Source organism: Drosophila bipectinata, chromosome 2L (assembly GCF_030179905.1).
Source record: "Drosophila bipectinata strain 14024-0381.07 chromosome 2L, DbipHiC1v2, whole genome shotgun sequence".
NCBI classification, from domain to species: domain Eukaryota; kingdom Metazoa; phylum Arthropoda; class Insecta; order Diptera; family Drosophilidae; genus Drosophila; species Drosophila bipectinata.
In genome coordinates this window covers 20,919,987-21,044,635 of record NC_091736.1, presented here as the reverse complement: position 1 = coordinate 21,044,635, position 124,649 = coordinate 20,919,987, and the positions used below count along the sequence as shown (strand labels likewise).

Genomic DNA, 124,649 nt, shown 5'->3' with positions numbered 1-124,649 from the left:
CTGCCTGATGAAACCGGGAGGGTCTTACTGATAACTTCCCTTTCATTTCGGGGCTTGTTTTTCTGGCCTGCCTTTATTTTAGGGGGAAATGCTGCACTGCCTCTGCAAGATCTTAATTTCGATATTGATGTCAAATTGTCGCTTGGTTTAATTAAAAAACTCCACAGAGTGCAGGAAAAGGGAAACACGGAAAGAGGAACAATGCAGCAGTATTGGGCCCGTTGCTGGCCATGTGGTTGTGGGCTCTCGCATCCATTTTATTTATTTTTTCCACTTCCGCACGCATGGTGCATTTTTTGCAATCTGTTCCTTTTTCGTTTATCCCGAGTAGCTCGATTTGAGGACACACACGTTGGGTGGTGGGAAGTCCCAGCGGTCTTTGGCTCCATTGTGGCCTTCGGGGCTTCCGAAAGTTGGCACTTGTGCGTCACTTTGAAATTTACTTTCAACTTTAATTTGGCAAACTGGCTGTGCAACTGCAGGAAAAAGGAAAATCCTAAATTGTAGTTATACTCTAGTTTAGGTTTAAGCAAAAGATATTTTATTTTAGACATAATTTGTAAAGCTATAATACGTATATTAGAACTAACTGAATAAAACTGTCCTTAATTAGCATTCCAGACAATGATTTATCAGCCTCCGCACCAGGTCACCGCAAATACAAAATGTATCCGCCCCTTTGAAAATTAATTATACATACACGGCAAATGGCTCGATTCAACGAATCCATTGGAGTCCATTCCCATCAATGCAGGACTCAATGCAGAGGAAATTTTTTCAATTCTGATTCCTGCTACCAATGGCCAGTATACATTATTGATTTCAATTTAAAATTTATTTTGCTTGCCTGCTCTGACGATGCCGATGGTCATCATCATCAGAGTTTCTCCCCACAGCCTAGTCTATTTTTGTTTTTGTCCCTGCCTACTGATGTCCTTTTGGTTCGTCCTGACGTTTTCATCGCTTTGATGGGTAATGAAAGATGCAGGAGATCAATTGTCGATTTTATCAAATATTTATGAATTAAATGGAAAATCATCGGGCAGATAAGCCCAACAATGAGGCGAAGTGCTGTAATGGAGCATTCTTTGATTGCCGGGGAAACCAGAGTAAACAATTTTAATTGGAATGTGCAATGTTGTCAGAAATGTGAATGGTGCAGGGATTGAGTTATTGGGCATTATGGAATAAATTATGTGGGCCCGCACTACATACTCGTATTTAAGTGTCATAGGCTTGAACGAAGGACATTAAAGGCAATGCAATTTGGGGCGAAATTAAATGGGTTTTTACTGGATCTGTTCTCGGCAAAGAGAATTAGCTGGCTGGCTAACTTAAATAAGCAACATGAAGTCCGCCAAACTGCAACAATAATCTCGTAAATTAAAGAAACAAACTTGGTGCCAACTTTGTACTGCATTCCACGGGGCTAAGGACCCGGGGTATCCTTACAGGCGGCACCAGCACGACGTGGCAATAATTTCTTCTTCGTTCTGTCGGCATGCCTGTACTCGGTTTAACTGGTAATTGCAATTTCGAGGGGGTGCTGCAGTGGAAATTGCCTTAAAATTGAAAAGGGAAGTAGCCTGGGGGTGAAGTAGTGGCGGGATTATATCCACTGACCTCGGCAACACAACTCAATTAAGTTTCGGGAGCTCCTCTTGCAAATGAAAGTGCTAAGGTTAAGTGCAGAAGTCTGCGAGGAGGCTACCCAATAAATGTTTTGCCATCAAATTAACAAGCCTGCATAAATAATGATTGTGCTTCAAGATTAATGGGGTCTTGGCAAATTATATCTTATTGCTTTGAGAATCTGTTTATTAGCCAACTTGATTGCTTAATATATTTATTTTGGGCTTGACATAGTATCTTTATCCAACCCGGCTTCATAATTATTTCTACTAAAGGGATCGGAAGATCGATTTCAAGTCTCCAACATTGGAGACAGGATGCTGTTAATGAGTTTAAATTCTTACGATATATGCATGTGCCATAACGAATTCATCTATGTCATACCTGCAGTGGTCTACCTACATATGTAAAAAATAACCAAAATATGGTAAAAACACAAAATATAAATTTTTATAAATGACGTTCTTTTTTTTTGGTATTTGGACATCATTTAGTATGTTTTTGTGGTGTGTAAATAAAACATCAATGTATTTGTCCGTCGGTATTTAAATTCTGTCGATTATATATTTAACATGCATTTGAGAGAGTGCGGTATACATTAGATTCTAAAGGATAGGGAGATATAAATAATCGATTCTGAATAAGATTTAAGTTTCATAAATTAGGTAATGTTTTGTTTTCTAAAATTACAAAATTGTTTGACAAAATATTTAACGTATTCCAAAGATTGGACATCCGTATTAAAAAGCCAATACACTGTAGCGTAAGAAGCTGCGTGTGACTTTATGGTATGAGCTTTAAGAAATCCTGAATATAAGGATATTCCTGTTTTGTTATTATTTACGACAAAACTTTCATATCGCACATTAGCAGTCGTTTCCAAACAATTGATTCAATTCCGTATTCCTGGCTCGTAAAACGTTTTGCCAAAACAACGCAAAGCTGTTGGAATTCTCGGACTGTCTCTCAAAAAGTTTCGGGCTGTAAATAAAAAGCATAACTATTTGGCACACTAACGGTCCAAGGAATGGAAATCGTGCCAACTCGGGTCAGCTGCAGGCACTAGCACATGGCACAGGCAGTGGTGCTTTTGTTACCCCAATTTTTAGTCCCTTTATCTCAGAGCCGAAGGCGGAAGCAGAAGGCGGAAAACCCTATTTCCTTTAGAACTAACATTGCTTTGATTGCGACCCAATATTGGCAAAACAATGTGGAATCCCTTTAACAATTTGTGATTCAAAAGTTTTCCGCTCTTTACTTTGTTTCTTTCGGGCTCTTTAACCTTTGAGAATGCTTCGGTTATCGACTTCAGAGTTGGCCGAGGGGAGTTCATGTGCCAGATGTCATTAAAAACACATGCTTCGCTGGACAGAACTGGCTGATTGTAAAAAAAATATATGGCTGATTTCAAAATGGTGATGTTTTATTGTTGTATTTTACTACAGATATGTACATGTACAAACAAAATGGTAACATTTATTTTAACATTTTACTTATGTATGATCAAATTTGAAGTAGCGTTTTTTAATACATTGCGATAAAGAGGCTGCACAAATGTTCCATTCTGGCCATTATTAGGGCCAACTTCTGGGTCACATTTTGTGGCCAGACCGGGTTCGACTCCCTACCCTACTTCTTTTATTTTATTCTTTCTTGTTCCACTTGCCCCGAGGTGTGCATTGAGCTCCATGACGTCGTTAGCGCTAATGGCTGTCCATGTGCATTACTAAACACGAGTTTAAATATTCCTTCTGAATCCATTTTTCGTTTAATGAAAAGTTACACGAGCTGCAAATGAGCAAAGGAGCTACAGTGAACCGAACCGAACTGGACCGGCTTGCATTGAAAATAATGAGCCATAAAGTTCGCGCTATTAAAGTGCGGGCCATGCTAATGGGGTGTGCGGGTGTGAGCGGTTGTGTGTGGTGCCAGTGGTGTGGTTTTCCTTTTCGGCTTTCATCGAGTAGTTGAAAGGCTTTGGCCTGTTGTCATGGTGGCTTCTGATTCCACTTTGCTAGCCACGACGGATAGAATATTCCCCGTGGCTTGTGAAAGTCTCAAAGCATTCCATGTTCGATCTTATCAGCATTTGGGATTTCGGTTTACCCCTACAGGTGTTGCCACAAAGAGCGTCTGTTTATTGAAGAGTCGGAGGCCAAAGGTTGTCCTGCGAGTATCCGATGTCATACTGAATTTTAAATAAGAGAGTATCATCCGTTACGGTGACACATTTCCTTTAAAATTTATTACAATCATTGATTTTACTGATAATATGATACTTGTATTGAGGGTATTGGAAAATTTAGTCAAAAATGTGAATGACAGTGAAATGTAAATATCCGAACCTAAAAAAGTAATAACCTGAATAGTTTAACAATCCAAATTTCCTGGGAATTCAATTAAGCTTCACACCTTTTGTTTTCGGCAAAATATTTCCCAGTAGAGTCAACACACTCGTACCGCTCACATCAGTTCCATGTTCCCAGGTGGGACCTTACTTACATCTCATACACAGCTTCTTAATAAAATTAATATAACGGCTTTAAACCATCAATCAGTTGGATCTATGGGAAAAACTATAAAATTAAGTCGCTCAAAGTAACCCATAAATCTGTAAATCCCGATACACAAACTCAAAAACGGAAAGAAAATTGCAAGGCTACTGTAAAAGATTCAAAATTTAGGTGTGTTCAGAAAAAATTGTTTTTTAAATATCCAACAACTAGACACTCATAGTATGAATTTCATACACATTTGTTTTTAACCATCATGCCTGTTTAAATATAATTATGTTTATCACGTTTTCACGCCTTTTTTTGCTGCTTAAAAGTGGTTGCAAAGTAGACCCGTTCTGACCATATTCTCACCAGCTTAAATCTACCACGAAAATCCAACTTGCACTAGTTGGCTTAGTCAGCGCTTACACGCAAAACTTGCACACATCAGGCAGTCGCAGAATAGCATGGCGGATGTAAAAATATATGTATATACATATATTTTATGTGCTGTCCTGGCCTGCTTCCAACGAGGCATGCAAAATTTCACAGAAATAAAATGCACACACAACACGGGACAACAGGAGCAGGATTCAGCAGAAACCACTGGCTCGGTCCAACTATGGCATTACTTTTAAATTATTCTGCGCAATTTTATTTCGGGCTGACCGTACCATCCAAAGGTGTTAATCAAATGGCCGGCATGTCCTCATAACAAATGTCCAGGGCGGAAGTAGGGGCTTCCTCCCCTTTTGGGCTATTTTGATACTCGAAATTGTGTTTCGTTTGCCATAAATTACGAAATTGCAATATAATCTGCCAATTTGTTTCCAGCAGAATTATTAAAGGTATTACATTTCGGTTAGGTACGATATAATATGCTTTTTAAAAAGCTCATTATGTTCCATTGTTTTTAAAACCAAGATTCCAAATTTTAAAGTTTTGAAAAGTAGTCTTTTTGTGCTTTTTGTATGTTATTATTAATTGAGAGGCTGTTATTTTTGAAGCATTTGGAGAGCATTTTATTGCCAAAACTTCACACACGTTGGTTCATTTGGCCGTTTTTCCTGCACTTCAGTTTCCAGAGGTAATTTTGACGTTACGCCAGTTTCCCCAATCGCACTCAAACGCTTCGGGTTTCAAGTTCCAGCTTGGCCTTGTTTTGCGGTTAAGTCTCCTGCCACATGCCCCGAAAAGTATGCCACGCCGGCGTTGTTGTTGCGAATAGCAAATGTTACTTTTTGTAGGGTTTTTTGTGCTGCCTGCATTTTATGACTTTGCTGCAGTGGGAAGCCTAGAGCCGGGGGTAGGGCAGGGGAGCCTGCGAGAATAATTGCTACATGCATTCGAGTTGACTTGGTGCGGTTTATCTGCAGGTCCCCCGGGTGGCGGGCCCTCCCTGTCTACATATTGGCAATTTAATGCCACGACAATGCCATATTATTAGTTATCCCTGCCACCTACCGCCCAAACCGCCCGGACCACCACGCCCCCTGCGAAACCCAGCTCTGCATAATAAATTAACCGCATGGCCGGCTCGAGTCCTGCTCATTAAAGCGCATTTGTATTTAGTTGTGCATAAAACATTAAGCGAAAATGAGCCAACGTGACCAGGACCCGGCTCATGTCCTTCCGCAAATGTGTGTGGGGCCGTTGGTGTAACTGGTGCGTTTGTGCGTGAGTTTGCGCAATAACATATGTAGCCCCCGCCCACTGGCAGCGAATTCATTTCAATTCATATTTAAACGGCAATGTGAGACGATCGCCGTGGTGCCAAGACCCCTCATTTACATATCCAGTCTCCTGGGCTTTCGCCAGCAATTGTGTAATCAAAGGCAACAACTCATAGTTACAACTCATAGTTCACGTAAGGATTTTATATTGAATCCACTTATAATTAAGTAAGTGGCCTTTTTCGATTAATATGAAGGTGGATATTGGGTTTCTGTTCAGAACTGTAAAGGGAAATTATCCTGAAAAAACTCGAGATTAAACAGATTCACAGGACTTTATCTTTAAACATAATTTAATTTAAATTAATCAGGGGTAATCAGAAATTTTGCTTGAAAATTTTAGCGATAACACTGGATATGACATTTTTTAAGGTTTTCAGCCATGTCATTAGCCATTTTCAAACATCTCTTCTCAGGGCTGACACCTTAAAAGATTTAATTTATCAAAGGATTGATAACCAACTTTTCCAATTGTTTTGTTGCAGAATTATAGGCTTAATTGTTTTTATACCCTTGCAGAGGGTATTATAATTTTGGTCAAAAGTGTGCAACGCAGTGAAGGAGACATAAAGTATATATATTCTTGATCAGGATCACCTCCTGAGTTGATATGAGCATGTCCGTCTGTCCGTTTCTACGCGAACTAGTCTCTCAGTTTTAAAGCTATCGTCTTGAAACTTTGCACACACCCTTCTTTCCTTTGCACGCAGTATATAAGTCGGAACGACCGGGATCGGCCGACTATATCCTATAGCTGCCATATAACTGATTGATCGGAAATGGTATAACTTCGGTATTTTTAGAGTTCGAGAATTTTACATGAGAGCTATTTTTGCCAAAACATTACGACATGCCAAATTTCATAAGGATCGGCCGACTATATCCTATAGCTGCCATATAACTGAAAGATCGGAATTGACCCAACTTTTGTGTTTTTGAAGATAGAAAGCTGGAACTTGGTACAGATTCTATTTTTGGTCAGTTCATCCAACCTACCAAATTTCATAAGGATCGGCCAACTAAATCCGATGGTTGCGATATATATCCGGTTTTAACTGCAAGGGTATATCAACTTCGGCTCCGCCCGAAGTTAGCTTTCCTTTCTTGTTTTTTAATAATTTTAAAAGTTATCTTATTTTATGTTTACTTCTTTTAAGTAATTAAACTTTCAAAGTTCCTGAAAACTACAAAACAATACTATAGTTACAAAACTAAAGCCATACTAAACAAGTCCACAAATGACTTCAGAAATTGCACAAGTGAAGAATTTTTGGAGTTACAATTTCTTTATCTCCACATAAATTGTTATTTTTTTTAATAAAATAGAAATAAATATGCTCCTATGCATATTTTATTGAATTCACTTCGAGTTCTCACTAAAAAATGTGTCAACTCTCCCCGAATTCGCAAATTTGAATGGAATAGGCAGCACTTTCTCCAGCATAATCACTGATCTGATTCGCTGCGGAATCATTTGGCTGAAATTTTGTAAGCTTTGCATGAAATTTATTACTCTTTGAGCATCCCTGTTAAATTTAATAAATAAATAACAATTTTTAACATGGCCATTGCATGCCATTTAAGCATCATTCCATAATAAATATAATCCCCACAAGTTCAGTTTTGTATTCCGCACGCAGTCGTAAACATATCCTTGTATAGAAAAGGAAACCCCAAAATATAAAGATAAACTTTATTGTGCAATACCGTAGCTTTGAATGTCAAAATGTAAAATATATTTGTTACATATCAGAGGACCGGCTCACGACCCCATTTCCCCAGTCACATTTTGGTTGTGTACCCTGTGGAAAAACAATTTAAACTTTCATTACCGTCAACACATCTCGTCCTTTGGCCTTTGCCCAAAAATTGCCCACTTGTGCGACACTCACTCATAAATGTGAGTGCGTCCATGTGCGCGGGAGTGGAGTAATTTTCCAGCTGGTTCACCTCCCTCAAGTCCGCCACTTTCTTGTGTTGTGCCCTCTTTTTTCATTCTTTCAGGGCATTAGGGCTTGGGGTACACATCTTTTGTGATAGCTTTTGTAGTATTATTTATTAAAAGAGAAATGAGAAATGAGCGATTCATGTAGTACTAAAAATGCACTTTAATGTTAAAGCCAATGAGTTAAAACTAAAGAGTATAATTTTGTTTGTTTTGGGAATTCCTAACAAAATTCCTGCGGCGTCTTTATAGTTGAAGTGGTGGCTGAGTAGTTCCCGCAACAGCTGTGAGTCTTTCCGTTTCCGCCTCCACTTCCGGCAGTGCTTATTCCCGGTTCCTCGCCGCGTATTATCATTATTGCTCATCAAGCGTTTCTAATGAAGTCGTAAAAATTGGAAACTTTCAAGGCATGTGAGCTTTTTTTATCCGAACCCTCTTTTTGCCAGCTATCCTCTTGGCTCTGTCTTTGCGGCTTATGTGTTTTGCTTTATTTCCTTGGCGTTATTTTTTGTTAACATTTTTTTCCCGCCCATCATTTCAGGCCTGTTTTCCTTTTTATGACTGTCTCGCCATTAAATGTTTATTTTCCTGCGGTCTTCCTTCGCCGCTTTTTCTTTTTGTACCGAGTAGTCCTCGGTAAAAAGGGTATATTGTATTCGTGAGAAAGAAATACTGTAATATTGTATATATTGTACTGTTCCCTGTACTGCAAAGCAGCTAAAAGTACGCCGCAAAATTAAAATTAAAAATAATTTAAGGGTGCAAGAGAAGTTTACCGGGTATCATATAGTCAAGACTTTCTAAAAAGTCGTCCATCCTGGTTTGGTCCTGTGTTTGGTGTATGTTCTCCGCATTTGCTGTGAAAACTCGTATAATCTGCTTTAAGCTCTCCAGACCCGCAGCTTTATGAAGCCTGCTCACGCCGGCAAATATTTGGCAACAAACGCAGTTTGTTTGTTTGGTCTCGGCCCTCCTTGTTTTGATGCTAATTTGGCGTTTCAGTTTCGTAAATAATTGCCATGGCCTTAAGATAAACCTTGGGCCGGGAATTGTTAAATTAGGGCCAGTGACACTTGGAATAAATTTCTTAATTAAATCTATTTGACTTTGAATTTCTTTTCCAAAGAAATTTAAAAGAATAAATAGAATCAAAATAGATAGCTATGGAAAACATGCCGTAGAATTTCCCATTTTGTATTGAAACTTTTCCTAATCAGAACCAAAACTTCTATCAAAATTTTAAGTTTCTGACTCTGCGCATTTCTATTAAAAATCCCTAAGTATGGTTTGCCGGTTTAATCCTTTTTATGTAGGACCCGAGCCACCCAGCTGCACCACGGATGCCAATTCCAAGTGCGACTGCCCGCCCTGCTCCCCGGACACTGGGTACCAGGAGCCGCGCCCCGTCTACGACGACTGCGTGAAGGACGTGTCTAAGAAGGAGACCAAGGAAAAGAAGTGCAATCCCCCATGCAAGGAGGCTCCAAAAGCCGCGGATAATTCGAAGAAAGGTTCTTTGAAGGAAAAGGATAAAAAAGCAAAGTGAAGTTCATGGATTTGTGCAGAGTTTTTAATAAATGTTTGGCATAAAACTTCAAACAAGTTTAACTTCAATCTTTACGTTTCCAATAGACTGGTTTTCGAGATCAATTATATTCCGTTCATACACAACCATAAATCCGTCTATATACACTTTATTAAATCAAAGTCAGCCACCACAAATATTTCCTAAATTGAATTCGCCCATAGAAAATAAAAAAAAATAAAGCCAGGGCAATAAAAACTCAATAAATGGCAATAAAATCAAAACCCCCATACACACGGAGGAGAATATGGCAGAACAGACTACAAACAATTTGTTCAAGCTAACGGTTTCTTTTTCCAACACAATTTTCCTTTTTCATCTTGATGTTCTTGGCCCATAGGCCTTCCTCGTCCCTTTGCTCCTTGAAGCGCGCTAATTTCATTTGTCCCTCAGTCTTCAGAGGGCTGGAAGGATGGAGGCTGGTAATTGATTTCATTAAATCATTTTCTAGCGAAGGAGAACGCAAATTGTGAGATAATAGGAGAGCGCTGAACTAGGACCCACCAGCCCCTCTTGAACGACTGCAGGCATGAAAATAACAGTCATGACATCTTGTCTGACAAGTTATGGCTTATGTTTCTGACTTTTCCGCTTCCCGCATTAGATATTCGTGAAACAATACCTATGAAAGTTTCCAATATGCTTCCCAATTCTGAAAAACAAACAATTTTTTCCTAATTGTGTCCTTAGCGAATGACTTTAACTTTAAAGCCCAGAAGTTCCCTCTCTAAGCTGGAGGAAATTTTCCCTTTGAAATGTCTGCATTTTTGCAATTTTCAGCTCGTGCCTTCTCAGTTTTGCAGCTCATGTGTCACTGACATTGTTATCCTTTCGTTCGGTGGCTTTCCCTGTCGCTTTGCAAATGGAATCCGTATTCTTTCTTTCCGCGTCTTTTGCGAAAGCTTGACCGAAAAAGGACAGGAGAGGAGCGCGCTCTGTTCCATCTCCTTGAATCCGAAGTAGTCACTTATCCCTCTGCTTCTTCGGCTCCTGGCTGGCCATTATGTATGCATCGGTATGCAAATCCTGGCTGGCGGAGCTTCATTTATCATCGACAGTGACTTTTATGCAACCCATAACTTTCGGATGCGCCTGGGCCGGACATTGATTTGACTGCCGAGTCCTTGGGGGCAGGGTAGGGTTCTCGGACTCATATTTTGATTGCCCGGATTGATGATGTCTGTCCTCCAGTCTGTCGATCTTCTCTTTGCGGTTTCAATTAATTAGTGTCCTAATTGGCCCCAGGTGTGGTTTTTGTTGATTTTGTTAACGCTTTTTCATTGTTGATCCCTGAACTCTGGTCTCCGGTTCGTATTGGCTGGCTAACGATTTATTTACGTACAATCAGGCAACTCGGAACGGTTACTGATTATGTTGCTGGTGTTTAATTGAAAGGGATTTCCTCAAGTGTTTGCTCTCAAGCAGCTAATTAGCTCGGCAAGTTTTCAATCGCCCGATTGGGCAAACAAGGACACAGACCGACTCAGTGGTCTGTGCAAAATGGTTCTTAAGGTTATTAAGGGATTGAAAAGGCGACCTATATGCAAGTGCATAGCAGATGTTCTTTCAAATAGTGCATAGTGAAATATTAAAATACATAACTAAAGTAAAGCTATTGATAGGAGATTTTGTAAATGGAATTATTTGTGCTGGAAGCACAAAAGACAATACCCGGACAAATAGAACAAATTATTAAACGGATCCATGTATTTGCTGCCATCAAGCATAAATAGCTGGACAGCCACTTGGAGCCGCACTCGCAAATTACGTATACGCACTGGAGGCCCTCGAGTGGCATTTAGTGGGACGTGTGAAGGGCCACCGCCAGCAGCTGTGGTTCGGACCAAGGACAAGCACTGTGGCATCATTTCCCGGGTTGCGTTGTTATTCCTGCTCGTGCGTGTGTTAATGCCAACACGTTTCGCAGGGCTTGTGTCTTCATGCTTTCCAATTAAGTCCCGGAGATAAAACAAAAGCTGGAACAAAGGTGGAAAGCCAAGCGAAACTTTCCCTCGACTTGGCTTTGTTTTGTGCTCTGTGTCCCTGTCTGGTTTTGTTTGTAGTTCCTTAGCTATTTGTTGCCTGTCAAAACAGCTTTGGTGGAGGCGGGTTTGTGCGAGAGTGTGGCTACAAAGCGAAAGCATTGCCGGCTTTCGGGCGCATTCCGGGCAGTTAGCTCTGCGAGACTCTGAATAGGATCTCGCAAATGGAAATCGATTGAATAAGAACAACATTGGTGGTGGCCTGTTCAGTCTGCGCCCACACATCAATACAATTAAGCAGCTTATGTAAGAGATAGCCAGTCACGGCTAAGAATGATTGAAAGGCACCCAAGAATGTGGCATCGTGTGTCTCTGAGATTAGGACAAAATAAATAAATTAGCAAAGTTCATAGGCCAAAAATACGCATATCAGGATACGTCGACCAGTACCCCTCCCAGCCACCCACTCAGCTTAATTATGTGAAAACGAATACACTTTCCGCATCCCACGCTCGCATTTAACACCCATTAAATATTAATAAGTTGGTGATTGGGCGAACATTGTTTTATTGAGATCTGGTCCATTAATGAGACACTCCATGGCAACCTGAAATTGTCCTAAAAAATTAGGAAATTAAAAAAAAACGTGGCATCGTATTCACGTCACTCAATCAAGCGTAGAAAGCAAAGTTGGGTATTCCCGATGTAAAGTGACTCTAGAGGGGCAAAACGCAATAAACAAATGAATGAAAATTGGGCTAAGACGATTGGGATATTGCTTTCACCCACGCACCAAAATTAAGAAGAGAGAAATGAGAACCATAGAGGTGGTTCCTGTGAATTTGTGTTACAAACATGGGGTGGTCTTTTAAAGCATTGTCAGAGGATTTGAGGAGATTTTCAGGTTGTCTATTGTAAGTTTTATAAAAAAAATTAACGATTTCTGAGTTTTCTTGGGACATGACTTTTTGATGAACATTAATTTCCGAGCTCTGCACCTTGCTTTGGACCCAACATTCAGGAAAGCCCAACAATGCCGCGCTGCCAAGAAGGCTGAGTAAGTAATCCGCTTATGTGTGCAAATTCGGCGGGAACATTGAATAATCATTCATGCCGACAACGAGCAATAACAATAAACAAGTCATTTGCATTTTTCGAATCCAGACAGAGATAGATAGAGTGGGGGCAACACTGTGCACAGGCCTTAAAAGCCATTCATCTTTAAGATTCAAAAATATTTTCAGAATTTGGACTGACTTACTTTCAGTAATTTTCCGCCTATCGTCATTACCCAGTTGCCTCTCTAACGTGTTGTTAATTATGTTTACGGCAACAGTCTGGCCACGACAGGCTGATTACTTAGGCAGGACTATGCGTACGTGGTCAGCGGCGAAGGACCAACGGATGAATAATGCACGAGCTCCCGAGCAGAAAAAAGAAAATAAAAGTCAAGCTTAAGCAACAAAAATAATGTAAACTACAAGATGTGCGAATTGAAACCTGGAGTACCCTTTGAAAAGTTCAGTTCAATAATAACTTTTTATAAAAGATTGTTTGAACAAGGGACTTTGTTATAATGGAGCTCTAGATTTTTTTATCCACAAAAGCAATAATAAAAGGATAAGAAAAGCATGAAAAGTCCTTGCGCTCCGCACCTCCCCGTTTGTGTTAACCTGTAAACCTGTGTTGCAAAATGTCGGTTGATTATCCACGAGAATGGCGGAAGGGAAGCCAGATAGGGAGGTGTGTGTGCGCCTGGGTTATTAACACGCCACGTAAACCGACAATGACGTAAGAGTGACTACGTAACGAAGCAAACTCAAATACCCCGGGAACATCAGGCCGACATGTGTGCGAGTGGAAGTGGCAGATCCTGCCGAGGGGACTCGAAACTGAGAGAACACTCGACACCCAGCAGGTGGCGGCGGAAAGGCGGTGGAACTTTCCTCGGAAAAGCGCCGGTAATTAAACCAGTTAGGCAACTAATAGAAGGGACAGTGGGAAAGCGCGTTTGTTTCGCGCATAGTTAGATAACTACTCGAATCTAATTGAAAAAATAATTGCACTTCTAAAAGAAGTCATTAGCTGACAAACTAAGAGATGTTAATTGGAATTAGGTAACTGTGTATCTAACTAGGCACTATCTACATTTTAAATACTAGGTGTTTAAATAATAAAGATTTTATTTTAAAGGATAAAGGCGAGATAAATTTTAAGATGAAAATTTGAAGATTAAATGTGAAGTTTTAGTTTTAAGTTTTAGTAAAGTTTTTTTTTTTCAAAATATTTTAAAACTCAAAGAGTACTTCCAACTAAGCATAGAGCTCTAGAATATAAAAGGTAACTAGGTAACTAGGCTCTACGTAACTAAAATATTTTGTAATTCATATAGCAACAACTTCTGATGGAATACTCCTTGCTGTACCCTGTAGTTCTTAAGGGGAATAGGATGCCCCGGCAGAAGCTGATGCCCCGTGATAAAACTGCGGAAGCGGAAAAAATACCGATAGCATCTGGCCCGGGGGTGGGCAGAAGGAAAACGGAGAGAAGAAAGTTCTGGGGAGAAGGCACCGATGCTGAAAAGGAAGCTGCAAAATGCTCGCCAGACCAGGTCAGGGCAGATTTCGTCCTGCTTCCTGCCTCCTTTGTGCCTCTTTCTCCGTTGGCTTTTTGCGTATGCCTGACACACGCTGTCTTAAATAAGAAGGCAAACAGTGGCCGGGGAAAAACTGTTATTCACCTGTCTACCCTCCCACGCACACACACATATTCAGACAGGACCCGCCTCAACAATTTTCCGGCATATGTGAGGGGGCGGAGTGGGGTGGCATTGTGGAACGGTGGCATAAACGATTTCCATGAGTCGGGGTTAACCTTGTCGCCTGCACTGCTTGGCACCGTTTTACGGCAGCCTCCACGGCAGTCCTCCTGAGTCGAGTTGAGCTTCCGTTCTGAGGCTTCTCGCCAGGAAATCGGTTTGCCTTCCGGCTGGGACGTCGCTATGCTCCTGTTTCCTTCTTGCACACTGCATTTCCCAGATTTCCTCAAAGCAGAACCGGAGCCGAGCGGTTGCAAGCGCTGTTCTGGTTAACGAGCTGATTGAAGGGAATATGCCGTGAAATGTGAAGCCAAAAATTACTTGAAAGCAGCGACAAGCCCTTAAGAAAGAAATTGTTCGTTAAAAAATAAATTTTGTAGTTTTTTTTAAATGAAACAAAATGGGAAACAATATTTGAAAAGCTATTCCCAAGACGTAGCTATCAAAATATTTCTTTTACAGAATCTCCAAGCGAAACGAATCCATTAGCAGTTTCAAAAAGCTTACACCTCAAATGCTTCTGCAAGGGTGTTTGCCCAAACGAGTCCAAACAACCCGGCTTATCTCCTCGGGAATCGCTGGAGGAGATGACACTTCACTTTATATTATTCTTTATGCAGGGCATGTTTGCCTCATCTGGGCCCTCTTCCATTTGCTCCGCCTCCTGCAGCAAACAAGCCCGAATAGAAGAAACACGTTTTATGACAAGTAAGCCTTGTCCTGGTTCGAAAACCCAACCTTCCCCAGCATTGCTGTGTCATTTTTTAAGCACCGCGCAAATTAGCGCCACCAAGACGCCTGAAAGTATGCATGGCCACATTCTTCGTGCTGACGTGTCGTATACGCAACGCGCCATGTTTTCGTCTCCTTCGCCCCTTTTTTGTTGGAATGCCCTGGCAGGCCTTTTGGCATTCTGGAGTTGAAAGTTAAGTCGTTTAACCTACATGTGGGCCAAAAGTACTTAACCAGATTTGATGGCAGCTGCCACTCTCATCCCACAGCCTCCCCCTCCCTTCCGCAGAGCAATCACATTAGCGTGGGCCCAAGTTCAGTCGGTCAAAAGCAAACTCGCTCCACTTGTTTTAATGTTTTAATTTATTGTTTCAATTTTTTCTTGCATTTCCAGATGTTTTAAATTAAAAACTCATTTAATTCGTTCTCTGAATAGATGCACTGTACATACAAACAAATATACAATATTTGGATTCAATAATTTGTAATTTTTTAGGCTTTTTGAAATCGTTTTTGCTGAATCTGCCACGTCGTAAATGGTTCAATGTCTGTGATAAAAAGCATGTCTATTTCCCTATGAAAACTGTGAAATGATTTATGCATTCAACAATAACCAATCGACAGTAAAACGCCAGAGACTATCCACTTTTCCGATTTTTAAATATCATAAAAAATACTCATAAATTGTAAGCGAGATATCTCGTTTGTTTTCGTTTGCGGCGTTCAACGAGCTCTAAAATAATATTTCCTTCTCTTTATATACACATACATATTTCATACAGGTTTCAAATGATTTCACTTAGGTGTATAATTAAAACTAATGATAACATTTCATGTTTTGTTAAGTACAAAGTTGAGAAGACTCTGAGCTGGGCGGGGCATTCGAAATGGACTCAACGTGGGTACTAATCTGGAATTTTCGTATAGACCTTAATTGACTTGATGAGATGCGTCGGCTATGGGAATGCAAATTAGCTCAGTTTTCAGCTGCCAAAGTTTATAATTTCACTTTCTGTCATTTCGCGTTCATATATTTTATACATATACAAAAAATTAATCAGTCTAAGTACATTTTTTGTATGCTTTCATGCTGGATTTTAGGTAGCGTTTAAAATTAACTCCCTCGCGAGAAGTTGATTTGAAGTGACAAAGTTCGTGACCCTTTTCAACTTAATAACAATATAATGTCATAGTACTATAATCATGAGTGAGTGTTTGAGTTCAGCAAAAAATCAACTTGGTAAACCATGACAATCATACACATACATTTCGCACGCCTCCTCGTATATATCACTCGATCCTTTAAGTCTAGCGGTTTCCCTCTCACGCAAACTTGCCGAAGGACCAGCGCTGCGAGGACAGCGCCGAGTTGCAGTGCTGGGCACTCACTCCCTGCTGGCTGTGGTCCCGGGAGTCCAGGCACACGTTGATCTTGTGGTGCCGCACCAGGCCGCCCTCCCGCATGATCCACCGTTGGTTCTCCGACTCGTCGCAAGACTTTAGCACCACCTGCGACCCCCGGGCGAACTGCACCAAGGTCAGGCAGAGGTCGTCGTGCTTGATCTCGCCCCGCTTCGAGAACGCCCATTCCTGGTTGCCGCCCGTGTTGTGGCAAGGGAAAATGCCTATTCGATGTGGAGGAGAAATTATAAAACTAGGTTAAAGTATCATATTGATAAAAATAATTGGTTTGAAAAATGGAATTAGATATTTAGGGTTTTTATATTAGATATAAAAAACAATTCAATAAATGTTGCATTTTCCAAAAATTTGTTTCTTCAATTTTAACATTTGATGATTTTAAGAAAAATTTGGCCAAAAAAAAAATATTTTGGCTTGGCTTGAAGAATAAAATGTTTTTTTTTTGTTTTGAAAGAAAATAAATTTTTCAATTACCATATAATAAGTTAAGAAATAGCTTTAAATGGAGTGTATTAAAATGTATTGTATGAGGCTACTAATTAACGACTTTTGATATATACAATTCGATCTATTTGAAAAAGCACATTTAATTGTTTGAAATAGTCCGTACCGTTTAAAATCATTAATAATGTAATTTTAGTAACGATAAAATCATCATAATGTAAATTTATATCATTTTGAGAATACTATATCCTGTCAAACTATGATGTTTTTAGCTTTTAAATCATGTAAAAAGTTTGCAGAATAAATTATGAGGTACTTTACTTACCCACAGTGCCGTCGATTAAGTGGCCCATTGTGTCTAAGCACTCGGTGCCATCCTGTCTGAATTGGCCAATCTCCTGCGGGTCGGGGGCCTGCAAGTCGGGATAGACATTCTCCAGATACCACTTGAAGGGCTTGCAATGCAATTTTTCCTTCAATGCCAGACGGTCATCAATGCTGAGTTGGGGAAAAGCGAGAGGGGGAAGATTCGAATAAATAACTTGAATGGAGTGTTCAAAGCACTCGAATAAAACATAGAAGAGCTCTGAGACTAGAGACAGAGCTATACATTTTATGAACTGTTTTACTTTTGATGCGATTGATTTTTCTCAGTGTACTTACTTTCCGAACGGAATGTTTTTGGCGAGAGGAACGGCATTGTAGTAATGCTGCTTGTAGTCATCCATCCATACCTCTGCGGCACGTCGCGTGTTCCGGGCGAAGACGTTGCCACTACCGCCGGGAAAGGTGTACGGATGTCGTTTGCGGAAGACGTGACCCACGCGGCTGCAGGGAATGATTTCCAGACTTCCGCCGCACTGCCACACCCGGAAGGATATCTCCAGGTTCTCGCCGCCCCAAACATCCATCTTCATGTCGTACTTGCCCAGCTTGTTGAAGTAGGCCTTGTCGATGACGAACAGTCCGCCGGCAATCATGGGCGTCCTGATGGCAGTCGTGGGGTCGTTGTGGCGCATCGCCCGCTCCGAGGTACTCAGGTACTCCCACTTGAAGATCAGATTCCAGTCGAAGCCGCCTCGTAGGTCGGCCGAGGCCCCGATGTACTGGAAGTTGTCCATGCTGATCACATCGATGACGGGGCAGACCACGCGGGTGGGATCCTCGCGCACTCTCTCCAAGAGGGGTTCCAGCCACCGCTCGTTGCATTCCACGTGGCTGTCCAGGAAAGTCAGCACACCGCTGACCGCGGCATCTGCACCCCGGACCCTGGACCGAACTAGACCCTCGCGCTTGTCGTTCCGGATGACACGAACCTTGTCGATCTTGGCCAGCTCCAAGCCATCCTCGGCTGAAAGGAGGTTTTTATGAATTTCTTCCCCGTACTCGTTCCTAGAATAACTTGGGTTACTTACGATGGTCACTGTAGTCATCCACCAGAACTATTTCACGGATCAAGTGCTCGGGACTCCGATTGAGGACACTGACAATCGTTCGCAGCAACGTCGACCTTGCCTCATTGTGGAAAGTAATGATTACACTCGTCTCGGGGAGGTCCTCGCGGTATTTCTTGTTACGACACCTTGATTATCAAAAACACATCTTGAATAACACAAACTTAGGATGCAGCTTCTGTTCACTTACATTGGATTCCTTGTGTCGGGTATTTCACGATTACTGGGCAGGGAGTCGCTGGCCTCCTGGTTGAAGCGGTTTCTGATGTAGGGGTCCTCCCCGTTTCGCAGGGCACCTGCTCGTATGTAGCCGGCTTCATCGAAATATTCGATTTCAGTGCCTCGACCACTGGGGGCAACAGGCAGTCGTCCTCCAGGTCCACCAGTACCCCCACTAATACCCTTTAGAGTAAATTTTGGGAAGATAAGGTTATGAGGATTAAATACTCATCAAATAAAAGTATTTCTTTATTGGTATTTCTACCTGAGACGTCTCTTCGAGGGCCACAATGCCATTCAACTTGAGCCCGTGGACGGCATTGCGCTCAAAGTCCTTAACCGACCCGATTAGAATGACATTGCCGCCGGGATCGTCGGCTCCGCTGCCAGCCGATGCCCCTCCAGGCCCCGCTCCGCCGACTGGCGCCCATTGGCGGGCGGTGGAGGCGGCGCCCGCGGAGGAGGAGTCCTCCTGGAGCTGCTGCATGGCGGTGGCCACCTCGCGTAGCCGCAGAGCTCGATTTTCCACCTAAAAGGACACAGAAGCCCGCGAGGGCAGACAAGTGTTTTAATTTATTTCTTTAATCTGCGCCGCACTGGCGACGTTGACGCTCGTCCGGGCCAATAACTCAATCCAACTGGGAGCAATAGGGCTGCACTTGAAGAACCACTAACAAGTTTATACCAGAAATAATATAAAGACATAAGCTGATAACTTTAAAGCCCTTCATAGGCATTCTTTAGGAAATCTTACAATATGCAGTTCATCGAGTCGAAACTTTAAATAAGATGTATTGTTTTCAGTGTGTAGTTGAAAATATTTAATGCATGGCAGAGTTTGGTCAAAAGTTTCCTGCTCGCGTAATAAAATACATCGGAACATGACCAAAGGGAAGCCACTCCGTGCAGTTTCCGAGCTTGTTTCGAGATTAATAATCTATAAATTGCAAATGTTGCCAGGAAAAACCCCCAACCGCCTACATTGTCCTGTCCAGGACTCCTTGGCGACTGCCAGGACTCCTTGGGGACTTGAGTGCGAAACTTGGAAGGCAATTATAACTCTAAATAAATGTTTAACTTTTAAAGCAACTTAAAGAAGGACTTGTCTTGAACTTAAAGCTAATTTCAAGAAAATCAGAGGAGCCTTGACCGATTGATTTTCGGCAACCGCACCAAAGGGACAATGTTTCTGGGCTTTTCAATTGAACAGACACTACAGGGTGCTTCAGCAGACATCGAAGAAACCACAGCAATCCAGGGAGCTGGAAGCTTCTACTTTTAAGTGAATTATTTATAAGCAGCACGAATGGCTCATTGGAAAGCGCTGCTGAGCCACATCTTGCACACGAACTTGGCCAGAAGTGCAAATGGAACGAGGTAGAAATAGCAACACGGAGCTAAAAATGTGTTTCAAATTGCTGCTAAAAGGCAACACGTTTTCTACAAAAACGCAAATCAAACGAAACGAAATGGGAAAGTGCCACCGAGGGAGTCGAAATAAAGCGAAAAAGCGCTCTACTTGAAATTAAAATCACGCATACGCAGCGTATAACAAAAGTGCTAAAGTCAGCCAGAAAATGTTGAAAAGAAATCGCTTTCAATACGCTCGACACACATAAATCAGAGTTAGAAGAGCCCCGATAAAGGGCTTCTGACAAAACTCTTGACAAATAGATTCAACGCAAAAGGGCAATTAATAATCGCCTCAGACCTCCTATTCTGGGCCCGGAATCGGGTCAGTGTTTAGCAGAGTGAAATGATTCATTTGTCAATTTAGTTGGGTCGAATGGTCATCCAGTAAGGTCCTTTTTCTGTTCGAGAGGTAACAGATGTCTTATACCTCTGCCTCCAACTTTGTCGCTAAAAGCCTTTCTGGAAGTTTAAATAAAAATAAATGGATTATGTGGGAAAATAGGATTTAAATTAAATTGGTCCTTTTTCTCGGCCATTTACTATTTGTATTTTAGTTTTTTTTTCTTCTAAAGGTTCTATTAAACTGAGCCAAAATTGTATTCAGTGTGAGGCTTATGCATTGGGAATTGATTTTCCAAGAACCCCCCCAAATTTCAAACTCAGACCAAACCACATAGGATCAATTTCGAGTGGGCTTCATGTCAAACGCTTCAAGATTGCTCTTTTGGAATATGCCAATTTCAGTTGGAAAACAAACACCTCAGGGCTTCTCGAAAACAGCCAAACAGCCCTACAATTCCACCCACAAATCCGGTTGAATTACAATAGAGCACAGGCCGCGAATAGGGCCAGGAGCTCGGAGCCCGGAGTAGCTCCAGGACACTGTGTCCAGATTAATTAGTTTTCGTTGTTTGAAGGGGAGCCGAGCCCGGTGTTTGGCTGTCAATAATGGAATGTCGCTCCCAATTAGGCACAAATCAGCATCAGATTCGGGCCATGAGTGGGACTTGTTTGTGCCACTAGAGGAATGAAAATCACGTATAAACTTTGCTCTCCACTTGCAAATTTATTTGACTTCTGAGACTGCAACTCCCATTGCAAAGCCCGGCTATTTTTAGAAATTCTCCAAGGAGTGATGACTGAAAAATTATGGGACTGACGTCAAGGGATATTCGAAACTTTTTGCCCCTCATGAGGTCAAAGTCAAGTCACTCAAATGAACTGCTGTGAGCTCATCAAATTCTTGTTTTTTGAATCTGCCATTTGCTCGGCCAAGTCGACTAAAACTATCCTCGAAACGGCTTGTGGCGACAGCTCCGTCAAGTCGAATCGGAGCAACAAGTTGCCTTAAATGCGAGTTTTGTAAGCGAGTTTGTTTTTGTCTCTTGGTTTCGGTCTTTTTTGGGTTTATTGCTCGAGTTCAATGTTGCCAACCAAATAAAAATAGACGAGTGTATGGAGAAGCAGAGACCCATGAATTGTTTCGAATTGAGTTCAGCGCCATTTTGTGACATTGATTATTTTTAGGGTCACTGGCAAAATATGGAGATTCTGATAAGATTTATTGCAAAAAAAGATATATTTGGTTGTGAATTATGAGCTTGGCAATTTCGTTTTTTGTAGCTTGTTGCGGAGGAGAAGTATTTATTTATGTAAACTTTTTCCCTGATCCAAGTAGGCTCTGAGCCTATCACCTCCAACCCCTACAATCCAAAATTCTCACAAAATATCCACCCGTAGCCTGCGTAATACAAAATACTTCCAAAATACTTCCAAAATTGAATAGCCTTTATGTGGCACTTGACAATGGCCAACTATTTGAACACCAAGCAACTTGAGGATCTGCAGCAGGAGTTGATGCAGAAGCCGGTCGAGGAATCAACCTCCGACTCGGAACTGAAGTCGGAGTACTCCACTGACTCGGTCATTAACGAGATCATCGCCAAGTCCCTGACAGCCGAGCCATTGCCTCAGTCGTCGACGGATGCCCTGCCGGAGCCGGGACCAGGAAAGCGGCACTTGTCCTTTCGAGCTCTGGCCCGCCTTGCGATGGTGTTGAACGAGTTCAAGCGACAGCATCGCACCAAACGGGAGGAGGACGCTGGCTACTGGCGGCAAGTGGCCGAGGGATACTGCCAGGAGAACGAGAGGTACCAGAGGGTGGTCGAGATCCAGCGCCAGAGGATCGACATCCTGGAGAGGGATCTGCGCACGCTGGTGGGCCTGGCCCGGGAGACTCAGCAAATGCTGGCCCTGATCAGTGCCGAGAAGCGTTGCTGCCAGGAGCGCGGCCATGGCGAGCACGCCGATTAGAATTTGGTTAGTTTGTGTATCGAATTTCAGTTATCTCTAAATGAGAAAAAATCGTCTTATTTGGTGGCTCACAACTAATTTTACAAATTTTTTTGACTAAAAACATGTCCCAAGTGGGTCGTCCTGGGACTTCCCAGGAAAGCTTTTCATTAAATGTTTCTTCTGCGAACGATTTCCCTTTTCTAATTAGTGACATTTTTTTCCCTCCAGCTCTTGCCACAAGTTGAATTTGCTTTTGGATACCGACTGTTTTTGCGAGTAGCCCCCTAATTTACTCAGCCTTAACCATTATTTGGTTTTGTTTCTGTTGTCTGTTTGTTTGTCGGAGTGGGGCAAAGATTTCTTTAATCTCGAGTGCTTGGTGCTTCGTGTTTCCATTTATTTTTCCTTTTTTCAGAGTCTGAGAGTGTGTGCACTCTTCCAGTTGAATGATTTTCACATCGAAAGAGCCGGGCTGGGGAAGAGCTACTAACTGCATAATTTAGTAATTGGAACGTATCAAATTTGGTTTTCACCCATATTTTACTTCTTCCTATCATTTATTGCAATCTGTGTTTCTCTGATTATTTTTATGCATTACAAATTAGAGGTTGAGGATGCCGCACCCAAAAAGGGACACCAACCAACCAAACCCCCCACAAGAACACCAGAATTCAATTAAAAGTCTATGCACGCCATCGAAAAGCCGAAAATATTGACAACCCGCCTCTTGTCTGCACATCCAACTCAAAAGTGTTCGCGTCGACCGTTGAACCCGAACCTTGATAAAAATTGTTTCTGCCACATGACGTGGACCCAGAAATCTTGTTATTAAGTTTTCAGCCAGACGGGCGGGGCAAACAGAATTTTGAAAAGTTTGCCAACCAAAAAGGGTATCGCATTTCGTCAGAATAATCAAAACAATACTTGAACTCTTGTATCGGGAAAGTAAGAGGCGCATGTGGCTGAGAATATTAATGCCGCTTGGGATTTCTCTGGAAAGGTAAAAGTTCGCCTAGAGACTCTTTTCACTTTCAAACAGCTGCCCAGTTTTTTATTTTAAAAGGTAAAATGCAATGACTGCTCGCGTCTTTATAATGGATTATAAAATCCAAGGCTAACTTCCGAAAGCAACGACCAGAGAAATGGATCTTATCTTGCTTATGTCTAAAGGCTTTCTTTAAGGCATTTGTAAACTTGCGGCCTCACATTAAACCACATTTTAATGTCAACGGTTTGCCGACCAAACAGAAATCCGACAGATTTTTTGGGAAGAGTTAGCGACGAGCTGGAAAATCGAGAAAAGTGTCCAACGACCCATGAAAGCGGCTTGGGGCTTCAAAGCAAACAGAAATAATAATTATCTGGTGTGTTTGGCCAACACCAGCGATGGATTGATCCCAACAAGTTAATGGGAAAACTCACATGTGATGTGAGTCCTCTCCACACCCCCGAGTGACCCCGAGCCGGCCCCGATGGATGACTGTGTGGCGGCAACTGCAGCGCGTTATGCAACTACTTGTAGCACGGTGGCATGGAAATTGTGTGCGATGCCAACCAAATTGCGGCCGCATCAGCACCGCCACCAACAATTGCAAATTGTTTGGTAGCAAAATTTGTGTGGCATCTTCGTTGTCTTCTCTTTTTTATTGTGTGTGTTTTTTTTTGTTTATGGGTAACCAAGCGGGGCACAGTGGCAGCCGAATGACAGCAGCGGTGGCAGCCCCAAACGAGTTTCTTTTTGTCTTGCGAAACTCAATTAAATATATAAAATGTTATTGGTTTTTGTCCGGGCTTGATCTTCCTTTCTATTTCCGCTAAGGTCACAATATAAATCTGTCATTAAAAGCTTATAACGTTTTTCCGTAGTTTCTTTACATGGGTTTTAATTGAAATTGAAGATATGCAGTTAGAGAGACTTCAATACCACTCAATACTTACATTGGTCCCAGGATTTATACCCGGTATTCAAGGTATTTGTGGGAATGTATCTTACTGGGAGGAATGCAGCCAACTCGGGAAAATTTTAGAGGAGTCATTGGCTTATTAATCTGATTCCGATATTGGCTTCTTTCAAAGCACTCAAAAGTGCATAAAAAATGTAGAATGTTATAAGGATATTTTTAATAAGAAACGGATTTAAACAGCAATATATTAACCAAAATGGAAATAAGGTATCGAAGATTCTGGAGTTGCGGCTAAGACTCACCTAAATTAGATAAAAAATGTACAAAACCGAGTTTAAAAGAAAATTGGGAGGATAGGAGTGGTACATCCGAAACACGGATATACACATCCAGCTTGGCTCGCCCCTGGTAGAGGATACTTTGAATAAAAAAGCGGTTAAATAAATCTCCAGATAAATTAGACTCCCCAAAGACCGTGCTAGAAGAATTTGGAATCGTGGTCTTCAGCCCGTTTTATTACTTAGGTTTTTTTAGATCTTTTTTTGTTTGTTTTTTAATGGGACTTTTTTTAAGTATCGGGTATCATATCGTCGCATTTCCGTAAAGGTATCGTTTGTCGCTCTTTATCGAAATTGGGATTTTAATGCTTAGTTTTTTTTTTTTAATATGTGTGGCGTAAATCAAACAAATAATTTATGTTTTTTATATGTTTTACCTTATTATAGTTTCGGTAGAGTTAATGATTCAATTATATTTCCAACCTTTCCAACAAACTTTTGTCAAGATAAGCTGTTACAGTAACGTTCTACTTTTTGATAAACGATAGTTCAACGATCCCTAGCTTCTATCATATGGCTGCCCTTTTCAGCTAGAAAGTTTCTCCAAATGTGTTATATTTTTGGAAATTAAGTGAAAAGCCATGCATGTGGGGGTAATCCATATCCATCCTTGTTAGGACTTTATTTTAAAGGATACTCTCGCAATTATCTGGGAAAATTATTGTTGGTTTTATAGCCTCTTTCAGGGCTAACCAGGCGTTCTAGGCACTTAATATTGGGGGCCACAAGCATTTGTGCAGCCACTCGTGGCCAAACCCCCTCTGGCATCGCCAGCAGTTAGTGCCACAGTAGATGAAGCTGCAATAAATTGCAAGTTGCAGCCGTGTGGCAGCAGCTGTTGCATGTTTGAGGTTTCGGGCTGTGTGTGTGTCTCGCTGTTTTGTGTCCAAATTGCCGCAGTGAGTGACTTTGCCTAAGTGCCGACGACTTGTTCAGCCACGCCCCTTGGCCTGCCGCCCCTGCCAGACAGCCCAAAACACCAAAAGCCGAGAAGACAAGAGCTCTGTTCCTTGGAAGCGACAAGAGATCTCTTCATAAAATATATGAAAATGTTCTGCATAAATTGTAGAGGACTTTGTGTGAAGTCTGGTTCCCTGAATTGGGATTTCGAACACCCCGGACATAGACCATTGCGGTGGGCCACGCCCAACTATGATGTTTCGTAAAAGAAGAAAATCAATTAAGGCCGAGCTGGAAATTAGCTCGAAATATTCACGCCTCGACCCCCATTAGTGCACTTTGTAATCAACTGGTGGCCGCCAATGTGGGTCATCCATTAAAGCGGACTTGAGCCGAAGTCATATAGACAACCATAACAAATTGTGGACTCTGTTATTGGTATCTCTGGCTTTTGTTTTCCCCGGCATCCCAGTCTTCTATCCGACCCAGCTTGATTGCCTTTCTGGGCTTTTCATTTCGTCTGGCACTGGATATGTGACTCATGGTCGGGCTGAATTTTCAATGATTAAGCACAAATGGGAGTCCGGCAGCTGGTGACGCCCTCTAAGAAGGAAAATGAAAAATAGGCAGCCACAGTGTCTTGAAATGATTGGAATGGGAGGTCTAACAATGAATAAAGTACTTGGCCTCTTTTTGTGCAAAATAGGAGCTCTTTCTTGGCTCTACTTGTTATCATATTTGTATTATTTCTACACCCTATAGCTTGAATATATTTGGGAACACTGTTCGTCATGTGAGAGCCAGCACATGTCATCAGTCAGGCTAGAGTGAGCTCGTTCATGGACCGTTGTTAGAAATACAGCAGAATCGCATGCAAAGAGATACAATTCCAGACAGTTCAACAATCAGTTGATAGATGCACTGTTTGCAGAGCCGGAGGGGGCACACTGTCATAGGCAGTCGGAACACAATAATACAAAACGAGGAGAATTAAAACAAAACTAATGGGTAGAACACCATCTTGCTGCTTGGATTGTCACTGCCATTAGGAAACAAAAATAATTGACCCCGAAAGCGCTCTATCCGACCTTCTCATTATTATCCACTGCGGTTTGGCAGTCTAGAGTTCATCCAATCGAGTGGGCAAAGTTTTAATTAGTTTATTGGCAAGTGCATGCGGTTAGTTCCCGACCACATTTCAATAAATAGCTAATCAATGCGTCCAATAGGATTACAATTTATAGGTCGGCGCAGTGCAGTGTGGCCGAAAGAGAATTATTTGCGGAACAAATTAGAGCGTTTGTTTAGGAATAGTTTGAGCCGTTTGTGGTTTTTTGGCATATGACGTGACGTCCCAGAAGCAATCATGGCCCAATGGCTGACCTTTTCGCCACACAAGCCGCAAACAATGGAATATCAACTACTGCCGTTGGCCAAAAAGGGAGACAAAGCGGAGGTGAATGCCACTGGCCGCCAAGTCGGCTGCAAATGCCCGAAAATCGAAAAACACAACGAATTAAGACGGGAATGGAGCAGAGCCCCACAAGGCGGTTGGTATTCAGTCGGCTGCGAGGAGATAAAAAATAAAAGCGAGCGGAATACAACCGACAATTGGCGACAGTATTTCATGCATTTGAATTGTTTCCCCGTTGGACTTTCTCGAATTGTTCAATTTTCTGCTGCTCGGCTGGCATTATTGCATTTGTGGTCGAGACCGTACTTTCACTTGCCCGGGCTTCAAATTCGTATTTAAATGATCATCTTTAAATTGACATTTAAATGTGAGCTGGTCATGAGTCACGAGCGGGGTCTTTGGGGGCTTGAGAGCTCAACCGGGTTTTCGGATTGGTTTTAAGTGATCGAGTTGGAAGGTAAATTCTATAAATAGCAGAAAAGTGTAATCGCCCTGCAATAAACCCCTTTGAAGGTCACTCAGAAACTGTAACAATTAAATGGGTCAGCCAGCGTCCAGTTCCCCTTTTCTCACGCCGCTTCGGCGGTTGTTGCCCAACTCCGGCGGCTGCCCATCATTAAACAATAATTATTTAATGCCTTAAATAAGGCATGCATTAAAAAAGAAGCCGAGCCGTCTCCGGGGCTCCACTTTTGTTTTTGTTTGGCAGTGTTTGTTTGTTTGTTTGAGCAACCGCCTCGGTGGCGAGTAGCACTTGGCCGAAGTGTTGTTGTTTTCCTTTTCCTGGACTGGTGCCTAGTGGGCGCCAGCGGCCGCCCTCATCATGTGAGTTGTTAACTGGTTGTTATATTGTTATGTGTTTTTTGTACTCGCTGGTCTTCTCTCCTTTCGTTGGCATAATGAACTTGAACTTTATGACGCAAAACACGTTAAGCTGACGAGAGTTGGGCAAACAAAGTGCCCGCCAGGGCCTCAGGTCCCCCTGCCAGTCTCTTGCAGACTTTTATGTTTATTTCTGTGGCATTATTTTCGAGATGAGCCTGGTTAAGTGGTTAAAGGTTACGGGCTACTCGATTTCTTCGAATGTGATTAATGTGCGATCAGCTTTTATAAACAATTTGAGGTTTTCAAGAACATGCTAATCCCTATACTGTCTTACTACTTGGCCTAGTTCGATTGATAGTTTAGAGTTGGTCAGTCACTTCTTGTTTGTCTAGATGGGACAATAAAGTCTCTTCCCAGCCGCATTTATCTTTGTTATGCCATTTGAGGCTTCTGCCACTGGCTGTAGTAGGAAGCAGTCCAAACCAGTTGTAAATAACAACAAAAAAATCAGCAAACAAAATCGAAAGTGGCCCAAAGGTGGTAGCGTGACCGGTTTTTACACAAAAAAAAAAAAGTAATATTTTCACGAAAGTTACTCTACCTTCTACTTAAAAATAAAAAATCATAGAAGCATGGAATGTGACACTTCTAGACACTTCACTTCTCCTAATATCTTTTCGATCCAGCATCAAAAATTGTTCGCCGTGTATTCACGCACAGGCGAGTCCGCAAAAGAGTTGGCCAAGTCCGAAGGGGGCAAGCTATTGAGGTGAGCCAGACGACCTTGCCCGGATGCGTTGGGTTACGGCTGCGTTAAGTAATGGCAGATAACCAGAAAAAAGCGGATGACGCTCCCGCAGCCGCGTCGGCCAGGCAGCTGGCGGCCAATGCGGCTGCTGCGGTTTCCTCTACAGCGTCTGCGGCAAAGGATACAGCGGCTACCGCCGCCACGACGGCCAAGGACAAGACCGCAGCAGCCGCCAGTGCTGCCAAAGACAAGGCGGCAGCGGCGGCAAGCTCCGCCAAAGAGAAGGGCCAGGCAGCGGCCGTTGCTGCTAAGGACTCCACCGTGGCAGCAGCCAGCGCTGCCAAGGAGAAGGCATCCGCTGCTGCCTCGGCGGCCAAGGACAAGGCAACGGCATCGGCATCGGCGATCGCTCTGCGGGACAAGGCCTCGGCGACTGCCATTGCCGCCAAGGAGAAGCTCGTGGGGGCAGCAGCGGCCGTCAAGGAGCGGGTCTCGGCGGCGGCAGTTGCCACTTCACAGGCTGCCACCTCGGCGGCAGGAGCCACGAAGGAGAAGGCGTCGGCGGCAGCGTCGGTGTTGAAGGAAAGAGCCTCGACGACGGCCTTACAAGCCCAGCAAAAAGTGTCGGCCGCAGCAGTGGCCGCCAAGGAAAAGGCAACAGCGGCTGCAGTAGCCGTGAAGGAGAAGGCATCTCGAAGGCAGGAAGAACAATAGTCTCGGCTCATCTCTAGGACTAAATGGTACTTTATCGACAAGTACTAACAAATTTCATTTATATAGTATTATTTTACTCCAGTCTAATACTGTATTTTTCAATATATTTTCATTCCTAAAATATATTTTTTTTTGTGGAATATATTTGACATAAAACAATCTAAAAAATAATCATTCCATCTGCACTATCTTTGGTAACGAAGCGCCAAAATTTAGCCGAAAGGGCACATCAGCAATTTCGTTTGAAAACAGTGCGTCCCCCGCAGCAACTCAGAAAAAGCAAACGCCAACAAAAGGCTGAAACAGATGGTCATTTCAGAAAAACATGGCAAGTGGGGGAGAGCAGCAGATAACCGGTTGGGCCCATTCAAAAATTGATGTCCCAGCCGGTTGGACGAGAAGTTTGTCGTTTAAGCCGACTGTGACCTCTAGGCCCAGTCCCCCCGGCCCCGGACGCGAATTAGTTGAACAAAATCAAAAGCCAAGCCTGTCTGCAGATAAGAATTAATTATTCATAGTAAATCAAAGCGCTCATCAAATGCCAAAGAATCAACCAAAAGTTTGTAAGCCGGGCCAGTTGTCATTGGCAGCCGGCTCTCGAAAGGCCAACCTTTCTGATAAAATGCTAATTTTGTGCTTGTGGTTGGAGAACGTAACACTCGGACGGGGTGCTAGTTTAATAATATTTTGTGTTTCAAAGCCACACCGGACTAGCCCTGTTTTTAAGTGGAGTGCAATTAAAACCATCAAATTCAAGTTTCGTGGATAGAAGTTCCCGGAATATCCCCATTAAACTTCCCTAACGAAGGGTGTACTCGGGTCGCCCGCTTTCGTCATCAGCGTTTTCTATAGAAACCAGTTCGATCATCGCCGTCTATTGAACTTAATTAAAATTAATTTCCATCGAGCGACGATAATTTGAAGCGTTTTCAAGAGCAAATTAACTTTTTGCTGTATCTTTGGCATTCTTTTCAAGTGAGTGCTGTTTTTGTTGGGAGGCTCGGAGCGATTGGATTTGGATTGTCAACCAGAGCGTAACTTGCTGTCACGCAAATGTCATGTTTGCTTTTTTTTCTGGTCATGCAGATTTGTTTTTTGTGAGTAAATAATCGGGTGTTTTTATATGGGATATGCAGATCCACGAGCTACACAGAGCTATAAATCGAATTCATGAGGCGTTAAGGTCTTGGAAAGTGTTTTAGTTTGAACTTGAAATATTTATAGCACATTCGGAGCCATTATGTTCATATTTGGGCAGAGCCGTAAAAGTTAAGTGGAACTCGTTATAATAGCTCGTAATCGAAGAGCAACTTCTGGGTAAAGTTTCTGTCTGAATTTGCATTGCTGATGGACTCATTTGCATTTGCGATGCAGAAACATCTTTGAGCTCCAAGCAGGGGGAAGTCTGCAATGCAAATTCTTTTCGAACCAAATTCATGATTCATATGGAGAATGAAAGCCACTTTTTAAGCCTTTCAGCCAGGCTCCTGCATTATGGCTTATTAATTGCTTATTAAACTCTTTATTTAATTTATTTAAAGTTCTCAGCCCGAGCTCTGCAGGTCGGGATCTAATCCATTAGGTGCGAGTGGAAAGTTTTGACGGGAAAGGAGAAAGTTGATTTTAGACTCTGTATTAGGAAGCAGCGGGACACAGAGTGGTTGGCCAAAGTAATTAACGCACAAAGCAGCCAAGACCAACAAAGAGGCGAAAACTAATCAATTTGTTATGTAACCAGCCCCTGCTGCTAACAATTAAACTAAATTAAATGTGTGATTGACTTGCGTGCGAGTTTTGTGATTTATTTTCCTTTCGAAACTGACGCTCTCGATTCGAATCGGTTCGATCGTGAGATGGCAGAAAAACTCGGATATGCTCGGATATTATGAATGAACTGTCATTGCGATGAAGAAAGATGTTAGCCATCGAACGGGTGGGCCTTCGAGTGCTGCAATCCAAAAATAAACTGGGAATCGGTTGGCGAGCTGAGCTATGCGATTGCTGGCAAACAACATGTTACTTCGCATGATTATCAGAGGCGCGTTAAACCCCCAAGTGATTGCTGATAGCTCTGAAAATTCCCAATAGCCAAACAAAGGTAATCTATTTAATTACTGTAGTCTGTTCCAACTTAAGGCTTAATCTCTTCGCTATCGCAACCTCTTCAAAACGTCAAACCTTGCGGATCTATAAGTAAACCCAAGTTATCTTGTCTGCAAAATCTTTGGTATAATTATAACTCTTCCAGAAATAAATAAATAGTGAAACAGCGTCCAGTGCTTCATAAAAAGCGAAAAAATTACAAAAACCAAAAGTGCAGTGAGTGGCTGTAGTGGCTTTATTTCCGGAATGGCATTCGCCGGGGAAGCAAAAAAACGAAATAAATCAAGTTTACATGAAAAATTATTTTGGAGATGACTGTGGTGAGGGGATTAAAAGTGACCAGTGGCGGCGATGATGATGCAGCCCGAGCCTTAAAATTTGTGCACACACTTTCAATTATGCACACTCGTAATCGGCTTCATTTGTGCTGATTTACGCTCGATTTTAAACACTGCTGTGGTGCTGCCGTTTTCATAATTACTATTTTCCTCAATTTAAAATTCATTGCAAGGATCAAAAGTATAATTAAGAGAGCATTATAGGAGGGTGTTTTCACACTTATTTTGTGTTCGTTGGCACTGCCACACAGTAATGAATATGCTTTTCATTTGTCTGGTCTCTGCTATTTTATAAAAAGCGTTACTCTTTTAGTTTACATCATTCAAAAGGACGTACATGGTCTGTAAAAACTTGTAATAATTGCTGGAATTTTTATATAGTTCCAATTGTTTATGTTTCCCCTTTTTATTTTAAACTGAAGTTTTTGTAAAAAGCTGAGGCTCGCTCTGAAAGTTCCATGAATATAAAGAATTTTTTGTGCAACTACCCCATGTTTTTATAAAATCTTTACCCTATTCCCCATTTTTTATTCTTTTTTTTATTGAAAGCCACTTCCAACACGCCAGCAAAATAAAAATAATAAATTTCTGATATTTGCTGAAATATATTGACATTGTGCTGGACGGGGCGGGTGCCTTGTAAAGTATACATGTTCGCTCCTACAGAGAGCACAAACGAATTTCATGTTGTTCTTATTGGATGGATAAATACGTAAACACAAGAAAGCAAATTCAATTTAGGGCCACGTGTATCGGAGGAGACAAATACAATTTAGAACCACATAACGTTCAAGTACGTACATAATTCTAGGAACTAAAGGGAGTAAATTGAAATCGAAAATTTGATGGAAAGTTAAATTACATTTCAGCAGAAAATACTCTTATCTCCAGAGGTTACCACGGCTTAGACCTCCCGTTTCCGGAATCCAACAAATAAATATTCCAACTATATGAATGGCAGCTGACAAGCCCAAAAAACTTAATTAAAACTTGTAAAATAAGCAACAAAAATACGGTTCCCGGTAGTAGATGAGTAGATGATGCCACCTGGCCGTACGTGAGGCTAATTATGTGCAAAGTGAAAGGAGAGGGTATGGGAAAGGGGAAAAGAGAAAACAATGGCATATCAGTGGAATATTCGGTGGCGGGCCAAGTACCTATATATTCGGTGGCAATCAAATAATTGCTATGCAGGGCGGTGTACGCAACGGTTCTCTTCGGAGTATTCGTCGAAAAAATTATGATGATTCAAGCGGAAGAGGAAGGGTGGATCGAAATGATTCGATCGGGTTTTACAAGAAAGAAAGAGCTCCTGGCCAAAAGTATCTCAGAAGTAAATCGAAAGTGATGCAAATTAACGAGACACTTGTAAGCCCTTTTGCTGCGCCAAATGGCATTGAGTTATTGGCTTTAAATATTTAGAATGAACTTCCCACTTACCTTCTCCGTGCTGGACTGGAAGTAGTAGACCATTACGAACATCCAGATGATGCTCACGAAGACGATCAGCTTGATATTTCGACGCATTGTGGACAGCTTCTAGTTGTGTGTTTATCTTCTATGTGGGTTGAGGACGTATCACGTTCACTTCGGCTTTATTTATTTACTTTTTGGTGTGGTTGTTTGGCAAATGAGTTATGCGAATTGCACTTTTTAGCTATTCCCAGTGAAAATATAAGAAACAGAGAGAAACATTGAGATTTGTACACTGTTTAAACCGACACTTTATTAAATATATTGGCTAAACAATCCTCCGCCAAGAGCGAAAATTATAAGCTTGTAATGCTGATCCTTCCTTTTCAATGTCTTTTTTATTTAAGGCTATGGAAAGTATTTATTTAAGCCTGATTAAATTAATCAAGTTTGAAAATATCAATCAGTATTATTCCACATAACAGCGTTCTTTGAGAAGTGAAACTGAAAATGCCACTGAAAATTTATCTAATCCAAGAGACTTATCAAACGGAGGGCAAAACCCGCAGAAACTGATAAGAATTTTGAACCGTAAACAGCCTTCGAGCCAAGTATATCTATTTTCGATTTCCAGAAGTTACATCACTCGCATCAAATGGATGCTAATTAAGCGCCAAACCATCCGCATTGGTAACTTTTAATTTCGGTTTATTTTGGGGCAGACGGTGGGAAAAGCGAAAGTAACCGCAGCTGGCTAACCGAATTTAATAACACTCCGGTCGAAGCTGGCTCAGACCCCCGCGAACATTACGCATACGCACCGAAGACCCTGCTCGCGATAAGATAGCGACTTGGCGGGGATGGGTCTGTTCGCTGCTGTTTGTCGTGTTTTGGTGTGTAAATCACAGTAGTAAGCCGCAGTCACCACAATTGGCCGGCAATAATCGCGATGTCTTCTGCACCGTTTACTTGGCCATGCTATTATCTGAATTGTTTCATCGCTGCGCCGTTCGCCATTCACTTGTGCTCATTATTGCATTTACCGTTTTGTCGATTATAGCGACTGTTGCTAACGTGCTAGCACGAATTTGGATTTTGAATTCAGACGCCGCCCGTGGCAGCCGCGCTTGCCACCAAAAATCGGTTGCCACTTCTTTGGGCCACCGAGGAGCGAGAACCGAGACGACGCAGACGGCGTTACAGAGACAAATGGCCCAAAAGAGCAGCAGTCGGTTATATTTTGTGCTTCCAGCAGTGATGGCACTTTGGCTTTTCCTACTCGGTGTGGGTGATACTTATAGTTAGGTTTGGGAGGAAGGATTTGGTGGCAATGGGTCGACTATTTTTAAAATGAACAATAAAATAATACTGTCAGAAACAAAGTTAAAAATTGAATATGGTAGTACGGGTCGGCCTAAACCGTTCCTAAATGTACTTGTTTTATAGAAATAAAATTCCATTGCAGAAATTTTCCCTAAAAAAAGGGATACAAATTAAATTTTTTTTAATTAATGTAAATCATTTTATATCCTTTTTTTAACGAAAATAATTTAAACACTTTTTCAGCTCGTAAAAACTTGGCATTACTGTCGCCAGTTCGGTCTCAAGAGCGTATAAGAGTTGCGTTCGATGCGGCCAGCTCCCAACATGCTCGATGCCGAACGCAGCTTTGATTAAATTACGAGATTTGTTTGGCTTAAAAGCCGAGTTGTTGTTCTTTTCATAGTTGGCCAACTAAAGTTTGCCAAGATGTTTTAGTTTTTTTTTTTAATGGTAGAGATGCTGCTGCAGGTGGAAAACCGTTAATGAGTATGCAAAAGGCCAATTGTTTTAATTTTGAAACTTTAAAACGAGATACTTTTTTTCACTACAGCTGAGTTGGTTTTTATTTGAATTGAGTTTGCATTTGAGTTTTGTTTAATTTGAATTTATTCTGCAGAAATATATCATGCTGCTGATGTGTGGCCGTGGGCTTAGTTGTTTCGTGATTTATTTAAATTTTGCGAAAATTAATTATCGCAGCCACGCCATTACATAAACAACTTTTTTGGAAAACTGCTCTGCACTTTTAATTCAGTTCCGCTGCTTTGGTTTCTAATAGCGTCTAATAAAATATTTATTCCAGTTGTTAGAACAAAATTCAATTATGCAGATATGCAACAAGGAAAAAAAGAAAAAAAATATTAAACTTTTTGGTGGTAAGAATGGTCAGCTGTCGGGGATTCTCCACTTCCACATCCATATTTAACTTTGTTCTTTTTCTGTTTTCTGACCAGCTGCAGTTGGTGTAAAAAAATAAACGACTTATTTATAAATAGCGTATGTGGGGCAATCCTAAAAAGGATAAAGGATGAACAAGTGGGTTGCCCAGCAGCCTCCTGCCCCGGTCCAGTTACGGCCACTTGCCCCCCATTTAAATTGGCTAAAAACTCTGGGACAGGCAACAAAGTCATGAATATTCACATGAGCAGTGGAAGTGGAAGGAAGCGAGACAGCCATCTGAAGAATTCTCGAATAATTACACAGATACAAATACAAAGGAAGTGCAACTCCCACACAAGCTTGGGCATGTGTGTGTGTCAGTCTGGGTATTCCATTAGGCGTAATTAGAGCATTTAGCAGCGGGGAAAAAGTTAAGAAAAGCCAAGAGCACAAACTGACAGATTCAGTCGGAATAAATTGTCGAAATATATATACATATCTGTAGCGTGGCGTGTTCGAATACGGTTAGGTGCATTCCGTACTCACATTCGTACCATTCTATGTTAGTTGTGTTTGCAGACATGCATGATTGCCGTTCTACCACTCAGAAAATTAAGTTAAAAGTTGGGAAGCTGCAGACGGCAGCTTTGTTGGGCGGTTGCTTTGAAAACTGGTTCTCTAGGTTGTTTCATCTTCCATTTCCAAAATTTGTTTAAGTTTTTCGAAAGCAGAGATGGTCCTTAATGTCTAAACAATGTCGCTAGTATTTTTTGCAAGTAAGGGCCTAAAGCTAATCCCTCTGTTATGTTTAATCACATAATTTATTTTTAAGCCTGACTGAGAACTAGTTCCGATGTTGGCAGCCATGCTCTGCCCATAGTCTTGTCCTAAAACGACCCATGGCTGAAGTACGATAATTAAAAGTTGGCCAAATGTTGCATGAGTTGCAGCTTTCTTGAGATGACTCAGTCTCTTGCCTCTTCGAAGAAGCTGCAGCTTCTGCCCCTTTAACTTGAGATTCCCCATTTCGAGGATGGCCGCATTCGTTTGATTGCGCACCATTTGCCACACAACTCCTCATGCGAGTGTGTACTTGAAAGCTCATCTCTGCGCCGAATGCTGCAGGAGCTCCCTTGCATTGCAAATTGAACTGCCACCTCCTTTCCTTACTTAATATTTTTGAATATGTATAAACTATACACTTGAAGGAAATTTGGTAGAAACCTGCTTTTAAGAAATTATATTATATCTTTAATGCTTTAATTATAACTTAAAGACATTAGTTTCAAGTCATTAATATAATGTGAAAACCAATCTTAGAACCCATTTATGTTTTTCTCGTGCACTACTTTCTTGATGCTTGCAACTGCCAATGGTGTGGCAAAAATCACAGTGTGAGTGTATTTTGTCAAATGGTGGCGCAAAAGTTTCCTGTTCCTGTTGGCAAGACGCCCTCACCTGCCCTCCAGGCCGCAGCCACTATCCTGCGGAAATGTCGAAACGACTGTAAGGAGGAGCTGCCACAAATTAGTGCATAATTTCATTAGTCACTTCGTTTATCGTAAGGGCGCCAGGAAGTCTTTGCTGAAATCGTCTAAATTTCTTGCAATTTATGGAGCGTGTTTGCCTCAAAACAGGTGGTGTTCTTGCCAGTGTGCACATGACGGTGTCCTGATGACAGACGTTATGAAAGGAGCTGATAACTGGCTTCAAGCAGTACTACAGGTACCAATGCTTGTGAGAAGGAAATTTATTGCATTTTGAGGAAGACTCAGTAGGGATATGGTGGCCAGGACAAAAAGGTTTCCTTGGTACGGGGCTTGGTAATGCAAGCCTTCTCTAAGTTTTACGGGATTAGTGTAAGCGGCTTGTGTAGCATTGTGAGCAACGAGGGAGATTTTCCATAAATGGTTTTCAATGACAATAATGTTGTCATTACGAAGGTGGCAGTATAGTTGCATTGATAGAATAATTACAGTAAATTAACAATTTATGAAAATTTTACAGTTTGCTTTAAGCTTTGAGTAGAATTTTGAATCTTTTAATCACTTTTGTATCTCGTACGGAATGAAATTTGAAGTAGGGTCCATACAATTGTATTTTTATTTTTTAATACGTTTACTATTGATTTCTTTAAAAAATATTTTGATGGGTCTGAATATATTGCACATGGTGTTGATGTAGATTCTACAATGCAGAAAAATATTATTCCAATATTTTCTTTTGGGGGTGCAGTTAAAGTTCCCGCACATTCTTCTTCCATGTTGTGCTACGGAAGCCGGCCTTGGTGGGCTCTCGCGCTCTCTCAGAACACGGCTAGCACCCCACACACTCGCCCAGAGTTCGGCTCTCTTCCGCACCCACTTTCGTTCCCGCTCTTCGTCCGACTCCTTTTCTTCTAAGGATTCACAACAACAGCCCCATCAGCTGCTTCGGCTGCATTATTAAGGACCCTTGCTTTTTTCTGTTTTCCTTGCTGTTGACTCTTTCGTTTGCGTTTGGCACGCGCTCCTCTCGAATTGTTTGGCCGCCTTCGATTTTTAGCCAACAAGCTGCACAATTGCGAACGCAAACCACAACAAATGCAAATGCCTTAACATTGATTTTTTCTTGGCTTACTTTTTTATTTCGCGGGTGAACACTTGTTTTTGCTCTATAAATTATTAAACTATGCTTAGTTTCGGGTTATTGCTTTTCTTTCCGCGTGGCCACTATTCACACAATTGGGATTTTGTTTAAATGCACTTTGGTGTTTTGGGTGTTTGCTAAGTGTTTGTGTACAAAAATATACGTTCGACTATATTTAGTTGGTTAACATCGATTTAATGCAATAATTTATACATATTATTTATAACATTTCGTCGACTTTTGTTCCCCGCCGTTATGTTCGACAGACTGAACTTTTTCATTTCTTACGCCCTGAGAGCAATACAAAGTAACGTCTTTCTTCTTCTTTTTGACGCGCATTTCCGTATTTTGTACCCTTTAGCTTCCTAGTTCCTCTCTTCTAGTCTCTCAGTTGCCGTTTTGGGGTGCTTTCTGCCGGACACTCTTCTCAGCGAGAGACAACCCCTTGCGCATGTCCTGACTTTGTTTTGGTATTTTTGAAAAACAAATACCGTTATATACCGTTATCTGCTTTGGAAAGGCCAAACACTTAATTTTAAAAGGTATTACAAATATTATTTTAAACATTTAATAAAATGACCTATAATTTTTAGGTTTTTTAAATACAAATAATGTCAATGGTTACAAAAATATAAAGAATAAATCAAAAAAACCTAACAGTACTTTTTAAATTTTTTAAGAAATATGTAAATATAAATCAGCCAAAATTGTCCCCAATTTTTCAACACACACAGAAAACCTGAAGGACTTATCCATTTGAAGCCATAGGATGACTGCCAGTAAGACTCGAAGCATAAATTCTTATTAGCGTTCGCTTATTTGCATAAAAACACAAACAGCCGAATAGAGCTCCCAGAAATAACCACACAAATATCCTCGCATCCCAAACATGTCCATATTGCGAATTGAAATTAATCGCTTAACCCTTTTGCATATGTCACGTTCCATTGTCTTCCTAAAAATTCGAAAGGACAAGTCTGTGTACGGCGATAGAGCCGAACCGAACTGAACTGACATTAAGCTCAAGGACGACGTTTCCGCCGCCCACCTAACGACACCCACCGCTGTTTCATTTGTATGGATTATACATGACTAAATCATTAATATTTTGTTTTTCTTAGCGTTTTGACTTTTTGATGCTGGGGCGCTACACGAATTTGCATAAAATGGGGTTTTTGTCGCCTCTGCTGGGGGGAGTGTGTGCCATGAAAATTAATAAGGAGGGTGCCCGTTCCTGCGAGTCCTTTTTGTTTATTCCGACTAAGCGTGTCTCGTCTGGGAACATTTGATAAGATTTCGACTCCTCCCTTTATCCTGGAAGGCCCTTACAGATTATGACGGATGCTGATTAAGAGTTTTTGTTTGTTTTGAGATCGAAAGGCTTGAGTACGGTTGTTTGCCAAATTTTTGTGAATTCTGGGAGGTTTTTGTTTTTTAATATCCTTTTCGGTGAATGCTCGATTGTTATTTAAGAGAGATGTAATAATATTAAACAAAACTAAGTAAGCAAGTAAGTACTTTAAGCGGAACGAATTTCGACACTTGAGAAAAGTATTTTGTTCCCAACGACTTTTACTTTTACTCGCCACATTTCAAGTATCCCCATTTGAAGCCCCTACCCCGCGAGCTAACTAGCATGGCGGAATGCATCTTCCCAGCCGGGTGCTTCCTCCTCGACCAGGTAAATTGCAATATTATGCTAGACTGCGAGCAGCGACGTAATCGCCCTGAGAAACTAGGAAAACGGGTTAATAATGCCATAAACAAAAAACGCAAAAAAACGAGCAACAGTAAAGACGACACTTTCGTGACTGGCCAGCCAGGCGGCGATGTTTGTTTGTTTGACGGTTGGTGTGTTTGCCAAGCACCGAGCGGAAAGTGAAAGGCACTGCCAGGCGAGCCGGCCAAGTCAAATGGCTCGAGCCACCTAAAAAAAATCTAGCCACGCAGCTGGCTCAGCCGAGTGGCAAACACACAATGCCCCTCCTCGTTTGACTTTGTTGCTGTCGTTTTATTGTCACGAGCCGAGCGGGGACTTAGTGTCTGCCTTATCACGAGTTGGCAACAACGGCTGCCAGAGGCGGGTTCATCGACCTCGCAACATCATCATTATCATCTCGACCGGCGGAATGCGCTCGGAAAAACATATGCTAATAAATTTCTCATAAAGAGCTCCAAACAATGCAGAGCATCCCCCTCGACAAGAGGAAATAAGTCTGGGATAGTAGAGTCTTACGACTAAGTGACTACGTTATTTGAATTATTATACCCGGTACTTGTTGCACTACTAAAGATTAATGTAAAATAAACAACTACTTAATTGATAATATTTTAATCATGGCAATAGGATGTAAAAATTAATATCGCTCGGGGTCTGAATTATTTGTAAAACAACATAAAGATTAATTTTTAATATATTCAACTGAAACCGAATACAACGCCCATTCTTTCCCCATTATAAGTGGATAAGCCATGGCTCATCTTCACAGCTACTCCATCATATCAGTCCCCCGCGTGCAACATTCCGCATTGAGTTATATTTCATGCCACAATCGGATTCCAAGTTATCCATCAAGCTCACCTTTAAGCACATTCCTGCTCCTTCCACACATGTATTTTTGCGGCGAGTTTTCCGACCTGCCAGGAGGAGAGAAAAATAATAAAAAGAAATATTTTTCATCTGATTTTCCATCGTTCGGTGCGTCTGTTGACACAATGTAGCGCCGGAAATAATTGCACTGTAATGGCTTAATTGGTATTTATGATTGCAGTCCCGTATACGTGCTACATTGAGATAATTGTGATTTCATTTATTGTCCATGTGTCTCACATGGTCAAGGAGATTCCGTTTAAAATGGATTCTGCGGCTACGTGGTAAGGACTTTTCTTTGTCTTTGAGGGGAATTCAATGGATATTCAATGTAGGGTTTTAAATGCCGATACTTTATTTTGAAATTTTAATTACTCTTAACTTTATTTGTTAAAGTACCTACAGTAAATAGTGTCATTTTTAAGGCTTCTGGCGATAACATTGACTCAAACTTATTTAGAATTTTGGCCATTGCTATAAATTTTACAAGAAATCCCTGGTCCCTGGTGGCATTTGCAACTGCAATTTGTCGTCATTACCGCCGCGCAGCTTCCAGTTTAGAGCTTTGGAGAGGTTATTGGCAACAAATGAGCGCACCGCCTCTCGTTAGTTGGGCTCGTTAAGGTGTATTTCATAAATATAAGTGCACGTCCTTGCAGCGGCTATATAAACGAACACAATATTGCATTCCGTAACGATCGAAAGGTGGCAGAACTAAATGATTTATGCCATGTCACGTAGTGACCCCCAGGGCATGGTTCCCAGAGGAGTGGACTTCGCGTTGGCGGCTTGAGAGTCCACGGCGTATACTTAATATCTCGCTCTACCCTGTGCTTTCCTTTCGGAAATCGCGACTTAAGAACAGCCTTTAAAGACGCTTTACCCTTCGGCCATTAGCATAATCGATGCCACATTGTTTTCACAGCGTCTGTTGTTGTTTCGGGAGTGCCTCCATTATTCGCGGGGGCCATATGCCTGAAAGTAAACGAATTAATTAACCATGTCACGGGCCCAAGATTTCAACAAAAGGCAGCAGCCAAAGTTGGAACAATTGCAATGTGAAAATTTAATTAAGTTGCAGCCATCAGCGAGGGAACTTTGTTGCCCGAGGACTACCAGGAGGACCTGATAGTCCTGCGTATCGTACATATAGATAGAGTTAATATTGCAATTAAGTTTTTCGCTTGCAAAGTTTCGCAACTTGATTGTAAAACAGTTGCTAATTAGATTTATGTGGGTTGTCTGGCCTGTATTGTAGTTACATTGCTTGTAAAGAGCTATATCGAATATATCTGGAAGATACATACATATGTACTATAGTATCTAGTAGTGAAACTTCAACGCAGCAAAATTTGGTCATCGTCCTGTGGTAGGAAAATGTCCATTTCAGTCTCGTGTCCGGTATGCCACACCCACATCTACCACCCGTACCCATCCACCCGCCTGTCATATCGCGCTTGACATGACATCCTTCTCACAAAATAAGTTGAACATAATTCAACGAGCAGGAAATTTAATTGCTCGCGCGATTTAATCATCTTCTGGCTTGGCTTTAATTTATCGTCAAAACTGAAAGATTGGAATTTGCATTCCATTTGGCCTCGGAAAAGCATGTTCTTCTGAGCGTTCTTTTGGAAAATTTTATGCAAATTTATCAATTTGGAAATGCAAATAAAATTATTGAAATTAATTTTGATTCAAGCAGAAATCAGTAGTTTTGTTTAGTTTTCTATACTCGACGGGCATAAGGGACAGTATCACACAAAAAATGGAAAACCACCACACTATAAAAAAGAAAAGTTTTCTTAAATTTTAGTTTTAACTTGTCTTTTATGTTTCCTACTGTTAAAGACGTCTTTTTTTTATATGGAAATTATGTAGAATAAAATATTAAAGTTTAAATGTGCTAATTGGTTATGACGTTTTAGTTAATTAGGTCATGCAGGTATTATCTCTTCTACTAACCCTTATTTGCTACATTATTAAAAAGCACAACCACTTGGTTTAAATTTCCGTTGATGGACACTTGAAAGCCAGCCATTCAAGACACCTCGTAGCAGACGGTAGGTGCTGGGCCATTCTATACTAAATTCTTCTAAGGGCATCCATTTCTTCAGAGTGTTGGCGTGTGCGTACAAACACAAACAAATAAAATGTCAAGGACATCTGTGCAATTGTTTGGTCCGCCCTGGGCTTCCCACGTGCATAATTTGCGGCCAAACAGAAGAGGAGAGTAAACGCTGACCCAGAATGTGAGAAGGACGTCTTGAATAAAAAACGCTGCAAGTGAAGTGAGCCTGAGGCGGAGAGGTGGACCGCAGACCAAACAGACAGGGTCGGTGTCTACGACCTGACCCAAGTCTAATCAAAGCAGAGATGGAGGAAGGGCATCCACAATGTCCGAATCACGTAGAGAGTGAAAAATCGTGTAGGGTGCAGGGGCACCTTGGGGGGGAAAGCTAAAACCCAGAACCATCGATTTTCTTGCATTTCCATAAATATTTTGTGAGGGATGAGCTTCTCTATCGGGTTTGTTTTGAGTATGTAATATTTTGAAGCCTCTTAGCCAAGTACGCACTAAAAACTTACTACTCAAGTACTCCTGTTTCTCCATCACCCCCATGAAAGAGCTGTTCTGAAACCCATTTGAAGGTTTCTTCTGTCTGATATTTAATCAAATGCTCAAGCATTTTATTATTATTGTTTATTCTTATTGCTTTCGGCTATTTCGCGTCGGTCTATGACATAAATCGCCCTCTGTCTGGGCATAAATAAGGCAATAAATCAGAGAAATACAATACATCACCTGGGACCCGGGCCTTCTCCTATTCCAAGTCGCACTGCCCTCGTACATTCCTAAGAGCCTTTCGGAAAAAGAACAAAAATTTTCCCATAAATTATGCAAGATTTTGTCCGTTGCCGGAATATGACATATTTTCGACTTCAACTTTGACACTGACCCGGGGTTTTATTTCTCCCTGCCTAGTAACAGGCTCCACATTCTTCCCTTGGCAATATTAAATAAATTAATTAAGGTCCAATTTAACTTGTCGGAAAAGCTGATTAAATATGATGCCCTGTGCCTTCATGTCAACGGGCCTTTGTGGCTCAATTTTTTAGTTGATAGGGGCTAAAAAGGAATTCAATAAAGTGAAAAATGAGCCATTTGGTAGGACCAGGAAGTACATGTACTTAGTTTTAGTTTTTTGTTGGTAAACTTTATGGGTTTTTCTTAAATTTAATGAAAATGTTAGTTTTTTATAGTGTTACACTTTTTTTTACTGACTTGACATTTTATAAATAGACCTTGATTAGACCTCTTGTGTTGCATTTCAACAAAGCTTTCAACTACTCAAGGTAAGGACGATTTTTAACATATTTTTAGTCTGATTTCCAGCGAAATAAGGATAAATAGCCACTTCAAGCGAATACCCAGACTTTTTTGTCACGAGCATCCTTTGTCCTTTTTAGAATAAATGAACAGTTTACATGCTCAATGCACAATTTCTGCTTAAAAAATAAAATAAAAAGTGGAAACATCTCTAAAGATTGTTCTAAATAATATAAAGTTTTAAAAATATATTAAATGGTCTTCAAATAAATATTTTGAAATTTATTCAAACTCTATCGCTTTCTCAAAAGTAAACAAAACTTGGCCCCACAAACCACAAATATTTACCTAAAAATTCCATTTTCCTGTGGCTCTGGTTTCTCCATTTACCGTTCGCGTGCCTTCGCGTTTTATTTATTTTCTACGGTTGTAGTGTTTTATTCAAATGAGTTGCATTTTTATTCTGAAAAATAATTGAAGCGGAAAGAAATAGCTTTCAAGCAAAATAGCACAACTGATAAGAAAGTGTTGCATTAATTACGGCCATAAATATTCATTGTGACAAACTATTTTTGACACTTTAAAAATTTAAAAGGTTTTTATTATTTAAACTTTTTAAGCTTAAAAGATTTTTTTAACAAAGTTTTATAATAGTTTATTTGCTCTTTTACATTCTTTGAGATGAGATTGGAAATAAAGACCTTTTATACAAGAATCAAGTTATATTGTTCTTATTTTGTTTATTTTAAAATATTCCTTTTACATTCCTTTTATTTAAAATATTCATCGTGCCACTTCTAATTCTGCTTCCCATGACAAGGGAAATTGCAACAGAAATTTAAATTTAGGATGTACGATTAATGTATTCAAAAGACTGGGATTTCCTAGGTTTTCATGTGACAACCCATTAACCAAATGGTGTTTTTGATTGTAGACTACCGGTAAGAATATATAAAATTTAATTAAGGAAGGGAAATGAATTGATAAAAGAGTTCACTTGTACTCGATCCAAATGCAATTCGGAATCGTCTCACCTGGAAATTAAATTTGAATTCTGAAACTTCATTCAGTTGACCCAAAACAAAGCCAAACGTAAATTTACTTATCACACTTAAAACGCATGGCCTGACGGAGGGGCGGAAGGGGGCTTCTTGCAATTCACTTATCCAAACGCCACGCGTTGCATTTACCCCGCACCCAGTACCCCACCCCATGCTCACAACACCCAGAATACATTTGGCCATCCTGCAGTATCCAATTGCGAGCTATTTCTATTGCCATTCCCCCATGCCGCCCTGCTCGGGATCCCTTCTCCGTTTTTGCAAACCTTCTCCAGTGACCCAATTTCTCACGTTTGGCTTTCATGTTTCTGCGCTCGCCCTTCCCCAGCCACAGAATAGGATGTGGGCCTACACTGAAAAAATCACTTGCAATTAGAAGGGAAAACTAAAATAAACAGCAATAAAATACATCTTGCTATCTTGTCAAGATTAATACTGGGCTTTTTTGAAATTTGGTTCAGTGTATTACCAAAAACCAGCTGCCTGTCTTCCCCCCGGCCGGCCAACTACCAACTTCCATAGCATGGCTGCGGCCTGTGTTACATTTAACGACTTTCGAGTTCAAATTGTACAAAATTTACGATGCCCCAGCTATCTTCACACTCACTTCCAAAAAATTGCTTTTCTCTGGTCGGGCCTGGTGTGGCTGCGATGCAGTTGTTGCTCCTCCTCTGGTTTCCGTTGGTGTGGCCTTTCGTATTGTTGCTTTTGTTGGCGTTAATTGAGGCGCAAACTGAGCGCTAAGAGGTGCTGGGTAGATGGCGGAGGGGCAATAGTCATGAGCAATCATTGCCGGACAGGCATTTAATTCAATTGGCAAGAGCCGCCGCCCCGCAACGGCATAATTAATTTCGGCTTTCGGATAAATCGTATCAGATGCCGTAATTAAAAGCATTATTAAAATAATAACAATGTTAATGGCAGCACTAATTATTTAAAATGCATTGATCTCTCTCTCGGAGTCTCATGTTGGCCTGGCCTTAACCCTAGGATGGTAGCTATAATGAAAATCTATAAATATCTACATACCTTTAAGTAGCTATAAAGGTATGTAACAGTTTCCGGGGATAAAAATCCTAGGGCTAACCCATTTGGCTCTAATTTCAATGCATCACCATTGTTTTGGCACTGAAATGATTCGTGATTTGGGAGATAAGAGAAATTTTGGAATAATTAATTCTCGAATTCGATTGGAATATGCACAGATAAATTAATAGCCCAACAGAATAGCCATACAACAGACAACAGAATTTCTCTAATGGAATATTTAATTTTAAATTAATTAAGCCTTACTTCTTTTGGTTGTTAGGATATACAAATGGACATTCAAAAAACAAAAAAGGAAATCTAGCTCAAGGTGAAACCAAAGCACCTGAAGTACTGTCTGAGGTAAATGTAAATTTTGTAGTTTATGTGTACTTCAAATATCGGATACAATTTATTAGAATTATTATATTCCTTATTGGAATTTTTTCATTCGACAAAATTTGTATGATATGAAAGTGGGAAGCTTTGACACATACAGCATTATGTGTACGCATTTTGCTTCCCTGAACACTTATTAACAAAGCTAAGTATGTCATCTTCTGAAATTTTGTGAAAACAGTCCTAAGATGAAACTATTGCCTAAGGAATTAATCAATGAAAAAATGTATTTGCCTCATAATTCGTTAGCAATCACAACAATGTCAATCACAACAATCCCATTGGCCTCAAAAACTTTCAATGTCATCAGACTGAGTGCCCCAATGCAGTTGGTTGCCAGATAATCATTTTCGACGGTTACTTTTCTTTATTTGTGTTTGCAGTTGTTATTGCCGCACCTAGCTGCAACCGATTTGCCGGACAAAGGCTTATGAAAAGCCCGAGCCAACGCTTCGTCTTTAACTTTAACTTGAGGGCCCACAAAAGAGTTTCAAAAAAGTTGCCGGCTTCATTCACTTGGCGACCTCAGCGCTCAAGTTCATTGTGGCCATCTAGCTGTCCGTTTAAGGCACTCTGAGCACTGGGAGTTAAGTTTGAAGAAAATGCACACAACTTAAAATTTGAAAAAAAAACTTAAGTCTTAACAATAAAGAAACAAAAATCTCAATGTGCAAATAGAAATAAGACTAAAAATTACTTAAGCTAATAAATATTTTTATCTTTGATATTGAAAAATGGCAGTCACACTTCCAGTATGCAGTGCCAAGTCCCAGACGATTTTCCTTTTTTTTTTTTTATCCGTTTTTTTGAAACTTCATCTCTTGCCCTCTTGGATTTTATGTTGATGGCTGACATAGTTAGAAGGCGTTTCTCGTTTGGCTCGTTTGCACAATCTAGTGTGGTCGTCAAGGTCGTCAAAAATGCAGCAGCCGAAATGGCAAAAGCAAAAACCGCATCTTTTTACGTAAATCAAACGCGTCACCAGCACCAACTGAGTTGGCCAAGACTGGCTTGAAACGAATACAACCACCAACCAGGCCAATTGCATAAGGCGCGCGTGCAAACACGATTTTGGGTTAGAGCCACCTTTGTCTTCTCTTGCCAACAAACATCATCTTCATCTGCTTCTTATAAGCCACTCACAAGTACATCCAGTTTATGCGCTCGGAAAGTAATTGGCCAAAAGTTTCCAATTACAGACTTACAAATCATCTTATAAATGATTTGTTGGCCTTATTGAAAAATTCTTAAATCTTGTAAATTATGTTTAAAAATACCTTAGTTTTCTTAAAAAAAATATTTTCAATATACTGTTAAAAAAGATGCATATATTTCGGAGAAACTCGAAATTAAATGTAACATCTTTAACACAATGTGCATAAATAAGTACTTACGAGTAAACTTAATTTTAATATTCATGCCGTAGTCCCAAAAAATTCGTGGAAACATAAATCATAAACGACTATCTCCGTGCACACAAAGGGCACCCATATACATATTTCCCTTTTTTGGGTCTAGCAGATTTCATGCAGAAGCTTAAACAAAAGGTGTATAAGGCCAAGCATAATGTAAAAAATAAAAACATGATTTAGCAACTGCTGTTGGAGATAGAAGGACGCTGCAAAAACTGGATAGTGCTTTTGGCACTCTAGATGGGTCTAAGCAATTAATTTGACCACAGCTTAGATAGGAACGAACATCTGTTATTTATCTTTCTGTCTTTATTATAGATGCATTTATTTTGAAAATGAATACAATTGATTAAAAAATATTATTTCAATTCCATTCTTTTGAGTTTTTATTTGGTTTGGATTTCGTCCCCAGTTTCTATTCAAAGGCAAACAAGCAAAACTCAAATTTTTTTTTCTCGTGCACCTTTTTTTTAGAAAATCCAATAAGCACTTTAATCAAAGTCAGAAAAAAGTCTCCTGGCTTTATTTCACCTTTTTCAGCAAAACAAAAAAAGCTTCACAGGGCTCGGCCGAAAACAGTAGCACAGAAATACGGGAAAATAGTTGTGGAAAAATGTCCGGTTTTCCAGCTGCGACTCGGTCTATTCCCCAAAGGGCTTACTGCTCCGCGAAATTTAATTTGAGTGCATTTGGTATATCCTTTTATATTTTTGTTCACGAGTCCTGCGGATACGCGCATAGACGAATAAATACAAATGGATTATGACAAGGAATTGCGCCAAAGGCGTTGAACTCGGCACCAAACTGGTTTCTGTGGGGACTGATACCCGAGCTAAACAAGGTATAGTATATCGGTTCAAAAAGATGTAATCAATTAACTAAGCCATTGAACGTTTTAAAAATTAAAATGCCATTGTTAACGACGTCCGCGGAGTAATTAAATTGCAGTTTGCACAATCGGCGATGAACAATTAAAATTCACTCGCAATCGGCCGTCGGAGTGGGGTGCTGTCTTTGAGGCTCGAAAGCAAGAAATGGCATGATTTATGGCCTTTGTGAGTCTGGCCCAGACTCTGGCCATAATGCCGTCATTATGATTTTAATGAGCTACAAATGAAAGTGTTTCGTTAGAGCCCCCTCCCGGGCACCGCAATAGCCGCCTTTTAAAATGGTTTCACTCGCGATCTTACTTCTTCTCTGTTACTTTTGCATTTTATCTGCTGACATCGCCGTTTGCAGTTTCCTGAATTATTGTCTCATGCCCAATTTATAATGCCAGAGTTCGAGTGGCTTTGTTTCGTTTTGGCCAGCCGAAAGGGGCCAAAACAAATAAATTATAAATAATAATGGAGGGTGAGGGAGACCGTTAACCGTGTTAGCCCTGTAACGAAAGACACTTATTTGAATGCGGGAGTTGCATAATTTACATATCTAATTGAATATTTAAGCATTTCGCTTGCTAAATTTGGAAACAAATTATTTATTTTCGCAAGCTCATTAATATATGTGTTTTAAAAATGACCGCTGGCCCATTTGGTTTGCGGCCAGAAGCCAATGAATTGTTAAATATTAAAATTGGCCAAAACAGTTTGCGTTTGAATATTGAATGTTTTATTTAATAGGAAAATTGTTTTACTATGATTACCTGGTTTAAATTTAAATAAATTTATTCTGGGGTCTAGACCAAAAGTTCATTTAACTTTAGCCCGCATTACCAAAGACCCTGAACCATTTCCATATCACAGACAAAACCCGCTTCAATTATAGATTGAGCTATCTTGGTTATTATCAAGTTTACTTTTTGGAGCTTTCTTTAAATTTTCTCGGCTTTTCTACCTGTTTTTTACTATCCTCTCTCATTCTATATGCTTCGCTAATTTCATATTAAAATCAATAAACTCTGGTAAGAAATGCTACACCCAACACGAAAAACACCAAAAGTGATTTCATCGTCATCTCAAATGCAACAAACTGGTTGGCGGGTCCCAGGTTCCCTCTTTGTCTCAACTTGGCCCAAATTCAACCTGTAGTGAGCCATTTTAATATTCGACTCTTCTCCAAATTCTCCTTCAGTGTGCACTCTCGTTCTCATTCAGTATTCATTAAATATTTCCATGGAATGAATAGAACATTAAATATACTCTTTCTAAAGATATTTTGGCTTTAAAATTTCAAGTTTAAATGGCTACAGTATTTGTTTAAAAATTGTTCTTATTTTCGGATGTTGTGGTCAGTTATATCTAAAACCTTAAGTTGATATGTCTTTTATGCATAAACTATTATAAAATATCTTTCATTTGAAAGTGTATTTATCCATTCGAACTCTAACATCTCCTATCATGTGATTTTATATTCATTCTTTGTTTTTGGTGTGAGTGCGTCGACTCATTTAGTTTGCTTAGTTTACTGTCTTGTCCATAGGTCGGTACCATCTAGTTTTCGAGTCTCGGTTGGTCCCCCAGCCATCGCCCCTTTTCACCACACCCCCTGGAGAGCCGAAACAAAATGCATATTGAATTCGAATTTGATTAGAAACGTCGGTTGACACACATTCTGGCATTGTTAACAGCCACAAGTACAGTATGCACATGCTGGGCAGCAGTCAGCGATTGATTGGCCGGCAGGTGGGTGGCTGGTGGCTAGGAGAGGGCCGCTTTAAATGGAGTAATTACCGCCGCTTTGAAAGGTAGCTTAGGGACCACCTCCCCTTGCGTCTGGTCTGACCAAGAAATAGGTGAATGGCTCAAAGTGGGCAGAGGCCAACAGAAGTGAGTAGCGTTCGAAATGCGGGTGTCGGTTTTGGCTGTTTGTACTCACTGAAGAAAATTGTATTTAACTAAATGTTTTAAAAAGATTTTACAAATCTTTACGAATTAGTAAGCTCCATATACGAATTAGTAGCTCCATAACTTAGAAGGTAAATGTGTAATTAATGAGATAAATAAGCCTTTCAATTAGCATTTTCTCCAGTGTAACACTCGTCGAACGTGCTTGGCATGAGCCAAAACCGCCAATTCGAAGCATCTCAAGTGCCTCAGTAAGTACTGCCCAGCTAGGCCCCATTTCGCCGCCCCACCCGCGGCGGGTTTCCACACCTCCCCTCGTAACGCTCGAGTTAAGCCGGTCGGTAAATTATAATGCGAAACTCTTTTGCCCAGCCGGGCATATCAACAGTTGGCTCCCCCGGATCGGACGCATCTAACCGAACCGAGGCGGGCCGAGACTTCTGGCGTTTGGTAACACCCTCCCGGTCTGGCTTTCTCGTCGGGATCGGGGTTCCCATTGTCGGCCAGCTCCGCGTATAACTAGCCTATTGCATTACCATTGACAACTCTATCCTGCCGCTAATCACTCCATTGTTCAATTGCTTTCGCTGGCATTAAATTACTTAATTTAAATTAATTTCACCTGCGAGCTGCGAGCCAGTGACCAACTATTTTTAGACTATTTGCGAGTTGATGGATTTTAATATGGCATAATTGAATATCACTGGGTATTATTTCTGGCATTCATTTGCGCCCCAAATCTGCGTAATCATTAAAATTACCTTTTTATATTTCTGGTTTAGATTTTCTATTATCGAACTGTTTATTTTGCTGCCACTCTTGATTATTTCGGCCAGAAGCAACAGCTGGTAACTAACAGTGAGCCATTTAACTGCGATAGCCTTGTCACTCTTCGGCGATTATCCTTTCAAGGCTATAATTCTCGCTTTTATCCTTAATGGATTGTGCATGTCTTAGCGGCACTGGCATGTCTCGGCGCTCTTATACTCGCTGGTGCATGACCGTTACGCCCGTATAAGAGTTTGTTGAGCTTGGCTCGGACTATTTTGTTTGAAGTTGAGCTTGCAGCAGGTTTGATTGAACACAGCTAGAAATTAGACAGCTTTTTAAATATATTAAAAAATATTATACCGTATTTAAATGTAAGGTATGTATACTTAATACAGTATACATATAAAGGTTTAAAAATATTTCCAATATTCGTGGAACTTGTAAAGTTTTCTATCATGAATGTTAACCTAATTGGATTGCATATTATTTTTCTAAAAAGTATAACACAGGACAGGGTTTAAGTTTAAACCCTAACTGAAACCCACTTTTTATCCACAATAATGGCACTTATTGCGCCGAACGCTTCCGCTATTGAATTGCTGCCACAAACACCCATGCGCTGGCAAGCACTTGGCTCACCAAACAATTAGTGTGTGTTTGCAAATTGCTCAACACTGGCTCAGCCTCCGAGGTGCCAAGAAGTTTGAAGTTTTGCAAAAGTCAGTCGAGCTGAAGCAACCTGCAACTAACCGAAAGCCCTCGAATTGCAATGCATGAGCTGCTCTTCCCGTTAATGAGCAGACGAGATGAGAAGAGGTTGCTGATTTCAGATTAAGACAACAAAACATTTAAAAACCTAACAAAATAAACAGAAGGGGTTTATTTAAGTTTTCCGACTTTAATGCACCCGGTTCTTCACCTTTCAACAAATAAAGTCTTTTAAAAAAATTCTTTTTCATGCTTTAATGTACTCTTGTTTGGCATAATAGAGAAGCGTACTAAATATAATAAAATTTTATAAAAATTGCCTATTTTGACTAAAATTTGTGTTTAAGATTTAAATATACTTAATGGGATTAGACATGGTCCCTTTTCCCTTTTACACCCATTTTCACGAATACAATATACCCCTAGCACCAGCTACAATAAGAAGATGGCGCAGAAAACAATTGAATTGCAGCTGAATATGATATGGTTTGGCTCAATTCATATATAGACCACTGCCAACACACGCACCTGAAAAAAACCAACACTCGCCGAGTGCAATAATTAAAGCTTGGCAAAAACGATAGAGGAAAAAAGGCGGGCATGGGGGCGGTACAATGCATCATAGTGTTGAAGTCGCGATGCGAAACGACCGCACCTAATTGGTTTTGCATGAGTTAGTTGCTGCTGTTTATGTTAGAGTGCTGGGCTGGGGCAGGGGTCGAGAGTTTCCAGCACATTTGTGGCCTAAGTGGCAAAGCCAAAACCAAAAAAGCGAGTCCAAACAAATGAAGAATATTTCAAATTTAGCAGGTGTAAGTTCGAAACTTCAATTAAAACTATAAAAAAACAATAGACCAGTAGACCAATAGGTCCATGGAAAACACAAAATTTCAAATTTTCTATAAATGTAGAAAATGTGCTAAAATCAGTACAAATGTTAAGAAATTAAGAGACATGATATGTTATATTTTATTTTTAAAATGTAAATTGGGGCCACTAGTACATCCGCCACCCAACCAAACTTAATAAAACATAGAATCCATTTTTGAAATGGATTGTCGGACCCATTCCAGCCACTTCAATCAAAGAACTGGATGGATACAGACACAAAAGCAAACACAGAATTGAATAGCACATTCCGATTGTTGAACAAATGCAAATTGAGCATTTTCGCTTGTTTTTCAAACAAACATGCCACATCGTGTTCCACCCCACCTGCTCCCCCAGCAGAGTGCTAATGTTATGACATAATTAAAGTCCGACATATGTTTGGCTTGCTCTCTGCCGCGCAGTGGTCATCATACCTGCCCACCTGTCCGCCCATTGGCGACATGTCACGACACCTGGGGCGCTTCATAATCTTCGGAAAAGGCAAAGCTGGCATGGCGGTGCTCATGTTAAATGCAATTTAATTTATGCCACAGCTACCCAGGGGAAAGTGTGGCCGGGAAATCACTCACCGAGGTGGAGGAGAGGCCGGAACAAATGAAACGATTTTCAGTTGCAATTTATCTTTCAAATGGGTGCCAAAGTGCTAGAAGTTTCCTTCCTGCCCCCTCCTGGGCTAGTTTTTTAAATTTATGTTTTCGCATTGAGATACCCTAACCCTATCATAACAATATGTAAAAGGATAAAAACCATGTTTTTATAACAAATTGTCAAAACTATATCTTTTGTTGAGATGTAGCAAATTTAGAGTATGAAAGGTTATTGATTAAAAAAAAATGTAGTACTTTTTGAACTTGTATTTTGAATAGAATAGAGTATTAGAAGAAACGTAGTTAGAAATATCCTTTTCTCTTTTATTGCACATATTTATTTTTCATTCGCACTCTCGCTCGAATATCCTGGCCGTCCTTTGGACTCACACATGGCCATATTTTAATATTTTTCATAGGCGAGGGCCACGATGAAGATGTGCAGGAGTTGGCAAGGCAACTTGTCAATTGCAAGTAGGCAAAAAATGGTTACCATGCCATATGCACACTCGCACCCGCCCGCTTTCAATGTTGCGAGTTTATAGGGAAATGCGCAAATTTATTCTAGTGGAAATATTGCATTTTGATATCTCTTCCACGGCTTGATGTCAGCAATTCATTTTGGCTAGTCTGCTTTCGGCTTTGGCACTAAGGTTTTTTTTTCAAAAATTGCCAAGTTCATAAAGAGATTTACAAATATTTGTAATATTTGATTCGGATTGGGTTTGATAACATTGTATTATTTATTAAACATAAAAATAAATAAATATTAAACGTTTAATGCCCAGAGTGTGCCCAAGGTCGTACTTCAACCCATTTTCATAAAATTTTTCTACAACAAAGCCTTCAGCAAGACACTTTTCTGTAATTGAAAACGGATACATATGCAAGTGTAAGTCAACACCAAAGAGTTTTCACGTTTGACCTCAACCTGCTCCGACCTCAGACAATACGAAGATATTAAACCCAAATGACAAAAAATGTAGGGGCACGTGGGTTGGTGTCATGCCATCCAAGTGCCCTTTTGACTTGGCCATTAACGTAAACTTGACACATTGATGTCGATGTTGTTATTGGTGCTATTGCTTTTGCTATTTTTCCTTTGCACTCGCGGGGGTCTGTCATCCACCACTTGGCTATATCTACGCGCAGATACCTCACGAAACGTAACTTTAGATTTATGATAAGTCACGATTCCAGCTGGCTGGTGGAAAATTGTCTGAAGTCGAAGACACAGAAAACAAGGCGGGAAAAGAAAACAATTTTATGCAATCGCAGTGCATTTTGGCAAACAGTTGGCGCTCATCAGGCAGCCAATTATGTTGTTTAATTGGGTTTCGAGTGGAAAGTGCCAAGCAAGCTGAACGAGATGAAGAAGACGCCGCGAAGCAATTTGGCCAACAGGCAAAAAAGCCAATGGGAGAAGCAATAGAGGATTCCCAGATTTTTTTTCATTTCAACACACTTTTTTCACAATAAGTGGTTTCTTTTTATTATATTTTATTTTTTTATTTAAACGAAAGAAATATTTAATTTAAACTTGTTGAAGCATTATGTAACTACATTGTAGTTTATTCCAAAAATTCTCCATTCATGTCTTTGCTGTTCTCCCTATAGACCATGCCTCGCCACTTCACGTAATTTCAATGAACCGCATTTACGTTCGGCTTCGTCCCTTTTCGTGGTACATCCTCCAGCATCGACATTGCCATGACAATGTCATACCCTCATACACACACACCCACAACTCACTCGAAGGACATACACTGCAAAACTTTAAAATAAGATCCAACTGCTATAAGACTAAAAACAAAAATCAAACATATTATAGTTTATTTGGTTGAAAATTTCTTTTATTTGTGACTAAAATAGGGTTCTTTTGCAGAAATAATAAATAAAAATTCTATTACAAAACCTTATTTAGGCCTTTAAAAATAATTTCATTTGCAGTTTCAAAAGAAATGTGTTTTCATTTTAAAACTGAAAAAAACGCATAACTCCTGCTCTGGGATAGTCATCAAGGTTCGGAATTTGTGGTTTAAGCCGTGCTTAATGCCAATCTCAGTGAGGCGCCGCTACTAGCAATCACCACCTTGCCTCCCAGCCCTCCCCTGTCCCACACAGCCGCTATCGTGCCGCATTACAATTCACTGGCATAATGCAAAAATCGCAGCAAGTCAGGCGCAACTCGTTGATACGCGTGTTCTGCAGTTTCCACAGCCGCCCATTGGGACCAGTCTGATTGAAAAGGGAATGGATGCTTTAAGGGGAGACCACGTATTGTTGCTGGGAAATCGAAGATATTTCATGAACGAAGTTAAGCTCTTAATGTAGCAAAATAGCAAGATTGTTAGAGGTTACATCTCACTTTACAAGGACCTTGAAAAATATATCGATTTACATGTTTTTTTTTTACTAAAAATAACAAGTTTAATGCGATGAGAAAAAAAATATTTTGTAAAAAATTAAACACTACATTATTAATTTGACTTATGTAGAGTATAAACAAATCAGCATTTGATTCCAATTAAGCGGTATTTATAGGTTCAAAAAATATTATAAAACAATTACCTTTATCATTTCATGCCAGGGGGTTAAAGTTAAAAGCGATAATCGTCCCCAAATAATCTAAATGAACAGCTAATGGTGGTAAATCTTGGATTTGCGCGGTATTGCCACTAATAAATAATCCGAACAATCAATAGATTAGATGAAGCTAAAAATGATTAGAAATATTTCCTGAAAAAACGTCAGTCAACAGGCTGATCTTCTAGGAAAAGGTTGAACCAAAAATGCTTCGTTCTGCCCTGTGTTTTTTGGCAGTTGTTGCAGCAGCTGGAGCTGTGGTGGACTCCGATCCTTTTATAGATATTCCCTTTAAACGTATCAAGACTTCGGTGGGTACAAAATTGTGTTTATTTCATTAGACTATTATTGCTTACAACAATGACAGTTGATTTTAGCAAGTTAAAATAACAAAGCTAATTTAAAAATTAAAACCAAAATTCTAAAACTTTTGGTTCTCTTTCGATTTAAATTTTGATACAAATTATTAGTACATAGTTTATTGCTCATATTTTTATAAAAAATATTTGAAAATAATGATTCATACTAGGTAAATTAGACTTATTTTTATCGTAAGTCCCTATTAAGAAAATGTTTAAGCTTTAAAACCTAATATTGAATATTGAATATTTTGAATAAACACAACATAACTGTTTTCTTTAAAATACTAAAAATATTTTGCTGTTTATTTCAAATGATTTCTATTTCCATATTTAATAAAACCTTTGTATCAAACTCTTTGTTGAACCAAAAGCTCTGCTATTTTGAAATCCTTTAACGTCAGACTCCCATTGCAGGCGGAGCGCATTCAAGAGCATGGCTACCCTGCGGAATCTCATTTTGTGGAGACCCCTGATGGCTACGTACTGAACCTGTTCCGCATCCCGCACTCCCCCAAGCTAAACAATGGCGACCAGCAGCGTCCTGCGGTGCTCATCATGCACGGACTGTTCAGCTGCTCGGATTGCTTCCTGCTCAATGGGCCGGAGGACGCCCTGGCGTACAACTACGCGGATGCCGGGTACGACGTCTGGCTGGGCAATGCCCGCGGCAACATCTACTCGAGGAACAACACCCGACTGGCCGTGAAGAATCCCTACTTCTGGAAATTCAGCTGGCACGAGATTGGAGCCATCGACCTGCCGGCCATGATAGACTATATTTTGGAGCTCACGGGCGAGTCGGCCGTGCACTATGCCGGCCACTCCCAAGGCTGCACCTCCTTCTTCGTGATGGGAGCCTTCAAGCCGGAGTACAATGCCAAGATCAAGACGGCCCACATGCTGGCTCCACCTGTTTTTATGGGCAACACCACGGAAGGCCTGATAGTGTCCACGGCTCCCTACTTTGGTACTCCCGGACTCGCAAGCATTCTCCTGGAAAACCAGGTCCTGCTGCCCCAGAACCAATTCATTCAGAGGATCTTGGACACCACTTGCAGCAATTCGCCGCTTTTGCTGAGTTATTGCAAGACCTTGGCCATCCTCTGGAATGGACCAGGAATAGGAAACCTGAATCAGGTGAGCATGTCAGATTTAAGGGTCAAGCAAAAGACTAAACGATTCTCCATTTTCCAGACTCTCCTCCCACAAATTGCTGAGACACATCCGGCTGGCGTTTCCTCCAACCAGGGCATACACTACATCCAGTCACACGTCTCCAACGACTTCCGGCAATACGACTGGGGAACTCGAAAGAACTTGGAGTACTACGGAGTGCCAGAGCCTCCGGCCTACGACCTGACTCAGATCACTTCCGAACTCTATCTGTACTATGGATTGGTGGATGGTTCTGCCAACAAGGACGATATTTCCAGGCTACCTGATCTGTTGCCCAACCTGGCCTTGTTATACGAAGTTCCCGACCCAACCTGGGGACACTTGGACTTTATTTTTGCGACTGAAGTAAAAGCGGTTATTAATGATTTGGTGATTGGAAACAGTCAGGCATTTGAGGATAAAAAAAATGGAAAATAAAACACTAAAGTATATATCGCAGGAAAAATTGTTATAGAGTTTCTATATCTAGCCTCTTCTTTAAAAACTGCAGGAGTCTGTTTAATTTACGAGGCTAATTACCAGTTAACAAGTGTATGGTGGTCGGTTATCTCATCCTCCGTTTCTTAACTTGGTCTGGTCACGCCTCTGCCATGTAAAAAGTTTTCCGTTTTTTTCTCCGTTTGTTGACAAACATTATCGCTGGCTGGATAACGTGGTTAGCTGGTTTCTCCGCCCGCCAACCCTTCTGGCCAAATTACAGTAATTAGCACTGCTCGGCGGTCTCCCTCTTCCCGAAATGGTTTGTTTGGCGGTTTTGGTCCGGGCATTTGCAAATATGCTTATAATGATGATTTATGTGGCTGCGAGGCATGGCCAAGATGGAGGCGTTTTATATTCCAGAATAGGATGCGATAAGCGAATGGAAAAATGCATGGTAAGGGGAATTTTCTACGGCTTTTGTGATAAGAATTAGTGATAAAGGAAAGTGATATGGTTTAACCGGCAGCGACAGCTACTTCCACAATAACGATGCAGATACAGATTCGGGTGATCAGCTACTGTATAGACCGAATATTGCACCAAAACACACTGGAAGAACGGTGTTATCCTGTGGATACGACGGCAGAGCGCAGGATTGGGGATAAGTGAGGATAATCCAATATGAATATGATTGTTATAAAGGTTATATAATATGCCATCTATAGAAACCAGGAAAGCTTCGTCAGCTGTAAAGAGCTCAAAAAGGTACAAGCGTTCCTTATGTTTCCGATATGCCATATTTTCATTCCCAATATGGCCTACTTGACGTATCACGGATACTTCTCACCAATTGTCGGATGAATCTTGGAGCTCTGAAAACAGCTGATGATATTGTAGGGTATCATAAAACTTCGTGAACAGAAATAGATTTCCATATTTTTATATGTTGATATGTAAAGTAAAAATATTTTTCGCTGATTTTGAATATTTCTCCTACAATTGCGCGGAGACAAGGCCATGGAAATTTTGTCATTTTCGAGAGCCCTGGTATAAGGATCTTCACGAAGATATGCCGGAATTTGAGTCAACAGTTGCTGCCTGTTGCCTGGTGGCTGCTGGCAATTAACCACAAGCCAGTCGGGCTGGAAACTCTTTATTAATCGCGGACCGCTGACGCGGAAGAGGATAATGCCGGTGAGTGCGTCAGCAGACGAAAAAATGGCACGAAAAAGCCAACACTGAAATTAAATTGCGAATTATCAAAGGCGCGGAGACAAAAATTAATTAAGTGTAAAAGGATTTCGTCGCGACAAGAGGTGGCTGTGGGCCGACACGCCCCCGAGCCCTGCAGACACTCGGCGGACATAAATCTGTCGCTGGCCCACCGCCTATAATCCCTTATTTTCGTTTTCAATTTGTTGGAAAAGGCAAACAGAAAGTGTTACAAGTATTGCTCATGCGGAAAATCCACAGCGACTGGCCAAGCGCTGGCAAAATTTTCCAAGTCCGCACCGATCCAACACTCCCATCCCTGACCCGAGCCCAGCCCCAAGCCCTTGTCGGCGCCCTATTCTGGCTCTAAGTGGCTGCGACACTTCTGTATGCATAATTTAAACAAAAGTCGCCAAAAAAATTGGGCAGGTTGAGGATGAGTGCACAAGTACAGACCCAAGCTGCAACAACTTTTGTTGCAATTGCAAGAATTGAAAAGTTTTCCGCATAAAAATAAGCGACAAGCGTGAAAAGTCCAAGGAAAAACAAAAAGAAAGCAAACGGATTTACTACAAAAAAATAATAATAATGGGAAAATGGTTATAAATAAAATTAATAATATTAAATTCGAACATCTAATGTCTTATTTTCGGAAACTTCCTCAGCCTCCCCCTAATTGAACTGTCGACGTTCCTTGAAATAAGTAATAAACAATAAATAATATTTATTAAATATTCATTTTACTATTAAGAAATAAATACGCATTAAAATTTGTAGGTAAAAATTGCAACATGTTTTAAAATTTTTTGTTTGAACTTTTCTGTTGGGTTTTGTTCGATTGGAATTTCGAAACATTAGAAATCGGTAAGCAGTGCATACTGCTTTGCTATTGGTGTTTGAAACTTGACTAACTCGAATGGTAAAGCTATTCGAATGGTTGTTGTATTGGCTATTAGAAGACTTTTGCGTATAAGCAGATAAGCAGAGGGAACATTTCCTAAGAATTGGCATATTTTTGAAGCTGTTTTAGATCAAATAAAAAAAAATGTTTATAATCGGAATATACACCTTTGAAACTTTCATCTCACATTTCCCTTTTCTTTAAACAGTTGTTAGAATAGATTCTCAAGTTCACCTAGCACATCAAATAAGATGACTTTTTGTTTTAATTTTGGATTATTTTGGCACCTCAACACCGTCAGCACCTCTTGTTTTCATTTCATTAATTTTCTACAGTCACTCCCCCAAAAATAGCCTCATCCGTAGCCATTTCGCTCACTCTGATCGGGCAGGTCTTGTTGGAAAACTAATTGGTCAGCTTGTTGCCGGACACGATCAGAATCAGTTTATTGACACGACTACACTACAGCATAATTGAATGGACATATCAATTTCCCATCACAGTCACACCAGAAAAGCTTATTAAGTCCCGAAACAGCTCCGCACCGGGAACCTCGCAGAGGGGAAGTGGGAAGTTGGCCAATAACGAAGCTAGAACGTGGCTCGAGCACGCCCGCAGCTAATCAGGCTCTAATGGCGATAAATATTTCATTCTATATTATTTTGTTTTTATTCGTTCGGCGGGGCCCGCCCTGAACCTTTAAGACGGTGCCAGGAGCGAAGACAAAGCGACGACTCAACGGGAATAAGCTGGGCGATCTGGCCAGAACAGGCTTCAGAACAAGAGACGGAAGGCCGTACGGACGGACAGAATCTTCGCCGCGATCGATGAAGACAGTCCTGATAAAGGCACCAAAAGGGGGTCTAGTGGTGGGACTTTAAGATCTCAATAATATCTTCAAATCTTAAATCTTAACATTAAACATAATATGATTATTAGTCAATATCGAAGTATCTTAACCAACATGTATCTCACGGTGCCATCACTGATTAGAAATAAAGTCGGGACAAGGCCAGATACCTTTGCCATCTTCGTGTGTTATGAATCGAACAGATTTATGCAACAACATGGGCGGGTGCTCCTTCGACTCCAGAACTCCGGGGCTCCAGAGGACCCTTTGTCCTCCACCCCTCTGCCAGGCCCATTGGCCGAGCGAGGAGGAGAGGCTGCAGCCGCGACATTCGGCTGCGCCATTATGAGTAATGGAGTAATGCCTGGAATTGTTTACTTGGGGGCTTTATTGGCGTCGGCATTGGAATGAGGGTCTCTGCAGTATGAGCTCTGTGGCCCAGACATGCCCACATATTTTATTTTATTTCATCTTGCCCAAGATCTGTGGTTGGGAAATTGAAAACGATTTTATAATTGGTAAGAGAAATGTATATCAAATTGGCAATAAAATGCGATGAGTAAGCGGCGAGTAATGGGTTTCCGATCTGAGGTTCTGAGCAGCCCCATCTTCAAATACTTTGATTATCTCGTTTCTTCAGATCGTTGGCATCTTGGATCCTCGATCGGCTATCTGGAATATCTACATTTCTCGAAATCAACGAAATCTAATTTTTAATTGGCGAACAAACAGCGGACAAGCGACACTGCATGCTTATCAGCAGCACCAACCGGTAATTAATGGAATCTCCCTTCAAGCCGGACACTCTTCTCTTGGGCACTCTCTTGGGAGAATTGGGAGAATCGGCTCGGCTGCAGCTTTCGGACGAGAATGTTTGGCGGGCCCCCAGTTGGGCCCCAAACAGAATCCCGTATGCAGACAACTTTCTTCCGAACGCTTTTCTTGGAGAGAGTCGCTGCTCTCCCAACCGGTAACGCATGTACGAACCGGGTAAGTGGATAACGAATAAGATCGTACTGGCCGCTCGGATAAATAGCACGAAAAGCCCCAGCGAAGAACCCGACAAGTCGAAGAAGTGCTCGCGACGCGTTCAGAACGAGAATCGGACCACAACTATCGTAGAACTTAATTCCAAAAAGTCCCAAGAAATAGACTCTTCACGGCAGACTCTTCTTGCGGTTAAGGATCAGTGAGCCCTTGAGTGGAGGTGAAGTGCAATCATAAACAAACAAACAAGCGCACAAAAAGAACAATAATAGTGCTGTAAGACAAACACACAAATTGTTCATATTTTTGTTATGGTGCCGCGCAATTGAAATCTCACAGTGGATAAAAGGAAGCCTCACCTCGAACAGGTATGTGAACTTGGGGGGAACCGGGGAAATTCTTCGCGGAGCCAACCTGGACGCGGTCGTTCTTGCGGTGCTTTCTTCCGCACCTCCCTTCCCGCCCTCTTGGGCATGCTAAAATTTAATAAGTGTTTTCCTCCAACCGTTTTTCTTGTCGCCTCTTTTTCACGCTTTTTTACGTACGTAGCTGTTCTTGTTGTTCAATTCTTTGATGCATTGCTGTGGTTCGGGACGGGAGGGGGGATACGGCTAAAATATGCAGTTGGCAAGTCGTCGTGGGCCTCCTTCTTCTGGCCCGCGAAACTTGGCAAATTCTTGCGGCACATTCCGTTTATCTGTTTCGCCAACTCTGCCAAAAGCGCTGCCTAACGTGTCGTGTTAACGGTATTGTTTACATTGTTAATAGAACCCACCGACTTGGTGGCCAGATAAATAAATAATAGACGCAGCCGCCACAGAGCCCAAAGCCCATGCTTCAGTGCAGGCATTCTAGCAGAAACACAAACAAAAGACTCAGGCAACGAACTTGCGGCCTGTGCGTTAAACCCCGGGTAATCACTGGGGAATTGAGAAAATCTCCGATTAAATTCATTTCTTGGAAAATGAGTGAAGCTATTACTAAATATTACGAATAGAACTTGTGATAGTTCTTCACAAAATTTTCTTTCGAATAAAAGATAAAAATATACGCATTCTTTCCTTCTGATTCTGGGCAAATTAAATGATACTTACCATCGTGCGCTCACCAATTAATGCCATACTCGGCGACAGCGGCAAAAAGCTGGCACGAAATTGCTTATTTATTAGTCGAATGGGAAGAAGCATCTGAAAACGGCATGCTAATGATGTAAACTAACCATTTACTGTTAAAACGCCAGCAGCAACAACAAACAGTCCAAGAAAAAAGTCTCATCAGCGGGACCTATAGAACCCGGGGAGGGGGCTATAGAGGGGATCAATGGGGAAGATGAGCCCAGGCGGCGACGACGACAACGACAAAACTTGGGCGACTTCCTAAGACTAATCAAAACCGTTACAATGGTCGCATGGCGGCAAAAACGCAATACGAACTGGATAGATATCGAGGGACCCGAAAGGAAAGGGAACAAATCTAGGTTGCATTGGAGACATTTACACTGAAATCTAACTTTTAAAGTTTTTAAATAAAAATATTCAAAAACTGAATGTGATATTTCCAAATATACAAGGCATGATACTGACAAGAAATCGCTGTCTTTCCCAAAAAGTATATTATGGCCAGAAGCTGTTCAAATTTTATTTTCTGTGTTTAAACTTTCAAAGCAATCTCAGCTTCACAGCTGCTGCTGCCGTTCATATTTTTTTTGTTTAAGAAATTACCGTTCCATGTTGACAAAACGTAAGAAGAAGCTGGCAAGAGGCCGGAGCAGACAGGGAACCTGGCTTAGGGTTTAGCTTCTGTGTGATTACAGTACCGCTCCTAATGATCATCATTAGACGGCCAAGGGTTTTTTCTCCACTCAACTTGACGTGACGACATGCAATTGCAAACCAGAGAAGAGGAGGACGATGATGAAACCATAGGCCATAGGCATCCAAGAGCAACACCAATAATATTTGATAATGCCAAGCGGAAGCTATAAAACTCCGGGCTGAGACGACATTGTACGTTAGACGTCCATTAAAGTGACTCAAAGAGAATTTGCTAATTGCCAGCAATTGAAAAACCTACTGGGTGGCTATGATGGGGAACATACACCAGGCTTACCCCGAAGGCGGGAAGAAATCTTCATTAGCTTAACGTAAGATTTTCAATTTGGTTCTATAGGAAAGGAAACCTAATGTCATGCTTACTTTACTTACTTCTTTTTTGACCCAATTATCCAGCATCCCCTGAGCAACTAAGAGTTCTGAGAAGAAAGCTGTCTTGAGACAAGAAATCAGAAACAGTAAATTCTCCAATCAAGACCATTGATGAGATATCTAGCCGGTGATGCTAATTTTGATTAACAAAGTTGGTTATATTGCAAAAAAAAGAAAGTAAATGATCATATATAAAAGTTTCTAATTTGAAAATTTAAAATTTTCAAACAATATAGAAATTAGACTTTACCTTTTAGGTGGAATTCAAAAGGGTAAAATCTCTTAGTATAGGTAGTTAGACACAGTAGTTCTAACTCTTCGGATATCAAATACATTTCCGGGATGGCTTTAGACGTCTCACTGCATTATTTTGATAATCTTGCATATCGGGGCGTGGCTCAGATTCGAGTATCTGCCCCAGGAGCCGAGCTTTGTCCGCTTATCTCAAGGTCGAAAAAAGTATCTGGTATCTTGTATCTAAGCTCGCCTTTCAAGTGGAAGCGCTGGACTCCGGCCATAGTTAGCGGAGCCACATTAGCAACATCTGATATGCCGAAAAGTGCTCAACTCTGCCTCCAGCCAGCACTAAAGGAGTGCCCCAAACAACAACAAAAGACATCCCGCACGTAATCTGATATTGAAAACGGCAACCAGCTGAAAAGAGTGCACACATAACTAAAGCGGCGAAAAAAGCAAGCCAACTGCAACCACTATCTTCGGGGACTGGCCATATGAGGAGAGTCGCGTTTTTGTATTTTTGAGCCCACTAACCGGGCAGGCCAAGAGTTGTGCACTTGAAGAAATACTAACTTTTCAAGATTGTTTTCCTAGACACTAAGCCTTCTACTCATAAATTCTATAAAGAGAGGTCTATTGAGGGAGGTAAAGTTGTAAAAAATAACTCTACGTCAGTTCGATTTGAAAGGTCCTGAATTTTCCGCAGCTTCTGTTTCCCCAAACCCGCTGGCGGCTACAAAACTTTGCGAGGAGGAATTCTAAAAGCCATTCATTCCCTGCTAATTAAGCAGAGGCTCCCCACCCCAAAATGCTGCGGGAACAGACCCGACCCGAAGATAAAACTTTTTATGGCTCTTTTAGCTCTTCTCCCACCTGCTGCACTGGGCAGCTCTTCCACAAATCCAAGACGGGCCCTGGGCTATTTATCAGAACTGTCAGCAGACCATAAATTCCGACTTTTGTCACTACCATTTATGGCCTAAAGAGTTGAGGCAACCAAAGTGACCAATAAAACATACAAATTCGGCTGGCGCGATGCGTTATATAAGCACTCTGTCTGCATCTGATCTAACGGTGCTTGGTTCTTTGTTTATAGAAGTATATTTGGTTCTTGGGGTGCCTTAGCCTGCTGCCTTGTTTACAAGACACCTTGACAAATGTGCCCGGAAAGAGGAAAACATTCGAGACAGAAAAAACAACACAAGACTGAAATTTGCATGGCAACTGAAATGGAAATGGGTGGAGTGGGAACCGACCAAGGAAAACAGAGATCAGGTCTCCCTCGGCTTCCACTGCAGTTTTATGGTGCATTGTCTTACAGCGCTAGAAAGCAAAAAAAGAAAGGAATCACCAATTGTAACAATAGTCAGAACAAGTTTGCCACAAACTCGGCTGGGTCGTTGGCTTTGCGTTAGAGATGGTCGTACAGCTCAACCATGTAGGAACTTGAAATCCTAAAATAGAAAATAGATCTAGAAAACAAAATATTGAAAAACATGTGTATAATATTCTGATTATTTGATTATTTATTTTTATATTATTAGAACTTTCCAACTTAAAGAACTCTTTTTAAATCCCACCACTATCAAATAGCTCTCATAATTTCGCCCCAGGAATCGCATCATTAAGTTGTGGGAATAATAGTGCTGGGGAAAAGTGCACGTTCTTCAAGACCGCATGATTTATGCATTACAAATAAAGGTCTATATTAATCGCAGCCTGTCATGTTGACAATTTTATTATGCGGTTCTGGGCGAATCACGAAAATAGCATTAAATCAAAATGGAACCAAATGCGACATCAATTTGCCAATAAGTACTCAAAGTATTACGAACGTTCAGTTCGATTCGACGGTCCATTGTTTGGAGCGATTTTCTGGTGGGGCTCGATGATGGCTCTGGTTTTCGTGAAAGGTGCTAGCTGGACGACACAGAAACCTTTCCCAGTTTTAGAGAAGTCTTTTTGGGCTGCCATAGCCGCAATCGTGCAGTTTGTTCTAGTTTCATTAGAGGGAAGGAGATGTCGGGAGACGAGCTGACTTGACTTTCACCGAAACCATGGTTGGTTATCTATATTGGGTTTTGACAAGATGAGGGCTGAGCTCTTTCTGGGCGACCTAATTAGCAAGTTAACTGTTACCTTGGCCAAACGGGCGAAACGAATTCCATTACTTTTAATTAGTAGATAAGCAGGGGGACCAAAGGGTAAAAGGATCATATGCCAGATGGGTGTATACATCAATTTGTGTTCAGTAAGGACTAGACTTCAAAATGAATGTTACTCTTACTATCACTCCCTAAAGTTCCTGGAATCCCTACACGACATCTCCGCCTCTCAGAACCAAACCTAAGGAAGAACTTCGAGAGTTTCCTCTCCGCACCAACACCTCTTCCCATTCCGTGCTCGATTCTGCCTTTCATTTAACAACTTCCGCTTGGCCGAACAGCCGCCACAACCAACAAGAACAACCACGTCCAGGTGAATGAATAAAAAACAAAAACCGCGATCTGTGCAATCGCTGATGATGAGGTGCATAAACGACGCCCATTTATTGAGCCCTCGCGGGCCCAATGGCTGCTGAGCAGGAGGGTGTCGGGCGGAAGACTCTGGAGCTCCTCCAGATTGTTGATCGCTGACTTGGCCCAAAGGGGCAGGCAGGGGGCCCAGGTGGATCAGGGGGCCAGGTCGAACATGTTTGACGTCCACTAAATGACAGGCATTTGTCTGCAGCCAGAACGAGAGAGATGGGTACACCAGAGAAAAATAGTGCAAGAAATAATGGTATAGGGTAAGAACTAGGAATTTGGTATTGTAATATCTCATAGTTTGAGATTTATTAAATACTTGAAAGGGAGGTTAGTATAAATGTATCGAGATTTCAATGATAGGAAAGATCAATAAAGTATTTTTTTACTATAATTGTTTAATAATCTTCCCTACCTTATCATAATTATTTCTTTATGAACAATTTCTAATAGTTTTATAGCCGAAAATTTAGAATCAACATGATTTGATATTCAATGGATTCCTATAGAATAGGAATCCGTTTTTTTCAGTATTCCCTCAGTCCAATAGAGTTGGACATGGAAATTGTTTAAACTTCTCCGTTCCCGTCTGCTTTCTGGCTGATTTTTTGCGTTGTACTTGTTGTGTGTTCGCAGCATATTTAATGAGCCACACATGCTGATGGCTCTGACAGTCCGTAAGTCAGTTTTTTCCTCGCTTTGGCTTTGTTTGCCTCTTTGAGACAAGAAGCTTGGCATGTGCTTCAAGCTGGAATTGTTTCAATTGCTCGGGTATTGCCAAATTTATTTTCCTGCTAAGAAACTCAAGTAGAAGCGTGTTGGCATTTCTTCCATTATATGACACAAATTTCACTACACTCACAGCCGAAATCATACGCAAATATGGCTATTAAAGCAATAAAACTTATTCAGAAATTATGACCATCTACGAACAGTTAAAACACACAGTATGTATCGCAAGATCATAAAGAAATATGTATGCTGGTGAGCAGTGTAATCGTGCTCACGTTTCAATCATCAATGATCGCTTATTGACTCGGACTTACTTCGATATGCATTCATGTTCCGTGTTCTTAGACAATTTGCAAAAGTGAAAATGGGCCCAGATCTAGATCTGGGGTGCAGTCTTTCTCTTTCCGTGGAGCATTGTTATTAGGTTTTCTGCCCGAGCGGGATTTACATAATCTCAAGTGCTAGCTGTGCTGCCTCGATTGCTCGGTGAAAGTTGTTACAAATTATAAGTTAGAATGCGCCCAGAAATATGCCCAGTAGCCACGAACCAAAAGCCAGCAAAAAGTGGGGAAACCAAAACAAACCATTGCCCACCGCGAAATATTGCACTTGAGCCTGCTTTTGCTTTTCGCCTTTCACAAATCAACGTCCAAATATGGCGGGAGTGCTCTCCATCTCCACCCCAAAAGCCAGATAAATAAATCTGTCAGTGGGGCGTTGCTACTGTGTCAAGAGCCGCAGTCGTAGTGGCAGGCAAAGTATCTATCAGATACGAATGCCCAATACCCAATACTCATATTCATTGTTGTCGAATCGATGTCACGGCTTAAGTTCGATTCCGAGCTCTATTTTGGCTCAAATCGAATTTATTGTCCGCCAAGTGGCACGGCCAAACTAGTTAATTGGGTTGATTTCTTTGGGCGAACATGTGTATCGCTTGAATGAAGTTGTAAACACAGACTCTTGGAGTTTAAACAAGAGATACCTTTACAGATTTTGTTCACCTTTCCAGTTCTATAATATGATTTCTTCTTAAATTCCATTCTTCTTAACAAACACCTCGAACCGGGCTAATGAAACCGAAAACCCCAAACTTTTAATTTCTTCGCGAATCTGGGTTGATGAAACCAGCAAACTAACTCTTCATTGTGATTAACTAATCGAGCAATCGGGCGCTTTTAATCTCCACACTTTCGCTGGCAGCCCCAGGCCCCCGAACAAATGACTTGATTAATTTCGCCCAGTGTATGGCCAGGTCGGCCAGAAGAAATAATATATAAATAAAGTTGTCTGGGCGTAATTGCTTGGCCTCATTACGGTGTTCTTGGACACCTGAGTGGCATTTGCTCCCACAGCCTCGCTTTCTTTTGGTCGCGGCTCGGCTCGGCTTCGTTTTGTCTTTGCTTATAATTACACTGTAATTTATTTATGAAGCGTACACACGTTCCGAATGTGAGGGCATTCTCTCAAAGATTCTCGATTGTATCTGCGAGTGCGTGGCAGGCTGGATTTGCTCAGCGAAAATTATGGAATTATGTTGGCCCGGCCCAGATGCAAATCGCTTTTGAAAAATGTGTAATTAACTCGGCTTTGGGTTTTCACCGAAAGCAGCTGAGGCTTCAATTCCAGGCCCTAGGGCCTAGGCCAACTTGCGCGGCGAAAGAGAAAAGCCCCATCACACCAGCAGCCGGCAATTTCAGCGTTCTAGCCTCCATTTTCATGGCCAAGTACACGACGCTGGCATGCAAATGAGCCGACTGGGCTTCAATTAAAAGGCAGACCGATCCACAACAAAATAAAAGTCAACTGCAGCTGATTTATTGTGTGAAACTGAAATTCCGTTCGGTTCGGGCTGGCTTTTATTTTGTGACTTCTGCTTTTTCGTGTCTCGAGAAAGTTCCGCCAGCATAGATCTTCTCCGGCCTGACACACAGATAATGACTTGATTAAAAGTTGTCATGAGAACCAACTGCGACTAAGCTCTGCAAGGCCAGAAGAATTGCAAAAAAAAAAAACCAACTTGGCCAGGCCAGTATGCAAAAAAAGAGCCCCAATTAAGCGAAAAATTGGCAGGCATTCGGGTTTCTGCTCTTCCGTAGATCGGTTCGAGGTTCATGTTCTTCCAGATTCTCCTTCAATATTTTGAAGAACATTTTGAATATTTTATGAAAGGTTTTTTTAACCTATAAGTTTTTAATACAGATGTAGCAGAAAATAAAATAATTTTACTAACCCCCATGTTTAAGAATTAAATTAGACAATTTTCCTTTAGAGTTCACTAAGGACTTCCTCAAAGAGTATCTAAATTTTCGTAAGTTCAGAACCAAACATATTCTGGTCTCATAGCACACTGCTTTTCCATTTGCGTGCCACTGAGTTTTCGCTGCTAATCACGTTCTTAATGAAAGTGGCTGTGTTAGCCTGCTCGGAGACGTCCATGGGCCACGGCCAACATAGTTGTTGGTTTGTTAGTGGTTTGTTGTTAGCTTGTTGCTGTGTGATAGCCATCGGACCGGAGAAGATTCTTGGACTCTGTGGTGGCTAGAAGTCTGCCAGTCGACTGCCTTTTCGCTGGCAATGACCGCCATTCACTGGCTTTATTTGATTTTCATGTTTGTTTGCCTGTTTTCCAGTTGTTGCGTTTGCATGTTGAATTTTCGCGGAGTGCGAAGTGTCTGTGTTGGTCAGAACTCCACTCCGCCAGACCAGTTCGTTTCTTTCCATTTCTTTTTTTTGATGGATATTATTTATGACTGCGGTGTGGTGTGGCCGAGTTGTATGGGCTCCTTATTTGTGGGTTTATTGATAGATTTTGGCAGCAGTCGCGCGAGAAACTATGCCAAGAATTGGAAACGCATTGATTCGGACAAACAAATGTGAAATACCTTATTTTGAAACCTGAAGGGGTTTCAAAAGAAAGTCTTAAATGTAAATCAAGAGGTCTCTGAGTTGTAGTTGGGTATTAGGGAGAAAGATTATTGAGAGCTTGATTAATATAGGATTAAAAGATTAAGGAATAGGGTTTCAATAAAAGCTAGAGTATTTTCATTAAGCCACTTATTTATGAATGAGCCTTACCCTTCATTTAACATTAGCCCTCTTACTCTCGGATGTTGGCCAACATGTGAGACTATGAGCTTCTACTGGTGTTTACAACATACTTCTTAGGCCCAGCATCATCTCTAGTTTATTAAAATGAAGGTGTTTGTTTACCCAAGCTACTTATTGCATAGCTTGGCCAAGATTATCCAACGTTGAACAACTAATGACGGACGTTTTTTGCTCCTCTCTAATGTTCTGTTTCATTTTTTACAGCCACAGCCACAGCTGCGAAGCCAACAAATTCCTTCGTGTACCGCCGCTTAAGAGAGTATATGGTTCATTAAAAGTGTGGCAGAACTTTGGCACTGAAGCGACGACGACCTGTGGAAATGCTCCGGCAGTTGTGCGGGTAATTTCCCGCCCGGTTTAATTTGCTCTCCGACTCCGGCCAGCGAGCATGCGCACCGTCGCCGTTTTCTGTCATTCGAAAGTTGCTGCCGCTGCGTGACACACATTCTGAGCATTAGACTCGAAGCTGCAAGCTGGGAGCTGGACTCTGGCAGACAGGTTGGAGCACTGCCCTGCCGCATCTGCAAGCACAAAGACACAGACGAGGAGGGGACCTAGGTCGGAGCCCAAGCCAAGTCCGAGGCGGCTCTGTTGCATTATTCATGCTCTGGGCCTCTGCAACGGGAACGAACTGAGCTGAACTCCAAACTCGACGCAAAACCCACTGACGACCCAAGATGACGCTGCGCTTAGTCAGCATATTATCGGCGGCCGTACTTCTTCTATGGCCCGCACAGCTGGATGCATTTATCACACCGAATACAGGTGAGTGCCGAGGGTTGGGGCTGGGAATAGCGGGCCGGCGGATAAAGCCTGTGAAATGTGTGGCATTGGGTGAGCGCAGACGCGTCAGAAAAGTAGCGGATAAATTGGAGAATTCGAGATCGATTTAAGATGGAGCATTCATAGGCTGTACCGAATAATCGTCTGACAGAAAAGAGACTGAAGACGGTGCATCGATAGCTTCATAAATAACCACAAAACTGCATGATTCTCATCGGGTTTACCGAAACATCTATAAAACACTTTATAATTGTATTATTTGAGCTTGTAATTAGGTAGAAACTATTTTAGAGCCTGTTAAACAAAGTATTTTATGAATATCAAGTCACAAGTAGACTCTGGTCTAACTGTCCACCTAATATTTGAAGGCGCAGCATAGACCAGACTCAGGGCCGCTTTAAACACATTGCTCCAAAAAAACCTACCAACTACAAAACTACTGAGCCCAAGGAATCGGCAATTTCAGTTGCCGCAATTTAATTAGCATTCCAAGCGACCAGCATGTGGCCTCAGCAGCTCATTCTCAAGCTGGGGCAGCAGCGGAGTCCTGCCCAAGGTTCAATGGGTCCTCTGCATCGCCCGATGCCATGCCAGGACGGCGCCTGCAAGCCGCAGATGAAGCCCGAAGGCAGGGTGGTGAACATGCCGGCTTCTGGACTGAATGGCCCTCAGCATCTCTGCACACCGCCCTTCCAGACCCTTGCCCTGGACCGTTGGGGATTTTGGCCACTTAGCCCCTCGGCCTTGCCGTTGCCTAAACTGATACAACCTCCGAAGGGAGCAGTTCGCGAGCCAGAGCCCGTGGTTCCCATGGAGTTGCCACACACTGATGTCAAGTCGCTGAAGAAACAGCAATATTTTCTTGCGTTTGAAGGCAATCGGACGAAGGGCCCCTCATGGGACTCGTGAGGACTTCAGTCTTTCCTTTGCAATATTAAATTTCTAGTTGGTTCTAAAATTATGGTGTTCATTAATATTGCACTGCGTCCAAAGGTTTTGCATGTTTAAAAATATTTTCAAAAAAATAAAAGTTTTGTGAACATGATATTAGTCGTAGTTCTATTTTAAAAGCTCACTTTATGACTGCGTATGTTTTTATATTTCACTCTTAGGATGTCACCATAATGGCACTTGGTTTGCGGACAAATCGGTGGTGCCAAGCATGGAGAAGTGCCTGAACTGCCAATGTAACCGAAAGACCCTCGTCTGTCGGCTCAAGGTCTGCCCCGAAATGCCGATGCCCCCGCCCAGGGGCTGCGTCGTGGTCCAAAAGAAAAGCACCTGCTGCCCGTACCTCTCTTGCGCGCGCCTGGATGCGTTCTACAAGATACCCACCAAACGCCGCATCATAGCCTACTTGGACCACTACGAACGGGAGTCCATCGACAGGGTGGTGAACGACAACATGCTGCAACGGAGGTCCGACGATTCGGACACGGATCTGTTTGGTATGTCTTAAGGAATAAACTATTTGGAACATTTTTTTTTTAACTTTGTTCTCATTAGTATGTGTAAAGAATGGAACGGTCTACAAGTCAGGATCTGCTATGTCGTCATCCAATTTATGCAGCTACTGTTATTGCATAGGCAAGTTCCTAAAAAAGGATTATATGAATAATTGTTTTGAACTACTTCTTCTTTACCTTCCAGGCGGCACAGAAAAGTGCGTGAAACCAAAGTGCATGCTGCCAGTGCAGGGCTGCAAGCCGATCTTCGTGGACTCCACCTGCTGCCCAGTGAGGTACGACTGCAGCAGCAAAACCTCCGGCAAGTCCTCGCAGGAAATGCGCTACAGGAAGACCTCGAACAAGCACTTCCAGCGAATGTCCCAGCGCCTGCAACGCAATCGGGGCTGCACGGTGGGATCTCAGTTCTACGCCGAGGGTCAGAAGATGCGGTCCGATTCCGACAGGCCTTGCGACATCTGCTTCTGCATCCGTGGAACGCGGCGTTGCGCCCCGAAGAAATGCTCCCCGGCGTTGAAGAACTGCATTCCGGTGGTGCCAAAGGGGCAGTGTTGCCCTTCCAGCTACGACTGCGGCAGCCAGCGGAACTACCGCCGATCGCACAACTCCCGCCAGTTCAACCTGTACAATATGCTCTTCGGCAAGGAGGACGACGAGCAGCCGGAAGTGCAGGAGTCGGCCATAATTCCCCAGAATGCCATGGCCGAGAGATACCCCCATGATCGTCATCCCACCAAGACACCCCAGGGCGATCCCCTCGAAGCCAGCAGTGAGAAGAGTATTCTGGACACCATTCGCGAAGGCCTGGAATTTATAGACGGAAACAACAACAAAATGTTGGCCAACAACTTGGATCTCGTTGGCATAAAAACCACAGTGGCTCCTCCTATGATGCGTACGGAGGCCAGTGATGAGGTGACCAGCACCTCCACCGTGAGTTTCCTGGACCTTCTCCTGGGTCCAACCCCGGAGAACGGGCAGCCGGAGGATATCAGTCAGCCGCAATCGACAACCACAAAAAACACCCTGTCCTGGATGGACATATTGCTTGGACCCGATGAGGAGGAACTCGGACCCATCACAGAAACATACCAGGAAGGTCTGAGCAGTAGTACCACCACCTTGAACCCAAAGGAGGAGCTAGTGTCCTCCACAAACAACATCAAGCGAATAGCGGACGACTTTGAGGAACAACTGGACAACGGAGGAATGGCGGTTGGGGAACTGCCAGCGGATGCCCAGCAAACCCACGTGGGAAATGCTGGAATTTGGCCCAAGCCCGCTGGAGAAGGTGTTGATCAGCCCTCGAAAGAAGAACCAAGCTTGTTCAATGCATTCATGGATGGACTATCTGGAATTCTCGAAGAACCTCTGAATGGAACTTCCAACAGTACAACCACCACAACAACGGAGCATGCACCACCCATGTTCCGACCTCTGCCACAGTCGGCGAAGCCAATTCACACGAGAATAAACTCAAAGCTGGCCAACTTGACAGTGACTCCCCCCATGCTGCTGGTGACCAGAAAGTACGGCCAACCAGTGACCAACAGAACACCTTCCAACAGTATCAGTCAGAGCAGCACTACAACAACGACAACCACAAAGAGACCGTTGAGTACAACCACCACCAAAACCACTCCAAAACCCCAAACCACTAATAAGCCCAAGGTAAAATCCACCAAAAGACCCATCCCCGCCCCTCCACAGGCCATTATATTAAAGTCCACAACACCAGCACCTGCGACTTCAAGGCCTGCAACTCCGAAGCCTTCAACTAAGACTATTCCCAAAAATTCAACTACAAGACCAACTACTCCCAAGCCGACTTCAGTGAAACCCCATACCACGAAGCCCCCAGCAAGAACTGAAACTATTTCTTTAATAGTTTCTTCAACCACCACCACTACCACAACGACTTCCAAGCCCAGCACCACAACAACCACCGCTCGCACCACCAGCAAGCCTAAATTCAAGCCAAAGCCCAAGCCCTTCATCACAAGCACTCCCAAACCCTTGGTCATCCAAACGAACCCCACCATCTTGGAAGCCGAGCCCCTGGAGATCAACGGGGAACCAACATTGCCGCCCAGTCTCCCCAACTTAAAGATAATACCCTTCCTGCCCACGGATGCCGTCGAGACGGTGCCAAAGGATAACTATCCCGCCAACTTCTACCAGCAGAAGATAGCCTCGGATAAAATGGATGTGGTCGGCTATGATTCAGTGGAAGACTCGGTGGCTCTATACTCCCAGTCGCAGCCGGACCAAGCAGCCTACAAGTACAAGTTCAACGTGGAAGTTCCGGCGGCCGAAACAGCTCCGGAGCCGGTGGTGCATGTGGGTGGCCAGTATGAAGGTACGGCAGATTATGTTAAGTTTGACTTTGATCGCCCGGTGGCGCCACCATCTCACAGTGGCTTTTTGCCGCCAACCGAGACCGAGGGCGGATTCATGCCCAAGGAACCTCTTGTCATTGACGGGGAAGTCCTCCAAGAGCATGTCACTTCCAGCGGGATAAAAGGTCCCTTGGATAACTTTCATATAACGAAGCACATAATCGATATTACAACTGCAGCTGCGCGTGCCAATGATACAGCATCTTCCATAGGTGAGTTTGGATAAAAAATTAAATTAAATTATATTTTATGATTCAAACTCCTAGATAATTGTACAGTTTGTGATTTATGGTTATAAATGGTTTTTATACTCCTTAAAGTTGGTCAAAATTGTGCAACGCAGTAAAAAAGGTATATTCTTGATCAGGTTCACTTCTTCTTGATATACATGTAAGCATGTCCGTCTGTCTGTTTCTACGCGAACTGGCCTCTTATTTTTAAAGATATAGGGCAATCACCAATCTTTATTTTTGATCATTTTTGAAAATAGAAGCACTTTAAAAACAAGGGTATATTAGGTTTGTGATTCAAAACCAAACAGGTTAAAAATTTTTGTATCAGAAAGAATAAATGGTTTTCAAGACTATCAAGTACTTCCGTCCCATCAAGTACCATTGTCTATCTGAAAGTCTATTCCATGTAAATAATGAAACCAAATACATATTTTTAAAAAAGATTTTTTTAAATAAAAAATCGGGGGTTTATTGGGGTGGGGGTTAGATGAGTAACTTAAGTTTATTCTACGCTTAAGAATAGGAGTCTGTTAATTGGAAGAAACAAGTAATGAACAAGTTTTTTCATAACCTTATTGAAATGTTGTTTAAAAACTTTTAAACTATTTGTAACCACTGCCACTTATTGCAGAAATCACCACTCCAGACCCCTTTAAAGATGTCATACACACAGAGCCGCCCCCCAAGCTCGATGACTTGATGGAGGACAAAGCGAAAAAGAAGCCCGTTATAGAACGCATCGAAACTGTCACATACAGCGTCAGCAACTCGACGTCCTCCTCCTCCTTGGCCACGTCCTTCAGCAGCACAGCAGCAGCGGTAAAACCTGCAATTGAAAAGGAAATTCCACTGGTGGATAAATATGAAATCAACAAGTTGGACATGCTTTTGGACGAGCTGCTGGGCATGCAGCTGTCAAAGGAGGACACTACAAGGAGCACAGTGCCGCCATTTAAGCAACTACCATCAGAAATAATAAAGACAAGTACAACAACTACAACCACAACCACAACAGAGGCACCAACAAAATCTACAACTAAAACAAGGCACACACCGACAGCGGCCACCACAGGTCGGCCAACAGCGACAGCACGTGTTCCTGCCAAAAAGACCAGCAATAAAACGAAAAACAAACAGACCACGGGTAATAGACGAAAAGTCCAGAGTGCCACGCGCCGCACAAATCCTGCAACTGGAGCGGCTTCTGCAACAGGACCAACAGCAGCACCGACCAGAGCTACGCCAGCAGCATCGTCAGTGCAAACAACAACACCGACAACGACAACGACAACCACGACCTCCACCACCGAGGCACCCACAACACCGAAGAGCACTCTTCATCCATTTTTAAACTCACCGTTCGACAAATTACCCTTCATGGATGCCAGCTATGAGGTGAAGCCGCACAGATTGCAGCCACAACAGCAGTTTGAGGCACTGCAGCAGCAACATGAGCAGGCCGAGCAGCAATTCCACCATTACCAGCATGCAACACGGCAGCCTACAGCCACTGCTGCTGCCACATTAGCAACCCCGCCACAGGATACACCCACAAATTGGTCCGAGAGGGGCGGAGGTGAGGGCGGCGAGGACCCCCTCGGCCAACTCAAATTGGCAGGATGCAATATTTACGGACGCATGTACCGGGTGGGCAGGATAATCGTGGAGCTGTCCAGCCAGTGCCTGGAATGCAAGTGCACCGAGGTGGGCGTCAAGTGCGGCCCACTAGACTGTTAATTTAGAAATCCCCGATGTCCTCTTGGGGGATTACCCGGAAGTTGTAGAGGTTAAGTCTCGGATCGTAGCATTATCGTAGAATAAGGGGTAGCATAAGTTGTATCATAGAAAGGTAAAAGCATTGGCCAAACACTTGAATATAAATATTATTCATAGCAATGCATTTATATCGTAAACTAGGCTAGGAACTTAACATAATAATAAGCTAATAATCCATATTTAATTTCAAAAATTTTCTATGAAATTAGCTATGAAATAAAATAATTTTAATCCGAAACTAAAATGAGTGTTTATTTGGTTCAGCCTGCTAAAAATAAATTAATTCAATAGCTTAGCCTTGTTTTTCTGGAATTTTCAAACAAAATTAGTCCACAATACAAATAATCATCACTGGTAATAAATGTACATTTCACATTCCTACCTTCGAATAAAATCAGGCATTCCATTATCCAAAGCCCATTGGTGAGTAAGTAATTGCAAAGCAATTGGTAGCAATTAGCTTTTAGGTTTTACCAATTAGGTGGCAACAAAAACATGTTTTACTCATTCAAGAGGTGTAAAACAAATGTTTATTTATAGAGCCAAATTGTACTTGACCCAAAAGTAAAAAACGGATTTCCTATGACCAAAAAATAGAAGCATTCCAAGACAACACTTCTTTCATGAATAATAATTGCAGAACACTGTAAGACAGCTAAATAACATTAAAGAGCTCTTGGTCATTAAGGTTGACAAAAAGTGCTTTATTTTCAATACATTTTAATTTTAAAACATAACTATTTACCAGCATAATGTTTAATACAAAAATACTCTAGTTTAATTACTAAATACTTGTAGACTAAAAGTATATAAACTTTTGGCGCATCTTCCGATAAACAAGGAATCCGCACAGTAGTCCGGCCACGCCCCCGCCCAAATGCGCCTCCAGACTGATACGCGGGTTGCGATTGTGATTGTGGCGAAAGTGGAATGTGGTGAAGCCCACGTCGCTGAGGAACAGAATCAGCAGGGCGGCTATGCGGGCGAACCGATGGGACAACTGCGAAAAGTTCTAATAGAAAAAAACATACCAGCGTTTGAATTAATCTAGAAATTAAATTGCGGTTTCCAGCTGACTGACCAGAACCAGGTGGGGCACATGACTACCCAGCATGGCGTAGACTCCGGCGGAGGCACCTAATAACAAAAGATGCGGTTGCAGCCAGGCGTTGGCCAATGAACCGGATAAGCCACCCACGGCATAGACCACGGCCAGACGCCAGTGACCCTGCTCCAGTTCCAGACAGATGCCTATGAAGCACTGGGGGAGGAAAAGTAAAGTTTTTTATTAAAAAAACCAAAGATTTTTTTTGTTTCTCACCTGAAGACAAATGTTGAGAACTAGGTGCCAGGAATCGGCATGGAGCAGCATGTAGGTCAGCAGTCGCCAGTACTCTCCACTCCAGTCGGGCTTGTAAATCAGTCTTCTTTGCATGCACTCGTTGACAATCAGATGCAGAGATATCTGTTGGGCGACAGAAGTGTTAGAAATCGGGGTACACACACCAAGACTGAGTGCTCTCAGTCAAAACTCTTAGGCCTAAAAATCCAAAAAAAAAAGGTAAGAATTAAAATCAAAGGCCATAGTATTTATCGTATCGTATTTAGTCTATGGAAAAACTGAATCTAAGAACACTTTCATATATTTATGTACCTTGAACGATGCCAAAAACAATCAGGCTCACTATTTTCTAGCGGATATGGATCTTTGGCTACCTGGACATAGGCTTAAGGGAGCCAAGGCCCATGAACTAGAAGGAAATAGTTGATCGCCAGTGCCACTAATTTCTAGGCTGCATAAATATCTATTCAAGGGAATATGTATTCGTACAACATACCTTGAAGTTCCTTCCTGAAGGACTTTTTTTATTAGTCATAATATTTGACTATTTGACTATATTTGACAGTGCTACCTTTTCCCATAATTAAGCAAAGTATCCGCTTCTCTGGAAGATCGTTAACCTAGTTATTCAAGCTTTCGTTCAGGGTATACTCCAGTCTATAGCAGTCACCGGATGTTTTTGAGGTCTTAGAATGTATTCCAGAGTCCTGGTAATACTTGTAACCCAAACGCCCAAAACTGCGAAGACAGTTGTATTGTAAGATTCTGGAGAGTACAGCAAAAACTCAAACTTAATTATGGTTTAACAAAGTTGAATATTATTTTTATGCCATGCCCTCAAATCAAGCAGTGAAGTATGCAAGATATCGTGCCGTATGAAGATGCACCACAGTTCCAAATTAAAGGGAAATCTTGTACCAAATTGTTAGGCCCTAACAATCTTGCCATGATGAACCAGTGACCAGTGGCTGACAATTTTATAAGTACGCTTTTTATTAAAGTTTTTTTTTTCTTTACTAAATTTTTTTTTTAACTAAAAGTTTTTTCCTTTACTAGGCACGATTAAAATAATTATTTAGTGACTAGTTTTTTTTCACCAATTGTTTAGAATAAATATACTTTCATTTAAAATATTTTGACACCCGTAATCATATAAACATATTTAAAAATTTTTTTTTTGGAAAAAGCTTGACGTTTGACGGAGGATTTTCAACAGGGTGGATGTATAGTGACCAAGTGCAGAGCTTCCGTGAAGGCAAAAAATGTGGACAAGCTAGTATTCACCAGCAAAAACCACTGAGTTTTGTTGTTGAATTTTGTTTTTCTTAAAGCTTATGAATTTTTAAAATTGTTTTAATCGATTTTTTTCAGAATTGAATTGAAAAGAATCGATTCCCCAAAAGTAGAACCGTTGACAGCTTTATTTCAGATCAGCATTATTGATGTGGTTGAAATCCCAAAAGTGATCAGTGTGCCGGCCCCAAAACTCAACCCTGCTGAATAGTGTCATGGAAGCTGACTGCCACTTTCGCTCAAACGCTCGACACTTGGCCAATTGAGAAGTGCGAATGCTGAGTGTGGAGCGTCGAGTTTAGTTTCGATGAGATGCCGCACAGTGTGCGCCGCATGACTTGACAGCAGCCGCAAAAACACGGCGGCGACACCAAATCGGTGCAACATGCATCCCGCATCCAAATATGACAAATGCCAGAGCTGCAAGTTGCAACATTCGATCGATGACAAAAATGGCAATAAAGCTAAATCGAATGCAATGCATTGAATTGTGCAATAATAACAATTACCAGCTTGTGGGTTGGGCCCAGTAGTGGGTCCCCCGATCTACATTACTTTGAAGCTGTACTCCACCTAATTGCAAAAAGGTATCAAATAATTAGTAAGCCACTAGATGGGTCACACTTGTGGGACTTTGTTATGGCCGCATAGTACTATAAAACTTAAGTACTTGTTATATTAATATAGTTTTGTTTTAAACTGGCACAATTTTCCACTTAATTCAATGATGACTTGTTAATGATTTTTAAGAGTATACCCTTTTTACCACAAACTGGATTAGATGGAAAACAAAAACATATGCTTTCAATTCAAAATATCAATTAAGTTCGTTTAAAACGGCAACAAGTAATCCATATACACAAATAGGTGATTGAAAAATTTTCCAGTGAATGAAAATTCATACGAATTCCCTTTCAATAATTTATGAGAGCATTCACACAAGGCCACGGCGGGTAAACCAAAAAAAAATAAACAACTTTTTACCTTAAAACAAATCAAATATAATCAGTATTATTGAGAAGCGGATTATAAACATACACTTTTGAGGAATGTTATTGTATTAAAAAAAAGGCACTAAAGTGAATGCTTATCATGTTTTTTTATGACTAGCACAAATTGTTTCTTAATTCCGCCCAAAAAAAATTCGTTTTTTGATAAGGAATATATTTTTATAAAATAAATTACTATTTTTTACGATTATATATTGCCTAAATTAATTAAACACTAGTTATAGTGACACATTCATTTGATTTTAAGATTCAATTCCATTCGAAATTAAAAGCACACATCACTCATTCCCCACGCAGCCAGAATCCGAAAACAAAAAAGATAATGGACATCTGGAGCAACTGCATCAAATCGAACCTGCATAAAACACATCAGCAAAATAAACCAGGGCACCCGCCACACGCGCTGTCGCACTTTTCCCGCTCCGACGTTTTCCGACTTTGTCAGGTCGTCGATGAAAATCTTCTGTAGCGGAGCGCGAGGCAGGCCCGTCAGTGCCTTTTCAGCGCAGGACTTTTCGGGCAGGAGTAGGAGTCTGACGTCCTTGTTGCTGCCATTGTTGTTTTCACTGCCATTGTTCTTCTCTAGTGGGCCCGACATAACGCGATTTGAAGTGCCCACAACCGCCGCGCTGAACGCTAAACGCGCGACTAGACGGATCCGCACTCCCACTTGGCGGCCCATCGAGGTTTTTTGTTCTTCCAAAGCACCACGATCCCATACGATCGAACGCATTGATGAAATGTCATCCGATTGTGCGCAATCAAGCACACAGAAATATGTGAGGCGGGTATACTTTTAGGCGCAATGTGGTTAGTGTCTTGGCTATAAATACGACACTAAAATTAGGGGACCTTCGAATAGGGATGTCGGAAATATATCAAAATATTAATATATCGATATATTTTCTCTTAAAAAAATATTATTATCGGAATATTTTTTGGGCAAAAATAGTCGATAATAATATTTTTGAGTTGGTATTTCCGATATTTTATGTTTGGTCACTCTTAAGCCAGAAATTGGCATTAAGTTATCTTATCACGCCTGGAAGTACGGTTCCATCTGAACGGTTGGCTTCTGCCATTAAATGTATTGTCTGTGACTCCCGTAGTCGAATGACAGACCAGCATATAACCGAAAGAGTTTTTTTAAATCATTGAAGAAAGATTTGTTTTGAAATTAAGAGTAATTAGGAGCATTAAATAAGATAATTAGGTAATTAGCATTATTTAGTACATATTCCATAAATTAATTAAGTTTTAAAAAATTTTTTTTTTTATATTAAGTTTTTTTATAATTATATTTGAACACAATGTCCTTAATAATTTTGTTATTTTTTATTTCAAATAACGTAAATAAAAGTTGCTTGAGAGTGGGTATAAATATTTGTTGTTTTTTAAATTCACTTTTTAAATAAAAAATAGCTCCTATTTGCAGTTCATGGCGGATGAAAACACATATTAAAACCTTTTTTAAATTTACAAATAACCTTTTTTCAATTTTAGCTGACCACAAAAAATATCAAAAATAATCGATATATCGATTTTTTTATGTGATATTTCTTAATATTATCGATTGATATTTTTTTCACTGCAAATATCATCAATACGATATTTTTTTAAAACCCAACAACCCTACCTTCGAATAAAAGGGATAAGAAGGACAATTCTTATAAAATTTAATATAAATGGTTTTCGTAAAATCAATGACCAGCTCTGTGCGCTTGACACTCAGTTTAGCGGCCTTCAGCAGCAAGTTGAGTCCCCTAAGCGTAAAAAATCCGCTGTTTGTAATCCTCCTCAGCCTGCAGTTCTCGTACCTGCGACACCAAAACCCTTACAGGTGATTCCTCAATCGAAACATATATTTGTTTCATCGGCTAGCCCCTGATACTTCAGAGATTGATATCTCGGCTTAAATCAAAACTAAAACTAAAGCCGATATAAAGGTGGAGGACATAGCGAAATTAAAATATAATTATGTAAGGCGCACGTCTTCTTTCAAGATTCGTGTGCCTGCGCTGTTGTTCAAGGCGATTTGTTCACCCAGTTTTTGGCCAGAGAACAATTTCGTCCAAGAACATCAGCCTAGTTTCGTGAAAAAAAAGTTTTAAATCCAGTCGGAGTGAAACTTCCCCACATTAGAACCACTGACCAACCTTCCACCTCTTCTTCGTCCACTAACCCAACAAACTAGTATCGTCATTAACACTTACCTATCAGAATACTAGGGGGCTACGTAGCAAACTCCCCAAAACTATATTCTGATAGTTCTTTCTTTGCATCCCATGTTATAGCCTTTACAGAAACTTGGTAAAAGCCGGAGATCTTTAGCTCCGAAGCTTTTCCAAGTAAGTACACCACTTTTAGAAGGGATCGACCTCAGCGAAGAGGGGGGTGGAGTCCTCATTTCGGTAGACTCCAATCTTGCTTCTAAAGAGATGAAATCACAAGAGTTCGGTGACATAGAATTTATTTGCATTAAAATCATGTTGTCCGCGGAATTTTTGATCATTAAATGTTCATATATACCGCCTTTGTCTGAACCGCCCACATATTGGCAGCATTTGTCCGCTATTCAATCCGTTTTTAATTTTATGACTGATCGTGACCAGCTCGTCGCTGTGGGCGACTTTAATATCCCAGAATTAAAGTGGTCCAACGTCGATAACTCACCATCTTTGTCACTTATCACTCACCATGACTTCACCGCGGGCATGTTTGACATGTCCCTAGGTCAAATTAATCATGTTAAAAATTCGTTAGGTCGGCTTTTAGACTTATGCTTTGTATCTGATCCCGATAGTACCGCTCTCTCCAGAGCTTTCCCTCTTTCAACCCCAGAGGATCCATATCACCCCACGCTGGAGGTCTCAATCTCAATCATTCCTGGTATCGATCAGATGCCTCCATGCGTGGAGGCAAATAAGTTTCGCTGCTTCCGTAAAGCTAGTTTCCACAAACTTAATAGCCTTATCGATACATATGATTGGTCCGATATTCTGGCATGCACCTATCTTAATGTCACCTTAGAAAAATTTTACTGTACTTTAAATACATTTTTTGACTCCTGTGTGCTATGGAAATATCTGTCCGCCTGAACAAATCCTCCTTGGTATACAAGGTGGCTCACTAACCTAAAAAATATTAAAAATAGGCTCTTACTAAACTATGAAAAAAACCTCCAGTAGTATTGATTTCTCAAATATGCAAATTATAAATTAAAAGGGGAATTTACTTACTTAATTTATTTAGAGTTCATTTCATTTTCAAAACCGTTGATTTAACACAAAAGTTACAAATAATTAACAATTACTTAAAAGAATGGGGATAGTTCTCAACTGTACGCAGTAAAGACCGCCTCAAAAATGGGTTTTTTAGATGCTAATCGAGATTATTTATTTATTAATATTTACATAGAATTATTTATCTATGGGTTATAATTACACTATAAGTACACTATACACTATAAGTGCATTGATAAATAATATATGTACAATCCCCTTTAATTTAATTTCCCACATGCTCAATCTAAATCCATCTCCGTTAATCTTCAGTTCCAGCCAACTTGTAGCTCGAATTTAATTTGGCCCTGCCCCATCCTTGGCATTTGACATTTCACATGCAGCAGCCAAATTGTTTACACAAAACTGTCGAGTTGCACGGTGGGTGTGGTGAAAAGCTTTCTCTGCCTCTCTTTTTCGCTGTGCTCTGTTATCCCGCCGTCTCTTTTGGCATCGCCGGCTGTCCCTTTCGTCGCTCTCCGCCACATGGACACGTGGTGGGCGATAATATTTGGGAGGTGGCTGTCAACTCCGAATGCTTGGTTATGAATGGCTTTTAATGAAATATTTATGTAACAGGCAATAAGAACCACTTTTGGCTTCTGGACGCAAGACGAAAAAAAGAAAAAAAGCTAAGAACAAGAAGAATAGAAAGAAAAGGGCGGGTGGAATGCGAACGCGTTGCAAATAATTGTTTGGCTAGTTAACTTCGACGCAACGTTGAACTAAGATAAAGGAAACACTTCGAGGAAGGACGCATTTGGAGGATGGCACGGTCATGGTCAAAATAATAGTGCGCTCGGAATAAATAAATTAACTATTAGGCTAGAATTATTTAGGCTAGAAAACTAATTAACTAGGCCCTAATTATCAATCATATCAACCATATTACCAATATTAATTATTATTAATATTATTATTATTACCATATTATTATATTATTACCATATTTTTTAAGCTTCTTTATTTAAAATTGAATTATTTTTTCTTATCACACATTTTCTATCTCTCCAAAAAAAGGTGAAATATTTTTAATAAAGATTTAAACAAACACACCCCTATCCAAATGAGATGTTATGTGTTTTTATCATAAACTTTTCTGAATGGTCGAATGGTTGAGTTGCCAAAATCATTAACAAGCTACTTTTACGTGCCGGGGCAGTGGACGATGCAACCAAAACAACAAATTGACAAATACGACCGGGAACCACAGAAACACGACCAAGTTGGCTTAACCCGGCGATGTGAGACGGATATTTCTGTATCCGTGTTGGCTTATATTTTCTCGCCTTTGGCTTACGTGCTACTGACAGGAGTTGAAAATAAGAAAAGCTTCTGACTTTGTCATCATAAAACAAGAGAAAAATTTATAAAAATCATTAGTTGCTTCTGTTAGAGGATACAAAATTTATACTATCCTACTTGTAGATTTTTTTTCTTACTCAAGAAATCTGCAGGGTAATCTGCTCCCCTAGGAAAGCCTTAGCAGATCAGGAGCATCTCATAAACCAAAACGGCAACAACTTTAACACGCCAGCATTGTCCCCGGGGGCCTAACATAATTTTGGCTTTAGCCCACTTAGAGATTCGCCCCCTCGAACAGGACCAAGATGTTCCACTTTAGCAGAACCCGAGTCCTAAATTCCCCCACCGGCACACTGACGGAAGCAAAAAAGCGTTTAGGCAAATCTTTGTGCCAAAATCTTGAGCAAACAAGCTCATTACAAGTCACGGCAGTATCAGGAAAAAGAAAAATAAGAAAAAGCTTAAAGCGAGGCTACTAACTGTGCCACATGATTGAGTGAAACTTCCCAAAGAGCCACCAAAAGGGGCGTGCCAGGGTCTGGGACCACTGAGGGTTCGGTTTATGACCGCAATTTTATTGATACCGCCAAAGGGAGAACTGCGAAATAAAATAATCCATCCCAAACTGGGAAAATCCGGAAAGCCCCGAGGAAATTCAAGGGCTTGTCGGAGCTATAAAGCGCAGTGGAAACATTTCGAGAAGAGTTTCGTGCAAGACTGGGTGTTTTTATGGCGGACACCAAAGGCAATAACAATCACTACCAAGCACTACAATAAACTAATCTAATGTTCGCATCAAATTTGCATGCAGCGACTCAGCAGCCTTTTAAGAGACTCGCCCGCAGAGGCCTACGCCGATAAGCCGCAAATTGAAGACTTCATTCAGAACTTCATTACGCATTACACAAGCGAAAAAACATTTTTCGCTGATAGCCAGTGTCTTTTAATTCTGTTTCAACTTGGAAAGGTTATGATTTTATTTAAAACCAGTGACGGGGAGGGATTTAGCTGAATTTCTCTTTTTAGTTTCAAAATATAAAAATAAATAATTTAAGAGTAAAGTCTGGTTCCTGTACGAAAAGTTACTCATACGATCTGTTGGACACGTGAATTTTTTAAGACATTTTTAACGAGGACGGCAAGTGTCTGGGCTATGTAATACCCTGTTCGCTTCTCTTTCTCTCTACGCACTTATTTTCTAAAAAGTGTATTTCTAATTTTTCCAATAAGTGCAATAGTATCGTAAGTTCCTTATGACTTGATTGTGACATGAACAAGCTACTGAAACATTGCCTATGCTTCCTCTAAAAATGTCCCGATTTATTCAAATTTTGTTTTCTAAATGCAAATAGCATTACTAATTTAAAAGTATTTTAAAGATCTTTCATATTCACCCAAAATTTGTCACCCATAAAACAAGAGTACTAAAACTAAAAAAACTAATAAAAATATTTCCATTGGTTAAAGTCTTTAAATTTTTCATTAATTTTAATACCATAATTTGAATAAGTGTTCAAACATATGGGGCTGACATATGGGTATGAGATATGCATCTTTAAAGTAACATTTATTACTTATACGACCTGTCAGCCTCTTCTGCACCCCTGTTTAAAAACTTGTTTTAAAGTATCTTTTCACCACATTTCTTAAGTAAATATTATTAATTCTCTAGGGCTTCTATTCCGGTCCACCTCTAAAATATGTGAAACCCGCAAGTGGTGTTGCTTTCCGGCGTGCATGGGCATAAGTAAGAGGCTAAGGATGTTTGTATGTCCTTTTCTGTTCCACTGTACCCACATCCTTTCCCAGCTCATGTGTAAATATGTGTTAGTTTGTGTGCACTAGCTGTTGGTCGGTGCGTGCCTCTGATGCAAACTCAATTATTAAATAAGGGAGGCTAGGCAGTCAGCAGGCAGCAAACACCTCCAACTTTGCCTTTGCCGGCTTGTTTTAGTTGTAACTATTGTAATCCCCACGCCCTCTCACCCAGCGGAAGGCCCAACTCAGGGGAAATTTGCATTTTATCATCGCATGGTTTTTGGCCCACTTTCCCCCTCTCCAAAGGGTCCCTTGTCGCCTGTTTAATGTTGCCAGGATGGCTTTGCTTTTAATTGGTTTTCTTAGGCGGGAAACATCTCAGCTAGTTGGCACGACAAGGGTTCGTGCTGTTGTCGGGCTGCCTTGGTTGTTAATTTAGTGTTAGGCGGCACTAACTTATAATTGTTTAATTAGCAAGTAAAATCCGGTGCAAATGTCGGTAAATTATTAGATTTTCACCTCTCAACTAAATTTTCTTGTGAACATATTATGGGAGTATAAACAGATGCAAAGGATTGTTTAATTTTCGAAAAAGAATCTTAGGCTAATTAGTTGGTTTCAAATGTTAATAGTTGATTTAATATTTTTGGAAGAGTTTTTTAATATTAAAATTAATAAACCAGATTGTTTTCCCATGTGTATTGACCTTCAATATTAATAATCAATAAATTACTCCGTCAATTTGAAAATCACTGAAAAATTCGTTACTCACTGGTAACATTTGGAGCATATTATTTTTGGCCTATATTGGCAAAAGAAACATTTTTGGTAATGATTATTTTTCATTTTGATTATAAATAATTTTGATGATTTAGAACATGTTTTTTCATACTTTTTAACAAAGTTTTCTTCAGTGAACCATATTGTTCACATTTAATAAGCTAAAAGCATTTAGGCTGCCCTCTAAAGATATTTATCTTAAACATGTGCGCATTATCCAGTCCTGTCACTGCGTGTAAGTGTTTTCATTATGCCAACGACTGAGCCACCACACAGGATCAATATTAACCCTTTTGTGTCTCCAAATGACCAGTCACCGTCAGTACAAACGCACCACTGAAGCAGAATAGTTATTAACCAGGAAAAACTATTAAAAGGAGGCAACATGATACAAGTTATGAATTGGTTATCAATGGTAGTTTTTAAAATGTATATATAAATTTAAACTTCTTCTAAGTTCCAACTTCTGCTTTCCAGGCCATTGGACTGATTCCATTGAACCGCAAGCAATCGGCGTCGAATTTGGTCGTGGACTACGCTATGATGGCTGTGGTTCCCATATTTTACTTGTTTTGTTATTTGCTGATTAATCTGACCCGTACCTTTGGCATCTGCTTCCTGGATGCCTGCAACAGCGTCTGCCGGCTGAGCAACCATCTCTTCATGCACCTGGGTGCCTTCCTTTACCTGACCATCGCCCTAATGAGCGTCTACCGGCGAAAGGAGTTCTTTCGCCAGTTCGACGAGCGACTTAGTGTCATTGACGCAGTGATACTAAAGTGTCAGAGGGTGGCGGAAACTGACCAGAAGAAAGCAGCTGCTGTGAAGCACAGTGTAGCCTACCATTTCACCTGGCTCTTTCTTTTCTGCGTCTTCACCTTTGCCTTGTACTACGACGTCAAGTCACTTTATTTGTAAGTAAATGGTTTATTTTAAATTATGTATTTTGGGTTAGGCCTCGGTTCAGGTTTCGAGATATCCTACCAATTAAAATGCTCTTTGGAATATGTATGAACGTGTATACATACATCTACATAAGCGCAATAGCCACGAAACAATTTTTGAAACCTTGGATTATAATATTTTATCTGTAAACACCGCGTTTAGTGCTAAGACGGATCATGTTATATAGCCATTCCACTTTGAAAAAAGTTCCAATTCCAATCCATTTTGTCTCGAAGCGGCAGGGTTCTCTTGACTATATCATGAAGCTTAAGACTTTAGCTAGATTTTAAAATGTTCATATAACCCAATAGCACTCAATTTTTTCGTTTCAGCACCTTTGGTAACTATGCTTTTGTCCCGTTTATGGTGTCAAGTTTCCCGTACTTGGCCGGAAGTATCATCCAGGGGGAGTTCATCTATCATGTGTCGGTGATTTCGGAGCGCTTCGAGCAGATTAACACGCTTTTCGAGAAGATTAACCAGGAAGCCCGCCACCGCCACGCCCCCCTCACAGTGTTTGACATCGAGAGTGAGGGCAAGAAGGAGCGGCTGTCGGCGGAGGGGAAGGTGGCGTTTGGCCATGACCAGAAGCTGGCAGGCGAAATGAAAAGCCAAGCGGGACAACAAAAGACCGACGAGGACGAAACGGACTCCAGCCAGGATGAAAACGAGGACGATTTTGATTATGACAATGCCCAAATTGTCGAAAATACAGGGTGAGTCTGACAAAGGAAACGATTTACTGGCTAAACGTTCCCATAAAAAATTATATGTGAATAAGCTTTTGATTAATGACTGTAGGCTGAGATGTTTTATTCTACCTTTTAATGTGTCATTCCTGGTTCAAAAACAGAAGCTCAAATCAGTTATTTAAAAGTTTACACACTTTAATTAAAGTTTATTACCTTTAAGAGTAAAGATGTTTATTTTTTCACAATTTTTAAAAAACACCCATCACATCCAACCAGCAACACTTCTGAGTCCAATCTGCCGGACCTGTTTATGTTGCACGACAAAATCCTCTCGCTCAGCGTGATAACTAATGGGGAATTCGGACCACAGTGTGTACCCTACATGGCGGCCTGCTTCGTGGTGAGCATTTTCGGAATCTTCCTGGAGACCAAGGTCAACTTCATAGTGAGCGGAAAGAGCCGGCTCCTGGATTATGTGACCTATTTGTACGTCATTTGGAGCTTCACCACCATGGTAGTGGCCTATGTCGTCCTGCGCCTGTGCTGCAACGCCAATAACCACTCCAAGCAATCGGCCATGATTGTCCACGAGATAATGCAGAAGAAGCCCGCCTTCATGCTCAGCAACGATCTGTTCTACAACAAAATGAAGTCCTTCACGCTGCAGTTCCTTCACTGGGAAGGATACTTTCAGTTCAATGGCATCGGCCTGTTCGCCCTGGACTACACTTTTATATTCTCTGTAAGTGTTGAGCGACCGAAGCCCTCGTAATTAAGCCGTAATGACCTAAACTATTTCAGACTGTGAGTGCCGCCACTTCCTACTTGATTGTGCTGCTGCAGTTCGACATGACTGCAATCCTGCGAAACGACGGCCTAATGTCGTAGAAAGCCGCTCAAACTCAATGAAGGATAATCGCTTTAAATATCTATACCTTTTTGCAAAAGTTTCCACTACCGCTCTCTGCAATTATTTTGCAAAAGAATGTAGTCGACGTGACAAAACTTCGAATGGACAATTAAAATATGCGGAAAAGTGAATCACTTTATCACAAAAATATATATTAAATAAAACACTTAAGCGTTCTTAAATTTAAATTTATTAATAAATTCCTTAAATATTCGTATGCTATACACACCAAAACCATTTTTTAGAGCACCCAACACGCTTCATAAAAAAGTCACTCGGCCAACGTACGCTTCTATTAAGCCAAGCGATAATCGCATCAACCGACACTTTGGCTGCCCAAACGGAGTCGCGTGGGGCAGGCCAGGGGTGCCTAACGCAATTTCTATCAAATGTCAATTGAAAAACACGATTTGCCAGTCATCAGTCAAGGGCCGCTTTTCCAGAGCCTTTCCACAATTTGCGGCTGTCAAACGGAAGCCAGAAACGAGGGGGAAATTCAAAAGAGGGCACTAGGAGGATGCTGGCTGAACATGAAGAAAAAAGAACATGAAGCAATTTCCGTTTTCAATCGTGTTTAGTGCAGCGGAAATGGGTGCAAAAATAGATTTAGCCGCCAATTCCACCCAGTTCACGGGTTCAATTATTTTTAATCAACTGCGGCGTTGGAAGTCGTTTAATTATGTATGATATTTTAGCAGTTTTTATAAATCTATATTCATTGTATTTTAATTTATTTCTAGATTTAATAGTTGCAAACACGAAAAGATAGTTAATAAGATGCAAACAGAATTTAAGAGCTTTTGAGCTCTATTATTATTAAGGTTTAAGGAATTATTAAGGTTTCAGATTGGCAGTCTTTTCTTAACGAGTCCACTAGACAAGAGCCAAAAAGACCTAGAATTCAGCTAGACTGCCCCAATTAATTGTTCATTATATGCCAAGGGTATTCAGTTTAATTGATTTTTTACTGCCCTACTGTCTATCTCGTTTTGTTACACTCGCTCCGACCAGACAGACTGAGTGTCACACACTTATTTGTGTCTTACACCCTTTTTTGCTAAACTGAAAAAAAATTGGTCAAGTTCAAAGAAGTATTTATATTTGGCAACTAATTCTGGCGCTAATTATTTTACAGGGCTTTGCAACTTTAAAAAAGATTTGTATTAAATACATACATCAACGCAATCAACATGCAATAATTTTTTGTCGGTGCATGGTTTGAATGACAAGAACCCATCCTGAACCCATAAATCAATATGTGGCTCGATTGGCTCGTTTTCACACGAACCAACCATGGGGAAGAAATAAATAAGAGCCAAGAGGGAGTTATGGTGGGTGGAGTACGGACAGCGTAGGTGTCCTGGGCAGTGGCAATAGCTGGATATTGGAGCAACAGGCAACACACACATTACCTGCAAATTACGTCAACTGTTGCTGGCAGCTCAGCCAGGAGTCCTGCTGTATGAGAGGCTTGGGGCAAAAGGGCAGTGAGACAGTGCAGCTTAGTCATAGAAATCCGACTGCATTTCCACGGAATAAATAAGGGCGAGTGAACTGGAAGGATATCTAGGTTAATGTAATTTTTAAGTACTGTTTAAAAAAATTGTTATAAAATTACACAATATTTTTTACAATTTTACTGAGAATGATTTAAGATTTTACCAAATAATATACACAATTATTTCCTCCAGTGCCGAACGTAGCTTCGCTCTGGTGACCCCTGCAAGCAATGTGAAATGTCAGGGTACTCTTAAGAGTTCACTTGAACGGCAGCAAATTTTATTGTGCAACGCCTAATACACGGGCAGGTGCGGGGTACGAATAAAAAATACAATCGTGGAGGACGGAGGGGACGGTGAGGAACCCCAAGTACACAAATGCCAACAGGTTGTTGCTGTTATTTGTGTAATTGGGGCTAAAAATGCAGTTGCCACTGAAGGGCTAGGGCGGGAGCGTCATCAGACGACCTCCCACAGAGACCAGAGTGTATGGAAAGCTTATTTATGCCTCATTGGGGGAAGCTCGCTTTTCACACAAACATGAATTCATTTTTAGTCTAGCTCGGTTCGTCAAATTAGTTTTAGGGCTTTGAAGCAGAGCATTCTAAAACTCATCAAATATAACAGTATGAAACAATAAAAATATTTAATAGCCTCAAATCCGAAGTTCTTTTATTGATTTGATATTAGTCTATTAGGCGCTTCAGAAAAATCTATTATCAAATATATTTTTTAAAGCTTACAAAACTTTTCAAAACTTTCTCTTAATACTTTATCGTCAAAAGCCACTGAAGTAAAGGACATTAATTATGATAATTTTTGACTACCTGATGACAACACTGTCGCAAAAAGCTTTCACACTACAGGTGTCTGCCCGAAGGAGAACGATGCCAGCTGCAGAGAGAGTCCGACGGAGTGGGGTGAAAGCTAGAGAGCGACAAGTGTGGTGAGTTTACCAACATCCTTGAGAACGCACCCGAATCCTTGGCCAAGCGAACGCAAATTGTGCGAGGACTGCTGGCGAAATCAAATCAAACTGATAACAGATGCGTGCGAGCGAAAGAGAGGGTGGGCGAGCGAAAGAGCAAGACTGCGAGTGTAGCAGAGAAAGGCGGAAAGCACGATGCGAACTTTTCCTTCAGCAGGACCCGCGGATAACAGAACAGTTCGTGGCGGAGTTTCGAGTGTGTCGGTTGTGCGGCAGCGGAATAACGGTATTCTTCAAGAGTGCGTCCCTGTGGGTGTGAGAGTGTTTGGGTGTTTGTGGGAGAGATCTGAGTGCTAGAGTGAGTGCCAGCCTCAGCGTCCGTGTTGTTGCATTAAAAGCGAACGTTTCCTGTGGGTGCTCTTAAGTTACAATTTTTAAAAAAATTAATAAAAAACAAAAAACAGCCAAGAAACATACATAAAACTAATAAAACTCTTCCAAATATAAATATTAATGTTATATTTAGTAAAAAATAATATAAAATGATAAGAAATTCGCAAGGAAAGTAAATCGCTTCAAGGCTACTTAAAATAATGCAAAAAATATTTGTTTTGCAGCAAACTCTGTTGAATAATCAAACAGAGCAGACTGCGCAGTTTGGCGCCGCGTGGGCGTCTGCCCAAAATTATACAAGAAGTAAACGCAGAACAAGGCACAAGGAAAAGAAACATAAATCCCACCTAGACAGAAACGGTGTGTCTGCCCCTGAGCCTTATTTACAGGTTGTTTCTTTGGGCTAGGTCTCAAAATAACAAGATTTGAGAAAAAATATGCTGAGGGATAAAATTTTATTTTAAACATTTTTTGTTGAACATGTAACTGAATTAAAGCTAATGATATTTATTTTTATTATTTATTATTTTTATATTATTTTATTATTTTATAAATTTTATAACTAAAACTTGTATAATTTTTAAATTTTTTTTGGAAGAACTTCATTAGGCCTTTTATCCTATTTTGTAAAAGCTGGCGACTATATATTTATTGTTGCTTTGAAATGTATTCTTTAATAAATATGGACCCACTTAAATTTTATTATATGTATGTATGTATGAAATATATTTTATTTTGTATATTGTATATTAATTTTTTTTTTTTACATTTTAGGTATTTTAGGGATTAATTTAAACTCGGTTAGCTTTTCATTCATAGGGTTCCCCCTCACCTAGTTTTTTTAGCCATTTTAAGAGCATTTAACCGTCTACAAAACGCCAACAAAGGACCACTTTCTGTAGCTTTTCCCAAGTTTCGCCGCTTCTTTCGCTTCTCGCTCCTACTTGGTCATGAAAATTAAAGTCCCCCGTGCGTCCTGTCGATGTCTCTGCCCCATCGGGACTCTGTGCTCGTGCAGAGACATACAGATATACACTTATATATGTATGTACTCTTGTCCTACATATAGATACATACATATATATTTCATAGGAGTGTTTTTGTTGGGGGCGTGAAAAGTTTGCCTTCCTGTTTGAGCTGCGTATTTTGGGTGCCATTTCAGAATTCCTGCTCGCCTTTATTTACTACAAATTGCTTTGCATTTTTGTTTCATTCCCACTTGCCACTGGTCCTGGCTCCATTTTTGCGTTATTGCGTTTAATGCGCTGTTGGCAATTTGTTAAGATATAAAATGGTTCTCACCCGGCCTCCTTCTCAGCGACCTCGCGCAGCGGCAATGAAATATTGTAATTAACTTTATAGCCAGCGGACAAACCGAATGAAAATTTCCGGCCCTAATGAGCCGGCAACAGGTTCTACCTCGGCAGCTTCAATTAGGTTTTTAATAAGCGACAGTTCACGGCTAATAAATATTCATAAATATTTCATCTCAGCTGTTGGCAATTTGCGTACAGTGGCTGCGAAGGCTCCTGCCAGGATGTTGGTTTACGTAAGTTTTCTCTCCCTGTCCTATCAGAAAGTTTTCCGTCAACTTTTCCCCTTTGTGCTAGCTGAGTGCACGAAACTTTGGGTTCCATTTATTATTAACGATAATATGTGCTCAGTTCCAGGGATGTTTAGTTTGGCGAAATGCCTGTGGTGCAAAGTTTGCAATTAATTGCAAACTAAAAAGTCGAGTGCCAGAATTTGATCTCCCACAAATTTTAGTTACTGTATAGAAGTTGGGAAGTGTCTTAAATTTTATTCCTAATGATAGCACTGTGATAAATACTTAAAAGGTACTCTAAAATTTAAAAAAGTTCTTGTTTTCAATTTGTTTATTTAATTTTAATACCACTTACAAACTCAAATGTATTAAATATTACAAAGAATATTTTCCGCATCTGTGAATACTAAGCCAATAATAAAGAGAGCTAAAATTACGCTCAAACTCATTGAACAAACAAAGTAATAACTTGAAATAAAACCAATTCGCTTGTCAATACGCCCCAGTCTAAGCCCACACACACAAAATATTCAAATTGTATTTAATTTATATATTTGTGTACACTCTTCCCTATAAACTGCGAATAAAAGCCAACATTCAGTACAAAACAATAAAAGAAACATTCAAGCGGAGGGAATGATGAAGTGAAAAATATCAGTAATACCTAAAATAAACAAACAAATATACAAAAAACGATACGGAAAGCGCCAAAAGGAGGCAGTGACTTTGAAAAAGGCCAAGGAAAGTCAAAGTCATGGTTTGAACTGGGAACGAGAGGTAGGAATATGGAAACGGATTTAATGTAAATGATCTATTGTATTAATTGTACATTAATTATGTTTGAATAATATTAAAAAGTGTAAATTTTCCACGTGCCTCAAATTACCGCCAAAACCTCTCTTACCTTTTCGTATCATATTTAGAAAAGAACCCAACTAACCCAATTTTCATAACTCAGTCTCACAGCTCCCCGAAGTACGGCGTAGGTATTCCATTTCATCCAATGTATTAGCAAAATGAATGCCACAACAACCCCAAGGGGTTTAAATTTAGCCCATGACTTGATATACATACATATATTTTGTATTGGCTTATATTCAAATTAATATACATAATTGATTGCGTTAAATTTTTTATTAGACGAGGTTTCGGGGGTTGGTTGGGAAGATGAGCCGCTCGATGGTCTTTTAAAAGTCCGCATAATGTAATAAAATTAAATGGCTTTAAGGCCCTTGTCTTGGGAAGTGGCTAAAAAGTAGACTACGAATTTTTTTCTTAAATATTTATGTGTTTCTGGCGAGGGGTCTGTGTGTCCGATCATTCACCTTCTCTGCTTCCTTTGGGATCAAGAATACAAACATTTAAAAGCCTGGCTACTTGGTTGTCTAAGGCTGACTAGCCATGAAAGAATAGTAATAAAATTAAATTTATCAGGATTAGCAGAAATTATAGAATCTGTTCAACCATTGTACAGGATTTATTGATTTGTGTTTTAATTGGAAAATCCATTTTGTGGTACACACAAGGGGAACGCTCCGGGCGCGTGACGGTTTGTCGAAAGCCACAGTTTTCATTTTAATGTCATTATGAGGATTAATTATGCCTGTCAACAAACATTATTTGGCATTGTCGAAACCAAGCACAGACGAAATGCCAGAAGCGCATTATTAAAATGATAAAAGTGTCAGTTTAGTAGAAAATAATCATTTCTACGAATATAGCTTAGAGAATATTAATAAAAAGGGGCTAATTTTATGCTAAATATTTTATAAAGGGTTGATCATTTCATTTGATTAAAAAATATAATTGCTAATCTCGGTTTGTTAAAAAAACCAAATTTAAAATAATTGAATGAGAACTGTTGGGTCAACATATTTTCGTAGCCGAAAATCACAGAGCTGGCTACCAAAAAAGATAGAAAATAAACCAAAATTGGTATAGAAAAAACAATAGAAATAGATGAAAACATAAATAAACCAGCTTGGTATACATACTATTTTTATATTCGCACTTGCCAAGATGAGTGCGAGCGTTTGAGCCTACATATAGTCTGTATAGTCTGCTTATGTTCTTAGGCCTTATTATCTGCTTATTCATTTCCAGGCTTTTCTGAGTTTCTTTGTCGGCGTTGTCTGACATTCAGTAAACAACGGAGACAACTGTGGAGCCACGTGGCTCCGACTGACAGAAGCAATAAATATTAATGACCGTTGAATTAATAGATATTTAAATAAATGTTACACTGTAATGGTGTCATGAAACTGTTATTAAACCACCATGGCCAGAACAACACTTCACATAAGCAATTCTAGCTCGGAAAGCCTTTCATTAGCTTTACTTTTTATGAGCCAGTTTTATTTACTTAATGACATGTCTTAATTTGGTGCTGTAGTAATATTTATATGTCACTCAGACCATAAATGAATTAATTTAGTAGACAGAATTACTTAATTTTCTTTTGTCCTTTATTAGTTATTGATTTATTTTAAAGGGTGAAACTTACACTAATTAAATAAAAAAGGGCAAATGTTACGGACATACTAAAAGTATAAAGCTTAAAAATACATAATTTAGAGACAGAATTTTAAAATCCCATTAACAAAAAGGCCAACAACCCGCAACTAAAACCCACTAACTCGAATAATTTGGCAATTGGAGATGCAAGGATAACCCCAAAATAAAGATGCACAAAAAGGACAAGGCCCGGCCACAGCCCATGCTAATGAATAATCCGCGCTGCCCTCAATTCCAACTTTTCTCATTACTCAAATCTATACGTATATTCGTATATATCTGCATATAAATCCCTGCCCAGGGCAGGGAACTAAATAACGACAAAGTGAACAAAAATGGTTTGTTTAAAAGCCTTCGAGCTAGTGGGCGTGGCACTCGGGGCGTGCATTTTAGTAAGCGCTCTGGGTGAAATCATTTGCATCCTCCCAGAGGGCGGCAGTGGGCGTGGCCCTGAGCTGCCTTTGACCGAAAGTCAAACGCCAAAGAGTTGTCGGCAAAAGCAACAAATTTGCACTTTCATTTTAATTTAGGCTGCCATTTTTAGAGTGACGCAACAAAATCCCCACAGCATCAAGGAAATAGTGAAAACAGATGTTGCCTTTGGGCAGACCCGATGCTTACATACCCTTGAAGTTTCTATTGTAAAATAAAGTACATATGTATATTGAAAATATCAGATATATGTACAGAGTATGAAGTTTTAGTTAATCAATTAGAAAGTCTTATCCTTCCTTATCCTTATATCTTCAAAAGTATTAAAGATAAGACATCGATCGTCTAGTTATATGACAGCTGTAAGTTGAGGATGCTCGATCCTGGCTAATGCATTTACTGCTTACAAAGTTCACCGTCTCTAGCTCGAATGTTATATTATCAATTTCAAGAGAAGGATTTTTTTTTATATTTAATGAAAAAGAAAAAACAACAAAATACCAAAATACCAAAAGCTTTCTTGTAAAAACTTTATACTTAAAATTAATTTATACTTCATACATATCTGTAATGTTGTTCACTTTTCTCAATACTCCTTATATTAAACAAGCCTTAACCTCCCAAGCAGATGATGCACTTGAATTGCTGCACCGCAGCATTTGAAGTGCCATCCAGTGCAGACATTAAGTTTTATGGCCACACATGTGTACCTACATTCTCCCGGGCGCCCTCCACCCTCTTCAATGCTAAAACATCAAAGGCACAATTAACCACAGTTTTGTTGCTGGCACTTTATAGCACTTGTATGAAATTTAATTACACTAATTTATATGCAAACTGTAATTGACAGGGTGACGGCAAAGGCACCAGTCCTGGTGCCTGGTGAAACCCCAAGCTTCTGAGTTGTTCTCCGCTGATTTGAGCCTTGCCAATAGATCTTTCCTTAACCAGAGGCTTCTGTTGGCCGCACCACTATATTCACTCAGCCCTCCCAGTAGCCTCTTTGTTTCGGCTCTTAAGCTTCTTGCCAAAAGAAAACATATAATATTTATGCCATGAGGGCAATGCAATGTCAAGCCGCGCCACACCACCCTCCTTTCGGGCTAAAGACATCAAACGCAGCTGCTCCCGATGCCGCTGCCAGTTGCTATTTCAGAAGCTTGTCCCACGTCCTTTTTTAGTGGGTCTCCTCTGGCGGGTGACTTCTTATTTTACGGCATTCCTTCCGCCATCTTCAAATTGTGTTCTCCGGCGCATTTTTCCACATGACATGCGTTTGAAAAGGAGAAAAGGAAAACAATCTTGCAAAAGAGAAACAAGCTGAGACAAAGTTTGTCAACATGTTTATAAGTTTTGATTCTCGTTTCTTTTAATGTTTGCAATTGCAGTTTTTGTTAGTCCTGGTGCTATCATTTTGTTCTTTCACAGTGAGTATTTGCATTTTGTTATAATTATTTCTGTATCCCTAGGCAATTTTCGTATTTTTCACTTGAGACACTTGAGAAGAAAACTATTTCCCAGCTATTCTAATATATCAGTTATTTTTTTAAATATCTCCTCCCATCGTGTCATTGCAAGGGACGCGACAGCTTCTGTTCCCTTTCGACCTGTCGCCTTAAAGGCCAAAAGAAAAACACTTCAACCTGACCAAAGTTACAGACTGAAGGTAACTTTCTATAAAAACAGGTTGAATTACTTCCTCGTTTGAGGAAAAACGTAAACAAACTTTTAGCTGGTTAGCGACCGCCCCAGTCAGTGGCTTTATTCAGAGATTTCGCCTTTCATCGCAAAACTATCTTTATGGAACCGGAGAACCTTTTCAAAAGCCCGTTTTTATCTGCTTTACACATTTGTGCGTCTTTCAAAATGGGAACAGGGCTCGGGGAAGGGTCAAGCGTCCCCTAAGCCCTCCGCTGGGGATTCGCCATTAAAGGATCCTTTCATCCAGGGACTCCTGGAATCCTCCGACAACAATTGTGCGTTCAAGATGTGGATTCTGCTGATTTTGTCAGTTTTCTTTGTCATTGATTTTCGATCATAATAATTCCCCGTGCTTTATGTGCCGGAAAGAGCGCGCCAAAAAGGACGACAACCATCTGGAATTCCGTGGCATTGCATTTATCTCACCCACATAGGATGAGTTTAGCTCAGCAATGGTTTGATTTTTATGATTTTTTGTGTCTCCCCATTTTTCCGTCTTTTCTTCTGCTTATTGTGTGTTTTCCTTTTATGACTTTATAATGTGGGAATTATATATATATCCCTCTAGGTATGTGAACATATGAATGTGTTTGCTGGTTGCTAAGTGCCCATTTTGGAAAACAAGTTAAGTCATTTGCAATAAAGTAGGAGATGATTGTCAGAGGATGGTTTAGCTATGAACCGATAAGATTAAATGTTTTGAAACTTTCATATGAATCACATTTTATTGGGAGTGGCTCTCGTAGACAACCAATATATGAAACCTTTACAATTACAAATTAGATGGGTGATTTTGTTTAGTTGCAAGCATACAAATATTCAGTTCATAAATACACTTGGTATATCTATACTTATTTATGACCTTGATAAAATAAATTTAGTAAAATTTATAGCAAGCCAAAAAATGCATTATAAATACATCTCCGCATAAATCGAAGCGTTTAAAATACAGCTGCACCGAAATTTCAGCGAATGAAAGTGTGGGGTTCTCACCAACTAAAATAAATTTGATTGGGTTATCCTTATTTGATTTGAACGCGTCCACCTCAATCTGAAAGCCTAAAATGCCTTCCACATACGGGTCTCTGATAAGCTTAATCGTCAAAGCAATTTGCATAACCTAATTTTCCGCACACATTGGCACAAAGGGAAAGCGGATCCCATGTTCAATCGAGCCCAGAACATTATGCAAAACACATGACAGCCAAACAGCTTAAGGAACGCCGGAACAACAACTAAAACAGCCAACTGACAACTTTACTTATTCCAGTTGAGTTGTGACGTTCTGACCGCAGGCGGTCAGAAAATAAGGCAAAACCACCAAAGAAAAGCCAAAGAAAGGCGTTGAAACATTTCATTTCCTTTAACGTCTGCCGACACTTCGAGCGACTGAAATGAGATGGTCTGAAAAAAGGAGCCGTAGGCAAATCAAAGGCAGAAGGAACCTCATTAAATTAATGCAAGCCTCAGGAGTTTCATCTTCCCCTTCCACCGAGCCACTCGGCTAATTCATAGAAAAAGCGTCTTTAGCGGAAAGCCAAAAGGAACCACATTGTCCCTAAGATTCAGAGTGCTTGATAGACATGGCCGAAATAATTGACAGGACACCTCAAGGACCCGAGTCAGCATAAGCCATGGGCTTAGTTTCGTTAGCATGACGAACATAAAAACATTATGTTAGATTATACCGCATGCAAAGTTGAAACGGATTCCCTTCATAAGACGGCCGTCTGAAACCGGGGTTTCATTTCGGGAATGTATTCAAAGAAAATCTGATCTGGGTAAGGGGCAAAATAGCTATTTAATAATTAAACCAAAATAAAGTCGGGCCATAAAAAGTATGTAACAAAAGGAAAGGATGGAAGGAACCTGTTTCACTTGTTATACCCTTGCAGAGTTTTGGTCCAAAGTGTGAAACGCAGTGAACGAGACATCTCCGACCCTATAAAGTATATATGTTCTTGATCAGGACCACCTTCTGCGTTGATATAATAATGTCTGTCTGTCCGTGTGTGTGTCTCTACGCAAACTAGTCTCTCAGTTTTAAAGCTACCGACTTTGCACACACTTTGCACTGTATATAAGGAAAGGCCGGGAACGGCCGAACATACATATCCTATAGCTGCCATATAACAGATAGATTGGAAAAGCTACAACTTCGCTGTTTTTAGAGTTACAGAGTTCGGATTATGTATTAATGCTATTTTTCTATATATTTTATTTAAATTTGTATGAATGCTACTAAATGAATGCATAAACTGAGCGATTGGAAATTGTATTTGGTATTTGAAAATAGCTTTCCGGTCTTCTTTTTTTTTAAATTTTTTTTTGACAACTTTAACAACTATTGGGAATCCAAAAAATTTGTTAGAAAACCACCACAAAAGGTTGACAAAAGTTAAAAAGTATTTTTTTAAGTAAACCAAGAGGTAGCAAAAAAACACGGCTAGAAATCTGCATGATTTAAACTTTGTAACATAAAATTAAATATTTCCTTCTTAAATAGTCTATCCGATAATACTTAAAAAAAATATAAATGATTTGAAACCATTTTACTTCAAGGATAAATAAAATAAAACTATCACTAAAACTACCAGGAAATTTTAAGGCTTTGCTTCAGATTTTGCACCTCAGTGTGTCCTCATATGTACATATCCTTGCATATGTCCGGTACAGATTTAGAGGGACTTTCGTTTTGGCCCCGTTCATGTTTATTTTATCCCACAAATAAAAGAATAAACAACAACTGGAAGCCATGTTCAACAGCATTTTCGCTTACAAGTCTCTTTTTTCGTGTTTCTGGCCTGTGTGAGTGACTTCTTTCACAGCTTTTTGCTACGAGCTTCTGCTCCCAGTCCCAGTCCCAGTCTATCGCGAAAGCTACCCTCTCAATCCTTTGCATATTGCTCATATTTCTTCAGCCTCGCTGCGTGCTGGGCTGCTCGTGTGTGGGTCCTTTTTGCTTTTCAGGGGTCATGCTCATGAAACGCAAAAAACGCGAAGAGAAAGAGAATTTTCCAACCGTAAACAATAAATATAAACAAGCGGGACTGTGGGCGGAATCATTATAAGCCCATCCCGTCCCCATCATCTTTTCATAATCCACATGCTGTCGTCAGTCAAGTTCAAATGGCTGGCAAATTTTGTACCCGTCTACCATATACCAACAAATGGCTAATATTTTGGGGGCTGGGGGCTAATACATGGCAACTGCTTTGGAAAATGGCTGTGCGGTTTTGGAAAGGGCTGAAGAGCAAACAGGCAAATGTTTACCAAAATAAAAGGTAGCTAAAAATGTTTACTGTTCCAGGGAATACTTTATTCGGTTTTTAATCTAAGCAAAGGCTTAGATCTCTCTTAAAGCTTGTCCCATTAAACCAAATACCTTATTGACTTTGCCAAGGAAGGCTTCATATTTTATTTCCCACAAATTGCTGACGCTTTTCGGATTCACATGCTCAATTAACCTTCATCAGCTCCGCTTTCCCTTTCGACACATGCAAAAATTATTAGGCCAACACGTAAATAAATTGATAAAATATTTATTTATGCCAGGACAAGTGTAAACAGAGCCAAGAAACTCGAAAAAGTCAGGAACCAAAGGGGTGAGGTGACAGGCCAGAGAGTTGCTTACCTTACTCTGGTCTGCATAAAACCAACTCGTAAATAAATTCCAAAGACATAAATAAAACAGGCACGAGTGAATGGGAAACTCTTGCAGAACCGACCCACTTACACCTGTCGAGCCATGAAAGCGACCGAAAAGTAAATATCAAATAAAAAGCCAGGGAAAGGAAGGCGACACATTTTGTGCATTTGAACCAAGAGGCAGAGTGCTACGTTTCGGATTTAAGTTTCAAAACACTTCTTTCTGTCTACACATATTTTTATGGTTCAAAAATGGGTTTTAATCCTGAAAGAGGTAACTCTCCGCACACTCGATGCCAGAAAGTGCCCTCATCCATATACTTTTCGTTTTTATTTGCGATGCTTTTAAGTATAGAAACAAATCGCCACCATTTGTAAGAAAGTAAAACTTTCTTATGCGACCTACATATACATATGTGAATAGAGGGTACCTGTACATACAAGTATGTATCTATTTACAATGTACATAAATTCAAGATCTTAGTTGATTGGATTTCTTATATCTTTAAACTACTTAAATAAAAAATGTATATATATAATATTTCAAGAAGTTTTTGAGGCTGAAACGATGAACATCCAACTTGAAATAAATCATACCCTTTTTAGATGTTTTTATACCCTTGCAGAGGGTATTATAATTTTGGTCAAAAGTGTGCAACGCAGTGAAGGAGACATCTCCGACCCTATAAAGTATATATATTCTTGATCAGGATCACCTCCTGAGTTGATATGAGCATGTCCGTCTGTCCGTCTGTCTGTCCGTCTGTCTGTCCGTCTGTCTGTTTCTACGCAAACTAGTCTCTCAGTTTTAAAGCTATCGTCTTGAAACTTTGCACACACCCTTCTTTCCTTTGCACGCAGTATATAAGTCGGAACGGCCCGGATCGCCCGACTATATCCTATAGCTGCCATATAACTGATTGATCGGAAATGGTATAACTTTGGTGTTTTTAGAGTTAGAGAGTTCAAATTTGACATGAGAGCTAATTTTGGCAAAATAATACGACATGCCAAATTTCGTAAGGATCGGCCGACTATATCCTATAGCTGCCATATAACTGAACGATCGGAAATGACCCAACTTTGACCCAACTCGTGTTTTTGAAGATAGAAAGCTGGAACTTGGTACAGATTATATATTTGGTCAGTTGATCCGACCTACCAAATATCATTAGGATCGGCCGACTATATCCTATAGCTGGCATATAACTGAACGATCGGAAATGGTACTTGGTAGAAATATCAACTTTCGTATTTTTGAAGATAGAAGTTTGGGATTTTTTTTAGATTTTGTATTGTAAAATATTGGATTATACAGCTGTGTTCATAAAAATAGCAGTGCTCATGACACAAATGTTTAAGATCGAATAATTGTAGTACAAACGCCAAAATGGGACAAAATTGGTATACATACACATAATATATTTATTTTTTATTATGTTAACATTTGTTTCAGTCTAGTTACTCCATTTATTTCGAAAATATAGATAATAACAAAATAATATCGACAAAATGGGGTGTTCATAATAATAGCAGTGTTACCAAAAAAAGCTAAAAAATTCATCAAATCTTAAAAAAAAACTTAAAACAAATAACAAAAATGATAAATATAAACTAATATTTTGTCGTAAGGCCTTTATTGGCTTAAACAGCTTCACCCTTACGTGGCATGGAGTCCACCAAGTCCTGGCAACGCTTGAGGGGAATCTGGGCTCACGCGTCCTGTACAAATTGCCAAAGATGCGGTGTTGAAGTCGGGTATTTCTTTGCCACATATCCCTTGATGTCCCCCCATAAATTTTCAATCGGATTTAAATCCGGGAAAGGTGCTGGCCACGACATTGCATCAATGTTTGGTTGACTAACCCAACTCTTAGCCAATTTGCTGGTATGTTTTGGATCGTTATCCTGCTAGAAAGTCCATTTTAAGGACATATCTCACTGTGCATAGGAAAACACTACTTTTTTGAGCATGTCGACATAGACGTCTTGGTCCATGATCCCATCGATCATATGTATGGGATCACGCCGCTGTACGAAAAACAAGCCCATATCAATATTTTAGGGCCACCGTGCATAACGGTCTTAAAAGTGTGGTTTGGGTGGTTCTCAGTGTTTGGGGGTCGTCGGACATACTGTTTGGAGCCTGTCCCACCAAACGAGACCAGTTTGGACTCATCTATCCAAAGAATATTGCGCCATTTCGTCACTGGCCAGTTCAAATGGCTTTTGGCAAACTCCAATCGAGCTTGGATATGCCTTTTACCAAGTAATGGCACCTTTTGGGGGCTTCTCGCATTTAAATTTTCATTTACTAATCGACGGCGAATGGTGACGTCGCTGATCTACAACTTTAGCTCCTCTTTTACATCCCTAGAAGATACAAAAGGATTCGCTTTGCTGAAGCGCGCTTTCATTCGGCCCTCAATATCGGTGGTTTTTCGTTTGGACCCACCTGTTTCGGCCTTCCCCTTATAATTAATGGCATTGGATACCATTTTGGCAGAACAATTTACCAAATCTTGAATTTTTTATGGGGTTTTCCCAGCTTCCTAAGCTGAACTATGACATTCCTGTCTTCCTTTGAACAGTGGCGTCCTTTACCCACTAAAAACCGAATTTTTACATGGTTATTGTGTATTTTCATTTAAATTATATTAACAAACTTAAGCAAACTCACTTTTCGCCAAATTTTTAATGTTTTTGGCACTTTTTGTGGATCAAAATGAAAAACTGCTATTTTTATGAACAGCCAAAAACATGTGATTTTGAACAAAAATGCCCAGAAAACGAAAATAAATAGTAAATCTAACGAAATTTTTGTACTTTTCCTATCTCTATATTCCATTTTACAAAAATAATGACCAATTGATCAACTAACTAAAAGGAAAATGCAAAAATTACCGTTCTTTTACTTCGTTGCTACTGCACTGCTATTATTATGAACACAGCTGTATATTCCTATTCCCATAAGGATCGGCCAACTATATCCGATGTTTGCGATATATATCCGGTTTTAACTGCAAGGGTATATAAACTTCGGCTCCGCCCGAAGTTAGCTTTCCTTTCTTGTTTAATTATAATTTTTTCAAGACAAGTGGCCAAAGAAAAAACAAATACTCTTCGGAAAATTAATAAACTTTACACTAACTTTGTCTTTTTCTTACTCGATCATCAGTATTATCTGTGGCAGAAACAATGATTAAAATAAAATTACTTTTTAAGGCCGTCTATGTCGGGAACTAATCCACATAATATCTCTCCCCCATTCCCCTTTGTTGCAGTTGCAAATGCAAAAACAACAATGAGATGCTGGCACAATGCGGCGAGGCGCAAGAAGAAGAGCCTGGCGGCGGCAGAGGGCCAGAATCCACTAGTGGGAGTCTGCCAGCGACAGCAACAAGTGGCCAACGACACTTGGCCAGAAACAAGAGCCGTGCCTTTGCTGTTGCTGCCGATGGTCCTGCTTGTGGCATTCACGAGCCAGGCAGACGCAGCAGCTGCAACAACAAGCCCCGAGGCCACAGCTACAACAACAAACGGCAATGCGACGGCAACACCCACCGGATCCGGGCCAGGAACAACATCATTCACCGCAGCAACATCATCCGCACCACCAGCTGTGGCGGGAAAACCCTCGAATCCCTGGGGAGGGCCAGAGGTTCTGGACGATCCGTTTAAAAATATAGTTCGAATAGGAGATGGCAACACGGTCCCAAGGGCAAGTAAAAATTCCAATAATGTGTAGAAAATTTATTCAGGACCTACAAATAGATATATGAGAAATGTATGCCTTTATTCGTTTTCTTGTGGCATATGTATAATTATTATTATTATAATTTTTTTTTTAATAATATTTAAAATGTTTTGATTTGTTTTTTGGCAGATAATATGGAAAATCTTTGTAAACGGCTGACTTACACAGTTGAAACGTTTATTTGTTTTTGTATATTTTAATTTTAATTCTTCAACGCCTGACCTCCCAGGAACCTTATAAAACACACAAGTTCTCAAAATATCCCCAAGGACATAATAAGCAAATTATGATTTTCCTTTACTGCGCTCGTAATTGCAGCCACAGATGGCAGCCCGTTCATGTGGGATGCTGTAAGCCCCATTTAAGCTGCAATTACGCTGAAGTGCAATTGAAATAACGATTACAAGTGTGTTGAAAGAGGCAAGATGAGTCCAAGCACCAACCCAAGCGTTGAGTTTGTTAGGAGGTGCATTCCGCACCTCAGGAATTTCCCGATTGCCTAATTGAATTGAAACGGCAAACACAATGGCGTTCAAGATTTTCGATCCCCGTTTAAATATTTGTAGCACCTAATGGTTGCAAAATAAGCTAAAAAACATTTTTACTCCTGTTAAGGACCAAAAATTCATTTCCATTTAGGTTGTGGCGGTGGCACAACCTCAAGAATTCATAGTTAAACATTCTCCAACAGCCTTATCCCACATTTTCTCAAACTAAACATCCAACCATTTGCGCGTATTTCTCAGCGGTTTATGTGCAAATAATGAGCCAAGTTAATGGGGTTAATGGTTGGCAATTTAGCCAAGTAATTCTTGGTTTGGATACGCTCAGTAGGAGCTGGTTAGGGTAGAACCCGCGAAAACTTTAACATACATATATGTTAGTTAAATTTCACAAGATTTCGAACAGAAGCATTCGCTCAACAATATATCTGGTTTAACTGAGAATTCTGCCACAAAGTTTCTGATTTAATTTTTTTCTTTTGTCTTTAACAATTTGAAGTCAAAACAATGCAAACTTTTCAGAGTCAGGAAAGCAGAGCCAATAACGAAATTTTCCATTCAAACGATAAAAAGGGTATATAATGTATAATGTACATATGTATTACGACGATATAATGGCCAGGCACCATGAATTTTTTTAGGCAAAATTTATTTTTAATGTGTTGTCAGCGGCAGGCCAAAAAAGAGGCAGGTTTAAATAGAAAACTAAATGATGTGGGTCGCCGCAAAAATTGAATGCACACAGAAAAATATCTTAAAGTTTAAAATATTAAAGCCTCCAAAGTTTAAATTTTTAGACTATTACAGGGTAAAAACTCATACTGCTGAGAAATTTTTAATTTATGATTAATTATACTTTAATTTTTTATAAATATTTTTTGTCAATTATATTGTTATGAAAATTGAATGTGCCAATGAAATCGAGATAATAATAATGACAAGAGATTCCCTAACCATATACAGGCGGCCATCCAGCAGTCCCTTGTGACGGTCCACGACATTGCCACCGAAAATTTGGGCACTCTTTGCATCTCAACCCTGTTCCGACCCCTTCAAGTGCCAATCAACTCGGAGCGCTTTGAGAGCTCCCGGCAGAAAGCCGATTTGGCCGCTTCGATACTTCAGGAAGTGGGCATCATTCGACACGGCGGTGAGTTTCAGTCACACTCATGTTTCGTTTATATATCCATATTATTTTTTACTCCATCATCGATTATTGATTTTGCTCGCGAGTGGGCGAGTGGTCTTCTATCGAATTGGAAGGACACTTTCCGGCTAGGGAACTACGTGTGTGTATATTATTTCCGAGCAGATACGCGTGTCTGGTATGTGGAGGCTCTTAAAGTGCGTGTATTCGGCGGCTTAACTGCCTGGATATAGTTTCAGTTCCACAACTATTTATTTGTTTAATGGCAGAACGTTTTGTGGGACTTCCTCACGAATGATTCCGAGTGCTGTCGATTTTTAAAGCATAATTATTGGAGAGGATTCGGGGGGAATACTTCATTTCTTTATATATTTCAATTTCATTCACGAATTTGGCCAATTGTTATATGGCATTCAATATTCGTTCTTCGGGGAACACAATTATTTAAAGGTTGAAAAAGCCTGATACATTTCTGAAAAAACTATCATTAAAACTGATGAAAGTATAAAATAGTATACTATAGTTATAAAAAGAATTGTATTTGTAGACTTTCTTTTATACGTTATCTCAATAATATTTCTGTCTCGTTAACAAACTCTGTCCTTTCCCAAATTTTCTCAAACGTTCGTTTTCATTTATGCCCCTTAAGTGGAAATCTGATACCCTCCTGATGTTCACTCCCCAAAATGTTGTACAATCCTGTGTACTTTCGTAATTATGGCCACGCATGCCCTTGCTTAATTTCACAAAATCTGTTCCCTTTGGACCCTAGCCGGCGTGTACTATGGTTTCAGGACATTTGTTCCCGTAAAAGCTTCGAGGGTAAATCACAGCGGAGAACAAGAGCGAGAACGACGGATGACACGACGCACAATGCGAACTTTAAATTAAATCTACAGAAACAGCATTAACATTGGGACTAACAACGGCAAAGGACATTGCAATTGTACAAGTTACAGAAAGGGGAGAAGGACGGGGCGGAGTGGCGGGAGGGGGCCGAGGCGTCGGCATCGCTTGATGCGCCACAAGTGCGTCGTTCGTTGTCAACCCCAATGCTGTCGCGGCTGTCAGGACAAGACTTTCATTCCGCTCAAGCAGCCTTGACAGTGCCACACAAAGGAGTGCACTAAAAAAAATCAGTGGGTTAAAAAAACATTTTTTTAAATAAAAAACTCTTCAATAAATTTCAATAAAAATTTAGAAAAGCTTTTAAATTTGAACGCCTTTCCATTGTCGTTTTAAAAAAGGGCATTTAACCCTCCTTGAAATCTTCCAGAGTGCACGACTCATCCAATAAAAAGCTATCAGTGTGTCGCGCATAGTCAAGGACAGACCGGAGCACAAAACGCACAATGAACTCATCGCAGGGACCCAGTTCATGGGTTTGGGATAATAAGACGGAGTCCCAAGTGTTGGGTCGCACAGGCTGCCATTATGGCCATGATTTCCACACCACCCACGAGCCACCTGGCACACGAGCCGGGATTCGGTATCGGGATTTTATTCCATCACTTTCCCTGTTCGTGCTCAAAAAGGTGAGACGTGTCAGCGAAAGTCGCATAAAACGAAGGCAAATTGGTGGCCTTTGTTGGCGTTTCTGTTGTTATTGTTCCATCGTCCTGTTGAGCGCTGGAGCAACAGGAGGCAGCACTTTGTGTTCAACTCCGGCACTTGGGTCTATGTTACCCCTGCCCCTGGCCTCAGCGGATCTCTGTTGACTCTTGAAATTTTGATGCGACGCATAAATTATTCGCATAAAGTGCTTCGGCAAAACGAATAAATTTAAGCCAATTTAAAAGGGGCTGCTCAAAGGGATATCACTGACTTGACTGGCTCGTAGCTGCTAAGTGTGAGAAGTGCCAAAGAATCGGATAGGACTCCCCTCTTTGGATTTAAATCGAAAGGAAGTGGTTCAATTTCATCGGACGAAAAAGACTTTAGCTTACTCCAATGAAGACACTCAAAGTTTATGAAAGCTCACGTATATTCCCGCCAACTTACACTTTAAACTAGTGCATAGGATAGGTGCAAATCCTTCCCTAAACCTCATTCGTCTACGTCCATGGAATTAGAGACCCTTCCTCATTGAAAAAGAGCTCTTGTCTTAAGTTGACCCTGCCCTGAAGGATCCCCAGAAATATTCCTCCCAAAAGTCCGATTTCAGGCACAAATCTCGGGCAAACTTAATTATTCCAGGCAGGGGAAAACAAAACACCTGACTGCTGCAAAAAGCCTTCGCAGAACACGGCAAAAACATGTCTGACTGTAGTTTGAATAATTGCCAATTTTACACACTCTGACTCACATTCGTCCCCCACCGAAGCCCCAAACTTCTGTTCGAAAATGTAGGAAAAAGTCGCACACAAATGGCTACAATTGTTGTTACACTTTCAGCACCCTCGTACTGAACAAAACAAAACTGCCAAGAGGCAATAAATTCCCAAACTATACGAAAAAAAGGAAAAAGATTGATGAGGCAATACGGACGAGTGAGAATCCAAATGGCGCGGCGGATGATGAATGGGCTCCTGACCCATAAGCACATCATAGCTGTTCCTTTTCAAGTCGCCGGGTGTTGCCTCCTCAGGTGAGACCTGACTGACAGCCATTGCGTAATGTTGTTTACCATAAGCGTTTTGTCTTTCCCACATTTCTAGGATGATCCCCGTGCCTACATATGTGTGTGCATATTCGTACGATGTACACTGTAGAAAGTAAAAAGCATGTCCTTACTATAGACTTTGGCCCGGTGCCTTGAATTTTATTACAAATATCCCAAAATTCAAGTGTTAAAGTTTTCGAAGGTTTTCTTTCTAGTAAACTAGTAAAACATCTACAAATTCAATCATGAAACAAAATAGTTTTCCCCGATTCAAAGTCATCTTACTTGCCTCACAGGTTAAGTGAGAATCATGAGAAATTTTTGTTTAAATCTGGGTTTGAATCCTGGTCCTGGTTCTTGTCGTTCTAAAAAGTTTGAATACAGTTTTTTTTTTTTTAAATTTTCTACCAATCTTAAATAATGATAATTTATCTAGGTAAGCAATAATTGATTTTAGATATTAAAGGCATAATTTTTTAAAGGAAAAATTCAGTAACTACATAAAAAATGGCAGATACAATTTTTAATATCAAACTAAAGAAAAATTATAGAATTATGTATATGTCAAGGTGATAAATAATTACATATTTTGTGTTAGAATATATTAAATCAAACACACGTACATTTTATTCCCTCTCGGGAAAAAATGAATATTTCACGGGTATATTTGGAATATATGTTACTTGTTTTATACCCCAACATAGAAAAAATTGCAAAAGGCACTATAAGTCAGATTCGGCTACAATTCAGATTCAAATTCGAAGGTAGCTTTGGTTTAATTTTTCACAGTGCAGCTGTAAGAAGATATAATCCTAAGATATTTGTAATTACATACATATGTAAATGCCGTTTGCACTATAAATTATTCAATTTCTTAGTTTCTTCTCGAAATGAAATAATTTTGCAATCTTGACAGCCAACGTACTTGGCTCAAAGGGTATAGTACGAGGCTACAGAAATCACAACATTGTGTGGGTACGAATCCTCAGAACCAGCAGACAAGTCTTCGTAGTTTCCAAATAAGTTTCGTTGACTTTTTTGTGTGTTCGCTCGCAAGAACGCGTTGACTTTTTCGGAAAAAGCGTATAGCTTTAAAAATTTTTATAATTCTTTTATGAAATTTGTCTCGTTTCATTCAGTATTAATGAGACAACATTTGTAATTTTTACAGAAAAATGGTAAAATGTCAGTTTCTTGTGTAAAAATGTCGTCCTTTTTGTTTAAAAAAATTTAAGATATACATATTTTTCTTTCAAAAGCTAAAAACCAAAAATATTGAAAAAACGCTGAAAAATATTGAAAAATAGTTTAAACACGATTTTGGGTTATATTCGACCAGCAAACAATTCATACTATGTCACTTTAAAAGTTCCTTCACTTTTTTTTGTAGCATACTGTGTAATCATCTATATTTTTAAAATTAAGGGTATAAATATTGCGCATCCAGAACTTTTAAGAAAAGGTTTCGTAACTACATATAAAAATGCACGTACACGGTTTGTGTTGCCTTCTCTTTGGAAAGAAGGAAACTTTTTGGGATGTATCTGGTACTTGGAGAACAGCAACAAAAAGAAGCAGGAAAAAGTCCCAGCAGGAAAATAAGAAGTCCTATACACACTAAAGCATAAAATAAAGAAAGTGCCACGGAAGTTGCGGTAATCGAATTTAAATAAGTTTACTTTGTAAACAATTCTCGTTTTACTTTCGCTAACTTCCCCCGAATGCCTGCCAAACGGAAGCCAGTGTTGGCAATTCAGCTATTTGGATTTTAAATTGTTCGTAATCTGCGTAAAAAATTTAAATTATTATTTTATATTTTTTTATTTAGAAGTCAAGGCATTGAAAAAGTTTGTGTGATTAATCATTTTAAGATCCATGATAAAATAAAACTCGTATTGTGTTTTTGTTTTACTATTAAAAAAAACTATGCAATTATTAAATTATTTATTTTATTTATAAACATTAAAAAAACTATAAAATCAGCTTTATATTTTTTTTATAAAATGTAGTAATATGTTTTTAATAAGTTTTTCCCATTTTGGCCAACACTAAAAGCAACAGCCAGAAACCGGAAATGTGGTGAAAATATTAGCTTTAGCCAGCCGCCCACACTCTATTCGAGCAAAAGGGCAAACGGGTAGAGAGGCAAAAGGACACTGTTGTCCTGCCGCGCATATTAATCATTGTTGCTGGTTGACACTTTCGCCAAGGCTGAAAGCACAAATGCAACAGAAGCAGCAACAGCAGCAGCTTTTAATGACTGTTTCAAGGTTGCCATACTCGTAGCAATAACAGCAAAAATGTTTCGGGCCGACCGCTTGAAATGGTCTAAAAATGCAATTCAAAATGTATTCTATAACTCGATTAGCTCGTGCAGAATTTAATATTTAAAATAAAGCTTTTGTTTCTGAACTCAAAACGTTGGTAAATAAAGATAATTTTAGCTGGAAATGGCTGAAATTAACAAACACACTCTTCATGACACCTTTTTAAATTAAATTCATTGAATGTATAGGACTAATTTTGAAACCGCTCTCATTGTTCCACAAAGACAATACCAGCATCAAAAATGAGAAGTGAAAGCATATTTATGCAAATCGTTTTAAATAATTTCGAAAAACCCTGGAGGCTTGGCAATCAACAATGGAAATGCACTCCCGTTGAGAAATCGACTGCTCGTCAGCCAAATGGAAGGCCGTAAATAATTAAAGTCGAGCAAATTGTGCAGTGTAATCAGCAATTAAGAGCGGCACTGACATGGGCAATTCATTTCGTGTGAATGCATGTGTGACTCTTAATCACTTTGTGTGTCCTTTCATTTCATTTCCGTTGGCCATTTCGGAAATAACTTTTTGTGCCCGGCCCAGAGTCTGACTTGACTTCATTTTTGTGCAGGTCTTTCGGATGCCTTGGCCAAGGGCCTGCTGACCGATGACTCCATAACAGGGGCTCGCATCTTGGCCCTGAACCTGACCAACGGAGCTGTGCAGTCGTATGTTTGGTGGGTCGACGGGGAACAGGCGGAGACGCAGCGGTACGAGGAGGACGGCCTACAGATTGGCAAGAAGCCCTCCAGCAGTTATCCCTGGTAATGAGAAAAAGATTGGCTATTAAATAAAATATTTTACCTAACTCACCCAAAACAGGTTCGATGACGAAACCAGTACACCCACCTTGCGGTCGCCAAAGTTCGCTCCCAGCCCCCCCAACAACTACTACAAGGGCTGGTGGACGTTCCCGTACTTTTCCTGCTCCCTAGGTCGCTGGCTAGTGTCCTACAGCATCGCAATCCCTCCGAGTGGCCGCCACGGGCTGCGGGGATTCATTAGCATCGACATCGACGTAACCTCGCTTCGGGTCAACCAGTGCGAGGCGGAGCCGTACCACTTCGGGAGTCGCCGCCAGAAGCTACAGCAGCTGAAGCAACAACAACGCCTGGCGATGCCCCGGTCCCCCTTCCTGGCCAGCAGCAGTTCCGTACCCGGATTGGTTTCGAGCCACGACGAGGCCACCATCAATGACCTGCAGGCTTTCCACAGCTCCCACAAGTGCCATCGCGAATCAATGATGGTGAGTGATTTTTAAGGTCTTCAGCAAAAAAATCTAACAAACTATTTCCTTAGCATTACAAAATATTATCTGTCTCTGTAGTACCTGGAAAATAGAGAATTCAGAGATTAATTAAAAAAGACCAATTCGCCATCTATTTCTGAAATTGTCTATTGTTTTGCTTACCCTTGCAAAGGGTAGTTTTGTATTAAATTGTTTTTATAAAAAAAATTTTAATAAGGATCGGCTTAACATATGCGAAATTTGCGGTATATAGCCGATCTTAACTGCGAGGGTCTTAAATCTTTTGATGCCAAACTGTTCCAATGGCTAGTCTACACTTACAAAACAAAACTTCTGCTTAGTCTGCTTCCCTACTGAATCGGTAGTATAGCCGATTATATACATACCTTTACAGTTTAAACTATTGGGTGGAAGTTAAATTGTGTATAATATAAGTCGGGTATAATATAGTCGGAACTGTAGCCATTCTTTCTTGTTTTTAAGTGTAAAAAAGTTTTGATGTATTTTAATACTATTGGTTTACATTGTAAACTTTACATCAAACTGAATTTTCAAAATGGAAAAAAACGTTTCAATTCTTGTAAATTTCCTGTAATTTTATCCTGTACTCTTGCTGTATTCCTGCGTTTTGTAAAGCACATTTTATGTTTCTATCTTTAAACACACATATCTATATATCAATTTCCTGAGAGCTGACTATTGTTTGACCTTTTCCAGTGCGATTACCGGCAGCCCACTGCGGAGAGTGCAACAATCGGTGGAGGCAAGTTGCTGGCCACAATAGGCGGGAGCAGCAGCTGGGCCAGGGGCTCTTACCAGTGCCTCTGCCGCAGAGGGTTCTACTCCCTGCGTCACCCAGATGGCTTCAATGGCACCATCATGGAGATCGCCTGGCAGGAGCAGCAGGACAACATAAGCAATTACTACACGGACGTCTTCAAGTGTTTGTCCTGTGCCCCTGGCTGCGATACGTGCACCGGACCGGAGCCATGTCTGGCCAACTACCATTGGCCATTTAGGTAGGACACATTGTGTGTTTAATGGTGATGGGAAAAGTAGCTTAGCAGAGATGACCTGCTTAGGTGTTGGGTCCATAGTTCCTTTCATGATCACAAGCCCACATTTGGGGAATATTTGACCACTTAACTAAAGGGTCCTTGGCTCAAAGTTTAAAGATGACCTGCATAGGTGTTGGGTCCATAGTTCCTTTCATGATCACAAGCCCACATTTGGGGAATATTTGACCACTTAACTAAAGGGTCCTTGGCTCAAAGTTTAAAGTACACGCCTACGAAAAAGGCAATTTAAATGTTTTAGAAAAAACTAGAAAATCCGTTCTATCTTTTTTGTTCAATTTATTCTTTTTTATTCAACTTATAATAGAATTTTTTTTTTTTAAATTACCTAGTTTAAATATGTAAGTAACTTTTTTTGTTACTTGAAAAGTTCTCTCGGGTATATGTTAAAGTTTTCTAGAACAAAAATATAAACATTTCGTATTTATGTACTTCGTTGAACTTTTAAAAATGTTTAGAAAAAAATGTTGCATATATGTATGTTGCAACTTTGAAGACACTGCTTCTCAAAATTAAATAGTTTTCATTGCCTTTCAGCCAACATACTTGGTTTAATTGGTAAATGGTTCTGGGTTCGCTTTTATGATGGCCAATTCCTTTCCAATATAATTTCATACCTTTCCTTTCCTGTGTATCTATTCCAACAAACACTACATACATTCATTTAGTGTACTTTCTTCATACTAACCTTTGAATCGACTTTCACAGAAAGTGCATATTTTTTTTACGTTTTACCAAACAGAGTATCAGAGTATCAAAGGGGAAAAATAATTTAAATTATTATTTTATTCACGTAATTTAAATTACAAAGGATGTGGAAATAAAATGGAAGACACCATATAATCGAGAGATTATAATCATTCATTAGCTAAACGTTTCCTTGAAAATATGACTATTATTAGAACTAATATGTTTTTGTTAATTTTATAAACTTTCCATTGCTTTTACTCAGTAAACAAAACTAAAACATTTTCTTTTCATTCCTTAGAATATCCTTGCTGACCATCTCCATTGGCTGTGCCTGTGGCACCTTTATCCTTGCCGGCTACCTCTTCCGGCACCGCCGTGTTAAGGTCTTCAAAGTGGCCAGCCCCATCTTCCTGATGATCACGCTCATCGGCTGCGCCATCATGTACCTGGAGGTGAGTGCTCGGGTTCGGGTGGTTCGTAACCCATTAGGACGGCATTAAGGGGAAGAAATGGGAAATCAGAACACAGGCCAACGCACACAAAACATACAAAGGCCATTTGAAAACAATGTTGCTAATGCGACAAAAGACCCGACGTGGTCGGCCAACTCATTCATAATTAACCCGCACGTGAAAGAGGTTTGCTTCGTGGGCCACATTCTAGCTACCAACAAGCCGCAGCATAACAGTCCCACTTATGGGTTTTTTAATGCGGCTTTTAGAGGTCTATGGAAGGAAAGGTACCAACGGCTTGTGGTTTAGTTTGTCAAAAAACGAATAAGCCTGTAATATATGGATAAAGTTGCTTCTTGGAAAAAAAGACATGGATAGAAATGAATCCTATTGCTAAGTGCTATTGAATCCTAAAAGCAGTGACAACTTTTTGAAAGTCTGTTTAATGCGTTTTAAATAATATTAAAATAATTTTCATGGCCTTACCTCAGAATTTTGAAAACATAGGTTAAGAAAGAGTGCATCTGCGGTTCGGCACAACAAGCCACGTCATTCCTCTTTCTCGTGACCCAATTATGTTGTCAACATTAGCAAACAAACTACGCTTAGTCCCACGGGACTCACAAAAACCAGAGCTCCATTACGTCTAAACAACGCCACCAAGAGTACAATATCAATAACAATACAAACAAGTAGTCAACTCACAATAGAAATAAATGGGTTTATAGGTTGCCATGAAAAGGAAACTTTTAAAAAAATAACTAGACGATTTTTTAATCAAAATGAAGCTCAGATGTACGCGAAATGATATTAAATTGAAAACGTGGAAAATGAGCGGCAAAAAGGAACAGGATCGAGATGAGGACTCAGGGGATGAGGAAATGGAGGCAATGGTGGCGGCTATGAGGGAACTGTTGAAGATTCCCGATCTTGAAGATCAGGATGAGAAGGAAATTATTAATTCAAAGGATAGAGAAAACAAAAATTTCAAGGCTTCTCAAGTGCGAAAGTCGGACCAAGAAGCTCAAACAGAAGAACAAAAAAACAAACCCAAGCCTGCGATTTCCGACCAAAATCCATCGGACGAGAACTGGACCAGTACTCTGTTGAAGAGATGGGGATGGTCAACTTCGCAGGAATGTCCTCCACTACAAAATAAGAAGGAAGTCAAACCCGATTCTTGGTCAATGCCGCTAGATGTAAACGATAAAGGTCGACCGACAGCCAGAAAAAAAGACGACTTGAAACGCCCATCCAATTCATCACCTGAAATCAAACGAAAGTCTGTTTCGAAAAGTCCTTCCAGACCTAAAAAGTATAAATCCTCTACGGACATGTCGCAGGAGTTTCTTATTCGAACGGATCATTATGATACTAATTCCAAGACCCCACAACCGGCAGCCAACGCAGCAACACTGTCCCCAAGATCCAAATCCGGCCCAAGCCGAACTGCATCTGATAAGGAGACCCAAGATTCAGAGGAATTTTGGAGGAAACTGCGCAGAATTGAAGAGGCCTCTAAGCCAAAAACTTGGCAAAAGCCCAGACCGATTTTCATTAAATCCCAGGAGGACCCAAAGGACAAAAGTTTACTGACTGACACCAATGACTTATCCAAGCCGCAGGCCGAAACTGAAACAACTAATAGATTAATAAATATTTTAAAGGCTCCATTCCGCGGAAATCTATCGTATGCACCAGGGGACGGAGACATCAATGAAATGAATGCGAAAAAAGATTCAGACACACAAACAGTATCACCTAAGCGATCTCCCAAGAATAACTCTTCCGCAGATGAGGTCCCGTCAGAGCCCACGGAGAACCCTCCAAAAAAGCCAGTTGGCATATCCAAAAAAAAAACAAAAAGAAGCTCCTCTATGAGTCTCGTGATCAAAGGGCACTCCCACATAACCTCGGAACTAACGGACCACTGTCACCTCGAATCTTCTCATGAAAGGGGCATGGATAAATCCGCCAAGAATAGGCTGATCATTGCCAGTTGCGTTTGTTTATTATTTATGATGGTCATGATTGTCGGGGGCGTGTTGTCCAAGAGTCTGGCCATTGCGACGGACGCATCCCACTTGCTGACCGACCTGGCTGGATTCATGATCTCCCTATTCGCCATATATCTGGCGGGCAGACCCGCCTCCAAAAGACTCAATTTTGGATGGTACCGGGCCGAAATTATCGGAGCAATGTTTTCTGTTTACTTCATCTGGATAGTTACAGGTAGATTGGACCTAAATTCGAACATGAAAGTTAGAATTTGATAAAAAAGTTTGTCTGTCACTGTAATCCAACACAACAAATCAATTGATAACATTTTCCTTCGTTCTCCGATCGTATTACGTTCTGCAAAGGTATATAAAAAATGTCTCAATATATCACATTTGTCATGGCTTTTTATGACACTTCTCTATCTAGTACCTCTATTACCTCTTTTGCTCAAACGAAAAAGGACAGAAATCTGTTAGAATTTAAGTTTATTTATTGACCTCGTAGCAAGTAAATGAATCAGCAATCAGTTTTTTAATATGTTTTGTATGCAAACATTTAAAGTTAAAATGCAATATATGGGTCACATTTTGTAAAGTTATTGAATCATTTTTAAAAGAAGTATCGAATGATGGATTTTGAAAATGCGCAATTTGTTTCTTTTTGTAGGTAAATCTATTTAACACAATTATTTAAAAGCACTTTGCAAAACCTTAAAAACAATTTAAAAAAACGACATCAGATTATTATACCCTTGCAGATGGTGTTATAATTTTGGCACACAAAAGTGTGCAACGATGTGAAAAACACAATTTCGGCCCTATAAAGTATATAAGCATTTTAATCATAAACAAGAAAGGAAAGCTAACTTCGGGCGGAGCCGAAGTTGATATACCCTTGCAGTTAAAACCGTATATATATCGCAAACATCGGATATAGTTGGCCGATCCTTATGAGAATAAAATAATATAACCCAATTTATTATAATATAAAATCTAAAAAAAAGTCCCAAACTTCTATCTTCAAAAATACCAAAGTTGGTATTTCTACCAAAAAACATTTTCGATCGTTCAGTTATATGGCAGCTAAAAGATATAGTCGGCCGATCGTTATGAAATTTGGTAGGTCGAATTAACTGACCAAAAATATAATCTGTACCAAGTTTCAGCTTTCTATCTTCAAAAACACGAAAGTTGGGTCATTTCCGATCGTTCAGTTATATGGCAGCTATAGGATATAGTCGGCCGATCCTTATGAAATGGAATGACGTAATGTTTTGCCAAAAATAGCTCTCATGTCAAATTTAAACTCTCTAACTCTAAAAACATAAAAGTTATACCATTTCCGATCAATCAGTTATATGGCAGCTATAGGATATAGTCGGCCGATCCGGGCCGTTCCGACTTATATACTGCGTGCAAAGGAAAGAAGGGTGTGTGCAAAGTTTCAAGACGATAGCTTTAAAACTGAGAGACTAGTTCGCGTAGAAACAGACAGACGGACAGACAGACGGACAGACGGACAGACGGACATGCTCATATCAACTCAGGAGGTGATCCTGATCAAGAATATATATACTTTATAGGGTCGGAGATGTCTCCTTCACTGCGTTGCACACTTTTGACCAAAATTATAATACCCTCTGCAAGGGTATAAAAATTATTTTAATAATAGATTTCTTATTAGAACCGGCCAACTATATACGATATTTGCGACATATACCCGATCCGGTATCCTAAAATGAAAACTGCCACTTTAATGTATGGTAAATCAACTCCGGCACCGTCCGAAGTTAGCTTCCTTTTTTTTGTGGAATTGGTTTTTTAAGTCCGACTAAAAGCACTCGTCACAGGAGCACTGATATGGCTGGCCATCCAACGATTGATTCACAATGATCACGATCTGGATTCAAAAATAATGCTGATCACCTCGGCCCTGGCCATTTTGTTCAACCTGATCATGATGGGCACGCTGGTTTTCGGTGGTGGTGGACATGGACACTCCCACTATCAACCGGGAGATGTTAAGCGCTCAAGCCGAATGAACTTGATGGGATCCGAGCAGGCGGTGGATTCGCGAGCTTTATCACACTTTGACTTGCCAAACAGAAAACAGGCATCCGTGTCCAACCAGTTCATCAAAGGGAAGAACAAAGAGAAAAACATGCCGACTAAGCAGAACATTAATGTACGGGCGGCGGTCATCCATGTTGTGGGGGATATTGTACACAGCGTCGGTGTTTTTATAGCAGCCTTGATAATATTTTTCAATCCGGACTGGGCCTTTATGGACTCTGTTTGCACATTTATTTTCTCCATCCTGGTGTTGATCACCACCATTCGAATCCTGCGAGATGTTTTCATGGTTTTAATGGAGGCCACGCCGGACTATTTAGACTACGAGGGCGTCAGACTGGCGTTTCTCTCCATCGAAGGCGTTCTGCATGTCCACAACCTAAGGATCTGGGCCCTCTCCCTTAGCAAAATAGCTCTTTCTGCCCACCTGGCCATAGCTAAAGATGCAGATCCGCAACAGATCTTGGAGCAGGCGACCAAGCTGATCCACAAGCGATACAACTTCTTCGAGACCACCATTCAGGTCGAAGAATACTCGCGTGAAATGGAGGACTGTGAGCATTGTGACTCGCCATCTGCCAGTCCCAAAAAGAGGGCCACTGTCCAGGTGGAAAACGCAGACAGCTACGATGATCAGGACAGGGAAGCGAGGCGATCCATTTAAGAGGCGGAGGAGTAATAATGTGTGTATCATAATGTGTGGTATCATTATTATTACTTCCGTTCTCTGAAGGTTTCAGGAATCTTGAATAAATTATTAATATTTATTAAATTAATAAATCAAATAAAATGTATAGAGTTATTATTCATTCATATGTTTTTATCTTTATTTTTATATTTTTTAGATGGTTGCAATTTTTCCCTATCTGGACACAAGCTGGTGTATTGTGACCAAATGGACCCGCCATATGGGTTTTTGCATTACCTACACTTCGCTTCTGATGAAAACTTGGCGGTAAGCTACTTCATTTTGAAAACATTAAAAATAATTTATTTTATCGAGAATTCCTTTATAGAGTATCATTGACATACCGGGTTAAGTCGGCCCATAAGATAAAATTGAATGATCAGCAACTGCTGCAATGGATGGTACCCATACTCTTGGTAATGCTCATCTATTTGGGCACATGGACTATTTCAGCCACTCCGTACGCGGAAGTGGTGAGTAAACTAAATAAGGGTTTAACGTGGTGGTACAAAAATCATGCTTTCATTCTACATTTTTCAAGATATACGACCAAAACCATTTAAAATTCAAGCAGTGCTCGTACAACTGGTGGGATCACAGTCTGGCCATCGGCGAGGTGTTCTTCCTGGCCTGGGGAATCCGGGTTTGCTACAACGTCCGGAATGCGGAGAGTCTCTACAACGAGGCGCGACTCATTTCGTACGCCATTTACAATATAGCCATTGTGAACATAGCCATGGTGGCATTCCAGTAAGTGATGTCGGGAATTTTAGTATGGCAGGTTATGCTTTAATGATTTGGAAAAAAGTAATTTGTTTTATCCAACGCACTCCTCTGTGTATCCGTAATGCAATGCCAGTTCAAGCGAAAACTTAATTTTGCGTATGCAAAACAGTTTAAAAAGGGACATCCTCCACCTGTCGCAGCGCTATCTGCAATGGAATTGAATTATAACAGTTGACACATGCTGGGTAATCCAACATGCCGTGGTTCCCCTCACGGCCACTGGGACTTGTAAAGCTGCTCGTCTTACACCGACCCAGACCCGAGCACAGACCAGGACCAGGACCCAAGCCCGGATACGGACCCGGACACGGACCCCTTTTAATTAAATTCCTTTGCTTTGTGCACGCTCGTGTTCGCGGCGTAATCCTTTTTGTTAGCCCGCCAGGACTTGTTTCGCAGCGCTCTCTGCGGCTTTGTTTACATAGACATTCCGGGGCATATATTCCGGCTGTCTGCGGGCTTGCAGCGCTTCGCAACTGAAGTCCTTTTGATGAAGTCCTTATAATTAATGCAATTTGTTGGGAAACTTTCTCGGTCAGGCAGCCTATCTAGACAAACCTATCCTCAGTTGGGCCAGGACTAAGCTAGCATTGTAATTGGCATTGTTAATTGGCTGTTGGATGAAAGGTGTCGGAATTTATCAGGCCAGAAAGCCAAAGATACTCAAAGGGGTGTCTTACCTCGTTTACGAATTTCTTATATTTATCTTATTCTATCTCAATGAACTCTTTCTTAAATTCTTACTTTATTTGTTCAATTTTTGTTAATTTCCTCCAAAAGCGTTATGCTATTCCCAAATGCTGGCCCTGATTACAAATATGCACTGGGATTTGTGAGAACCCAGCTGTCCACAACTACCACTATTGCCCTGGTGTTTGGGCCGAAAATACTACGCGTATTCAAAGGTCAGGGCGACAAGTGGGATCAAAAGGCCAAGGTGAGGAGCATAACGGCTTCCTTTTCCCTCAACGGAGTGGGTCTTGTGCCAGAGGAGTCGCCGGACTTGTACCAGGAGAACGAGGAGCTGAAGGTAAGTGGAGCAAACGGTCCTTAAGAAACATCATTAACAAACTCTTTCAAACAGGAACAAGTCCAAAAGCTGGCTCACCAAATCGAGTTCATGAAGACTGTACACATGCAGATGAACAACAGGCATCTGAAGCCGAAGCCGGGAGGATATTTTACCATAACGTCGACCTCGTTCCAAGCGCCCTACAGCAAAAACACGGTTTCCACGGCGCAAACTCAGACTGGCAAGGATGAAGCCAGGTTAGAGGGACATAATTAATTTTAATTGCATAGTTACTTGCATATAATATAATAGAGGATCAATGTTTTAAACAGAAAGTATTATTGACAACCATTTCTTATTTGGTTCCAGTGGCACTCCAACAAAACTAAAATCGCCAAAGGGCAAAGTCTGACGAGGTCAACGAAGTGTTAAAGATTGCTCAATAAAGGACGAGGACGCTGAGATTGATTTTAGTTTCCAGCCAGCAGAGTCGGAGGAGATTCTGACCACAATAGCGGGAGTCCGTAGCGAGCCCAAACCAGAGGAGGTGCTCCTGATCGAACAGTTCCAGCGCCTGTTCGCGCCAATTTTGGACGACAGCCTAAGGCTGTACTATCAGCTCAATGACTCGGATGATACGGAGGCTGAGCACGTGAGGATCCACCAGACGGTGGCGCAGTTGAGTGAGGCGACCAGCAGCGAGGAGGAGGCCACTCAGGTGACCAGGGTGAACACTCCCACGCCACCGCCAGCGGAAGTGGAGCTCCTGCTTCCGTCTTCCAGCGAAAGCTCCACGGCTAGCAGTTCCCTCTACGCCATCCACACCCCGTCGCCGGCTCATCCCAGTGGTCTGGTCCTGATACCCCAGAATCTGGAGTCGTCCTTGCTGCTATCTGGCAGTGAAGTCCACACGGTCACCGAGCATGTGCAGCTCCACCTTCCGCCGCAGGACCTGCTGGACATCGAGGATGAGAACAACACATCCTGCTCGCTGTCGTCCAACTTCACGGATAGCAAGACCCTGGACGGCCGAACCCCCATTGTGGTGTGATTAGTTCCCCCGACCTGCTTAAATTGTGATTTCGTTTACAGTCT

At 40.7% G+C, this 124,649-nt stretch overlaps 10 protein-coding genes and 2 long non-coding RNA genes across 16 annotated transcripts in view; 10 read left to right on the top strand and 2 right to left on the bottom strand.

Annotated features, from left to right (window-relative positions):
- Positions 1–8,951: 8,951 nt before the first annotated feature.
- Positions 8,952–9,413, top strand: LOC108127273 (uncharacterized). The gene has a single exon (XM_017244213.3). It carries the CDS (start codon positions 9,088–9,090, stop codon positions 9,349–9,351), a length of 264 nt encoding a protein of 87 aa, XP_017099702.1. The 5' UTR covers positions 8,952–9,087; the 3' UTR covers positions 9,352–9,413.
- A 5,854-nt stretch (positions 9,414–15,267) lies between these two features.
- On the bottom strand, positions 15,268–37,768 carry Pgant2 (polypeptide N-acetylgalactosaminyltransferase 2). 3 transcript variants are annotated; one of them, XM_017244353.3, is made up of 8 exons: positions 37,688–37,768; positions 32,894–33,110; positions 18,727–18,990; positions 18,433–18,644; positions 18,204–18,370; positions 17,452–18,139; positions 17,114–17,286; positions 15,268–16,547 (listed from the first exon to the last, which is right to left on the bottom strand). In XM_017244353.3, exons 2-8 carry the CDS (start codon positions 32,978–32,980, stop codon positions 16,246–16,248), a joined length of 1,893 nt encoding a protein of 630 aa, XP_017099842.2. In that variant the 5' UTR covers positions 32,981–33,110; positions 37,688–37,768; the 3' UTR covers positions 15,268–16,245. The 3 variants fall into 3 exon arrangements, with proteins under 3 accessions (XP_017099842.2, XP_017099840.2, XP_017099841.2); XM_017244351.3 differs by lacking the exon at positions 37,688–37,768 and adding an exon at positions 33,910–34,068; XM_017244352.3 differs by lacking the exon at positions 37,688–37,768 and adding an exon at positions 33,688–33,894.
- Positions 21,579–22,359, top strand: LOC108127337 (uncharacterized). Its single transcript, XM_017244354.3, has one exon. It carries the CDS (start codon positions 21,666–21,668, stop codon positions 22,185–22,187), a length of 522 nt encoding a protein of 173 aa, XP_017099843.2. The 5' UTR covers positions 21,579–21,665; the 3' UTR covers positions 22,188–22,359.
- LOC122322197 (antifreeze protein Maxi) lies at positions 28,164–29,133 on the top strand. The gene is made up of 2 exons (XM_043213721.2): positions 28,164–28,739; positions 28,782–29,133. The coding sequence occupies exons 1-2, from the start codon at positions 28,371–28,373 to the stop codon at positions 29,010–29,012; spliced, it is 600 nt and encodes a 199-aa protein (XP_043069656.1). The 5' UTR covers positions 28,164–28,370; the 3' UTR covers positions 29,013–29,133.
- A 1,390-nt stretch (positions 37,769–39,158) lies between the features above and the next one.
- On the top strand, positions 39,159–40,011 carry LOC138925857 (uncharacterized). The gene is made up of 2 exons (XR_011442098.1): positions 39,159–39,377; positions 39,436–40,011. It is a non-coding gene; the product is annotated as an uncharacterized lncRNA (long non-coding RNA).
- A 10,195-nt stretch (positions 40,012–50,206) lies between these two features.
- LOC108127262 (lipase 3) lies at positions 50,207–57,827 on the top strand. Of its 2 annotated transcripts, none has more exons than XM_070277212.1 (3): positions 50,207–50,283; positions 56,621–57,343; positions 57,401–57,827. In XM_070277212.1, the coding sequence occupies exons 1-3, from the start codon at positions 50,254–50,256 to the stop codon at positions 57,797–57,799; spliced, it is 1,152 nt and encodes a 383-aa protein (XP_070133313.1). In that variant the 5' UTR covers positions 50,207–50,253; the 3' UTR covers positions 57,800–57,827. The 2 variants fall into 2 exon arrangements, with proteins under 2 accessions (XP_070133313.1, XP_017099690.2); XM_017244201.3 differs by lacking the exon at positions 50,207–50,283 and adding an exon at positions 56,004–56,155.
- A 4,012-nt stretch (positions 57,828–61,839) lies between these two features.
- LOC108127377 (mucin-2) lies at positions 61,840–77,445 on the top strand. Of its 2 annotated transcripts, none has more exons than XM_017244429.3 (6): positions 61,840–62,120; positions 70,772–71,326; positions 72,457–72,792; positions 72,851–72,931; positions 72,995–75,421; positions 76,074–77,445. In XM_017244429.3, exons 2-6 carry the CDS (start codon positions 71,239–71,241, stop codon positions 77,177–77,179), a joined length of 4,038 nt encoding a protein of 1,345 aa, XP_017099918.2. In that variant the 5' UTR covers positions 61,840–62,120; positions 70,772–71,238; the 3' UTR covers positions 77,180–77,445. The 2 variants fall into 2 exon arrangements, with proteins under 2 accessions (XP_017099918.2, XP_043069751.1); XM_043213816.2 differs by having other exon boundaries at positions 70,766–71,326.
- A 493-nt stretch (positions 77,446–77,938) lies between these two features.
- rho-6 (rhomboid 6) lies at positions 77,939–81,521 on the bottom strand. Its single transcript, XM_017244211.3, has 4 exons — positions 81,219–81,521; positions 78,540–78,683; positions 78,300–78,479; positions 77,939–78,230 (listed from the first exon to the last, which is right to left on the bottom strand). The coding sequence occupies exons 1-4, from the start codon at positions 81,459–81,461 to the stop codon at positions 78,018–78,020; spliced, it is 780 nt and encodes a 259-aa protein (XP_017099700.1). The 5' UTR covers positions 81,462–81,521; the 3' UTR covers positions 77,939–78,017.
- Positions 81,522–88,372: 6,851 nt separating this feature from the next.
- Gr33a (Gustatory receptor 33a) lies at positions 88,373–90,518 on the top strand. The gene is made up of 5 exons (XM_017244214.3): positions 88,373–88,402; positions 88,465–88,901; positions 89,265–89,648; positions 89,901–90,366; positions 90,426–90,518. Exons 1-5 carry the CDS (start codon positions 88,373–88,375, stop codon positions 90,510–90,512), a joined length of 1,404 nt encoding a protein of 467 aa, XP_017099703.2. The 3' UTR covers positions 90,513–90,518.
- Positions 90,519–93,355: 2,837 nt separating this feature from the next.
- LOC108127338 (probable G-protein coupled receptor CG31760) overlaps positions 93,356–124,649 on the top strand; it is a 31,474-nt gene continuing 180 nt past the window's right edge. The window contains exons 1-14 of the mRNA XM_070277549.1: positions 93,356–93,371; positions 95,491–95,677; positions 106,480–106,916; positions 108,419–108,605; positions 114,100–114,292; positions 114,351–114,774; positions 115,495–115,796; positions 116,842–116,995; positions 121,914–122,023; positions 122,085–122,229; positions 122,298–122,506; positions 123,323–123,572; positions 123,627–123,811; positions 123,924–124,649. The exon at positions 123,924–124,649 is cut by the window's right edge and continues 180 nt beyond it. Coding sequence (XP_070133650.1) covers positions 106,500–106,916; positions 108,419–108,605; positions 114,100–114,292; positions 114,351–114,774; positions 115,495–115,796; positions 116,842–116,995; positions 121,914–122,023; positions 122,085–122,229; positions 122,298–122,506; positions 123,323–123,572; positions 123,627–123,811; positions 123,924–123,966 — 2,619 coding nt within the window. The 5' untranslated portion in view covers positions 93,356–93,371; positions 95,491–95,677; positions 106,480–106,499 and the 3' untranslated portion in view covers positions 123,967–124,649. The remainder of the gene's footprint in view (positions 93,372–95,490; positions 95,678–106,479; positions 106,917–108,418; positions 108,606–114,099; positions 114,293–114,350; positions 114,775–115,494; positions 115,797–116,841; positions 116,996–121,913; positions 122,024–122,084; positions 122,230–122,297; positions 122,507–123,322; positions 123,573–123,626; positions 123,812–123,923) is intronic.
- On the top strand, positions 112,464–113,144 carry LOC138925918 (uncharacterized). Its single transcript, XR_011442150.1, has 2 exons — positions 112,464–112,979; positions 113,033–113,144. It is a non-coding gene; the product is annotated as an uncharacterized lncRNA (long non-coding RNA).
- Positions 117,699–121,858, top strand: ZnT33D (Zinc transporter 33D). Its single transcript, XM_043213772.2, has 2 exons — positions 117,699–119,227; positions 120,846–121,858. The coding sequence occupies exons 1-2, from the start codon at positions 117,778–117,780 to the stop codon at positions 121,730–121,732; spliced, it is 2,337 nt and encodes a 778-aa protein (XP_043069707.2). The 5' UTR covers positions 117,699–117,777; the 3' UTR covers positions 121,733–121,858.

What these genes read in the sequence shown, in the direction of transcription:
- LOC108127273 (XM_017244213.3), top strand. Translation starts at nt 9,088, where the DNA reads ATGGTTTGCCGGTTTAATCCTTTTTATGTAGGACCCGAGCCACCCAGC.
- LOC108127337 (XM_017244354.3), top strand. Translation starts at nt 21,666, where the DNA reads ATGTGGCACTTGACAATGGCCAACTATTTGAACACCAAGCAACTTGAG.
- LOC122322197 (XM_043213721.2), top strand. Translation starts at nt 28,371, where the DNA reads ATGGCAGATAACCAGAAAAAAGCGGATGACGCTCCCGCAGCCGCGTCG. An exon ending in AGGCCTCGGCGACTGCCATT is followed by an intron (nt 28,740 to 28,781) that starts GCCGCCAAGGAG and finishes GCGGCCGTCAAG; the next exon opens with GAGCGGGTCTCGGCGGCGGC.
- Pgant2 (XM_017244353.3), bottom strand. Translation starts at nt 32,980, where the DNA reads ATGCGTCGAAATATCAAGCTGATCGTCTTCGTGAGCATCATCTGGATG. An exon ending in TCCAGTCCAGCACGGAGAAG is followed by an intron (nt 18,991 to 32,893) that starts GTAAGTGGGAAG and finishes GTGTCCTTTTAG; the next exon opens with GTGGAAAATCGAGCTCTGCG. An exon ending in GGATGACTACAGTGACCATC is followed by an intron (nt 18,140 to 18,203) that starts GTAAGTAACCCA and finishes ACCTCCTTTCAG; the next exon opens with CCGAGGATGGCTTGGAGCTG.
- LOC108127262 (XM_017244201.3), top strand. Translation starts at nt 56,051, where the DNA reads ATGCTTCGTTCTGCCCTGTGTTTTTTGGCAGTTGTTGCAGCAGCTGGA. An exon ending in TTAAACGTATCAAGACTTCG is followed by an intron (nt 56,156 to 56,620) that starts GTGGGTACAAAA and finishes CTCCCATTGCAG; the next exon opens with GCGGAGCGCATTCAAGAGCA. An exon ending in GAATAGGAAACCTGAATCAG is followed by an intron (nt 57,344 to 57,400) that starts GTGAGCATGTCA and finishes TCCATTTTCCAG; the next exon opens with ACTCTCCTCCCACAAATTGC.
- LOC108127377 (XM_017244429.3), top strand. Translation starts at nt 71,239, where the DNA reads ATGACGCTGCGCTTAGTCAGCATATTATCGGCGGCCGTACTTCTTCTA. An exon ending in ATTTATCACACCGAATACAG is followed by an intron (nt 71,327 to 72,456) that starts GTGAGTGCCGAG and finishes TTTCACTCTTAG; the next exon opens with GATGTCACCATAATGGCACT. An exon ending in TGATACAGCATCTTCCATAG is followed by an intron (nt 75,422 to 76,073) that starts GTGAGTTTGGAT and finishes CACTTATTGCAG; the next exon opens with AAATCACCACTCCAGACCCC.
- rho-6 (XM_017244211.3), bottom strand. Translation starts at nt 81,461, where the DNA reads ATGTCGGGCCCACTAGAGAAGAACAATGGCAGTGAAAACAACAATGGC. An exon ending in TGCTGATGTGTTTTATGCAG is followed by an intron (nt 78,684 to 81,218) that starts GTTCGATTTGAT and finishes GTCGCCCAACAG; the next exon opens with ATATCTCTGCATCTGATTGT. An exon ending in TTCTCAACATTTGTCTTCAG is followed by an intron (nt 78,480 to 78,539) that starts GTGAGAAACAAA and finishes TTCCTCCCCCAG; the next exon opens with TGCTTCATAGGCATCTGTCT.
- Gr33a (XM_017244214.3), top strand. Translation starts at nt 88,373, where the DNA reads ATGATACAAGTTATGAATTGGTTATCAATG. An exon ending in GACGTCAAGTCACTTTATTT is followed by an intron (nt 88,902 to 89,264) that starts GTAAGTAAATGG and finishes TTTTCGTTTCAG; the next exon opens with CACCTTTGGTAACTATGCTT. An exon ending in CAAATTGTCGAAAATACAGG is followed by an intron (nt 89,649 to 89,900) that starts GTGAGTCTGACA and finishes ACATCCAACCAG; the next exon opens with CAACACTTCTGAGTCCAATC.
- ZnT33D (XM_043213772.2), top strand. Translation starts at nt 117,778, where the DNA reads ATGAAGCTCAGATGTACGCGAAATGATATTAAATTGAAAACGTGGAAA. An exon ending in CTTCATCTGGATAGTTACAG is followed by an intron (nt 119,228 to 120,845) that starts GTAGATTGGACC and finishes CACTCGTCACAG; the next exon opens with GAGCACTGATATGGCTGGCC.